This window comes from Ptychodera flava, chromosome 12 (genome assembly GCF_041260155.1).
Source record: "Ptychodera flava strain L36383 chromosome 12, AS_Pfla_20210202, whole genome shotgun sequence".
Lineage (NCBI taxonomy): Eukaryota > Metazoa > Hemichordata > Enteropneusta > Ptychoderidae > Ptychodera > Ptychodera flava.
In genome coordinates this window covers 10,258,224-10,380,119 of record NC_091939.1, presented here as the reverse complement: position 1 = coordinate 10,380,119, position 121,896 = coordinate 10,258,224, and the positions used below count along the sequence as shown (strand labels likewise).

Genomic DNA, 121,896 nt, shown 5'->3' with positions numbered 1-121,896 from the left:
GATACAACTGACAGGGGTCAACGTACGCTGTACGAGTGATCATCTTCGGAAAGTAGCAGTCAAAATGACAAGCAATGTTTCAAATCTGTAAAGTAGAAAGGGGTTTCCAGGATAATACATATATATGTACCGATGGCAACTCGCTAAGGGATGCATCAATCTCAGAGAGGGTGAACACAATGAGGTCGCGCAAATATATTTCGCCTTCAAAGATCTGAAATGTTTTTCTGTATAGCATCATGCGCGTGCGCACATTCTTTTATGATTCGACATTTTTTTAACTTTCTAGCTATATGAATTTTGTCGCATTTGGTAGCAAAGTAAACACTTTTTCAGTTTTGTTTTGTTTTGTTTTTGGGGAGTTTTTCACAGTTTTCATTCTGTAGCTCCCCCAGTTCTACTTGTACCTGTCACCCGGTCATTGCATTTTCAGAAATCCAAACGAACTTTCAAATGACTCTTTTAGTACATAAGCTTCTGCCATAAGCTGCTATCTATCTCAACATTGTGCGTGAAAATTGATGCGTCTAATTCGAAAACTACGACATAATGCATCCATTCATAGCTACGCCTTCCGTAGAACCCATTCAGTCATCGCAAATGAATTTGCAAGGGTCATCGTTTATAACAAGAGGAATTGAGAAAAAGCCGAAAAGAAAAGGGGAACACATTGAATGTCCTTTATAGTCATTCTTAACTGATATATTTCGAAATTCGGCAAATAAAGTATATGCTGTTAGATTGATTCGCTCAGGCCACATTCTCTATAGAAAAATACCAGGTTCTACGGTATAAAGACTGACCCCCAGTCTCTTTGCTTTTCTCGGCGGCAGTTACTGGCTGGCAAAGCGTTCGCCCAACGATCCAAGCGACAGCCTACCACTAACGCGACAGTCTGCTAAAGTTTTCTCTTTCAACTTATTCTGTTTTGATATTTATAAGCCCATGGACTTGTAGCGAGTCTAGGTTCTATACTCAGATGTTTACAAACTTTCGGTTGTGTTCAATTTAGTGCTTCACTTCTTCGGACGGTTCTTTGGAAAAGTTAACATGAATTTGAATTTTTGTTTAGGTTTTGATCAGATATGATTTACACACGTGTGGGCCACATGTGTACGCGTAGTCCAGTCATAGTGGCTAAGCTAAAAACGTATGTGCATCAATACTCGATAATTATGAAAATAAATACAGACCATTTTCATATTTTTGAGGCAGTCAAGACAATGCTAAAGTCATAATCTACACGTTTGCATTCGTTCAAATTGACAACCCTATCTTTATAGTGACATTTCAGATCCTTGAAACCGGCCTCAAGTACAGCTGATTTCACGAACTCGTCACTGACGTGGGCTGCGAACTTCTTTTCTCCAACGGAGTAAAACTTGCCGGATTCACATATCTGCACAAAGGCACCGCCTGGTTTTAGGTAGTTTGAAATATTCTTGACGGCTTGCTTCCAGTGGTCGTTGGTCAGACAGGCGGATTCCAGCGTGAGACTCGTGACGAGACAGTCGAACTGTGGGAATTTGTGTGGTTCGATGGGGTCGTCCTTGAACAAATCACACTGAACCACTTCTTTGATCGTATTGCGCAGGGTCTTCTCACGAGCTTCAACTTCGCTGAAAGTCGATAATCAAAAGTTTAAATTGGTTACTGCTGACAAAATGTTAGTACACATTCTAGAGGCTAAGTCTGGTGTGACTATTAGCATACAGCAGATACATGGAAGTGTGTTTTATTCCCTTAAAATGAGCATATCTTACCTTGTCGCTCGAACTCTTTCCTGAAATGGACAAAATTGCACTTTAATCGATTCATTGGAACGCCTTAAGAGTAAGCCCTCGCACTAACGGCGGACGCACTTCACTATCGTCGACCAAGATTTATAACAAGTACATATATATTCGAATTCAAAAAGAGCCTATAATATACCCATAGACTGTCTAGGTACTCCTATATTAGAAGATAGATTGAAATTGTTACTGATATTGAGTTCTCACGACAACTGTATCTTGTGTGTGCGCTGTTTGGTATGTGCAGATTTGTACTTTTACCATTATATTTTATCACAGAAATGTAGTTTACTGTACATCTTCAACGATATTTTCAATGTTGTCTTTTTCACTCTTATTCAGTTAAAGCAAGTGATATAGGGGTAAGTATATGCACACACGAACATTGATATAATGCACACACGAAAACATTGAACATTGATATATATGTACACACGAAAATACATACTAGTGCCCCAAAGAAGCTGAGTTTTGAATTAACAGGTTGTCATTTGATTATGTTCATACCGTATGCGTAAAAAAGATTTAAAAAGTTTAAAAAAGAAAGTTTTAAAACTGTGGGATTTTCATAGACCCTAGAGAAACTTTCTATGGGATTTTAAATTATTGTTTGTCTTGAGAGAAATGAATTGTGGGATGCTCTTGAGGTTATGGGCAAAAGCTATTATCGCACAGTATTTGAAATTTAATGAGCTGACGGTCAAATATACAGTGGATATTAGCTCCATGAGAATATAGATGGCGCGGCGTTCTGATACAAATCATACTTTCAAGACTTGCCACAACACTTCAAGTCTGCAGCTGATATCATAACAGACAAGACGAAGGAATAAACTTCAGTCCAGTATCACAGCCTCTGACAAAGTCATAACGTACAGTGATTTGCACTGGCGCTTAAGGTTTGGGCAGTCTGCTTGATCGATCGGTCGTCTCCTCGATCGGTGCCCCGCACTCTCCACCGACACTTTGGTACTTTTGAAGAGCAGAGCACTTTTGAAGAGCAGAGTACACTTTCGAATGTTCGAGCACCAGTCCATAAAAGCCTGTGATGATTAAGCAGTCCATGGAGGTACCAGTACCTCCACGGACAGTCTTTATGGATCTATAATAGCTCTGTGCGGTGATCAATACAGTAGATTTTCGACTATCGCAATGAATTGAACTGTTGAGTAAAGGATCCTAAGTAGACTGTTGGTAGCTAAAAAGTGTCTTTATTGGAATAAGCGCAGATTGAAAAGATAGAATACTGCAAATTGATTTCCCAAGGCCGTTCCTGCAGTTCCATGATTATATCCGCACCCATGAAATACTTTATCTCAATGTCAGAATACTGACCTGTGACCTTCCAATTCACAAACGTACTGAATAATCGGCTTCCAGTTGAAGGCATCTTTATCGTCGTTCAACCATCGCTTGATTGCATTTCTATTATCCTCGAGAAATTCACAGCAGACGATTTCGCTGAATTTAGTGCAGGCCGAGATGAGGTCGTGAATACATGGCCCACTACCGATGTTAATCAGACGATCTCCAGATAAACCTTCTGAAACACACAGACATGAGCAAAGTTTAAAAAATTAGTGCTTTTGGCGACCAGTACAATGGCAACATGGTGTGCACAGACCCTTTTACATGTATTAGGCCATATGATTTTGATCATTTTGTGAGTAAATATTGCAATGAATTTGATATGAGAAGCATCCCTTGAATGTTATCTGTTTGTAACGAGGGAAAGAAATGTCAGGGGATACCTTATATAAATAAAGACACAGGGATTACTTTTGTTTTTGCCAATTTGCATATCACTTTGTCAAAATACGGGTTATATTTTTTCAAGCGCAATATACAATGCGGCAATACATATGCAATGATATTATCCAATGGAATACAGAAATAAAACAGGAAATGATTGTTACCCGTTGTTTTACTCATACCAAGCTTTTAAATTTGATACTTTACTAGTATTTATTGTGTTTATGCAACAGTTTACAAATGTATTTTCCTCGCACTCGAGCGTACTTGAATACTCATTATTCACCTTCTCTACATAGATTGCACAGGATAAGCTCTTCTTGGCACAGGTTATCGTAACGTTGCTTGGATAGTCGTTCGAGGCGGGCGGCCGCGGGGCGCCGTTTTTTTTTTCAAGTAAACGGCGACCTGCGGCCGCCCGCCTCGAACGACTATCCAAGCAACGTTACGATAACCTGTGTTCTTGGCAATTATGAGCCAGCCTGGCTTATCATGGCTTGTCAAGACAACTTATTGTAATACGAAGTTCACACTCCCATCCCCAATATTGAATATAATATTTCCATAACACCTCTATTCCAATTTCAACATTTGAGGTGGAATTTGCCTTCAAGTAAACCTACTTGATGATTAATTTTGTCTTTCAAAGCAAATTGTGGACACATCAATTAATTTCCAAATAGAGACCGCATCCACATTAGTAGCCATAGCCTAACTTTATCACATAAACTTTTTGAACTTTATCCAAAACACGTACTTCTTTAGCACATACGTATTAAAGAAGCTGTATTTATTCGGTTTCCTAACATTTACAAATGAGGGACAAAATAATTTTTTTTAAGCTTCTTAGTTATTTCCTGTTAACAAGGTAAAACTAGGGAATCATTTTGTGTAAAATATAATTTTGAGTCTTTATGCAACTCCATGTTTAAAACAGTCAAAATGACCCCTACATTCCCATTTTGACTTTGTAATATTCAAGTTTTCTCTCTTGTTTGGAACACTTTTTAGACCTCGCATCGCGCACTGGAAAATGATAGCGTCTTGTTGACGGACCGAATCCACGGAAACTTCTTATACAATCACCTTGTGGTTCACCAGTGAGCTTACTGCACTGCAGGTTGCTTCTTTGAATTCCAACTTCTTAAGCAGACGCTGTATGCCCACAGTTTGAATGTCAACTTTTCCGTCTAATGAAAGGAAAGGCATTCCAACAAAGCGAAAAGGGAATAACAGCAGTGAGGCGCGCGTACGGAAAAATATAGAAATTGAAAGGGAAAAAATGTTGCCAGGGTGAGAAAAGTAATTCTAAATGGAGTAGGGAGACACAATAGTGCTCCCTTATCCTTCTTCGAAGTCTCCCCCCCCCCCCAACGATTATAATCGTCCACCCCTTCAGCGCATTCTCAACTCTGCGGGTCGTCTGTGGAGGTTTCACCGGTCATCGATCCCTGCGACCTCCCTGACCTCCCGTGTAGGCAGAACAATAGCGACGCCATGATAACCTCAATTCGTCGGATACATGAGTGTACAGAATTTTCATGTTCATTATTGGGCAAAACCCATTCCATTATTTTCCGCAAAACCGCCATCTCCTCAGAATCTCAACCAGTCAGTGTTAAATCCATTGCTAGACTTTATCAAATTAAGCAAATGATGGCCTATTCAACTGTTGAATCATAGACTCCATGGATAGTTTAATATTTAAACAAAAATCTATCTGTTACGCAAAGAACACAGGTTCCTTCTTTTGAACAAAAGCACTGGAGAAAAAATTATTGTTTCAGCTTCCTGGATATTATTTTAGATTTATGTCCAAAAGATTTATGTCCAGATTTCACTGTTCCACCAGACTGTCAATTTTGCTGAAAAGAGCCTAGGATAGTATATATGTGTAGTACACCTCCAGATAAAATTGTTGCAAACCAGCTGTCTGTCTGTCGTTATTAATTAATATCAGTGTGGGCTCGACTGCAACGAAATTAATAGTCCGCGTTTTATTGAAAACACTAAACAAGATACTCTGCTTGTCAGTTTACCTTTCGTGAATATTTCGTGTAAAGTGTTCAACCAGAACGGTAAAAGGCCCTCCTCTTCCGGATCGCCTTCTGGAGTGGAATAGTAGTCCTTCAGGTAGGTATTGGGGTCGAAGTTCTCGTGGTATTCGTCCCCGCTCAGGATACCTGAAGCGCCGGTGGGTGTCTCCATGTTGTATCGCCGTGAAGGTGAAAATAACAGTCGCTGTCGTGCACTTTTAATGGATTTTGAGCGATCAGCGACTGAGAGAGTTTGTTCACCTTGGCACTCAGTTCTCCGATGACCTGTGAACCGAGGTGGAGTCTATATATGTCCCATCACGTGAACGTTCCGCCACTCCATTGTATATGAACGGGTATGCAGTCGTCACACAATACGTAAAGTGCATGCCTTGGGCTGCGTTTACAAAAACCTTTATAGGGGTGACCTGGGAAATTGTTTGTCTGATTTTCAACATCCCCTAAAACATTCTTTTTTTTTTTTTCAATAACCAATTTCAGCTCATAGTAAATTTAATTTAAGTCTCTAACCCTGACAAAAGGTCTTTTGTTCATGGAACTGGTCGTGGGCCTCACGTTTCAAACGTTTGCATGTAGAAAAACACGTGTCACCTTTTCTTGTCAAAAAAACCCCAAACAAACAAACCACAGTAATCACCAGAAAAAATGAAAACAGGAGAGGTGACTTTCCCTCGTCGTAAAAATTTACATGATACATGCATATTCAAACTATTACATTCACACTACAGATTTTAGGTCACTTCTACGTTGGCCCTGGTTTCAGAAAGCCCACTTGAAGGCGCTGTATTAGGTCGACCTATTATGTCGGGTCTGATATTTTTGAAGTCGACACAAATTTGGTATGTTAACGTTTGCGTCGGCTTTGGGCTTAGCTTACGCCCTAACACAGTTGACCTAGAGACTTACTTATTCAAATACAATGTGAACGCTTACCAAAAATTTTCTAAGCTTATCAACGAAAATCTAGAGCTAGGCTAAGGAGCGATCATAGGTCTTGGTGTGAACCTAGCAAATGACATTTGATTGCTCCGACTTAAGTTTTCTTTCCATTCCAGGTACAAGTTCCTGAGACCTTACAGGAGTATTGTCTTGTGTGAACGAGGCCAAAGGAAGCATATGCGTTGAGCCAATGCCTCATGACCAGTCAATAAATGCCTACTGTTCCACTGAAAGGTAGAATGCGCCTCGGGGAGCAGACATTCTGACTCTCACACTTTAACAACTCTTTTGTGATATATCCCTTGTTGAGGCTCATTTTAACGCTCTTGGCGCAAGGAAAATTTTCACCTTCTTGGTTTCTTGAAAATAGAAATTTTTATTTTTCTCCATAGACTTAGCACAGGGATAGTGGCCACTTTGAATTTCAAATATCGGTAAATCTTGGGTGATTCGTTTCTCTAATAGCAAAATTTGTACAGTGACCCCTGATTTTTATTCTTAATTTTGAAGGAGAATGGTTGAAAGACTCCTTGAGAAACGTTGAAGGTATACAGTCACCTGTAATCTAAATATGCCTATATATGGTCAAAGGGGCGTTCCTTGGTATTCAAAATGCCTATGTGAGGGCGCTGATTTTAAAAAGCGGCCATCCGCTTAAAATTTGTGATTGATTAGATTTTCTCTTTCCATGGTAACTGTGGCAAAATTGGAACAGGTTACAGTATACCTTTAAGTCATTCACTTTCGAGGACCATACTAGCTTATCAATAAACTCTACCTCTCAGTCTATGCTGGTGTAAGATTATGCTGTAAATTATTGTGTTTAGACTGTAAGTATAAATTTCTAGAGATTCTGTAATGGACGGGGGTCACTGTAATCTAGACCATTATGTTTGACGTATCTCTTGACGTAAAGTGAATGAAGCAGTTTCGTGTGATTGTGTTGCTAACATTTATGACCATGACGCTTTATATACACGCTACACTGGTCAGAGCAATATTTAATAGGAAATCACTTTCAGAAAATGCGCTGAAGGAAAATATAGAAATAAGTTTTTTTAGGGCTCAATTTATAAAGCTTTGGAAAGTTACAATCATGGTCATGTTTTCAGTTCATTCGGAATAAATTCGTATTTTCAGCTAAATATGAAATTAGAGAATAAGAGTTTCAGTGGAAAGTGAATATTTAGTTATCTGGAACAGTAATATGTCCAATGACTATAAGGAGAATGCAATTATATACTGGGTATTTCTACATCATCCAAGACTAAGTCTGTTTCAACAAATATTTGGAATATTTATCAGATTTTACACTTCATAGAAGTTTGTTGAAATTTAGATTGAGTGATCGCGATATGCGTACAGATATGGATGGAAATCACGTTTAACCAGCTTTATATACCTTATATGAAAACATTGTATGAGAATGCGATAGTAATGAAACTGATGATGAGTTTCACGTATCATTCTGGCGTAAGAATCATATTTCTGAGACAAAAAATGTGTAAAAGAAGTGGTACAGATATTTCTGTTTCTTGGAGTATTCCACAAAAGTACATGATATTAAAAAGGTAATATGAGATCAAATTTCATAATCTAGCCGTATTCATGAAGAATCGCAGGGTCTGCTGAACCCTCCAGTAGCCGACTATATACAGTAACAATGGAGTGGTTTGCATTACGAATTTCTTGAATGTCATTTATGCATTTAGATTGATTTGGTGTAGTAATCTTTAACACATGTTATATCTCATCTGGAACGTACCATATCATACTCTCTGCCATTATGTGTTAGGTATTGAGGATTGATTGACTGATTGATATATATTTTACGCAGCGTGGACGGCTGTGTCAAGTGTGACGTAGGGTGATTTTTCGAAGACTATAAATGAAAGAGCGGAAAGGAAGCTTGATAAACCAGAATGAAATACCAAAACGACTTTTATAATGATGTTCATATTTCACAGTTATGATATGAAAACATTTTGTTAGACTATACATACCTGATCAGCCGATGGGTTTTTTTTCCAGAAAGGTGCATTGGTGAATGAAGTGGGTATGTGTTACGTCATTGTTTCATATGGACTACTGACGGAATGAGCGCGGCCCTTTATTACGATACAACTGCAAACACAAACATTCTCTAAGAATACAACGCTTGTTTTCCAATTGCAGGTAATCTGATTTTTGCTTGCATTAGTAATAAAGCTAAAGCGTTATTATATATTTTTCACACATTTTTCCTTCTGTACTAGATCCCCTTCCCCAATTTTGACTACCACTCCCAGGCAATTTCACTTTCGAAAGTAGTCTGAAGACATTTAAAAATAACGGCGTATAAGCTATAAGTAGAGTATTTATTTTTCTACATTGTGCATGTAAATTAATGCTTCAAATTTCAGAACTACGTCATAAATCGTCCATATAGTACAAAATACAGCGAGTTTCAATCATTTGCAGATTAACTTTGCAAAAGTCATTGAGTCACTTGAAGAATTGCGTACAAAACAATCGATAAAAATATGACATAGTGAATGTCCTTTTTGGTCACATCCATGGTGACACTGAACCACGTAAGATGTTCCAAGTCAAGTCGACAAGAAAGTCGATATCACTGTCAGAATGATTCTCAGAGACTTATACCTATTAACTTTGGATTCTGCAAACTTTCGGTTGTGTACAATCCATTACTTAACTCCATTGTCTGTCCTTACCCAAAAGTAATTCGACTTTTTTATTCTATCAAGGTTTTGATCAGATATGATTGAAACACTCGGTGTGCTAGATATGTATTTAATATTTTGATTGCATTCCGCTGTCATGGTGGCAAAACTAGCAAATTATATGCATCCACATTCTGATAATTATAATTATAAAAATACATCTAGCGGTTCCTTCACATTTTTGTGGCAGTTAAGACAATGCTGAAGTCGTACTGTATACCTTTACACTCGTTCAAATTGACAACTCTATCTCTATAGTGACATTTCAGATCCTTAAAACCGGCCTCAAGTACAGCTGATTTCACGAACTCGTCACTGACGTTGTGGGCTGCGAACTTCTTTTCTCCAACGGAGTAAAACTTGGCCGGTTCGCATATCTGCACGAAGGTACCGCCTGGTTTTAGGTAGTTAGACATATTCTTGATGGCTTGCTTCCAGTGGTCGTTGGTCAGACAGGCGGCTTCCACCGTAAGACATGTGAGGAGACAGTCGAACTGCGGGAATTTGTGTGGTTCGATGGGGTCGTTCTTGTACAAATCACACGGAACAACTTCTTTGATTGTACTGCGCAGAGTCTTCTCGCGAGCTTCAACTTCGCTGCAACAGAAGAGACAAAATTGTTACGCCGACAAAATGTAGCACACAATCCGGAGGCTGATTGGTGTTGCTGGTTGCATACAGCAGATCAGGCAACACACTTTAATTTTCAATTGCCGAAAAAGACCAATGTATATCGGAATTCGCAAAAGAGTTCATGTACACTGAAAATAGGTTGTATGATAATATAGTTGTGGGAAAAAAATCTGTTCATCCCACTGTCAATTGTCATCATTTGTGTGTGAGCTGTTTGCCATTATCATTCTTCTCCTGCAGATCTGTGTTTGTAGCTTCATATGTTATCGCAGAAATGCAGTTTTTCCTGGAGAGCAAACTATATTTCATGTTTTCTTTTATATCTCCCACTTTTATTCGGTACGTAATTTACCAAGCGAATGACGACTACGCACATATATCGCCGTTAACCGTTGAGGGCGTCCGGTGGCCCTGAGAATTCTGGGTTCGAATCAACAGGTGGTGTACTTTGTGGCAGTGCATACTGTATATGTAAAGATTAAAAATATATGTTGTTCCAAACTACAGTTATCCAGCACATTTTGTGACACTTAGAAATTGAAAGTTACAGTTTTTCGCTGATCAAATATTCGGAACTATCACAGTGGATTTTATTGTACTGTTTTCCTTGTGCATGTCAGAAATAAACTGAACTCATGAACTGTGCCTTACGTTGTGTTAAAGGTGAGAATTATCTGTGATAAACGACCTCGCTTAAAGCAAGACAACATCCTCTAAAATTTGATAAAATACTTGCGCTTGGAACTCGATCGTGATGTGCGTAAAATGCACGCAGGTTTTCTCTAGGTCACCAATCGTGTTTTTTGATCAGCAAACGCCGGGGAATACATGAATATTTAAGCTTAATTTCTTTAATGTGATAATTTGAGTTGATGGAAAAATCGTGCTGAAACGATGAAAATAGTCTCAAGCGTCCTCGGGGGTCTTGTGACGTGTACTTATAGCGTTGACCATGACCAACCAAATTAAATCGACATGCTTTAATCACTTTACGTTTTTTTCTCATTTGGAAAATACCATATCCAGATTGTCTGTCAGTGTGTTGTGTATGATTGATAAATGATTCGCATGCAGGCCTAGTAATTGCTTCAATAAAATGCTGTCACAACACAGGACAGAAAAAGCTGAAACACTTTAGGTAGATATGCTTAGGCTTTTACTTATTTGAATGGGTATCCCTGGATTGCTACCGCTTAGACAGAAAGCCTTTCACGATTTTTCACACATTCGTCAACCCCTCCATCACATATAGACGGTGGAGGGATCCCTCTGTACTGTCTATAACCACATGGTATGATATATGTGCACACATGTGACTCGTTTTTTTTATGACGGGAAATAACAGACAAGAGTCCGCTATAGGCTGACGAAATTACTACACTATAAAGGTTACGGTGTACCATTTTTGATATGCAAATTTACACAGCTCCTGGCCGCGGACCTTGACCCGTCAAACCCTGCGAGCTGCTGATCAACATTATTTCAAGGGAGGCACTATACCAGCGGGCATGAGCCATCTCAAATATTATAAGGTTCTTGCTTATTCCTACATACATGAGGGGTTTAAGGCGCCATTGTAAATTATTCCCCTAAAGTATTGCGCGTATCATGGGTCAAGGTTGCATAGCTTTCGAGAGTTTTAAATAGATGTTTTGTAAAAGTTTGAACTATGAACGAAATCATGAGCTTTAATTGCTACCGACGGCCGCTCCCACGAATCCTCATATGATCATTTCTAAGGCCACCAAAACCCCATTTATAATGTTTCATCTCAATGTCAGAATACTGACCTGTGACCTTCCAATTCACAAACGTACTGAATAATCGGCTTCCAGTTGAAGGCATCTTTATCGTCGTTCAACCATCGCTTGATGGCGTTTCTATTATCCTCGACATATTCACTGCAGACGATCTCGCTGAATTTAGTGCAGGCCGAGATAAGGTGGTGAATGCATGGCCCACTACCGATGTCAATCAGACGATCTCCAGATAGACCCTCTGAAACACACAGATATTGGTAAAGTTCTGAAAATTGAACTCTCTGTGCGACCAGTACAGCTTTACCAGAGACAGTAGAAACTACTGTCTGACTTCACTGATTTGTTTTAAATACACCGTATGCAGCCATGGTCCATGATGCAGCACACTGTAATTTTGCAAACAATATTGACGCCAAAGGTCACGGTCACGTAGACCACGGTCCCTCTATAGGGACCGTGCGTAGACCCAGTATTAGATATATGAATGTATAATACGCCATTTGAGCTGCCTATTTTTTTATTTATTCTGTTCATGGACAGTATTTTTTTTTATTTATAAATGGCACACTTCTAATCTTTCAGAGAATTAAAGGCCCGAATTTACGTGCATAAGCTTTATGCGTTATGGAATAAAAAATATGTTGTCATATGTAGAGAAAATCGCTTTCACCATAGTATCTGGTTCTGTATCGAGCGATGTTAATTGTAATGTGGACGGAGACAACTGAATGTTTGTGTGTATTTAACCATTGATATGTACGCGCTTGTCGAGGATCTATTTTTGTACATCCATGCTCGTACCTAACCTAACCATAAATTGCAAAACATGCTGTAAGAGATCACCTGAGCTTTGTTTTGTAACTGAGTTCCCACCGTTATGTAAATGAATCCGATAGAGGTGTTGCCTGTCGCTCACTGGTTGGGTAAACAAAGGTGGTAGTCTCTACTACCTCCTTGGGTAAACAAAGGTGTACGTCTTGAGTACTCTCGTTTCAAACTAAACTGAATACGCTAGCAAAATACTGCACAATCAAATATTACCTTTCGTGAATATTTCATGTAAAGTGTTCAACCAGAAAGGCAAAAGGCCCTCCTCTTCCGGATTGCCTTCTGGAGTGGAATAGTAGTCCTTCAGGTAAGTATTGGCGTCGAAGTTCCCGTGGTATTCGTCGCCGGTCAGGATACCTGAAGCGCCTGTGGGTGTCTCCATAGTGTACAGCAGCGATGAAGGTGAAAATTACACTTGTTGAGGTATGCTGTGAAGAATCAGCGAACGAGTTTGTTCACCGAGTCAGGGACAGTCAGTAGTCTAATCACATTTGGAGTCGAGCTGGACTCTAGCACCTGCATTGTCTAGAGTGTTTGAGGGTCACTACATGTCAAACAACACGAAACATGTCTGTTCATACGCAAATTATACGCCTGAACGCTGTAGGCCTAATACGTCGACCAAAATAGAGTCGGATTGACCTTTGCTGAGTGGGATATGTGGCGCCTCGATGTATAAACTCTGGGAGCTCAGTCGTCAACATATTTGTCATGACGAACACATGGCTGTTACTTTTCAACCGATTTATAATCTACATGTATTTTCAAAATAATTTGCTGTACGCTAATCGGAGTTGAGGAGGGACTGTGAATGAATAGGCCTATACGAATACATATCCACACAACAACTCGGATTTACGGGCAATGTATCGGTGTATGCAAAACCTATGTACATTTGACATGTGTGTTCATCGTCATGCACCAGCAGTATTTATCAAACTTTTCTTCATACCGTGCTTTGAAAAGTAACTGGCAATTATTATTTTTTGCAGTACAGAAGCGACGACAAAAACAATCTCATCAACTCAAATCGTCAATTGTTATAAACCAGTAGACTAAGTTCAAGTCGGTGGATTTTTACAAAATAAAATAATTTGTAATAGTTTCTTTATGTCTCTCCTATTTCATATATTTGGCAGGCCAGGCCAGGGTTTTCTACGATTGAACGTGTTACCTTTGAGTCTGCGCAGTAGTTCGTTAGTTTTTGCCGGATTCGCCGGGAGACACTCCCGAGGCCTGTATTGGTATCGTTCACCCCAGTTATGCGTTTCACATGAAAACAGAACACAAATCATCGCGTTTAATTTACCCCACTCAAACATTCACAAATCACAGACTTACACCAGCAAAAAAGACACTGATGTACACGCGACAAGAGGAAAGTTGGCAACATAAGTATGGTCGGATATACCACAGTCGTTTGGAGAGGTATTCAGCGCTGGTACTATTCGCCCCATAGACGAGTGTACAGAAGCGAGAAATACCCCAAGTCTGGAAACAGAATGGCTATAAAAACCACGCCATGTCACATTCCGTGTCCGATTTCACTGTGAAAATTAGCAAGTTCATCTATCATGCAACCGTCGATCGTTCCTATCATTCTAAAATTTCATACCTGATACTTTATCTGACTCAGAAAACTCTCGTTTCATGTGATTTTCGGCCGAATTCGACGGACACCTCGCCAAAACCTGGGGGTGAGCAACATTCCGGTCACCTCTTGGGTACCTCCACTTTACTGACGTTGGCGCCGCCTACCATGAGGGATGACTGGAATGTTGCTTACGCTTATGTTTTGGCCAGGTGTCTCTCGAACTCGGCCGAAAATCACAGGAAATGAGCATTTTGTAAGCAGATGAAGTATCAGGTATGAATTTTCGTGTGATTTTCGGCCGAGTTCAGAAGACACGTCGCCAAAACATAAGGCATGAACAACCTTCCAGTCACCCCTCATGGGTACGCGGCGCTAACGTCAGTAAAGTGGAGGTGCCCAACATCCACTGTGAGGTGACCGGAATGTTGCTCACGCTTATGTTTTAGCGACGTGTCCGTCGAATTCGGCCGAAAATCACACGAAACGAGCGTTTGTGAAGCAAATTAAGTACCAGGTATGAATTTTGAGAATGATAGGGAACGGTCGACGGTTACATGATAGATGAACTTGCTACTTTTCACGGTAAAATCGAACGTCGAAGATGACATGGTGGCACAATCCCTATACGAAATAGCCATTCTGTTTCCAGACTTGGGGTATTTCTCGCTTCTGTACACTCGTCTATGGGGCGAATAGTACCAGCGCTGAATAGCTCTCCAAACGACTGTGGATATACTTCCATAGTCACAGCAATTTTTAAGCCAGAAGAATTTCGTTGTTTTGCGACGGCTCTTGGCTGAGAACTCTCATTTCCAGAGGTTGTTTCAATTTGAGAGGTTGCTTTGGGTTGCTGTGAGCGAATGGTCGCTCCTGATGAAATTTAGATTTTGGAAAGTGTAGGCCGATAACTATGGAAATCCGGTCACGACATGCGACGTGCGAGTTTGAAACATGCGACCTGCGACTTCGGCATTTAGACCTAGGTGTAACCTGCGACTTCACAACGGCGACATGCTACAAATATAAAGTAAAATGAGGGCAACTCCACACATCGGCTCTACCAAGATTGTTTAATATTACGATATGGTGAATAAAAGGATCATTGCATTTATTTTGTGTGGAATACATGGCGAGACACCGGTGATTCGCCGTAGTGCTTTGACCCTAGTCATGTGATCTGGGTCCCCGGTAAACCGGTTTGTTGATTGAGTGATTCGTCTTAACGGTGTTTCGGAACCAAAATGGGGTTCCTTCATCAGTCCTCTCTTGTTTTGTATCCCCTCCGCTTGGTTGCTTGATAAAGCCATCTTCGTCCTCGAAGAAGGGAAGCCAGATTCGTTATTGATAGCTGTGGTTCCGTAGCTGTGGTGTTTTCAGACGGGATTCATGCCTTTTACGGGCTGGTTTTGACTTTTACGATTTTAACCCCAGTGGCGGGGTTAAAATCGTAAAAGTCAAAACCAGCCCGTTAAAGGCATGAATCCCGTCTGAAAACACCACAGCTATGGACCCACAGCTACGTTATTGAGAGAGTTTAATAGCCACTATTGACTGACTCTATAGTGAGCGATCCGGTGTGTGGTGTCATATTATAATTCAGGTGCAGCCAACGGAGCTATTCATCGAAAAAGCTGTTCCGGGAGCAATTTTTGAGGGCAGGGGAAATTTTAATTTTGCTCGGGCAGAGGACATGTTTTTAAGTGGCAGGGGAGCAAATTTTAGTTTTGTTTTTTGTAGGGCAGGGCAGATATCTGTTGATTGTCCAGGGACAGGGCTTGGCGAAAAACGAGGAGAGGGAAAGCTACGGTACTTTAAAAACGGAGACAGGGGAAGTTGAGCCATGATGTTTCAGGGGATGGGGACACCTGGCAAGTACTTATAACTTTTCATGTCTGCAGGAGAAATGGAACGACAAAATTTTGAGAGGAATTTTTCCAGGGCAGGGAAAATCGGCAAGTTTTTTTTTCACCACAGGGCAGTGGGGAGGGGAAACAGGCAAAAAATAGTGGGGAGTGGGTAAAAATGAAGTTTGAGTGCGGGAGGGTAAGTTTAAAAAAAAATTAGTGGGAGGGCAAATTATGAAAAGCTAATTATTTACCCTCATGACTTAAAGGTATACAGTCACCTGTAATCTAAATATGCCGATATATGGTCAAAGGGGCGTTCCTTGGTATTCAAAATGCCCTTGTGAGGGCGCTGTTTTTAAAAAGCGGCCACCCGCTTAAAATCTGTGATTGGTTAGGTTTTCTCTTTCCATGGTAACTGTGGCAAAATCGGAACAGGTGACATTATACCTTTAAAAATGGTCAGTTCACATTACTTGTCATGCACAATATATCTTATCATAGTAAGGACCCCTTTAAAAGTGCATTGTTTGTTGGCTGCACCTGATAATAAACATGACCCAGCATCGACCGGAGTTTCCGGACGCTTGTAAGGGTTTTTATTTAGGGCATATTTTGAGCGTTGCTAGTGCTCGTTATGTTAACAGTAACAGGTCGCATGATGTCGCAGTTGTGAAGTCGCAGGCCGCAGTTTGACAAACACGCAGGACGCAGGTCGCTGTTGTGAAGTCGCAGGTTACACCTAGGTCTAAATGCCGAAGTCGCAGGTCGCATGTTTCAAACTCGCAGGACGCAGGTCGCAGTTTTGAAGTCGCAGGTCGCATGTCGCATGTCGTGACCGGATTTCCATAGATAACAGTTTTCATCACTTACATTTGTAATTGAACGGTAGGACTAGAATGGTTGGTGAACCTATTCCACAATCTCCAGAATGAGTCGTCTTCTGCTCCCGTCAGTGCATGTGTCTCTTTCGAAGAAGGGAAAGGGCGCCCAGAAAACGAGAATCAGTCTTACAAAATTCACAAATAACAACTGTTGAGGCAAAAATTTCTGTAACAGAACCGAAGAAGGACCATGGGAAATATTAACACAGACCTGTGTTGGTCTCCGTACGGAGATAATCGGTTTAACTTCTGAAATTTTAACCGTCCAATAGTTTGTCGATCTATTACGCATGGTAGTCCATATACAGGAGTACGGATTTTATTACATGCCTCGATGTGAGTGCAAGTCAGTGCGTGGTTTTGAATTGGAACACCCGGGGAGTTTAGCGGGCCGTGTGAACGATTTACCACATATGTAATCGGTATTTACTTCAATAATTCATCAATTTAATATTCGCCCAATTACCATATTTTCATGTGATGGAGTTTTTCCTTTCTGTTGAGGATAAAATATAGCGACATTGAAAATAAAACCTAAAGTACGATGATTTCGTCTCGCGCCAATATAATAATCTGGGTGAAAACATCGGTGTCTAATAAACCAGGGTTGGCGTTAAACTGTTAGAGTTCTACTTAGCAATAGACCGTTAAGTCTTTGGAAGGGTTGGTCAGCATTTTTGCTCATTTTTTGAGCAATGTTGATTTTTAAAAAATCGGTTGCCATGTGAAGGTCGGTCGAAAAAAGGGTGCAAACTTTGAGGAAAAATAATGATGTATTCTGTAAAATCTGTAAAAATGTCATATTTTGGAACGCGAAACAAAATAATCTTCCCTAGCATCCTGACCGCCTCAACCCAAAGATCTGATGATCCATGCCTTAGAATTTGCGAAACTGTTTTCTCTAACTTTGGCAGATTTGACTTAGTTGATTTAGACGATTCACTGTCCTCTGCTTGTGTCTCCTTGAACAAACAAAGTATTGATATGAGTATATACTGCCGTACTCATGACCAAACCAAAAGCCGTAACGTAATCGAGTGTCTAGCGCTAGTTTCCGAATCTGCGTGTCCGAAACCCAACTGTTCATAATTTTGAGTTCCATTCGAGGGATAGATACCACACTAAAGCGCTCCTCTAGCCCAACAAAAATCATAGACAAGATGAAATCTATACATCCAAGATCAAAGGGTCCATCCGTGGAAACCAGCGAGCGAAAGTACTGGACGTTGTTGTTCTGTAGCAGATGAATATAATATGTGCCTCAACAACACAGATTCGACAGTAGAAATTTAAATTCCGATTTAATATGTGCGAATTAAATTATATAAGTTCAAAATTGTGAGCAAGATTGATGATAGGTGATGACGGGCAAGAGACGAACTTTTGAAAATTCTGAAAAGTCGTTTTGAATTCGTAAGATTGATACTGATAATTAGTTTGCACGGATGAACCGCGGTTCACCACACGTTCGCCAGGTGCACGGTTTATCAAACTGTCAATATGAGAGGGGTGGGGCCACATTGTTTTCAAGGTCTTAGCACGGTTCCTCTATGGGAGACCATGGTCCTGGTAATCGTACTTTTACCAGGTCGGTGTAGAGATAAGGGAAAATCTGTCCAAACCGGAATTCAAAACGAATAGGAAGCGCAGCGAGAGATCGACGGCTCAAAGTGATGATGTGGCGAAGTTTAGCTCTGAGATAAGGACCAAGGGGAGAGCACAGCAAACACCAAAGGCACATGACCGGACAAAAAACAAGTTACAACATGATTGTGGTTTTTGTATATATATACTTATTGCTTCTCTGTTATTGCACTAACCGTCATTATAACACTCTGATAACGAAGTAGAAAAAATTGTCAATAACAATTGAAATTATTTCGTTGATTTTTTAAAATAAAGCGTTTATTGTTCTTCTTTGGTAGAGTTTAATATATTGTCATTATACTATTACAGTTGTTACAGAGTTCACGATTCCCCGAGGAAGATAATTGTCGATGGCAACAGAGTAATCTGTAACTTGTAAAGAAGTTTTTGCAGGTTATGGAAATTCTCTTTAAAAGTTTCATTCTGTTCGTTCCTGTAATAAGGAGTGAAAGCCATCGCACGTAAAGACAGTTCGCATAAACTTTAAGCCTGAGGCAGTGAGAATATGCATACGATAAAGCTCTGGTTTCCGATGTGACATGCTAAATGTTGGTACTTTATTAAGTCGATAGGGCGTTCCAAGTTGCATCAAACTGCGGCGGGCGTGGCCTGAGGTTTACGCTGAGGTTTGAAGTCGCAGTAACTGCAGGTGAAAATGAAGTAACCGAGTGCGCCTCCCAAGACTACAGTGAACAGTATCCATGTGTTGTACGTCATCACTAGTAGCATCATTACGTATGCAAACACCACTTGCAAAGTGTATACGATTGCCGACACGAGGTGATACTTTAACCTGTAGAGTAAATGAAAAATCGGAGATAAATAACACTGAGGATACTAGTAAATGAGCAACCTTATTTCTGTTTGCATTGCAATGGATTGCGAGACTACATGCACGTACTCTTCAATGCAACTGGCACAGGGTCGTCCCTTCAGAAGTTGACATTTTCAAATATTAACTGGACTTCGGCGTCGTTTTGCTCAACAATGACATGTTGGTGGAGCTCAAAGATTGCTAAACGAAGATAATAATAATAATATGACTAATTGCATTTTATCATTTGATTATTGGAACAAGGTCGATGATGGAGGGACCGTATTTGGGTCTACACACACTTTTCGTGCGAAAAGAGAAGCCGTCGCGAGTAAAAAGCAGACACCCTCGTTCCACGACGTGAAGGTGATACGAACCTCGAAAATGACAGAGCGAAAGACTAAAAACAGAACATAGAAAATGCGAGCTTTTACGAGAAAAGTTTATCCATGCTTCGCCTGGGAAACTTTGGCTCACTCTGTTTCAATGGAGAACTTTGAGGCAAAGCATTTCTATGGCGTAATCTCCACAGTACATTTATGTGGTGACAGTTACATATTAAATATCACTTATGAATTGTCAGCAGGAATTATGTCAGATGGAAGAAAGTAAATTAAGAAAAAAGTTACCCTTTTGAATTCATGGAGATGGTAATTTCTTTGTACAATTTACACGTCCTCTGTACTCTTGTTTTGGATAATGCTGTATTGTAATCTAGCCATCGAGTGTCCTCCATGTCCATCGACAATGTTTTGGCTGCCAAGCTGCCGCTGTGGTTGTGATGACAGCGCGCTCCCTGGTGGTTGTCATCTTCGGGGACATCGCTTTTTTCCTCAAGTCGGCTGTAGTGACTGCTCTTGGTTTGCCGCGGGACATGTCGGCAACACGGACAACTGGATCGGCCAGGGAGTGCTCGGCACTTCGTCGTTCTCAGGGACGCATCGTCTACCAGGCGACCGCACTTTAGCTGACGACACCGACGACATCGGCTGTGTTTTGTCTGCAGGTCCAACGCGGATAACAACTGTAGGTCGCCGAGAATCTCGACTTTATCGGTAATCTCTGCATTTTTCGTTTGAGAGCCTGAGTCTCCAATAGCGTCTACGGAAAATTGCACGACCTGCTTTTCTTCTTCTGCACTTGTAATTTTGTCATGATCAAGGCGTTCTATACGGTTTGCATCAGCGGATAGGTCATGGCTGATACTGGTATTTACTTGCACTTCTGGTCGAACAATTTCGCCGCTTACTTTTTCACCATTTTCATTTCTGGGAACTTCTATCGATTTTAAAGGTTTCAATTCAATTCCACATTGAACATTTTCATGTTGGCCTTCCATGGTATCAGTGGAGGTCTGTAATTCGGATTCATCAGCGGTTTCGGTTCTTCCACTCGCCTCATCTCTTCTTATAACGAGCTGTTCTGTTTGTTGTTGCGAAGTCACAACACTTTCGTCCCTCTCGTTAGAATCCTTCAAAGTTTGGTCGTATGATGTCTGTCGACAAACGCAGGCATACCTTGTCGACACGCCGTAGGGATGGCCTTGAACCAACCGTGAAGATGCACTTGCGCCTGAACAACAGGGATCAGGGAAGGAGTAGCTGAAGTCCTGCTCCAAAAGTATACTTTTCTTTCCGGTACGAGTGAGTTGCTTATTGGTGTACGATTTCCCGCCATTTCTACGACATTCGTGCCCAGTCCGATTTGTTCGGTTGTCTGCTTGTATCTCGGCCTCCACTGCTTGGCGGGCAAGCTTCCTCAGAGCGCACTTTATGGCTTCGAAGAACGTTGCAAGGACGAAGACAACTAGTAAACACAGCACGAATTCTGGAAGGCAAAGTTTATCGTTTATTACAGAATATTCAACGAAACACTAATGAAGAGATAAAACATCGTGAAATCCGGGTGCCACGACTATAAAAAACATATAGCGACAGAAATATTATGTAAATGTTCGATGGATTCAAACGGGGACTTCCATATATAATGAAAACATATGTTTTGACTTCTATTTTATTTCCCCTGAACGGTACTAAAATATCCAAACATATGTTTTGATTTTACCCTGTTTTTGAAGCTTAGGATATTAATATTCAAAGAAACCTTTTTCGATTTTATAGGTTTTTAAATAAGATTTGTAAACCAAATGAAAGTTATATGTATTAAAGCTCTGGCACCGGTGCATATTCTCGGCTGGTTAAAGCGACCAGTAGTAGCTGGCCAGTCTTAAACATACCTTTACTTTTGACGATGTCCAATCCTTCAATTAGAACGTTGAAGAGCCGGAAGCCACCGTTGAAACATACCTATTCAAGATGATGATCAAAGTAAACTGCATGTACTAAATTACACCAAAAAGTCGGGTGAAGTTAGTCATAAATTAATGAATAATTCAGCGCAATTGACTAGAATAGTGTAAAACACTTGAGGCGAATTCTGTAGGAAAACGCCTGTTTTTACTGATTTCATACATTTTTCATTGCGACTTTATTCAAAAAACATCAGATTCTAAAGTGAAAGGTCAAACAGGTGATCATATAACCGAACAAAAATAAGTTTCTTTAGCCAATTTCCAAGTTTTGGAATAAACCCTATTAATTTACAGTTCATTGATGACACAAATTATGGACTTAATCAGTTGTTGCCCTCTCTCTCTCTCTCTCTCTCTCTCTCTCTCTCTCTCTCTCTCTCTCTCTCTCTCTTTGCACTTAACAAACACACTTTTATCAAAGCAATATTTCTCATCAAAATGACAGAAAACCTCCTCATACTATATATTTTCAAGATGATGATCAAAATTTGAATGTTAAATTCGGGGTAGAAAATCTCAATTTTGGTATTAGTGATGAAAATTATTTAAGCTAAAAACTTGACTTTGTATGAAATTGAATGTTAAATTTGAAACTATGGTTTAGGTAGAAAAAATAGTTTGTTTTGCATGATCTATTCTCATTCTTATTGTCAAGGATTGAAAGAATAACATTCAAAAAGTGATTAAAATTCATGGTAAGCAAAATTGAAATGACTCTTATTCCAAATGTAAGAACCCCCTATTGCTAAACAAAATTGTGATTTTTATAGAGTATTTAAAGAACTTAATGTGAAAATTTCACAAAATTTGACCCTGTCAGGGTGAAGTATTTTTTTTTGAAATGTTGAAAGCGGAAGAAATAAAAAGCCAGGAAATCGGGTGATTTGCATAAACTGACACCTCTCTCTCACCAAACTAACGACTGCTTCTTATGCTAAAAGGTGAACTGGAGGTGAACTTGAACCCTGCCAATAAATACTTTGGGTAACATTTTAACAAAAAATAAACGAATCTTTGCGAAAGAGTTATTTTGAACAAGATACGCTGTGTTACGTGCAACGCGCTAAACACCTAATCCCATTCATTCAACCACGTGACCCCTCTATCACAGGAACCGTGATTCAATCAAACGTCTGTTTGCAATCAAAGTACACGTATAGTAAATAAAATAACACGGGTCAAAGGTTGCCACGAGAAGTCTATCGGAGTGGCTCGGTAAACAAGAGTATTATCTATAAACGGCGTTCCGCTATTTGCTAATTAGACTAGCTGCTATTATGAGTGGCGAAACTTCATGCGATTCATACTTGGGGTTAACGATTGACTGTACGATTATCAATTTTAAGGAAGTGCAACACATGTTGGTGAATTTCGTGACGTAGCCTACCTGATGAGCGCCATGACCTGTGACTGGTACCACATGTTGCTCATGTGACTGCTCCATCATGGCTTGGTTGGTCAACAATCAATGTCGAACTCCTTTGAATGAAACTGTTGCTATGGAGGATAAAACGAAATATATTAGTTTTCACTGTGTGGAGAATGACACTCTTAATCACTCGACTGTTGCCTCGATAAGTCCTGCCTCTCTTCGATGGGTACGTGGCCGGCCGCGATCGCGACAGGCACCTCAACCAACCAGCTTACGGGTACACGTCGTCGACAGATCACATGTTTATATCTAATTACCATACAACTGGCGAAGCGCACGTATACACAGATGCCATGCCAGATGCACGATGCGTCGATCACAGCTTTGGTAAAATTTCAACCCACAAGTCCACAATCAATTATTGCTTACACTCGGCGCCTGCGAAAGTGATAACACTGACATTTTCAATATTCGTCAGAATTTATTTATATTCGCCACTTATTGCCCAGTCACGATGTAGATTATCGGTATTGTTTGACAATGACGTAACCTAGTGGGTGTCTGACGTCATTGTATTTTGTACATACGATGTCTCAAACAAGAACTGACACAAAACTTGCCAACAACATGCCTAATTACTAATCTAAAACAAAGACAACAAAGCCTTTCGAATTCTAAGCTTAAGAACATCGTCCTTACTTAGTCCCGTCTCTGTATAAATAACAAGTCACTGTCTTCTTTCACCTGCTTCATCGGTCCTCACTGTGGTTCTCAGAACGATTTACCCACTCTTTTTGCACATCCGATGAATCGCAAATTTTCTTTTACAATTTTTGTTCATACTACATACGATTTTCACGTCACACCAGTAACCTCAAGAATATTTATGCTTAAGATTAGATCATCCACCATTTATCTATTCAACGTTATTATCTGATTTGACCAAAGCAAGAATATCGTCTGCGTCGTGCTCATCTGCGATTCTCTCCAAAAATAGGAATAGAATAGAATTTCATCTCCATGAAATCTGTTACAAACTTCTAGAAGTCTGGTTGTTACATCTTTACCAGCTTTCACCAGTATCAAGGCCAACTTGTAATTTTGTGCGTTTTGAAGTTTCCACCCAACCCACCTCTTCGAGATACCATCCAATCTCTTTAACCAACGCACTGATATGCAAATGTCATATGTTCATCTACTTTGTGCCTTCAGGCAATCCGATCGCCACACCATGTTTGACGTCATCACCAAGATTGAATAGGGTGCCACCACAACATCTTTTCTATTCACCATCTTAATTATAAAGAATTCTTCAAAGGATTCAAAGTCTTCTTCCTATTGCAATTAGCTCATATTTTTAATGTTTTAAGTCCTTGCCTTCAGATCAGCGCGCCAGCTTTTAAAAGGCTGGCGGGTCCTCATCTACAATGAGAAGGGCTCGCCGCCTTTTTTGTTGAATCATGCCAAGTGCAGACACAATAGATCACTTTACCTTTTACAATAATTTCCTGAAATCATGGATAGAATCGTAAGGATGGCTCCCGTACTATTACCGTGCAATTTCTATCTGGCCAGGCACGACGGTTGAAGTTTGGAACACTCGGGCAGCCGTTCATGAGTTCTATTCTTCCCGAGAAGAAAGAGCAGACGCGAAATATTACTTTGATATTCTGTCAATCCAACGGTCTTCAAATTCTAGATATCAAATTTTGGAAAATAAGTGTAACCAACAGACACGGCGCTAAGCTCACTGTTTAAATAACCATCATAATTTTTGAAGATGATTATGCTCGTGCACGTCAAAAATTTGCTTCGACATTAGTTGGTGTTTACACGGATTATGTCTTTCGGCGTTCCGTTTGCCAGCTTGAAAATGACAAAAAGGAAAAAGTGAACCTTATTAAAGATCCTATCGAAACGGGAGACGTAGTTTAGTTTAATGTGGATTTTCTTACGAGTAAATTTTCTTCAAATCGAAAAAAAAATCTTACCGCTGTTTGCTCGTTCCCTTCAGCGTCAGTGTCTATAACGCTACCTGCAAAAACTGCAGACTAATACCGAAGTGTTCCATACGGGACGAGCTTTACGGAGATCGAAATGACTACCAATATTTTTCACTTGCGGTCGATGAAACAGGACAAGCAAACGGACAGCAGCCCCTGTCAGTTGTGGGTGTTGACTCCGTGCACGCAATGAACTCCCTACAACTTCCTCCTCCTGTTCTTATGATACACATCAATGGTGTCGCCGCATTATCTGTTGTGGACCGTTCCATTTCATCGTTAACATAGGTAGGAAATCGAGTTTGTCTGCAGTTTTTCTTCTTTTGGAATGTTATTGCGCTGGTACCATTAAACTTTAGTATTTTCAGGGACATACCGAACAACCAAACAAATGAAAACGTCCTTGCAGCATGTATAGTATTCCGAAATGTGATGGTTTGTCTTTAATTCATTTCTCAACATTTCAACTGTGATGGCGCTGTTTGACTACCGCATCGTGTGTGATTATGCAGACAATACACGGTACATGTATATAGTAATGCTGGGAACCTGGGATTTAATTTATTGAATCCATAGTTTCTCACTGTTCGTCAAGAGAATCTGCTTTGATATTGTGAATGAAACAAGTGTATCATATGCTCCAACTGGTTTTTAAACGTTGACAATTTCCAAAGATTATGTTTTAGATCATCCACTATAGTCTTCATTTTTTAAAGTTTGTTTGGAAAATGCAGCTCTTGTTCTGTTTCTGGGCAGGGCCCTAGTGGCTGTACATTTAAAAATTATTTCATTGTCTCGTTTTTCAATAAAAGGTTTTCTTTCACTATTGTGTACAAGTTTTTTAGTACCAGTAATTTTACCGCGCTCAGCTGAGACAATAGATCGTCCAGTGAGTGAATTGAGTGTGCAGAGAATAATCGCATCCAAAAATATGGCTACAAATGTGTAGGCTGAATATGCAGACAGAAGGTGTAGTGTCAGTGACCACAACAGTATGACATACATACATCTGTATGCAACTAATTGGTTACGTTGTACTTTGCCTTTAGAAAGCGCCATTTTAAATTTGAAATCACGCGAGAATACCCAATATCCCGGACAATAAATACTACGCCATTATCATCAACACTACGGCTCGAATTTTGAAGTTACCGTATTCGGTAGTACGTACCTGGAAGCTGAAAGACGTAAACGTTTGTCCACACTTTTTCTTTTTGAAGTAAAGAATAGAAACCAGGCGTCACCGTGCACACTTTGGTACTAGAGAAATAAGTTACTAAATATTTAACGACACCTGAAATCCAAAGTAGCCGCCATCCCTGTGTCAATTGTATGGAGAAAAATTACATTTCTCATTTTCACAAAAAAACAAGCCAGTGAAAACTTTACTTACTCTATGAGCTCGAAATGAGCTTTGCAAGTGGTAGACCAAAAAGCCACTGTCAAAGTCTTAAGTTCCGAATATATGTCCCCGAGGGAGTCATGAACACAAATAATTGAAAAAGTTTCTAAAGTGCAGTTTGTGGGATTTAAAATGTGTTTAAAGACCCGCAATGCTTCCTCTTTCCACACTAACTTCACGGTTTGACTGCCGTACGTTCCGGGCGAATTGCCATTTGCCATGGTGGAGTAAACCGAGGAAGTTAGCTGCACCCGGAAGATCAATTCAAAAGATGCAATTGAATGTGTTTCTTTTTCATTTTCATAGAATTTTGTTAAAGTTACAACAATTCCGCATGGCAGGAAACTTTTCTCAAAAGTGAAACTTTTAAGATACAGATGTATACCCACCTCACCAGACGACTCCGGTCAAAGAAAGACCCTGTTCTGACTATACATTGTATATAACCGGACTCCCGTCTTTATCTCATTAAATATTCAGTTTTATTAACTAAACTGAAATTACTATATCTGCTTGCATATCGTTGAATATTTTCCCACATTTGCAAAATCTGAGGGTACTAAGTGACATTGCTCACAATAGAATATCTTGAATATATTTTAAGCAGAGTTGTGTACGAAAAGGTCTGCTACCCGCATAAGTGTTTCCTTGTATAGTGTAATAAACCATACATAGCGGCGATGAAGACAACGTTTTCATAAGTCAGTAAAATTAAATGAAATTTAGAGACCACATTTTCGAATTTTCCGATGAACACAAAATTTTCCTTATAAGGACCACAATTTCGTGGACAAAGTACGGTAAAAACTTGAAGTTATCGACTTCGATGAGTCAGGGGTCATTCTTATTGAATCTACAATGTGTAAATGTAATATATGCCAATCGCACACTAATCGTGAGTATCACGCTATTGTGACGTCATCTATCCGGGGGGATTTTGGCGGGTATTGTTTGCCATATTTAAATACACCGAGCGATGAGTAATGTGAAAGAAATGAAAAGAACAACCAGCAACACTCTAAACTGATGACGTAACAGAATTTGAAAGTAGGCATCGAGCCAGCCAGCAACACCTTTGGTCTTTTTTGTACTCGGATATTATATCCATACGTTTACTTTTTTTATTTTAATTCGGTATCAGAACATTAAAATAGGTGCCGATACCCTTTACTTCTAAATTGTTTTAATCCTGTGCCATGAGATGCACAGTGCATCAGGAAAATGCCCGTGATGTGCGATAAACAGCCTTCAAGTTGATACGATTTCTGTTAATTTAAGTCAGTAATGGGTAGAATTTCAAAAAATTGCTGTTCACACACATTGCATTTCTCTTTTTTTTATCTTCCTCCTTACATGCGATGCCTCCCGGAGTATAAACTGCCCTAGTTCTGTCTGCAAACTTAGAGCGTTAGCATCATGTGATACCAGTCTCTACGTTGCCGTAACCAACGTTCCCTTTTGAACGGTGATAAAGAAGTCAGCAGGTACGGTTGCCGGGTAGGAAAATATACACTTTCAATTTATTTACATTAATCTTCCAAATACAATAAAATATAAAAGAGGGTCAACTATCTAAGGTAATATGCGCCTCGAAAGTGAAAGACTTAAACTTTTGCTCAAACTTTCCTCAATGAAACTTTCGACCATTCTCTTACCAAAGCAAGAATAAAAATCAGGGGTCACCGTGCAAACTTTGATACTAGAGAGACAAATTACTTGAAATTTCCCGATATTTGAAATTCAAAATGGCCGCCATCCCTGTGTTAACTCTATGGGGAAAAATAAAATTTTCGATTTTCGAAAAACTAAGACGGTGAAAACTTTTCTTTCATCGAGAGCTTCAAAATGAGCCCCAACAAGTGGTAGATCAGAAGAGAATTGATAAAATTTGAAAGCCCGAATTTCTGTCCCCGAGGTGCGTTCTACCTTAGGCCTAATTGATAGAATTAGCATCTTTGATCAACTCTGATTATTCATAAAGCTTGACTTTCAAGTTTAATTGTTCTGGAAAATTCAGCGAATGGAAAAAAACACAGACGTCAACAAACAGATTAAATTTGTGACACTTGGGTGATTGCTTTCGATTTGCTTTTTTTATGTTTTTTTTTAATTTACTTGGTATGTCCTAGTTGATGAAGAGGCTCATATGTCAACAAATTTGGATTCAATTTGTGTAAAACAATAATGAGCCATTCAAACTCGATGACAAGATAGTTATTTACAGACGCAATTTAAAAAACATGTACAAATCTGTCACTTTGATCATAATCGTGCAATGTAGTGTACCGATGGCTTGTCCAAGCACACTGTTACACCGTTTTACGTCTATGCAATCTGCCTAGTCGATATTTAAAGCACAATTTCTTTACAAGAAAAAGAGGCGATCCAGTTCATGTAACGTACGAAAACTTGTTTGACGCAGTTTGCTGGATCATAGCCCGACACTTTTGCAGAAGAAAACACTCTCTCACACCACAACTGGGGGCTTCTTTTTCTCTTGCGCCCGCAGGCGATAGGCCTCATGTGCATTCCAGGCGAAAAGGAAATAGCCAATGCCGACACCAACGACAGTGGCGAGCAAAATCCAACCGTTGTAATTCATAACCAGTAGCATTACCAAATATCCTAACAGCAAACGTACGACGTGAAGAGAGCTGAGAGCGATGTGGTATTTAAGCCTGTGAAGAAGAATATAAATGTACATCGAATCAATGTTTTTCAATGGCTCATGCTGTTAAATTTTGAAATGCTGTAAAGATAATCATCATATTTATTCCATTTTTATACCGCCATCTGCTGCATCCGCTATCCTCGTGCGCTATTAAAATGACCACTACATCACCAGGGACTGGTCAGTTTCTTCGGCCTGGGGATGGATTATTGTTTTTTGCCGACGTCAAAAAGTGGCTGACCCAACCTATTCCAATTTTTGAAAACAGGGTGACCCCCCATTCCAACTTTCGAAAACAGGGTGATAGGGTGACCCCCCTGCGCGTGACAAAGGTAAAACAAAAGGTGGAATGAAAATTCATTAATTCAGTAATATAAATATATATATATGTATAAATATATATATATATATATATACATACATATATATATTTATATTAAACATTTAGACATTCTGTGCTTTAGTGAAATTGTCGTCATGTCAGTTGTAAGTGTCAAGTTTAAGTTTGAATACAGTATTTTGAATGAGCCGTGAATGTATTCCACACTTTCTATGTATAACCAGATATCCACATCTGTTGCACATAAATGGATGTCAATCATTAATAATCAAAGAGAGAAAAGCGGTAAATCGAAAACCCCGGTGTTTAGGGACGGACCATTAGATCTTGGGAGGGGGGTGGTCAAAAACAGAAAAAAAAAATTTCAGAGCAGAAAGTTAGGAAAAAAAAATCTTCAAACTAGTTTGCAAAATAAAAAAAAAAAAAAAGAAGACAAAGGCGTAAAAAAATCTGCAAAAGTATTAAAATTTTGAATTTTTTTAGATTTACCGACAGAAAGCAACTTTCTGTATTTATTAGTACATCCTCCCGGCACATTTTTAATTTTAATTTATACATTTAGAGTGACTGTGTCCCTTATACTGGAAGTTGTGATGATCTTATCTTTTCAGAACTTTTGTATTCTGATCACTTGAAAATTATGAAATTATAGAGCCTGTTTTCTACTTGTTTCCTGCGTACAAACCAAGCAGGTACACTAGGTAAAACATTGAAACTATGGTATGGTTGTCAAGATAGAAAGTTGTATTTGCCTTTTAAGATCAAGGTAAACAGATGCAGGCCACATCAGTTTCATTTTTTTCACAGCATTTTATTGCAATGATGAATGCAAGAATGGGTGAACAAGTAGAAACACGTCAATAATGATAAAACAACATATCAAGTCATTATGTATTATTTTGCTTTTAAAAAGGCATTTTCAATTCTTTTTTCTCAAAAAACAGCCTCAAAAAACAACAGCAACACATGTTTTAACATTCAACAATACACTAGGTAGAATGCCATCTATCCAACAAATCCCAACAAAAAAACACACAAAAGGGTTGAACTTTGAAAGTTTCTCGATAGCAAATACTGAATAAATCTGCATGAATAATCGTTTTTGTGTAGCAAATTTCAAAGAAATTGGACAAGCCCTTTCAGAGAATACAGATTTTTTGACCATGAATGGCATAAATTGCCCTAAAAAGACAAATATTGAAATTTCAACACATCTATACTCATCCAATCAATTTGGACATTGCTGCTACAGAGAAATAGATGTTTTGATCAAAAAAGGGTAACAATTGCTCTAAAAACACAAATATGCAAATTTAACTATATTATTTAGCTTATTTTAGCTTCTCAGCTTGTCAAAATCAATTGTAAATCATGAGATATGCATGATGTTTGGTGGGGTGAATGTAGGCATTTCACCACGCAGTAGAAAGGGAAGCCAGGAAACCAAATAGTCAATTTTCAAACTGTAGGAAGCTACTGAGGAGCAAGAAGACCATGTTTCAGAGGAAGATGTGTAATCCGAAAAAAATGCTCCCAAAGTGCCACCAAATAACACCATTTTTTCTCTATTTTTCAAAAGCTCCAACAGCAGGAGGGGGGACACCCCCTCCTGACCTCCCCCCGCAAAAATACTCCCCAAGTGCCACCAAATAACACCATTTTAATCTCCATTTTCAAAAGCTCCAACGGCAGGAGGGGGACACCCCCTCCTGACCTCCCCCCGCAAAAAGTGCCACCAAATAACACCATTTTAATCTCTATTTTTCAAAAGCTCCAACAGCAGCAGGGGGACACCCCTCTCCTGACCTCCCCCCCCCCCTGACCGCTTGCGTGGCCGCTTGTGGTGCTTGGCACCACATCTTTGCCCTCTTTATCTTCAGACAGCGACGAACTAAAAAAAAATTATAAATCTGAAAATTTACTCTGAAAAAAAAAATTTGCACAGCTAATCTCAATTGGAAAAAAAAAATTTCAGAAATTTACAATAGTAAAAAAATTTTTTTCACAATTTCATTGTGACCACCCCCCTCCCAAGGTCTAATGGTCCATCCCTTAGACTTGCCAGCCATCCAATTACATCTCTGATAAGCCATAGAGACCTATTTTTATAAGTTTTAGCCAAATCTGTACGCAGCCCAGTGTCAGAGAGGATCTTTTCTTTTAACATCGAAACCATGAAAGCACAGCTTTCATAATGATTAGTACACTTTGCAAAACAGACTTTCAATTTACAGACATCAAGATATTTCTAATATATATATCTGATATATTAAAGTACCGGCCCTACGGACGCGCCGAAAAAGTTTAAACATACAAATATCTCTGATATATATGTCTGATATAATAAAGTCACCGCCCCAAGGGCGCACTGAAAAATATGTCTGAAAATTAAAGTTAGGCGCCCAAAGGGCTCGCCGAAAAATGCCACTGAATGATGAAATTTGTTGCTGGTACGATGCATTTTAGGAAAGTATGAGCCCGTGTCGAAAGTCAAAAACACACTGACTCCCCTATTGAGCACTTCAAAAACATGGTGACCCCCTAATCACCAAAGTCAGAAACCTGGTGACTTCCCCCCCCCCCCTATGAATCTCCGGCCCCCAGGCCGAAGAAACTGACCAATCCCCTCTCAGCGGGCAACTTTGAAAAGAGTCAACTGTTTGCAATTGCTGAAATCTTTCCCCTACAATGTCAAAGTAGAGAAAAGGTTTCAGCAAAAAAAGATGACTGCAATCCACTTGAGAGAAAGTTACTAATACACGAGTTAAAATTCACTCACAGAGTTTCAGATAAAGTGTTTATTGTGTTTTTTTTGGCAAAACTTGTAAATAGAGCTGGCTTACAAAAACAACGGCACTGATATTCACCTCTCTATATTAGTTGTCGTTCGTTTGCGAGAGTCTTTTTGTTCCTTGGTGCCATCCGTTAACTGTCCGTTTGTCTCTGTATCGCTTTTGTGGCAAGTTTTCTTCTCAGTGGAAAAAATATCTGCATCGTATTTCACCCATCGGTTTGGGTCCATGTAAATCGACAGCGCCCTCTTTAGTGTGGGATCTTTAACCTTTGATGGGTCCAACCGGGGATATTTGGCTTCTCGGTGAGCTTGAAGAGTTGCCTGCTTGGATAGCTCTCTTTCCAACCTTCTGGTCAAGGCTTGGATGTACGATTCCATTAGGGTCAGTATTAATGCTACGACGCACACACCAAACAGACCTGTAACAAATTACACATTGTGACGTTCAACGCTCAAAACAACGGCCCGGGTAGACTTGGTTCAAGTCGGTGAATTTCTAAAAAATCTGCTGTAATAGTTTCGTTTCTCTTGTGTATCTCCTATTTCATACAAACCTATTTAAATTTGGCAGCCAAGGCCAGCTTTCTTTGCGATTAATTGAACGCGTTACATTTGAGTCTGTGCAGTAGTGAGTTAGTTTCTGCTGTGATTCCGGAGAAACTCCCACAAGCGCTCCTTAGCTAGGTAGTATGCTAAGTAGATTCATTTTCGGATCGATCTATTGATCCCGTAGTCGATATGCCCGCCACTGTAACCTAAATACTCACAAGGTGGTTCAACACAATCACTCAAAAAACACACCATCCGATTTGTCAACTGGCCGTGCGCTCGCACAAAACATTCAGAACTACACTCCCATATGCCTAGTTGGATCACAAATTTAACCATCTCCTCGAAAATCACGCCGATGAACGTGTTTCTCGCATCATCTTGAAGAAATCGGCCGTGTTTTGAGACCAAGCGCGGTGAAATGTGGCCTGCAGAACGATTCTACCATATGACGTCATTTTTTCCACTGCGGATTGGTTCAACTATACTACACCAGTGACGTTTTGCCATGACCTTTGTTTTGGCCGTTGATTAGCCAATCAGTAGTGGAATAAATTACATCATATGGTAGTAGGTGTTTCAACATGCTCTGGGGAGTAGAATCACACACAAAAAATGGTGAAAAAAAATTATCAAAGGTTACGGCTTCTGGCCTTTCCAAGCACATAATGTAGTTTTTGGAATAGGTAGATCTGGGGAGGGTTCAAAAGTACAAAGATAAAGATTGCTAAAAGCTCTACAGCTTGCCCCTATTGTGCATTCACGTGACAAGAATACAACAAAAACAGACGGGGAAGAAGTACACAAGCCCTGCTAACTCTGAAAAAAATCGAAGCTTGGAACGCGGAAAAAATTGCACCCATTACTCTACTTACACATACTTGTAAATGTGTCAAAAATAGTCAAAAACCTTTGAAAATTCTTCTGCGTAATATCTGGGGTATTTCAAATGGTATACGTGCCGAGGTACCGTTGTTCTGCATTCCACGTCAACAACTCTGAAAACTTTTCAGAAACGACACAGCTATAAAGAGAACAGCTTTGAAAAGAACACCGTGCGTTGAATACTTTAAGCGACGTATAGGTATTAATCTTTCAAGTACATCTCCACCAGTAAAAGATTTCACAAGTAAGTTAAGGCATGGGTCACTGTAGAAAACACACTGACTCTATTATTTCAAGGAATATGGTCAGAATTGAATGAAATTAGATCAACTACTTTGTTTCGCTATACTTTAAGAGACAGGCTATATAAAATGTTGACAGATACGGTCACGTCACTAAAACTTACATTTTCCCGCCAAAATTCAAACATATTATGTTAACGCGATATTTCTGTCTGTTCTTCTGCATAATCTGAAAGAGCAATTATCACTCAACATAACAGAACGATAACAGTAATAAAATATTTTGACATATCTATTAACCTTAACATTATCTATTATTTTAAAATATCTGTGAAACGTAAAATATTGCTCGATTTTTTTAGGATTTTGGAGAAAAAAATTGTGAAACGTTAATAATTTTGAATTAGTCAGTGGTTGTTACATGAGCTTCCATGCTTTTTTGCATCTACTGACGATTTCTTTTGAATAACATTTTGTCTTGTGATTTTGGCGGGAAAATATAGGCTGTTAGTCTCGTGACTTGGTCAAAATCTAAAGATTTGCAAAAAAATCATTTATACACACTGAGAAATATATTTTTTGCCAACTTTACTGTCATTTCGCTGAGAATTTTCTAAAACTTGATTCTTACCTACCATAAAATGTTATAGTCTCAGACCCATGCCTTAACGTTCATGCGTTTATGAAAGGCGGCGCCTTTTTCCTGTTTATTAATGGGAAAATGGAGCACACAAGTCTCACCTGTTGGTGAATCCACCATCCATTGTTTTAGCAACACGTGACCGATGTCCTGACCGAAATAGAAACTATTCTGTCAAAGAGAGATGAATGCAAGTATTAGTGTATTAAAAATACGACCCGATTGATGGAAATGAGCTCACTCGTCAACCCGATAACAGAAACCGCGGGAGGGGGCAGGTCTACTTTCTTACTCTTCTCCCAAAGAATGTTCCTTCTTGAGCTGCGTCAACATAGCATTCATTTGTTGCTCGTTTATTTCAACCCATAAAATTCAATCGTCAACACAAGGAGGCAATTCAGCTACAATAGCTGTATTGACAAGCCCAAAACTGGATGCATACATATAATATATATTTTAAGAGAGAATCGTTATAAACTACGTCACACGCCTCTTTACGGCAACGGCTTAGCGCTTGAGTTTTGCGTAGGTCAGCGGAGCGGAAATTATGCTCTGGCTCGCGAGAATGAAAGAGAGGGGCAACATTCGAGTCGTAGTGGAAGGCAACAAAGTGGAGCACGTGCCGCCACCAGTGTTGTCTATGGTAAGTATGACGCCACCACTTCTGGAATATTATTATTAGACCAAGAAACTGGAGTTGATACAGGCATGAAGATGGGAAGGGACACTTGTCGAAAGTCATAATTTCTGATCCTTTCATTTGTATTTTTAACATTTCGATGTTGATTCGTCGCATTTCCTCCTACGTCTAGAGAGACTTGTAAGTGAAATACAGAAGTCAATTCGTACAGCAAAATGAAACACGACCAGTTTTGCAATTCTCCGTAAGGTAGAACGCTCCTCGGGGACAGCTGTTCAGACTCTCAAACTTTTTCAATTCTTTTCTGATCTACCTCTTACGGGGGTTCATTTTAAAGCTCTTGGTGTAAGAAAACTTTTCACATGCTTAATTTTATTTTTTCTCTATAGAGTTAACACAGGGATTGCGGCCATTTTGAATTGTCAATATCGGTAAATCTTGAGTAATTTGTATCTCTAGTATCAAAATTTGCAAAGTTGGGCTAGCATCGACTTTTATTATTGATTTTGAAAGACTCTGATTGAAATATTCTTAAAGGAAAGTTTGAGCAAAAGTTTAAGTCTTTCACTTTCGAGGCGCATACTACCTTAAAGAACATTTTGAAATGCCGATTTCTTCCTACCTCTAAATTGCCCGTTTACCAAGACAGTGTGTTATTAGAGAAACAAAAGCGCTACTTAAGGTAGTATGCACCTCGAAAGTTAAAGACTTAAACTTTTGCTCTAACTTTCCTCAAGGAATCTTTCAATCATTCTCTTTCAAAATCAAGAATAAAAATAGGGGGTCACCGTGCAAATTTTGGTACTAGAGAAACAAATTACCCAAGATTTACCGATATTAGAAATTCAAAATGGCCGCCATCCCTGTGTTAGCTCTATGGAGAAAAACAAAAATTTTCGAATTTCGAAAAACTAAGCCGGTGAAAAGTTTTCTTTCACCGAGAGCTTTAAAATGAACCCCCACATGTAGTATATCAGAAGAGAACTGTAAAAGTTTGAGAGTCCGAATGTCTGTCCCCGAGGTGCGTTCTACCTTAAAGTAGGCCTAATCACAACATGGATGTTATGTGACGAAAAAAGTCTTGTCCAAGGAAAAAATGCGAATGAAATTATATGAATTTTTTTTTCTACCAAAGGATAAAGCCAGAGACTATGTCTTGGTGGACAATTAAATCGTTGCAAAAGCTTGGTTAAGGTGGCATTCCACACAAAGCTATCAGATTCTCACCACTAAAAAAACATTTGATTGGATGTTTCAAATTTCGAGACACAAGGAAAGTCATTCACTTGGCAACTAAACTATCCGCAGGTACCAAGGTAACTTGATGAAGTGAAAGCAATCCGTAACGTCGCACAATACAAAAGTAAACACGGCTGTAACAGTTCTAATCAAGAGTGTGTACAAAATACCGCGATATCCTAAGAGATGATATTGTTATGCTCGCATGTTGTACAATGCTGTGAAAGTTGGCAACATAACAAATATACAAACTGGAAGCTGCAAACCACGATTTCGTTTTGCATCTTTTCAGTTGATTTGCAACGCGTTCTGAAGTCAATGACATTAGACAAAGGGCCTGTGCAACGATCAGCCCGGTAACTCTCACAAAAAGACATCGAAGTTGGGAAAAGTTAGGAAACACTGTTATTTACTCTCTACAAAAGATTAAAAAGGGGATGTAAATGTGACTTACTCGCATTTGCATCATGTGCATCATTTCCATCATGTTTTCAAGTATGTCCGACTCTGTCTTCTCATTCTTCCCTCAGGTTATTCCGTACAGGCGGGGTTCAGATGGCCTGCAAGAGCAAAGAGTGAAAGTCAGACGAATACGACTCAAAACATTATTTCTCTCGAAAAGCTTTCTCAATGTTATAGAAACAGAAGCAAAAGTGCTCGTTGAAGAACGGGTTCATAAACGAGCCGCACGAGTTGATAAAATGCTTGTCAGCTGTTCGCACATCACTCGGTTTCCGTTACGTTGTCGGTGACAAAACAACGGCAGCTGAAAAATGTTAAAGATCTTCAGATCTTAATACGTTGCCGCGATGTACCTCCCAACGAGATATGTGGCTGAAAAGTTCGAGTAACTTGCTTTAGAGTTATTCATGTTCGTTCATTGAAACACGTAGGTACAAACATGGTCGAATGTTACCTTTTATAGATCAACCATCGACAATACTCAAACCTCCGCCAGGTTATCGCAGCGTTACCAAAACGCACGTACGTATACAACCGAGCACCTCTAAGGACTAACTGCATGTATTGGCGATTACGTGTTCAAGTCAACATTTAGAATATCCGGGTTTATTGTATATAGGGTATATTAGTATTCAGATGTTGTGGCGACACCTAATACTTTTAAAGTATACCTAGTACCTACATGGTTGACCAGACAAAGCCGGTCAATTTGATTAGGTGAAAGCTGAAACCCGTCTTTTTTATGATATCTCGACTGGGAGATCCGGGTTCTCAGACAAAGACAGCTATAGTCCAGGAAAAGTTGTCTAAGGCAAAATTGAGTGAGTAATGACGCAAATGCATGCGCTGATCTTTAGCGGAGATGAAATTTTAGCAAAGCGTACAAAAAAGGCTTAAATGAGAGCAAAATGGCATAAAATATGGAAGAAAACGTTGATAAAGATCATGTATTTTTTGATGTGCCCTCTGCGTAGCTACGAAGAATTGAGCGTTGTGGATGTTTTTGGAAATATACACAGTCACGTTGCTGAAAACCAACTAGGGAATAGATAGTTTGTTACCACAATTGAAACTTGGTAAATTACTCTAATTAGCACCTTTACAGCACAATACGGAAAATATGCATAAAGATACCGGTATAAACTCATTAAGTTCTTCCTGGCGGTATACATCTTACGGAATATATCCGATATTTAGGAAGTGAGTGGACGACGCCATATTAAAATGGAATGCTTAAATCGACGACACAAACTTTGAAATAAAACGAGAAAATTTGTAATTTGCAAGCCATTTGCCGACAATATCGTCGCTAGTAGGTTTTAGTGGTTGGAAAAAAAATGAAAAGTCAAGTGGAAACACAAAAGCCGTTCGACCGCATCGTACTGGCTTTCTCAAATCACCGTTCCAACCCACAGTCACTTGTGGTCTATTCAGCTCTGGGACTATTCGCCCCATAGACGTGTGTACATAAGCGAGAAAAAAAACCCAAGTCTGGAAACAAAATGGCTATTTCCTACAGGGATTATGCCACCATGTCATCTTCGACGTTCGATTTTACTGTGAAAAGTTTGTCTATCATGTAACCGTCGATCGTTCCCTATCATTCTCAAAATTCATACCTGGTACTTAATTTGCTTCAAAAACGCTCGTTTCGTGTGATTTTCGGCCGACGTTTCGTGTGATTTTCGGCCGAATTTGACGGGCACCTCGCTAAAACATAAGAGTGAGCCAAAGGGAACTTACGGACATTCACTCAATACATAAACACAAATTTTATGGGTTTAGGCGCGGTCCCTCCACAAAAAAGAGAGATCGTGGTTTAGGTCATTTGTACATTTGTAAACGTCCACCAGAGGACAGTCACCTGTACTTTATGTGCCTCGAAAGTGACAGACGTACACTCTTACTCAAATTCTCCTAAACTTCAAACCATTCTGTTCACAAACCAGGCATAAAAATCTGGGGCCAAATTTGGCACCAGAGGAAATAAATACCTATAACATTTGCCGATATTTGAAATTCAAAATGGACGCCATCCAAGGTATTGTTAATTCGACCCTCTATCATGTCTATGGGGAAAATTAAATTTCAGAGTTTCGAAGAACGAAGACAATGAACGTTTTTCTTACCCCAAGAGCATTAAAAATAGCCACAACAAGCGGTAGACCGGAAAGTTATTTAAAAAATTGAGATCTGTTCACGATGCGCATTGCATCTTACATTACCCTAACCCTAACCCTAACCCTAAGTGAAATATTAACCTTTTCATGTTACTTAGGTAGTTTCTTATTTCCTAAAACAACTAAATTTCCCCCTGAATAAGCTTGGATTGTCAATTTATGTCTCCAGCTATATGTAGAAGCAGATTCCATTGTATGCAAAACAACATCATAGCGGTGGTAGAAATCTTACTCTTTAGAAGTAACAAAGGTAAACAACTTCTACGGTCATCGTTCTCTGACTGTCTTTCAAAACCTTCAATTTTCTTCGCAGTCACGAAATAACCACGTGAGCATTTGTAAAACAGTAATAAACTTAACGACGTTGTTCAATTGACTTGTCGTGAACACAAACAAGCAGAGCGCTAGCATTCGTCCTTAGAGGACGCTTAAAAACCCGCAGGAACATTAGATGTGGCAACATTTAGATGCGACAACATGTGGATGTATTAATCATTTCAAATGTTAATTTCGTACACAGGAAGATGCCACGACAAGGAAATCATACATGCAGACCATCGACTCAGGAGTAGAATGTAATTGGCTGCTCGCCAGTCTTATTTTGCATGTATATTAGTGAGCGACAGGCTGTTAGCTGGACACATACTTCCTGCCGCTACGCGACACAAAAATTCCCGGGAATATGACTTGTTACATGAAAAATCCGACTTTCTTTCCTTACCAATGAAAAATGTCCACAGAACAACCTCAGTTCTTTATGTACGTAGGCCAAGAACCCAACACTACTTTGGTATGCAGACAGTGTTTCGTTATTCTAAGATTTTTCACAGAATACCAAAACAATAGAGGTGGGACTAAGTGGAGCCATAACGAAGAGAAAATTGGTAGCAGACGAGACCAACTGTCGGTAATTACAATAGACATAAGCAACTGTAAGCAAGGGAAAATTGGAGGGTGTCGACCTCTAAAATGTGACCCTACCCTTGTCACTTTCCCGCCTTTATCCAAGGTTATGAAACTGCTAGTTATTGAACCGGTGCCTGAACACTGAATCGTGAGCAGAATGTCATCTGCAAATTACGGGTTGTAAGACCACGACGAGTCCCTGGCGAAAGCAGCAAACCTTTGAATTCCATCAACGCAGGGGTTTTGATAGAAAAATCCCCACAACCTCCCCCCTCGAAGATTCAAGTGCCAACAAGGCCGCCAATTAGTATGCAAAGATTGTCACTACTTTTTTCCTTGAGAAACTGGAAACTCTACAAATGCCAGGCGAATCTGTAGTGAGTATTTCACAACGTGGTTTTTGCAATGAGTCCGTTAAAACCGCATCAAAAGGATAAAACTGTGAACTTGTGGTGTGTTATATAAGACATTTGCCATAACGTTAATACCATCTGTACAGTAAACCAGGTTAACTTCGTGAAAGGTAACCCCCCCCCCCCGGAAAGTTCTGACCCTTCCTCGATCTCTCGGCCAATCTCTCTTAATTACTGTTTCTTTTTTTACATTATGCGCACGCGCACACACACACATCGCTCACGAAGAGTCACTTAGGCCTCAATGAGATGAACATTGGTGATCATAAACAAATATGGTATTCAGACAACGTCGACACACCTGAAAAAGTACAAATATTTTAGGAGCGGGGCGTGACTTCAGGCTAGTAGACTCCGAAGATTGCATTGACGCTAATTAAATGTGGTGGCAATCGTTCCGCTCTACAAAATATGTCGGTATAACATGAATAGCCAGTTTGATACCCTCAATAATACGGGAGAATCCTGCTTATTTTCTCTCGTCTTGAAGTCCTGCCACATCCGTATGCGATAACAATCGTCATCAGTGGTCCTCTCCCTGATGGAGTTCAGACGACAAAACTACGCCCGTTGTCGTGATGGGGTTTTATGATCAAGGTTCTTGTCTGACTTATATACAGAACTGCGAACGACACCAGTTCATGCTAAGAACACAAGCTTTATTACTGAACACGCCATGAGATAAAAAAGGCGCCAACCGGAACACAACTGTAGCAATTACATACAAAGGCGCCAAAGCGCATGCACCGAATGTAATAGAACACCAAAGGATAAACAGTTTTTGGCGGGAGATTATAGTCCACAGTCATTGGATGAAAGTTACCGAAGAGTCTGATTGGTAGAAGGATAACACATAGCAGTCTGCACGATAACCCGGCTTTTGAGGTGTGGCCGGTACCAGCGATTTGATTGGGTATTGGAGGGTGATTGGCATGTGCGACGTCATGTCAGAAACCATTTTCTTTCATGGGTGGGTTCACCCACTAAGCTATACATAGCAATTAATATTTGTTATCATATGAAGATATTCTACAATAATTTGATATTGTTTGTAATTTATTTAATAATAATAATTATTTTCTTGATGATTTGAAAACGTTGACAACCTCAGTATGCACGTGTTCTATGACAGTTAAATTTCCCACCCTGCGCATAAATGGTTGACACTTCGACGAGAGTTGACCGATGTCGATGCTATAACATCAAAACATTAGAACAGAAACTCTCATGGTTCTTAAAGTTACGGATCAAATTTAAAGCTAATTATCTTTCTACGGTAGAAATGAAGATAGGTACAAAAATGGCTTTCCTAGAATAAACCTAGATTGAAAGGTCTAAATGTCGCGATCACATGAACTTCCCGACCGGTCCAACTACCCGTCAACTGCCGTACTGACTGTCAAGATTCGATGTCTAAACATCAAAGAGCTGCTGTGTACCAGACCCCAAAGAGTACTACCATATTTATCGAAAGCTACAAATATGCGTCTGTTTTTACTCACAATGACTCAATCCTTTCTCAAAGCTGTTGTCATCAATATATATTTGGAGCGCAAATTTCCTGACGGGCAGTGTTTGGATGCCGGATACGATCATCGTTGTATGGACAATACCATCGATGATCGTTGACACTCGATGGAAAATCGACGGCTGGGACTATTATTATGTTTGGTTTTATAGAGAGTAATGGGCTCTGGTACAGAGAATCCGACTGATTACAGATATTGGAAGGTAAATTTCCTGTCGGGTAGTGACGGGCAGCAGTATGACCCCTTCTCATCGAACACTTGCAACACTGCCTGCGATCGCAGACCTGTTGTGGCATCGACAGAAATTTTAGTTGTCAGGATTTTGTTCAACAAATACGGGCTACCACAAGTTTACCTCTGAATGCAGTTGTAATTAGTAACCTCTACTACATTAATAAAGAAAATGAGCTCATACGCCGAGGAGTTCTTTCGTATTGTGCAAGTTCCGTGCGTTTCGAGTGTCTCGCCAGTCAAGCTATGATTCATGAGCGAATAATACACGACAGCTCATTATGCATGACCTCATTATGTCTAGACTCTAAACCAATAGGCACAGCTCTGAGATGTCATATGATACTATTCATGAGCATTTGTTTACAACATATGCGATTTTCGCGCCACGTCGTTAGCCTTGGTTTTCTTGATTATTTACGCCTATTTTACCTTATTAAGGCATAGCTGATGAATCATACTTTGAGGGCAATAATAATCGGCTAATCTGCATTCAAGACAGTGGAAAGGGATTGGCTGGTACCGCGCTTCGCGCCCTTACGACTGGGATTTGACATGTGTCCATCAATGGTTTTCACTGAAAGTTACTCAAAATCGTGTCAATCAGAGCAATTACCGACGAAGGGGCAAGCCCCGATGACTAACATGAAGCTGTATGTTGCCAGGAGTAAACCATTGCCGATTGGAGATGTTTGCATTCCTCTGACGGTACTTACGTTGGAACATAATCGGCTTGAAAATTTTAGGGTTTTTCATTGTTTCGCTCAAAAGTTTACAGTGCTGAGAACACATTTTAATGAACAACAGTAAAAATTAATCATTTTTAAATAATTAGTAATACCTCAAGGCCTTATTTTTCGTACTAAATTGTCTACATGATTTTTAGACCAAAAATTACAAAGTTTCAAAGAGCGGTCCTGTCAACCCCACAGAAAATGTACCCTCCATTTCTTCGTGCAGTGAGGTCACCAGCCGAGCGAGCGGGACTTTAGCACCCGTTTACCGTATTGTGGAAGCTATGCCAAAATTGACACTTGCAGCCTTTTTCGAGCAGCGTCGTCCTCAACAGCACGATTATGCCACAAAATTGACAAAATTTTCATATTTTGCCCTATATTCACACTCGTGAATTCGCTCCATTTGTGCCGACGATCGCGTGCCCACTGACCCAGATGATTTTATTTTACGTTTATATTGACAATGGGGTACATTAAATCTGCATAGTTTGGCGATTGACTCTTTAGACCAAAAATTACAAGTTTTCAAAGTTGAGTTCGTTCAAAATCAAGTAATTTTAGCTACCCGATTGAAAAGTGATAAAATTATATTTTAAAATATGTATATTGCCAAAAAATTTGTCGACAATATTCTTCAGACCTATAGCCGACACTTACCATCTCAAAAACAGTAAAAACATACCTTACTTTATGAGAAAACCGCATCTTTATTTGGGGGATATTGCTGGCTTTTGTTTACTTTTAATGACGCCACTGAAAGACGCCATTTTTGCCGATATTACCCGTCATGCAATGGTACCGGAAAAGCCCGGTCGTCGTGCAGACTGTAGGCTCTGCTTAGTCCTATTAATAATGTTCAAATGATGTGTCATTTGTTCTCCGACATTCTCCCGGCGACGAAAGATAATCTTGAACATTTCAATATGAATTATCAATAAATGATTCGTTGAACAAAAACTTAGAAATTTCAAAGAGTTAATTGACTCAACAGTTACAACAATTTATGAAAGTTCGGATATTCTCATCCTGGCTGCAATGGCTGCATCTCTGGACGGTCTCCCCGACTCGGGCGGGTCATTGGTTTTCTCAGCAGAAATTTCTTGCCGGAGAGAGCGTTTATTACGAATTTGCTGAGTCGAGTGCCAATCAGGGCGGCCATCAGTTCTAACCGAGGCAGTGACAAATCGGACGTTGGGGCGACGCGTGCCTTGGCCATAACGATAGAAGTTTCACTTGAACTGCGGAGATAAACTACAGCTCCGTAGGCGGTAGTGCTGGCGTCAGCGAAAACATGAACTTCGCAGTCGTCGTTATCTTTATTCCTGAGAAGTATTGGCGGTTTATTGTCGTCTTGCGTGTAGCATTCAAGTCCGCTGCGATCTGTATCCATTGAGAGTTCAATTCAGCATCGAGCGGTTCGTCCCAAGGGAGCCCGCGTTTCCATAGTGACTGCACAAAGAGTTTAGCTTTGATGTGAACTGGAGCTACGAAGCCCAGTGGGTCGTACAGTGTAGCGGAGGAACTGAGAACATCTCGTTTCGTTATCAATTCATTTGGAATAGGCTCGCTATTATTTTCTGAGTAGGTCATCGTGTCGCTTTCTGGTTCCCAACGCAGGCCGAGTACTGGTACATCATGGGAGGGTTCGTAGATATCATCCTGTTTTGCGAGTTCACATAGTCGTTCACTGTTGGACGTCCATGAGCGTAGCTTGAACCCACACGACTGCATGAGGTGGTTTGCGTCGTTGTAATATGACACGGCCTTTTCATCAGACTTGGCACCGTCTATCACATTGTCAACATAAATATTATGTTTGAGGTCATCAGCAATCGGTATGGAGGCGTTACTTTCCAAGTGGGTCTTGATTACAGCGTTGAGCATGAATGGGGAACAAGCCGCCCCAAACAGAACAGACTTGAATTGATAAACATCAAATGGACTTTCGGGATCACGAATGTCCGATAACCAAAGAAATTTGGTGTATTGACGCTCGTCTTCCTCTAGACGTATGTTTAAGAATGCCTTTTCAATGTCACTGACGAAAGCGACTCGGTTAGCGCGAAATCGTAGCAAAATGGCAGGTAAATCATTGATTAATGATGGCCCAGTTTGAAGACAGTCGTTTAGACTTGCCGAGTCAGCATTTTGTTTGCTACTGCAGTCGTATACAATACGTATTGGAGTGGTAACTGAGTCCTTCTTGACAGCTCGATGCGGCAAATAATGTCCTTCAGTTTTGTTGTCATCTTGAATCTTCTCGACGAAGTCTCGGCGCAGTTGATCGGCGATGATATCGTCATATCTCTTCGTTAAGTCAGGGGTCAAACGGCGAACCATAGCGCGCGTGCGATTTTCAGTTGCCGCATAGTTTGAAGGCAGTGGCGGATGATCAGTTTTCCATGGTAAACGGGCTATGTATTTACCATTTTCAACACGTAGATGAGTGTCCCGATATGTTTCGAAGTCGGTATTTTCATCATTTTGCGAGTCTGCCTTCACTCCGATGAGCTCTAAATTCCACCAGTTTCGTATGTCATCGTCGGTGTGTGTTTCTACGTTCACGTGATGAATATTAATGTCAGAGTCCAATTTCCCACGCTTTCCAGTAGGACCGGACAACAAGTAGCCGAACTTAGATGATATTGCAGTTGGACCTGCCCCGCGCACGATATGGTTTCCAACAAAGTTCCAATATTGATCAGCTCCGATGAGTACATCAATTTCCATAGTTTTAACATTGGAAACTGGGTGGGCAAGCTTTAATCCCCGTAGATGGTCTGAGTTGAGTATTTCTGCTGACACGTGGTTGAATAGGTTGGACGAAATCTCGGGAATTATCAGGGCGTTGACAGTACTGGTATGTCCATTCTGTTCGTGCAAAGTTACCATTGCACTTTTCATTGAATGAATTTGTTTCGAATTGTCCCCGAATGTTGACAGGCTAACGTTCTCATGAGTGTCCGATTTCAAGTTGAGTTTGTCAGCAAATCGCTGCGTGATAAAAGTTCTGTTGGACCCATCGTCAAACAGCACGGTAGCGTTGATAGGTTTCCTATCGCCGACCGACATAGGAATGACTGCCGTCTTGAGGAGAACCGATCCGTTGGGTGTAGATTTCCCCTTTGTGTCGTCTGTCTTCGCCAATGCCACATGAACTTCAGAAGTTCCCTTTTTCTCAGACGTTGTAGCCGATTTGGTGTCATGATGAAGGGTAGAGTGATGTCTACGCTTGCAGATCTTGCAAGTGTAACGAGACTTGCAATCGCTCACGCGATGCTTTCCAAGGCAATTGTAACAGAGACGATCGCGTTTGACAATGTCTAAGCGACGTTTCGGGTCGGTGACAACTTGGCAATCACTTGTGTAGTGATTTCCCTTACAAAACACGCATGTTTTGATTCTCAAAGGCTTTGTTGTGCGCGTAGATGCGGCCTTAGTATGAAATGAAGCGGTCATATTAGGCTGTGTTGCTGTGTCCGCAACCGATAACTCATCGAGTGGAACTCCGGCTTGAATGGCGTCGATTTCCCGTAGGATGGCTTTGCGCAACTCTGGTAAAGTCCAAGCCTTGTTTCCGTGATCTCTTGCAATCTGTTTCCGAATATTGTTAGGTAGTTTATCTCGAATCATGGGAATGAGAAGTTCTCCATAAGCGTTCTCTTCTTTGCCAAGTGATTGTAAACCGCGAATATGACTTTCTAATGTGTCATAAAACAATCGCAGACTGTTAATGTCACTCGTAGGTTGAGGAATCTGCCACAGTGCAGTCATGTGCGCATCGATGATCAAATGATTCTGTCCGTAGCGTTCGATGAGTAGCTCTAAAGCATGGTCGTAGTTGGAGTTTGTCAAGGCGAGACCGCTAATCGTACGGGCAGCTTCATCAGTTAAAACGCTGCGTAAGTATGTGAACTTTTGAATGTTCTCGAGGTTCTTATCATTATGGATGGACGATTTGAAAGTGTCGTAGAAACTCACCCACTCGAGTACGTTTCCTGAGAAATTTTCAGCTGTAGTTTCGGTAATGCGACCGTTTTCTTCGATGTGTCTTGAGTAGCGGTGTCGGAGTTCGCCGATGGGCCAGTCACATTGTTCGGTTTGTTGTTTTTGATGAAATCAGTGATCTTGTCGTTTCTCTCGAATATCTCGGACATGTAGTCGCCAGATTCTTGGCTCGCAGCATCGTAGCTTGCTTCATCCGTATTATCTAAGATATCTTCTTCGATCTTAGTTAAAGATTCGTATTTCTGAGTTAGTTGAGTGTTCAATGCTCTGAGTATCCTGTGAGCTTCAGTCTTGTTCTCAGCTGCAGCGAACGTTGATGTGAGTTGTTCTGCACGGTTGAACAGCCTCGTCATTTGGGCACGTTGTCCCCTGCGCTTGAGTTTCAACTTGGCCAATTTCGTTGCCAGTTGCTCGGCTTGAGTTGGTTGCTGCTCCTCGTCAGACATCCTTATCCTGGTCTCGGCACCAAAAAATGTCGTGATGGGGTTTTATGATCAAGGTTCTTGTCTGACTTATATACAGAACTGCGAACGACACCAGTTCATGCTAAGAACACAAGCTTTATTACTGAACACGCCGTGAGATAAAAAAGGCGCCAACCGGAACACAACTGTAGCAATTACATATAAAGGCGCCAAAGCGCATGCACCGAATGTAATAGAACACCAAAGGATAAACATTTTTTGGCGGGAGATTATAGTCCACAGTCATTGGATGAAAGTTACCGAAGAGTCTGATTGGTAGAAGGATAACACATAGGCTCTGCTTAGTCCTATTAATAATGTTCAAATGATGTGTCATTTGTTCTCCGACACCCGTCAATATCGAACCACCAGGTGTTACAAACACGGTCAACCAAGAGGCAGCACCAGCCATCCTCAATTTTGTTGAAATCCAGTGTAGAAGTACAGTACAAGATAGAAGTTTTCTCTCACTTTAAGACATGGAAATAAAGTCTTAATACTGAAGTCTCCTTTCCTGCACGTATGACACAGATGACATAAACAAAGAATATATCCCATATCTGCATGTGTGTTAAGTGTTGGCAGCAATGGCGGAAACTATTCACCCTACTCGTTTCACGAAATACTACGGTGGCCCAAAACAACTGTTCTCCACATTTAAAGTCTGCGTCGCATTCAATTGTTTTTCTCTCACATATGTCTCCGCATTCAAAGTCTGCGTCGTATTCAATTTTTTCTCTCACATAAGCTTATGTCTCTGCATTCATAGTCTGCGTCGCATTCAATTGTTTTTCTCTCACATATGTCTCCGCATTCAAAGTCTGCGTCGCATTCAGTTGTTTCTCTCTCACATATGTCTCCGCATTCAAAGTCTGCGTCGCATTCAATTGTTTCTCTCTCACATATGTCTCCGCATTCAAAGTCTGCGTCGCATTCAATTGTTTCTCTCTCACATGTGTCCGCGTTCAAAGTCTGCGTCGCAGTCAAATGTTTTTCTCAGACATATGTGTTCGCACAGGCGCTTGGCACATTGCTGGGATAATAATCGTATTTAATATGTAGAATGTCTATATACGACTTGATTATTCAATAAAAGAATCACCGTACGTGATATTAGTGTAGGCCTATAGGCCTACATGTTGACTGGTATTATATACGAATGGCTATGGCTGCCTGGCTCGGGCCCGGCGAACGCACTGCATAATCATCAATGTGTAGAATGTCTACATGACTTAATTATTTAATAAAGAATAACAGTACGTGATATTACTGTACATGTCGGCTAGCTTAACCGAGCGGCTGTAGAGCTCTGCGGGGCTTGGGCCCGGCTTTGGCCCGTTGTCCACTGCTGCCCATCCTGTTCTGTGCAGCAGTGGACAACCAGCCCAAGCGGGCCCAAGCCTCGCAGAGCTCTACAGCCGCTCGGTTAAGCTAGCCGACAATACTGTAATATCACGTACAGTTATCCTTTATTAAATAATCAAGTCATGTAGACATTCTACACATTGATGATTATGCAGTGCGTTCGCCGGGCCCGAGCCAGGCAGCCATAGCCATTCGCCAGTAACATGTAGGCCTATAGGCCTACGCTAATATCACGTACGGTGATTCTTTTATTGAATAGTAAAGTCGTATATAGACATTCTACATATTAAATACGATTATTATCCCAGCAATGTGCCAAGCGCCTGTGCGAACACATATGTCTGAGAAAAACATTTAACTGCGACGCAGACTTTGAACGCGGACACATGTGAGAGAGAAAAATTGAATGCGACGCAGACTTTGAATGCGGAGACATATGTGAGAGAGAAATAATTGAATGCGACGCAGACTTTGAATGCGGAGACATATGTGAGAGAAAAACAATTGAATGCGACGCAGACTTTGAATGCGGAGACATATGTGAGAGAGAAACAATTGAATGCGACGCAGACTTTGAATGCGGAGACATATGTGAGAGAGAAACAATTGAATGTGACGCAGACTTTGAACGCGGAGACGTTTGTGAGAGAGAAAAAATTGAATGCGACGCAGACTTTGAATGCAGAGACATAAGCTTATGTGAGAGAAAAAAAATTGATGCGACGCAGACTTTGAATGCGGAGACATATGTGAGAGAAAAAACAATTGAATGCGACGCAGACTTTGAATGCGGAGACATATCTGGAGAGAAAAACCATGAATGCGACGCAGACTTTAAATGCGGAGAACAGGTAGTTTTGGGCCACCGTAAAATACAGCGATGTGTAACAAACAGTCTTCCCCAGCATAATAAGTAACAAGTCACAGGAGTATAACAAGCTTGTGTTGAACGAGGACTGTAAAGCTCTAGAAGTATACAAGAACCCAAGACGAGTTGATCTGCTTGCAAATACCTGTACCTCCCGGTTTATTGTCCGTAAAAGTGACTAATTGTCTGTGGAAGATACAGCATTCATTTCTTCGCGAGGAAAGCTTATGTGCTTCGTGACCGTTGTCGCCAAAACCGTTTGCATAAAACCCATCAGGATACCGACTTTAGAGTCACCTTCGATGATTAAGGGGGAAAAAGAAAAAGCCAAAGACGAAGTTCAAGCACTCTAGGGATCGTTTTAGCACCGTCCCTTCACTCACGTGGGTGGAGGGACTGTGGTACGTAGCATGACACTGTGTTGATAGGCGATTTGTATAGCGTTTATTTGAAAATAATACATGGGTGCATGCAACAAAATTTCAGCAAACGGATTGGTGTTACTACCCCACAGATCATAGGAGAAGTTTAGAGATGGTCATCAAGCTATATTTGAGATGTCAATTATTTCATTTTAATGAAATCATGTACAAATGCACATGCTCAGCCGAACAGAAGGCTGAGAAAACACCCCTTCTCTAGTATTGCATCGAGGGAGTCACATTTAGTTTGGTATTGAAGGGATGGAAGCGGGATCGCTATTTACAAATCTTTCCATACGGTGGTGCTAACATCAGACGCTAGGTAATACGTTCGCCGAAGCTTAAAAGATTCAAACTTGCATACCTTCCCTGTGGGAACTTTGAACCATGAACCTTAGGGGTCTGCATCACCCAGCGAAGTATATCATGAAGGTACTGTAGTTCGCGCCTCGAAACTGAAAGACCTCAACTTTGCTCAAAATTCCGGTGAGAAAAATCAGTTTACCCACTATACACGGACACTTTAAATTCAAAATGGCCGACACCCCTTTTCGATTTAACACAAAATAAGAAGCCAGTGAAAACTTCGTTTAGACTTCAAAATGAGCCCAACAAGTGGTAGATCATAAATGTAAATGTAAAAGTGTGAGAGTCTGAATATCTGTCCTCGACGCGCATTCTACGTGACCGAAAGACCATATCTTTTGAGGAACCCGTTTACAGGCGGAGCCAAGTGATTTACTGTTATATGTAGTAATCGAATTTATGTTTGTTTGTTTTTCTAAAGCACAGCCGTACCGTAGGCTGAGAAGCATAATTTGTCCTGCACGAATGCTCCAAAAAGCCACGTTACTTGTTGTGACGGAGAACAGTGAATGCTAACGAGGGAATGAACAACTTCTATAGGGACAGGATCTGTGAAAAAAACCTGCCGAAGACGTGTGTCGTAGATTAAACCTCTTTGCGGACATGCGTACTCAGTCCGTAAGTTATACAGTTGTTAAAATTTCTAGAGTCCTTTACTTCCGTTTTGATTCTAGACCAATTTCAAAACAATTTAAATAATTGTGTGCTACCTTTCAAATATTGGTATTACAAAATTCTTGATAAGGCCGTGAGAGGCTTTTGGTTTCCTGTATCACCTGTATCACGGCCCCTCTTCACCCGTGCCTGTGTGGTTGAGTAAACAATAGTGACATTTTCAGACCTTTGACTGAAATCAGCACTTTATCACGCTTTCCCCTCACCCTCCTCTCGATCTCCTTTTTATCATCAGAGGTGGTATGTCTTACCTTCGCTGCGTAATTCTCCCGCTTAACTTCGGCAAAACGTGGACTTTCGGCGAAAGGTACTGACGAGTCCACCATGCGTAAGACACCCTTCAGTTCAGGTAGAAAGTGTGGAATGCAACAGCCTTGGGTAATTATACATATCCATTGACAATCAAAATGATATACATGCCTGTCGAAATGCAAAGTACTTTTCACTTCGGGGTCTGATTTACTGGTGTCACTTATGAACCCGTAAAATGGGCTGGGTTTCAATTTCGGCTGTCAGGTGACCTATCACATGCACAGAAGCAGCTGACTGCATCGATTCTTCCCCCTGGGAAAAGTGTATACAATCAGCGTTGTCACACAAACAGTTTCATCGTCTGAACTTGAGAGATTATTGACTTAACACCTGTTGATGATGATGAGCTGAAGAGGGAATGTGCGCCATCATGACATATACCACGGATCAAACGAATTTTCCTTCAATCCTTGTCTCTGGTTGGTTTTTAAATTCACTATGCAAATGTTTGGTTGTTTAATACGTTAAGTGTCATTGAAGCCTCTTGAATATTACCCAGCGAATGAAAAACAGTCCGTCTTGACAGAAGACTATGGAACGCCAACAGTGACTTCGCTCGATACTTCTGTTTAGTGAACAGACTATGTTATCGCGTGCCATGTACGATCATAGTCCCTGCACATACATAATATGCTGTAACAACATCATTTCATATGTCTGTGTTGCTGTCCAACAACGAAAAGTCAATTGCAAGTTATACAAGACATTATGGCTTCTGTTTTATAGGGCGATCTTATGGAACAAACCTCTTACAATTGCAGAATGATCTCTTACGGTGCATTGAGTTCATAACTACTGTTACAGTAAAAACAATCCAACCAGTTGATTATCCCTGGTCTGGCTGCTGCATCACTGCTAAATACTTTACGCTCTTTTTTTTTCAAACTAGATTGGACACTTTAATCAGTGAACGTTGAGGCGATAATTTAATATCAAATACAGGGAATTGTTTTAAAGTGGTTTCTTAGCAGACGGATGAGTGGCATCAGTCCGCCGCCGCGGTTTGGACTTTTTTCCCTCGGTACATGTAAGATGACACAAAGATGCATTTCTCAGACAGATAAAAACTATCATAGCTGGCTGGCCATGCTAGACCTTACGTCATGGTGCTTTATATTCGTCTTTCACAGTAGCTTCCTGTTCTCCTGGCATCGGTCACCACGCATTAATTTTGTTCTCAACTGTTTACTTCGGTGATTTATTCAACAAAGGGTCGCCATAGCGGACGGCATAAACATATGCATGGTATAAACATATGCATGATATATATATATATATATATATATATATATATATATATATATATATATATATATATATATATATATATATATATATATATATATATATATATATATATATATATAAGAAACTTGGGTTGACACACACTACCACACCTGGTTGTTAGGTTCCAAACGTATTTATAATATTATACCTGAGGTATAATAAATACGTTTGGAACCTAACAACCAGGTGTGATAGTGTGTGTCAACCCAAGTTTCTTCTATCTTCACCCCACTCCACGCTCCACCGGGGATCACCTGAATTCCTACAGTTTCTTATATATATATATATATAATATATATATATATATATATATATATATATATATATATATATATATAATATATTATATATATATATATATATATATACACACACATATACATATATGTGTGTGTGTGTGTGTGTGTGCGTGTATAAATATATATATATATATGTATATGTATTAATATATATAAATATATATTAAAGCGATGTATTCGTTGCTTCGCTACGATAAAGTTTGTATGTGCGATATGTGTGATAGTAAGCGTGCGTGTGTGAGTGCTTCACGAACTCTACAACGTGTGGAGCGGTCTCAGTCGGAAAAATGTAACAACTTAGCCGGCTATTGAACCACTCTTTTTTGGGATTGGAGATTTAGCCGAGCGGTTCTCTCTGTGGCCTCTCCGCTAGGCGACTGATGCCGTATGTTGTGGGTTCGAACCCGATTGAAAACTAGCCGTATATATATATACATATATGTCTGTGTCTGTGTCTGTGTCTGTGCGTCTCTATGTAAGTAGTTTCCGGGCCTCCGAAAATTCGTACAGCCTGTTGTTCATCGTCATCGGTGGAATTTTGGTCAGGATAGCTATTTGGTATCACTTTGAAGACACATTGTTTTAAAAGTGGCAAAAAATGGCCAAAATTAAAGGGACAAAGTAGCTTTTATGAGCTTTTCCCTTGAATTTTCTTTGATATGAAAAATTGTTTGTGTTGTTTGACTTTTTGAAACAGGCTGAAAGACTGGTAAACTCTGCTTGCAGCCAGACAAGATTAAATATTGAGTAAAAAATTGTCATTGGTCCGTACCAAAAAATTCAAGTTCAAAAATTCAAGTGTGCATGCATGACAGAAAATAAGCTGTCACGTGGAGTTTGGACATCATGGGGGCTTTTGTAATGAAATCTTAGTTTGCTGTGCCTTTCCTGTAGATAACGGGTGACAGCTTGCCCTCATATTGTGGCAAGTCGGAATAGGAAAAAACATTTTGTCTAGGTGTCAAAAACGAAATCATCATATATGTTTGCATTCAGCTAAGGGTAATTTTGACACTTTTGCAGTTATATACCGACGTCATTTTGTATACCGAGTGACTTTTTGCAAGTATTCCATGTTTTCTTGATACCTCAAAACGTAAAAACTAGCGACTCTGTCCCTCTAAGATGATTCACAGAGCTGCCTTCTGGTACTGAAAACTTTTCACCGGAAAATCAGTACTAGGTTGTACCTTACTTTCACGTCATCACCAAAGTTCAGATTAAGTTTGCGAAAAATAGTTTGTCTTCGCATAACTTACCGCAACTGCTCCTGGCTAACTTCGACCGTAATGGTGGTGCTACAACCCTTTCTGTATTGAAAGGCAGTGACGTGCGACGATGACCTGTCGCGCCCAGAGAAATCTGAAACATCTGAAATTCGAGTGTCACAATAGGCGCGACACGCATGCCTGAATTACTTGAAATGTACAGTTTTTCTCTTTGTATCGACTGTGGATTTCATTCTCACTCTGACAGAAGATAAATGTGTCTGGTCCGAGAGTATAGATGTCAGGTGATCTGTCACATGGACATCTGATCAGGCGACCACATGTTTCTCGTGCCAAAAAGCTTCGAATGCTATATTTGGGACAGTTAATGCATTTCATAAGGGGGCTATCGGTCTGTAGCAAAAAAATCATGCTCAAAAATTCATAGGGTCATAAGGCGTTATCAGTCATAGCAAGAGTTTACAGATAAAACAATCTGTCCCTTTAAGATGTTTTACAGAGCTGTTTTTTGTATTGAAATCCGTACAATAGGTTGTACCAGGTGCCGCCGACTGAGTTGTTCGTACAAAAAGGTGTTCATGCGCAGTTTTTCAGCGGGCGGGCAAATTTCAAAACTGATCAGCGGGCGGGGAGAAAAAGATCTATATTTACTGTCGGCGGGGAAGAAATTTCATCTTGTTCAGTGGGCGGGGAGATAATTTTTGACAGTGGGTACAGAAAAATACGTAGAGGGAGGAAAGCCGTGGTCGATAGAACTTGAAGCGCCTAACTTTGCGGGAGCAATGTTCGAAAGTATAGCCTACTGCTAGCTGCTCGCACGGGTTTGCGTTGATCTGGGTTGCCCAGTGGGTATCTAGTGAGCAATGGGGCATTTCAGTGGTGGGGAGAGGGCAGTGGGGAGCTTGAATTGTTATGGGGATCGGGAAGACCATAGATACAGGGAGCGGTGGGCATTAAAATTCAGTGGATGGGGATATTTTACGTATATGCCAGTAGAAGGCAGTTACGAACAGCTCTACTTTCCCCTACAAATTTTAGGTCAAGGTCAAAAAATAAGTAAAATTGGTATATCAGCCTTCAAAAAGTAGGTCAACAGAAGACCAACTGTATTCTCAGTGAGAAGAAAATAAAACTGTCACCCTTGATAAACTAGTTTCATCTCAACACAAAATACACCGAGAGATCTTCACAGCGATAAAGAAGTAAAAGGACTGTGGGATGTATAGTGACTAAACCTGAACTCGATAATATAATCGTATTAAGTTTGTTTGTTTGTTTTTCTAAAGCACAGCCGTACTTAGAAAGATAATTTGTCCTGCACGAATGCTCCAAAAGGCCACGTTACTTGTTGTGACGGAGAACAGCCAAGCTGGCAGAATTCAATTGCACTTTACAGAACTACATCAGCACATGACAGGGAACGCTAACGAGGGAAAGAGCAACTTTTATAGGGACAGGATCTGTGAAAAAAAACTGCCGAATAGGTGTGTCGTAGATTAAACCTCTTCGCGGACATGGATACTCAATCCATAAGTTATACAGTTGTTAGTAGTTCTAGAGTCCTTTAGTTCCGTTTTGATTCTAGACTAATTTCAAATCAATTTAAATAATTGTGTGCTACCTTTCAAATACAAAACTCTTAGGCCGTGAGGGGCTTTTGATTTCCTGTATCACCTGTATCACGGCCCCTCTATCACCCGTGCTTGTATGGTTGAGTAAACAATAGTGACATTTTCAGACCTTTGACTGAATCTGCACTTTCTCACGCTTTCCCCTAACCCTCCTCCTCTCGATCTCTTTCTTATCATCAGAGGTGGTATGTCTTACCTACGCTGCGTACTTCTTCCGCTTAACTTCGGCAAAACGTCGACTTTCGGCCAAAAGTACTGACGCGTCCACCATACGTAAGACACCAAAGTACTTTTCACTTCGGGGTCTGTTTTACTGGTGTCACTTATGAACCTGTAAAATGGGCTGGGTTTCAATTTCGGCTGTCAGGTGACCTATCACATGCACAGTTAAGTAGCAGCTGACACCACCGATTCTGCCCTCTGGGAAAAGTGTATACAGGCAGCGTTGTCCCACAAACAGTTTTATAGTATGGACTTGACAGCTTATTGACTTAACACCTGTTGATGAGCTGAAGAGGAAATGTGCGCCATCGTGACATATACCTCTGGTCAAACGAATTTCCTTCAATCCTTGTGTCTGGTTGGTTTTTAAATTCACTATGCAAATGTTTGGTTTTTTTAGTACGTAAAGCGTCATTGAAGCCTCTTGAATATTACCCCAGCGAATGAAAAACGGTCCGTCTTGACAGAAGACTATGGAACGCCAACAGTGACTTCGGTCGATACTTCTGTTAAGTGAACAGACTATGCTATCGCGTGCCATATGCGATCATAGTCCTTGCACATACATACTGCAATATGCTGCAGCAACGTCATTTCATATGTCTGTGTTGCTGTCCAAAGCATAGAAAAGTCAATTGCAAGTCATACAAGACACTATGGCTTCTGTTTTATAGGGCGATCTTATGGAACAAACCTCTTACAATTGCAGAATGATCTCTTACGGTGCATTGAGTTCATAACTACTGTTACAGTAAAAACAATCCAACCAGTTGATTATCCCTGGTCTGGCTGCTGCATCACTGCTAAATACTTTACGCTCTTTTTTTTCAAACTAGATTGGACACTTTAATCAGTGAACGTTGAGGCGATAATTTAATATCAAATACAGGGAATTGTTTTAAAGTGGTTTCTTAGCAGACGGATGAGTGGCATCAGTCCGCCGCGGTTTGGACTTTTTTCCCTCGGTACATGTAAGATGACACAAAGATGCATTTCTCAGACAGATAAAAACTATCATAGCTGGCTGGCCATGCTAGACCTTACGTCATGGTGCTTTATATTCGTCTTTCACAGTAGCTTCCTGTTCTCCTGGCATCGGTCACCACGCATTAATTTTGTTCTCAACTGTTTACTTCGGTGATTTATTCAACAAAGGGTCGCCATAGCGGACGGCATAAACATATGCATGGTATAAACATATGCATGATATATATATATATATATATATATATATATATATATATATATATATATATATATATATATATATATATATATATATATATATATATATATATATATATATATATATATATATATATATATATATATATATATATATATATATATATATATATATATGTTTGTGTCTGTGTCTGTGCGTCTCTATGTAAGTAGTTTCCAGCTCAGGCCTCCGAAAATTCGTACAGCCTGTTGTTCATCGTCATCGGTGGAATTTTGGCCAGGATAGCTATTTGGTATCACTTTGAAGACACATTGTTTTTAAAAGTGACAAAAAATGGCCAAAATTAAGGGACAAAGTAGCTTTTATGAGCTTTTCCCTTGAATTTTCTTTAATATGAAAAGTTGTTTGTGTTGTTTAATTTTTTGAAACAGGCTGAAAGACTGGTAAACTCTGCTTGCAGCCAGACAAGATTAAATATTGAGTAAAAAATTGTCATTGGTCTGTACCAAAAATTCAAGTTCAAAAATTCAAGTGTGCATGCATGACAGAAAATAAATTTTCACGTGGAATTTGGACATCATGGGGGCTTTTGTAATGAAATCTTAGTTTGCTGTGCCTTTCCTGTAGATAAAGGGCGACAGCTTGCCCTCATATTTTGGCAAGTCGGAATAGGAAAAAACATTGTGTCTAGGTGTCAAAAACGAAATAATCATATATGTTTGCATTCAGCTAAGGGTAATTTTGACACTTTTGCAGTTATATACCGACGTCATTTTGTATACCGAGTGACTTTTTGCAAGTATTCCATGTTTTCTTGATACCTCAAAACGTTAAATAGAGCGACTCTGTCCCTTTAAGATGATTCACAGAGCTGCCTTCTGGTACTGAAAACTTTTCACCGGAAAATCAGTACTAGGTTGTACCTTACTTTCACGTCATCACCAAAGTTCAGATTAAGTTTGCGAAAAATAGTTTGTCTTCGCATAACTTACCGCAACTGCTCCTGGCTAACTTCGACCGTAATGGTGGTGCTACAACCCTTTCTGTATTAAGAGGCAGTGATGTGGGACGATGACCTGTCGCGCCCAGAAAAATCTGACACATCTGAAAAGCGAGTGTCACAATAGGCGCGACACGCATGCCTGAGTTACTTGAAATGTACAGTTTTTCTCTTTGTATCGACTGTGGATTTCATTCTCACTCTGACAGAAGATAAATGTGTCTGGTCCGAGAGTATAGAAGTCAGGTGATCTGTCACATGCACATCTGATCAGGCGACCACATGTTTCTCGTGCCAAAAAGCTTCGAATGCTATATTTGGGACAGTTTATGCATTTCATAAGGGGCTTTCGGTCTGTAGCAAAAAATCATGCTCAAAAATTCATAGCGTCATAAGGCGTTATCAGTCATAGCAAGAGCTTACAGATAAAACAATCTGTCCCTTTAAGATATTTTACAGAGGTGTCTTCTTGTATTGAAATCCGTACAATAGGTTGTACCAGGTGCCGCCGACTGAGATGTTCGTACAAAAGGTGTTGGTGCGCAGTTTTTCAGCGGGCGGGCAAATTTCAAAACTGATCAGCGGGCGGGGAGAAAAAATCTATATTTACTGTCGGCGGGGAAGAAATTTCATCTTGTTCAGTGGGCGGGGAGATAATTTTTGACAGTGGGTACAGAAAAATACGTAGAGGGAGGAAAGCCATGGTCGATAGAACTTGAAGCGCCTAACTTTGAGGGGAGCAATGTTCGAAAGTATACGGGTGAGATTAGTGCCAAAACAACTGTGTTATCATTAGGCCTATTTTATTATGTTTACATTATTTCGTTTTGTCATTTTCTTTGCATTTTTATGTTTTTATATCAACATCTTTATTTCGTTTTCTCATTGTGTTTGCATTCTTATTTTGTTATCTTTACATTTTTATTTTATTGTGTTTACATTTTATTTCATTCCTTCATTTTGTTGGCATTTTATTATGTTTACATTTTATTTCATTATTTCATTTTGTTTTCATTTTTATTATATTATGTTTACATTTTTATTTCATTCTTTCATTTTGTTTGCATTTTTATTATATTATGTTTGCATTTTTATTATATTATGTTTGCATTTTTATTTCATTCTTTCATTTTGTTTGCATTATTATTATATTATGTTTTCATCTTTATGTCGTTTTTCTTATTTTGTTTGCATTTTTATTATGATATATTTACATTTCATTTCTAGACATAATGAAATAAAAATGTAAACAAAATGAAAGAATGACATAAAAATGCTAACATAATAAAATAAAAATGCAAACAAAATTAAAAATGACAAAAAATGCAAACATAATGCAACAAAAATGCAAACTAAATGAAAAAACGAAATAAAAATGTTAACATAATGAAAAAAGAATGTCATTTTTTAAACATTATTTTTCTTTTACCCATTTTGCCTGAATTTCTACTTAAAAATGTTTGCATTTCTATTTCGTGCACTCACTTTGCTTTCATTTTTTTTATATTGTGTCGGCATTTTTATTTCGTTCACGCATTTTTAAAGCTTTTTATAGCGTTTTCTCAGTGTTAAAATTTTTATTTGATTGTGTTCACATGTTTATCTATCTCATTATCATAATTTATGTATCTCCCTAGCCTAGCGCCGAAAGTTAGCTTTCCTGTTTGTGTGAAATACTGTTATATGCGTTCGCTATCATTTCAGTTTGTAAGGCAGATTGTGAAATTTGCAGTACTACATGTACTTAAAAGCAAGTCCCTTGATCTTATTTCACGTTTTTGTCAACCAAAGTTTAACCATGGACGTACCACAGCATAAAAATGTACTAAGTTAAAGGGCAAAACACTAGTCGCCGTCATAGCCGCCATGCCAGCTGTTCATGCGCTGGTACTGGGAGACATGCTACTCTCAGTACTCTGAACAGTACCATGACATCTGTGGCGTGTCAGGCGCTTAGTAAGGCCAGCAACTTGCTTTAGACAAGTGCTTTCGGTAGAAGGAACGACGCTAGTAGCAGCAATAATAGTAACCAACAGGCCGTGCTTCGGCTTTTTCTGATATGTTAGCTGTGTAGAGATCTACATGTGGCGCAGGCCTGAAGAAAACGCGGACATTTTGCTGTGAAGAGAAAGGGTCGCACGGGCGGCGAATTTTCTCTTATCCCATGGAGATGGATACGATGCTATCTACGCTAGGGAAATGGTCGACGGTGTGTATTTTCGACTTGAAAACGACAGTTTATTCATAGACAGTAGTCTGGCGTCCCCTTGTCTGTGGTCACATTGAGCGAGATCATCATGGCAACGTGCAAGATGGCGGCGCGGCGGGTATGAAGGAAAGATTCGTTCAGCTTTTATAAACCGTTGTTTTTCAGTATACATGTACACTGTCGACAATGTCGTTAGCATAGATGGCATCGCTGATGACCAGGCAGCTAGACTATGGTGACATTTCCATGAGGTAAAGGGAAGACTCGGCGACCGTTTCTGGGCACAGTCGATCTGTGCAAAATTTCCGCGTTTTCTACGGATGGAATTGTAGTCCTACCGGCCACCGCTACAACACAACCAACGCCGTGACGACATAAAACTGGCGCACGGTCCGTGGGCTGCAATTATTGCAACTACATCTAATCTAAACCAACAACAATAATGCGGCTGTTGAGGACACAAGTAACCAGGGACGAACTGAATAGGTATTTTCGCTCAGAGTCGTACTCATCATCAAGTGCAAGACAAACTGTCATCACATCATGCCTACGGAGTCGTCCAACTTTACATCACACTTTGACAAGATATACGGTTCCTAAAAGTTCTACTCACGAGAGAAAGGCGAGAAAAGTTACACATGCCGGTAAATGAAATGGGTTTTAGGGTGTTGAGTTTTTGAACATTGCATATCCCACAATCGAAAATGCAGGAGGTGTAGAAATTTGCCGAACATTTCGAGGTTCTAAAACAACACTACCTTAGTCTCGAAGCTGGTTTGGCGAAGTTCAATTTAGGGATCCTTCAGTAATTAAAGGGGGCGGGGGAAGCGGGCGAGGGTCACTTTTTAGAAAACAGTTCAAGGGGGAGGGTCACTTTTTATAAACCTATCTTGGGGGGAGGGTCACTTTTGACAGAAGCTGATTTTATGGCCAAAACTTTGATTGTCCGTTTGATATTAAATCCTGAATAGGAAATCACAAACAAAATCCGTAGGCTACACATTATCCACAAGTCTCATAAGCACAGAAGATGCAGTGGTATCCTACATTTAACACCTTGAACAGTTAAAACTGATAAAAGACAAGCGACAAAAACATGCAACAGGTGGAAAAGTGTCTATGTACATAAATGCAAAGATATTGCCTGTTTTATATTGGAGAATTTGTGCATAGTTCTCTCATAGACTACCCATAGACAGTAAATCAACTTTTCTGTGAAATTCCAAAATCAATTTCTTGCACAACCATGGACGCATAACCACTCTAGTTTAATCAAAAACATTAATATAAATAATCAAGCGCACATACATGCACAGATTTACCTAGTTTTGTATTGGAAAAAAAATTCATACTTTCATCATAGACCGCCATGCAAAGTGAAATCAACATTTTGGTGAAATTCTAAAATCAAATTTTTTAAACAACCATAGACTTGTAACCACTCTTGTCTAATCAAGATCATTAATATCAATAATCAAGAGTACAAAAATGCAAAGATTTGCCTATTTTTGTATTGGAAAAAACTATTCATAGTTTCATCACCATGAATAGTGAACTAGCTGTGGAAGCGCAGCTATCTGTTGGCGGGGATCGCTATGCGGGTCAAAGGTCAACCCGGGTTGACCTTTGACCCGCATAGCGATCCCCGCTACCCCGCCAACAGATTGCTGCGTTTCCACAGCTAATAGTGAACCAACTTTTTAGATGAAATTCAGAAATCAATTTCTTGCACAGGAATGCACATTTTACTTCCCAATTCAAGCACAGTACATTTAAATACATTATCAAACATATATAATATACAGATATAGCATGTTTGTGGGGAAAATTGTCAATAGTTTGCTAGGCGACTGATGCCGTATGTTGTGGGTTCGAACCCGATTGAAAACTAGCCATATTTTCTATCCTGGGTTGATAGCTCTGCTGGTGGACAGAATTGTCCCCGAGGTTATCGTTCTCCCAGTTAACGCGATGAAATTCGTTTCTTCGCCTCGATAAAGTTTGTATGTGCGATGAGTGATAGTGAGCATGCGTGAGTGAGTGCTTCACGAACTCTACAACGTGTGGAGCGGTCTCAGTCAGAAAAATGTAACAACTTAGCCGGCTATTGAACCACTCTTTTTAGAGTGGGGATTTAGCCAAGCGGTTCTCTCTGTGGCCTCTCCGCTAGGCGACTGATGCCGTATGTTGTGGGTTCAAACCCGATTGAAAACTAGCCGTATTTGCCTGATAGACTCCATGTATTATGATTGATATTTTTGAGTGAAGCACTAAATCAGCCACATCTTGCCTTCTTATAGTTGCACTAAAAATGGTGACCCTCCCTCAAATGTATGAAATACCATATCTATTCATAAATTCTTGCGTGATAAATTGCGACTGTCCCTCCAAAATAACAAGCCCTCCCCTCTATAATTTGTCCCTAACATAACAATTGAACCAACTGTTATGTATTATGTAAATTAGCTGATACTGTTTTAGTTATTCCTGGGGAGAATACCACAGTGGTGGGGGGGGGGGGAGGGTCAAGTTTTAGAATGTTGGACAAGGGGGAGGGTCACATTTTAGACAGGAGGATAGGGGAGGGTCACATTTTATGGTACAGGTGTGTGCGAAATTCCCCCGGACCATCCCCCTGTAATTACTGAAGGCTCCCTTAGCTGACACTAAGGAAAAGTCAATTCAAGTTGGAGTACAATAAGTTCATTTTGACAAGCACCTAAGCTATCATACATATATTCCAACTAACAAACTTGGGATGCTGATTGAAGGAAATCAGCAATTTCTAGTACTAGTTCCTAAGCCGGTGTCAAACTATTGGACCAGCCATTTTGTTAAAAGGATTGTGGGATAGTTCTACGAATTAAAAATGTTAACATAATGAAATAAAAATTCAAAACAAAAAGAAATAAATAAAAATGTAAACATAATATAATAAAAAAGCAAACAAAATGAAAGAATGAAATAAAAATGTAAACTTAATATATAATAAAAATGCAAAAAAATGAAAGAATGAAATAAAAATGCAAACATAATATAATAAAGATGCAAACATAATGAAAGAATGAAATAAAAATGCAAACATAATGAAAGAATGAAATAAAATGCAAACATAATGTAATCTAAATTCAAACAATGAAAGAATGAAATAAAAATGCAAACATAATATAATAAAAATGCAAACAAAATGAAAGAATGAAATAAAAATGCAAACATAATATAATAAAAATGCAAACATAATGAAAGAATGAAATAAAAATGCAAACATAATATGATAAAAATGCAAACAAAATGAAAGAATGAAATAAAAATGCAAACATAATATAATAAAAATGCAAACAAAATGAAAGAATGAAATAAAAATGCAAACATAATATAATAAAAATGCAAACAAAATGAAGAATGAAATAAAAATGCAAACATATAATAATAAAATGCAAACATAATATAATAAAAATGCAAACTAAATGAGAATGAAATAAAAATGCAAACATAATATAATAAAAATGCAAACATAATGAAAGAATGAAATAAAAATGTAAGCATAATATTAAAAAAATGATAATATAATAAAAGTACAAACAAAATGAGAATGAAATAAAAATGCAAACATGATATAATAAAATGCAAACATAATGAAAGAATGAAATAAAAATGTAAACAATATTATAAAAATGAAAACAAAATGAAATAATGAAATAAAATGTAAACGTAATATAATAAAATACAAACATAATATAATAAAAATGAAAACATAATGAAAGAATGAAATAAAAATGTAAACATAATAAAAAAAATGAAAACATAATAAAAATGCAAACAAAATGAGAGAATGAAATAAAAATGCAAACATAATATGAAAAATGCAAACATAATGAAAGAATGAAATAAAAATGTAAACATAATGAAATAATAATGCAAACATAATAAACCTAAAATGCAAACAATGAGAAAACGAAATAATGTAAACATAATAAAATAATGATAACACAGTTGTTTTGGCACTAATCTCACCCATATTATGATAGCCTACTGCTAGCTGCTCGCACTGGTTTGCGTTGATCTGGTTGCCCAGTGGCATCTAGTGAGCAATGGGGCATTTCAGTGGTGGGGGAGGGCAGTGGGGAGCTTGAATTGTTATGGGGAGCGGGCAGACCATAGATACTGGGGGTGGTGGGCATCAAAATTCCATTGGGATATTTTACGTACATGCCAGTGGAAGGCAGTTACGAACAGTGTCAAAAAATAAGTAAATTGGTATATCAGCCTTCAAAACATGTTTGTGATGATTTTGCGAAATTGATAAAATTTACCAGTTGGCGGCACCTGCTTATCGTACGTTATCAGCAAAGTTCGGATTATGTTTGCTGCGAAAAATAGCTTTTTTCTGCAGATAACTTACCGCAACTGTTCCTCGCTCAGTTTGACCGTAATGGCGATGCTACAACCTTGCTTGTTGTTGGTTGTAGAGATGTGCAACATGACAATGACCTGTCGCGCCCGGAGAAAATCTGGTATGTGAGTGTCACAATAGACGGGACGACACGCATGCCCGAGTTACTTGAAATGTAGTCTTTCTGTTTTTCTATATCGACTGTGAATATCATTGTCAATTTTGTCACTCTGACCATTGATGTACAAACAATAGACTCATTTGTGTACTCTGACAGAAGATAAATGGATCCGGTCCGAGAGAAGCTGTCAGGTGACCTGTCACATTGGCATTAGGTGACCACGCGTTTCTCGTGCCAATCAAGTGAAAAGCTTCGAATGCTATTAGTTTTGCGACAGTTTATGCATTTCTTGCGGGGGCTGTAGGTTTAAAAATTATATAGACTATATCACAGACAGTTAGAGGCCAAATACCTTGACAAGACATTCAAACTCCACCCGTACACGGCAAAGACCCGGACTGAAATAGATCCTAGAGAAATACCTAAATTTTAAGTAATAAAGTAGAGAGACGGAAAGAATTGGCAAATGAAAAGACAATACAACGTGGTAAAAGGATTTGAATTTTGGTGTTTGAAAAATGTATTTGAAATGTGCTTTCAACAGTACAGTATTACGGCTGCATATATTTTCATTTGTCGTGATGAGAGAAACAGGAGTTGCACATCTCTGAACAACAGACGGCCTGTGAAGTCCGATCGTAGTAAAATATAGGTCGATCAGGAACTTTTTATTGAGGTAGTATGCGCGTCGAAAGTGAAAGACTTAAAATTTTGCTCAAAACTTCAACCGTTCTCTTTCAAAATCAAAAATAAAAATCAGGGGTCACCGTGCAAATTCTCGTACTAGAGAAACAAATTATCCAAGATTTACCGAGATTTGAAATTTAAAATGGCCGTCACCCCTGTAATAACTCTACGGAGAAAAAATAATCTTTTGGATTCTCAAAAAAATAAGCCGCTTAAATGTTTTCTTCCTCCAAGAGCTTCAAAATGACCCCCACAAGTGGTAGATCAGAAAAGAATTGTAAAAGTTTGAGAGTCCGAATATTTGTCCCGAGGCGGATCTTACAAGTAGAAACGTGAAGTGTCAGTCATCTCCGTACCATAGACATTGTACACTATCGATTCCTTTTCTTCAGGAGGTACATGTCAGGTGACTATTGCCATTTTCCCATTTCCCCTAAGGCATAGATACCACCGTGTTGCGAACCTGCTACTTATCTAATAAGGAGTGGACCGTTTGTTATCCCGGGGGTGTCTGGAAGATTGATGAGGTAGCATTATTGTTTTACCTGATCTATCGAACATTATTTTTCCTATCTCTGAGTTCTGGCAACTTTTTTTGCACTTCTTATTTCGGTAGGTTTTTGCCGCGTGGATTAAAATGTCATACATAAGATTTGTTTGTTTGTTTGTTTGTTTGTTTATTTCACCACTGACGAAAAAATGAACATTTTGTAAAAATATACAATTCAGTGCAAATAAATAAAATGTATAAATATTTGTTACAATAATGTGATGATCATAATCAGCTGGGACATAATACTTGTACATATGTTCAAATGTCTATGCCTCGGGGACTGAGTGCAATTCTGGAGATAAAATAAATGCACATGATCTGAGGAAAGAAGTGGGTCCCGCGGTCTATACTGAGAACGAAATGTCTAAGGTTTTGTTAAAGCCGCATTCGATGGATATTCATGGGTTCATGAAACATGAAAACGTGTCGAAAAATTTCCTCTATTCGTGCTTTGCGTGGATATTTTGCAGAGTTGTCTTTGACGCTGTATAACAGCGTTCACAAAAAACGCTAGGGGGCTGGAGGAATTCATGGAGGACTCGAAAAATTTTGGGGTAGTGGAGAGGGACTTGAAAGTTTTGCACTCCTATAGGGGGCCTGAAAATTTTCCGGTCCCCTTTCACCTTTACATTTTCCAATTCAAGGTTTGTCAGGTAATTTAATGAAAATTGAATAACATTTTAATGTCATCCAATTATTCCAATATTAGTAATAATTAAACAAAATCTAGAACCATTTTGTCACATTTCATGAATTTTATCTCGTAAAAAATTTAAATATGTATGATTTTTCGTAAAAAGCCCAAAACAATGGGCCTAGTAATTGTGCAGAAGCTGCAACTGTTGACACATTTCTCTGCAATATATCAAAAACAGTTTCTTGCTGTCTCCTTACAGGCGGCTGAAACACAATATTCAGTTTGTCGACAAAGCTTTATATAAAATTGGATGATAAATTAATTAGAGTCCAGACTGATAGTCAGTTGTCAGTGATACAAATGCATGGTACACAAAGAAAGGCTGTGTTAGCAAGCTGAATATATGAAAGTCCAACATGCTGCAGGGAGTAGAACCAGAACTGATAAATCCAAAATGTCCACTGATGCGTTTAAAAATTAATCAATTTAAGAATTTGCCTTATAGGAATATGGCTCTACAAACTACTATTAATGGGTGTTGTCGAACTTGTGTGTGCAGAACTGCCTAATACATGTTTATTTTTTCTTTGCGAGCATCCCTAATAAGTATGCAGCCATTTGTCGGGAGGGGAACTTGAAATATTTTGATCATATAGATGGGGGAAATTGAATTTTTTTAGGGTACTGAGAGGATCTGCAAAAAATAAGATTTCAGTCGCCATTCCTCCAGCCCCCCTCCCCACCGTTATTGTGAACTCAGCCTTGACCTTTTCTATTCAAATGAGATAAACATCATGTTTATGCTCGCGGTCTTGGTTAAAGTTATTAAATTTCATTCAGTCGCTAAATTGTTAAAGTCCATTCAGTTCAAATTACATATATTTGTCATTGTCCATTGCTTTAAACTATACATTTGAGCAAGCTTATGACAAACAATCACTGTTTCTTTGCCATATGCTGACTGAGTATTCCCCATTTTTCGTACCAATGCAAGCTGCCTAAATTATAGAATTCTCTTTATTATTCAACATGTGAAGGACCACATAAAGTTGTCAACAATCACAAGTGTGACATGTTTATATTATCTTATGTTTACATCCCAAATGACTTTGCGATGTCAAACTCCAGGGGGAAGAAACAAGCTGACAAACAGAACAAAAAGTTATAAAAGCAAAAAGTTACTAAATTTACTGACTACGATTACACCCTTCGGATTCAACTATAGAAAGAACACATTGTACTCTGAATATAATCCCCCATTTGGTCAAAAAACATAGTATATCTGATGCAGCCTAATATTTGCGCCCTTAGGCGCCCTGAATATTAAAAATTTGTTCCAGAAAGTAACTTTTGATAGATTCTTTTCTCTCGCCTAAGTGCGTCATCTTTTTTTTTGTCAAGCCCTCTCTGGCTGATTTTTTTTATCGATATTAGCCGGAATTTTTTTCGAAAATTTCCAGACCCCCCAGGATATTAAATGGTCCACCCCTAAAGAAAATAAAAGCGACGCACACCCACGCACTTGCATACATTGGCTGAAACCACCAGAATGACATTTCTCATCCCTGTAGTTCCTGAGATACACTGAAGTAGGAAAAGGGGTCATCCAAAGTAATGAGGAAAATTTCAAAGATGTAACACTGTTAGAAGTCTAATCCCACCAAATGTGAACGCATTAACATTTGTCATTACTGATTTATAGGCATAATTGTGAAATCGAGGTAAAAGGTCATCCTGATCACATTACATTTTGTAAAAAAAATTGCTCCCATACTTATCCCTATGTACCAAACTTCAGACTTCTAGCTCTATTGGCTGGCCCGGAATTAAATATGAGCATGATTAATGAGGCTAAGGATATGGCACCATAGGGTCCGAAATCCTACAAAAATTTAAGAGTATGGCACTTGTGGGCACTGATTTATAGGCCTATTTGCTCATTAAAGGTCAAAGGTCATCTTGTTCACGTGACATTTTATGACAAAAAACTTAACTCCCATACTTATTTCCATGTACCAAAAATCAGACTACAAGCTCTATTGGCTGCATCAGAATTAGATATGTACATAATTAATGAGTTACAGGATCTGGCACCATAACGTCCCAATCCTACCAAATATCAAGGTTTAGCACTTGTGGTTATAGATTTATAGGCATAAATGTTAAATCTAGGTCAAAGGTCATCCTGGTCAGTGAAATTTTGTCGAAAAAAATTCCCTCCAGTACTTATCAATGTATACGAAAAATCAGACCTCTAGCTCTATTTGCTAGCCCAGGATTAGATATGTGCATAATTAATGATGTACAGGAAATTGCCGGTCACGTGACATTTTATAAAAAAATTTCCTCAAAAACTTAACACTGTATATCAAAAATCAGGTACAGTATGATGTGATGGTCAAACGTCATCAGTAACAACGAAATTCAGTTGTGCAATTTGGTCTCATACTGGACATTGTTCGATTGACACCAGTCCTCTCAGACCCTTATATAGGCCAGAATGAGATATAGCCATAGCTTTACTGCAGAAGTATTGTTACGAGAATTTTGATTGCTTAATTTTATTCAAATGAGATGAATTTTAAAGTTTCAATGGAAGATGGGTGATGTGACACGTCGGCATGATAAGGAATGAAAAAAAACGGGCTTTGATTTTTACCCATGTGCCAACGTGCAAGTCATTTGATGCGGTAGTCTTCGGCTTGGAGCCGTGACAGAGTAAAGTAGGTCAAAGGTCATTCGAGGTCATTTTTGGTCCTAAATTGACTTATACGAACTAGGAACCAAATCTGTAGCCCCTATAGTTTCTGAGCTACATTTATTTTGCATAATTTATTGGTTATGGAAAAAACCGACAAAGCAATGACCCTGAAATTTGGTACATGGCATCTTAGTACTGTGCCCTACAAAGTTGCCAACTTTTATGCAAGTTTTATGCAAATTAGGCATGGTGCAAAATTTGAACCAAGATGGCTGACAGTTCACATGACCAACCGAAATTTAAAGGGTAAGGTGTACTAGAACTTTGCAAGTTTGAAAAGGCTGCGCAATGGTTTTGGAGATCCAGCTTGGCAAAAAAAAATGACGGAAGAAGAAGAGGAAGAGGAAGAAGAAGAATAAGAGGGAGAAACTTGAACCCCAGAAAATACAAAAGAGACCCAAGCCTTGGAGGCCTGGGCACCTAATGACAGTATGAGTCACCTATAATAAAAAATATTGCAGCGTTTCTAATCAAGAAAACGGTTTAAAAGAAGTTACTCATTTTCTTAGGTGGGTTTGTAAGTACATCTATGTGTGTGTACACGGCACAGTGACTTTATGCAAGACGGAAAAGGGAGTCCCGACAGGACACTGCACCGGCAACAGTTATACGTATTGAACTATAACTGATTAGGGTCGTCACCAGTATGTTGAAAGTGAAGACCTCCGTGTTTTTTGGCGGGACATTGGTACATTTTCTTCTGACCCTTCTCAGCTAATTAATCATGGCCCCTGGCAACCTATCGGTATATAATATATCGGATGACAAATTGTAGAAATCCAGCCACCCATAACCATTGGTCTATTTGTCGGCATTCTAGGTCGGGCAGGTACTGTCCACGGTGTGTAGCTTTATTCCATTTAGGGGTGGACCATTTGATTCCGGGGGGGGCAGGAGTATTTTCGAAAATTGTTGCTGGCCTTTTATGGGAAAACATATATCTCTACCTAGCGGACATGAAAAATAAAAACTGTTTCAAGGTTGTACAAAAAATTTGTTGTCATGTACCCGGAGACAGTAGACTGTGCTGTGTCTACAGTAGGCTCTGGAGCTGCCGCCTACGATGGTTAGTTATGGCCAAGCTTTCTGATGTGAACATCTGTAGAACCAGCAAAGTAAATTTTACAAGAGCTACATAAACTATTTCTAAAAAGATTTTATGACTATCAATTTAAAATAAGACAAAAAGTTATGTGAAATTACAGATAGGAAGACGTAACATTTTCCATGATTTGTATGTCTTTGATAATCAACAGGTGTCAGGATCTGTTTTATGGAGGCCCGCGTGATGCATCCAAACATTAAACACCAGTCCTGGGCATTTCCAAATTTAGTACCGCCATGCCTTACATGTATGCCACGATGGATTGATGGAAATACTCTACTAGGGAAGGAGTAGCTAGCTTGCAGCATTGCAAGGTTGTGTAACATTGAAATAAAGTCAGTGATGTGCATGTGCAAAGACATACATATTTTAACCTAATTAAGTAATTAAATATGAAAGGCAAGAAACTGTGACGTTTGCTGATTTTTTTCAGTTTGTTTTGTTCAGTGTCACTATAGTTTGTTGCTTTACTCTCCATGTTGACATACTGAGAATTACAGCCATTACATGTGTATATTGCATGGTTATCGTGCGCAATTAAATTTTGTACATTTGTACACTTCACATGTATACCTGTTTTGTTCACAAGCTGAATACTTGGCATTTCAATACACTCTCTAGATTAGAACAAGAAAAAGTAGTCGATATACTGAACATTTTAATTCTGAAAAAAAATCGACTATTGTTACAGCTACTGTCATTTCTAAGGACATTGTATCACACAAAGACTGTGTTTGCATGCTTCTATTTCTGTTAAAAATGTTGCTTTGAATTTTGCTTTGAATCTAGCTACTGGACAAAAACTATTTGCTTCAAGGTAACCTTTTGGAGAAAAAAATTGCTGCAAGGGTGGGTAAAAAAAAATTGTTGCCATACACATTTCCTCCAGTCCCCCGAAATCTAATGGTCCACCCTTACTGCAGTCAGTCTACTGGCCCAGTGTCTACATTACAGGCTGGACGCTCATTGCTCACGTGCTATGAAGCTGTTCCTGCTGTATCTATACCCATGCCCAAACTTTCCAACATTAATTATGTTGACAATGTGACGAATAAAATTGATTTCGAAAAGTATAAGGAGAGTTTACGTTGCATGTGTGTATCAATTAGCGTGATATGCAGTTTGTTACAGGCCTACATTAAAAAGATCTATATCCATGTCAACAATAGAGACAATGAGATGAGTCTAAAAATCCTCAGGTACTCATTGTAACACACTTTGTCCAAACTCGTTGTAATTCGCTAATTTGGTACGCATAATTTTGACGCTGATACATGCAAAGAGCAAGGTATCGTCAACAGTTTCCAAAACTGTTAACCAATTACAGTGGCGAAAGACGCAGATTTAACATTTAAATAGAGCTGGATATTGATAAGGTTGTACTTGTAGTATATATAACCTCCTTGGTTCCTAAATGTACACCAATTGTTTCAAATACTTCTTCACTAGCGGCAGGTTCTCGAAGACAAAAATAAAGAACACTACACATATTCTTGTCACACTGTAATTTCCAATGTGTTCGAAGATTTCATTAATAGGTAATCAGCTGAAGACAAGCCTGTAGGTAATTAAATAGGAAACTAGTTGTTAGTCTCAACGGACACTGTCCGGGGGGACTTATAGGTTTGGTCATGTCCGTGCGTGCGTGCGTGCGTCTGTCTGTCCGTCTGTCCGTCCATCCGTACGTTTCACGCAAATATCTCAGAGATGCCTGCAGCGATTTCATTCAAACTTAGTACAAAAATTACTCTTCATGTCATATATATGCACGTCAATTTGTTTTGCGATCAGATCCAATATGGCCGTGTGACGGCCGTTTTATTGAAAAAGCGGGGACTATGTCATTGACAATGATATAGAAACAGACTAGCAACGGGTAGTGTTCAAGGCGTGAAGCGGTTACGTAACCCATCCATGTTGCCTCGCCTCAGGTTGCTCTCGCCTCTCTTTTCCGAAGAGTGCCGACCATGCATCCTTTGGCAATTTTCGGATTTTCGCCAATTGTTAAGCGAAAGTATGTTCGGCAAAGTTCGTGTTGTTGTTGTCGTTTGATGCTGAGCGGAATAGGTGTGCTGACGAAAACGGGAGTATTTGAGCTTAAGGAAAGTGAGTTTTACCGTTTTAAAAATTCCTCTCATATTTCTATAAATATATAATGAGTGTGTTTGAACCAAATTTGAAAGTCTTTTATCGATACTGTCTGGTTTTACTCAATGGTTTACGGTCATTCATACCGTCTTTCACACGTTTGTCAAGGAAGGACATGTTTATGAAACTGCTGGCGTGTTATGTTTTGATTGGCGTGAAGCAGTGTGTCTGCCCTGAGAGCTCACAAAGTAACTATGGTTGTTAGTAGTACGCGACTGGCAGCACGATGCCAATTCGTCGTATTTTTCGCATAATCTCGTGCAATTATCAACCACAAACAAAGTCTCCAAAAAGTTTAACACCTTTGAAGCTCATGTTAATATGAAAAGGCCATAGTCTACCGAGACGACCATTGAACAAAAGGCATGCCGCGTAGCTAGTCTGTTTCTTCTATTTGTCTGTGATTTCATGAAACTTTGTAAAGATGTTCATCACACAGAGCTCTGATAGCACACAATGAGATATGTCAGTATTGCATCAATTTTTGCTAATTTGCACATTTTATGAATTTTTGTAATTAGGCTAATATGTCTAGAAATAAGGCAGCAAATTTCATGAAACTTGGTACAGATCTTTAGCGCATAATTCACATAAGTTAAGGAAAAAACTTAGCAGTGTCATGCGAATTAAGTGCGAATTTGCATATTTAATGAACTTTCCTAATTAGTGGGCTATCTCCAGAACCAATGCATGAAATTTGATGAAACATGGCACAGATGTTGATTACACAGTACTGTAATACTGTACGAAGACATTAAGCTGTATCATGTCAATTAATTGCTAACTTGCATATTTGTAAAACATCATGCATGAGCTTATGACTATGAGGAGTTTCTCAAGAAACACAAGTTCAGATTGTAGTCGCGCATGTGGGACAAACCATTAGAAATGAAGCTGTAATGACGATAAATTCGGAATGGAACTGTTACATGCATTGATAGTCGGCAAAGAGGAAAAGATGAGTGTGCGTTCAGTAAAACCATTTTCTTATCAAGGGTAACAAACATAAACATGCATAACCTTGCAATGTTGGTATGCTAAATATCTAGGTAAGGTTTTGAGAGTTTCTATTTTGGAAAAGAATTGTCAGACTTTGAAACATTTTCTTCTCCATAGAAACTGTATTCCCGCTTACATTGCCATACCATTCCTATCCCAGCAGAGATTTTTCCCTCTCTGAGGTACTTATCACTGCTGAGTGTGACACCAGTGCGAAAGTTGGAATTCAGCAAATGGTCGCGTTTCGGTCCCAGTTTTTAGTGAGACCGAGGTGGGAGGACGACCTTCAATACAAACAGTTTTAGAAAGGTACTCTGATAAACAACCTGAATGGCACCATGGTACTTGAAGTGTGAAGTCGCTGTGTACAATAGGGTCTGGTACGCCTGTCACCTCAACACGACAGTAAAAGTGGGCAAGGGTCCAAGAGTTAATCTATCAGGTGACATGTCACGTGTCGCTATCAAGGGACAGCAGCATAAAAGTCAGGTTTCTACAGTTTAGCGTTCATGAGTTTCCCGATGTATTACTTTCCTTCCAAGGTAGAACGCGTCACGGGGATAGATATTCAGATTCTCAAACTCTTGCAATAGATTTGGTCTATCACTTGTCAGGGCTCATTTTGAAGACTATGATGGCGACCATTTCGAATTTCCAGAGTCGTAAGATGTTGCATAAGTTGCTTCTCCAGTACCAAACTTTGCAAAATGACCCCTGACTGTTAGTCTTGATTTCAAAAGGAAATAAGATAAAGTGTTCTTTAATACAGAAAGTTTGAACAAAAGTTTATGTCTGTCAATATGGAGGCGCGACATAAAACTATTTCCATTTCATGGGAGAGGGACGGGCATCGATGGACGCCAGCCATGCATGTCATGGCCATTACGAGCAAATTGTGATGAAATCGAACAAAATAAATGGGTCCCAAACTTGTTAAAGGACATATTCCGCTAACAAGAACACGTATTGCCCTGTGTGACATCAATACTACGTGTTATCACCGTATAAGTTTACATTTTCCGTTCCTGGCTGCGCAAAATGAACAGCTCGTAAGTTTGAAAAGTCATCCTAGGTACCATCGAAACGACAAGGAACTGTTAGCTCAAATCACAGTCAACTGTGGTCTATTCCGCTCTGCGTCTATGCGCCCCATAGACGTGTATATGGCTCTTCTCAGGCATATGTACACGTCTACCGGGCGCATAGACGCAGAACGGAATAGACCACAGGTGACTGTGCTCAAATGTGTTCGTTCTAGCCGCCATGAGTATATGTCGACATTTTGATCCAAAAACATGCGGTGTCTAGACCGACACAATGAAATGCACGGCTCGCCCAAATGTTACCCCGCATATTCATTTTTTGTCCCTATACGTCAGCCGTAAGCCTGTAATTTCCCTATACGTCAGCCGTAAGACAGCCCGTAAGCATAGTAGATCAACTGTGACACGTTTGTTTTCGAGCTTTTTAACTCATATGCGAGACAAAGTTAACTTTGGAATTTCCTCCCACTTCCGAGGACTGTAAAATATTTACTTCAACGCTTTTAAGTCATCATATCCACCTTCCGTTGCAATGCGTGGAGTTGCAAAACATTGCTTAGTGACTGATTTATTTCCATTGGGAAAGGTTCGAGAAATATATTTGGTTCAGAGTTCAGAGTTCAGTTTAGTGCGTTTCAAGGCCTCCGGCCTAAATGCAAGTGGGAGATAGGTATTTTAGAGATATAAATCATAGGAACAAAGTAATATATGCGTAAACATACAAAATATCCATCGAAGCCATATAGTATACCTATCAAGTAGTTGTGATATGGCTGTGTTTCTATGCTTGATAGCTTTATATACAAAAATACAGAGACTTACGGAGATCCTCAGTTTTCGAAGTGCTCATGGGGGATTGCACCTGGAGCCTTCAAAGGGTGTGCATCGTGTTGACTGAGCTCCGCAACTCGTGAGAAGTACAGGCCTCTCCCTGGTACTTTCTGAACAAATTTGCCTCAAGTTTGTGTCTAAAAGTAATGACTTAAAAGGGAATAACTCTAACTGCCTGGTGTTGCCGTATTGGTGGATTTTCAACCAGTCACAAATTATTGTTTGAAACTGGCCGTAGTAAAGGCTTAGAGCGATCAGAAGGATTATGTGAAATATGTGACACATCTTCTATTGAAGGTGAATTTCCTTTTTACTGTTCAAATGTAATTTTTACCACGATCTACGGATTCAGTTTCTGCCGAATTGGGCGATTAGAAACCCAGGTCAACGAATTTTAACCGAACTTTTCATGAGTAATGACACTAAAATTATATGTAATCTAGCAAAATTTACTTATTAAGCTTTTGAATTAAGGAAAGAAGCCTTGATATATTGAATATATGTATTTCCTCTTCAAATCCGATGGTGCAATCTGTTTATGTAATTCTTTTATTTGTTTAAGCTGTATTGATGTGATGGGCTGGAGGCCTGAACACAATAAAGTTGTTGTTGTTGTTGTTGTTGTTGAAGCGCTCATGAGTTTCACAAATTTATAAAAGTTTAGCTCCATGAAAAAATTCTTTGGTAAATATTTCTTTCTCAAATTTGAATATTCTTGACACTATGAAAGAAAATGGTATTCGTTTTCTACAACTGACTTTGAGCACAATTCACAAAGTCTGGCTGATACATCAAGATTTTGTCTTCTACCTTCCTCTATTGCTAGAGGAGAACAGAACATCGTAAACAAGATAAATAGTTGAATCATGTTGTGGCAAGATGGTAAAGTTAAGTACTTCTCAGGTTCGAGCATACTTTTGCAGTGCAAATATGTTCGGACTTTTGGTTTCCGGGGGAGTTCACTCTTCCATTGTTGTTTAAAAATGTCTGAGATTCTTGAGTCAAAAAGTAATAGAATCTGTTGTTTACTACCTACTTCCTGTGCAAGCCAGGCATATCCAAAACCGTATGAGAACAGTATGTACTTTGTAGAGGTTGCCCTTGTGTGTCTGCCCATGGTGTCTAGATTATATAAAATTGTATATTCATGTCTTGGCAGTATTTCCTGAGGCATCTCAAGACGTTGTAACCAGAAGCGAATATACATCGTCAAAAATGAATGGGAAGTCGTCCACAGTCGTCTAGTACCGCTTCATACAGTAGCTTAAAGCTACTGTATGAAGACATCATTCACTCTCGATTTGCAATAACAGGCATTTCAGAGGTTTGGGACACAGATAATCTAAGTCTATATAGTATACAAGGCTACACACTAGAAGTCAGTTCACGAGAATCAGGTAGGGGTGGTGGGGTTGGGGCATACATTCACTCATCATTAGTTTATAAATTGATTAAAAAGAATGTGATACATTCAGAGTCTCTTTGGTTGGAGGTATCAGTCAATAATACTAAAATAATAATAGGAATCATCTATAGAAAGCCAAATACCGATATCTCTGAGTTTCAGATTAGTCTGCTTGATGTGCTAAATACGTTCAAACTTGATAAAACTAAATGTATTTAATGGGAGATTTTAATATAGATGCCAGAACACATACAACTAATGTTAATTCCTATTTTACATCTCTTGAATGCCTTGGTTTTCACCAGTTGATTTCTACACCTACCAGAGTGACCAGCTCATCTGAAACATTAATTGACCATATCTACACTAATATTATACAGTATCCAATTCATGCCGGTACTTTAATTACAGATATTTCTGACCATTTTCCAGTTTTTATTGTCATAGAAAATATGACAACAAATCTCTCAAAACAGTATAAAGTCTCATATAGAAATTACAAATTCTACAATTCTACTCGCTTCTGTGAAGACCTAACTCATGCTCCGTGGGATCGAGTTTATAACTGTAAGGATGCAAATGAAGCATATAATAATTTTCAGAGTGTTTTCGATGAGTTGTGCAATAGACATGCTCCCATTAATGTACAAATTCGCAGTACAAAGAAAACCGGAAACCATGGGTCACTAAGGCAATTAAAAAATCAATTAATACAAAACACAAATTGTATAGTAGAGTGCTCAAATCAAACTTTGATGTCATTGTTGTTGATAGATATAAGAAATTTAGAAATGTGTTGTCTACTGTTCTCAGGAAAGCTAAACAAATGTATTACAACAGTATTTTTATGGAAAACAAGGGTAATACCAATGTAATTTGGAAAACTATCAAGCAAGTCCTCGGAAGTCATGAGGAAAAGGCTAAAAATACCTTGCCAGACAGCCTACGAGTACTGACAAATGGAGTGCATAATACATTGTCAGCAAAACCTGACATAGTAAATGCATTCAATAATTATTTCGTCAACATTGGACCTGACCTTGCCAACAACATCAATTCTCCTCATAAAAACTTTAATAGTTACCTCACTGAACCCACAACACATTCCTTTTTTATGTCCTCCACTACACAATCTGAAGTTCATAACATCATTTGCACCCTGAATCCAAAAAAGGCATGTGGCCATGACAAAATGCCAGCCAGACTTATAATTGATGGGGCAGCTATAATATCAAAACCCTTGGCATATATATTCAATCTTTCATTTCAGACTGGAATTTTCCCCCAATCTCTAAAAATAGCCAAAGTCACACCAATCTTTAAAAAAGGCACAAAAGATGATCCAGGAAATTATAGACCTATATCAGTATTGCCCCTGTTAAGTAAGATTCTAGAAAAAATTGTCAATGCACGCTTAATTCAGTACATAGAAAAAAACAATATTTATATGAGCATCAATATGGATTTCGTCATAAATACAGCACAAAACTTTCAATTGTAAATCTAATCAATTATCTTATCAAACAACTTGATAATGGCAAAGTAACACTTGGTATTTTCCTTGACTTCTCTAAAGCTTTTGATACAATCAATCATGAAATTCTTCTTTCTAAGCTTTCTCACTATGGTATTCGAGGTCTTCCTTTACTTTGGTTCAGAAATTACTTACACAATAGATCCCAACTAGTCTCTGTCAATAATAATGCCTCATCATACCTTAATGTTACATGTGGAGTACCACAAGGATCTGTCCTTGGACCTACCCTCTTTACTATTTATCAGTGACATTGCCCGTTCCTCCACATACTTCAATTTTAGATTGTTTGCTGACGATACCAATCTATTTCATACGTTCCCTGCTAACCAAGTCAATATAAATTTAAATACTGTCGACATTCACTTCAATACTGTAGTGGACTGGTGCAGGGCTAACAAACTTACTGTAAACTACCTCAAAACAAATTACATTGTCTTCAGAAATCATAACAAACATATTTTCTTGAATGGTACTCTACACATCAATAATACAGTTATCAATGAGGTTGAAGTGACATCATTTGTAGGTATTCACATGGACAGACATCTTAAATGGTCAAAGCACATTAAAATGATTAATTCTATTATCAGAAAAAAGGTTGGCATCCTTTTCAAATTGAGACAGTTTTTACCACGCAATATCCTTATTCTTCTATACAAAACTTTCATCCTACCACACATCACTTATGGTCTTGAAGTTTGGGGTTCAACATATCCTCACATCTCAATAGTATCTTTCTTTCGCAAAAAATGGCAGTCAGAGCTATAACTTTCAGTGACTTCACAGCAAACTCAGCTACTCTTTTCAAACAACTTAATATTCTCAATATATACAAATTACATAAATTACATATCAGTACATTCATGTATGATCTTATAAATAATAACTTGCCACACAGTCTTACAACATACTGTCAGTTGCCTTCTCATTGCTACAGTACACGTCATAAAATTAATGGTAACCTTTATGTCCCAAGTGTCAACACTTCCTTGGGTAAATTCTCGATATCATATACAGGCTGCATCTATTGGAATACATTACCTAAACAAATTAAAACAAAAACCACTAGAAGTTCGTTCAGACACTCCCTTTCAAGTCTCCTCATACACGGTTTGTGTTTTACATGACGAAGAGTTATATTCAACTTTACAAATATGTATATCATAGATATATAAATATATATTTCACTATACATTTTGTTGTTTTTTTGTTTTTTTTGTTTTGTTTTTTTATTTTATTTTACATATTTTCTGTACTTACTCGTAATGTATTTATTTAGTTATATATTTATTTTATTTATGTAGTTGTTCTTATTCACTTAGTTAGTTACTTAGCACTTTCAAGTCTACTTTTACACGATTGGTTTTTTTTTTTGTTTGTTTGTTTTTTTTTTAAGTGATGAAGAGTTATATTCAACTTTACATATATGTATATCATATTTAAATATATATATATTTTATATACGTTTTTTTTTTCTCTTATCGTTTTCTTTTTTACGTATTTCTACTTACTCGTAATGTATCTATTTAGTTATATATTTATTTATGTAGTTGTTCTTTTATTCACTTAGTTACTTTGTTACAATTAGGTTACTTTGCAATCCCACTACTTTCATGTACACTACCCTCGATATACTTCAGTTTTCTTTTTTCTTCTTCGTTTTCTTGCTTTAACATCAAATGGCTTTGGGAACGGACTAGACTAGCATTTGCTATTTTCCGTTTCCATTTACCCTTTATCACAGCACAACTCAGATGTACATTCATTATTGAATTGTAATATTATTATGATTAAGGGTAATAAAGATTATTATTATTATTATTATTATTTGTTGTATGGTTAGGTACACCTATAGAAATTTCCTACACAAAGATCTCTGGACTCTCTCTATTACATCATAATTAAAACCCCAAACTTCCGGACCGTAACATAGCATTGGTAGAATCATAACATCAGAGACTATAAAATGAGAGTGAAAATAAAAATTTTCAAGCTTCCGTCTGGCAATTGATAACAAAGTCAACGACTTGACATGATGTAAATTCTGCATCGCTTTCGACCAGTATTTCGTGAAGAAAAATTATTATGACGTATGAAACAACATATAGAGGAGTATTACCAAATACCAGTTTTTTCCATATCGTGTTCTACAATCATGACTTTAGTTTTGCTCAAGTTAATCGCATACACCATTTTAAACAGAACTGGTTGAGAATATTAATCAAATGCTGTAAGTTTCTGACTGAGTCCGCAAAAAATAATTGCATGTATTTTCATCAAAATTATTTGGTGGTTAATGGAGGGTGCCATGATATGCCGACAGACATTGGTATAAAGCTCTCTCTGTCTCTCTGTCTCTGTCTCTGTCTCTGTCTCTCTCTGTCTCTCTCCCCCCCCCCCCGTGCATACACAGACACTATTTAAGTTTTTAATATACTAGTGTCACCTACTTCATTACAACTATCGTTACTATCTGCAGGTCTGGGAGAAATTAATTTCAATTTTCCCTCATGTAGGCAAAAAAAGTATAAATTAATATTTTTCAAAAGTTAGATGCTAGGCGATTGAACCCCGAGCAAGACTATGTCTCGGAGTAAGCTATTTTGATGTTAATAAATGCTGGCCGACTGGCGGGCTAACACCGACCGATTATGGCAACTACGTTAGGTATAAGGTAGTATGTGTCTCGAAACTAAAACACTTTGACCTTTCGCTTAAACTTGTCGTAAGGAAACTTTAACTTAGAAATCACGAACAAAAATAAAGGGTCACAGTGCGAAATGTACCGATATTTGAAATTCATAATGGCCGCTATCCCTGCATTAACTCGAAGAGAAAAAGCAATTTTTCGATTTTCACATAAGTAAGCCGGTGAAAACTTTGTTTAGTCCATGGCTTAAAAATGCACCTCAAATGGTAGGCCGTAGGCCAATAAGGGAGCGTTCAGTTTTTACGGCCTGGGGGGGCGACAAAATCTTGTCGCCGGTGTTCAAAAAAATATAGACCCCCCTGCATTTTTTGTGAAAAAAAGATGACCCCCTTTGTCAGACGAAAAAAATGATGACCCCCCCCCCCCTGAAAAATAACCAAAACCCATATGTCAAATTTACCCGCATGGTTTGGATTTGAACTCCGGTACGCGGCGCACTTTATTCGTGTAGCAGAGATGCCAGTGCACAAACTTCTCAGCCACATCCATTGAAACGTCTGTTAATTAGGACGACTGTAAGGCAATTTTAACTTCATTTCCATAGACAACTCATGTCCATGGACATTGTATAAAGTAAACTTTATTGGAGTGGTTCGCCAAAGGCAGCCCTCCGGTTAAGAGGGTCATGGGCCATTACGTAAAGTCAACTTTATTCTAGTGGGCCACCAAAGGTGGCCCGCCGGTAAAGAGGGTCGATCATGGCTATTGCATAAAGTAGACTTTACTGGACAGGGCCGCTGAAGGCGCGCGGCCATTACCATTATTCAGTGCGTGATCCCAGGGGTCCCTCAAAAATGTTTCTAATACAAGCCGCGGCTTCAATTGCGAATTTTACAGTAAGATTGCCGTGGGGTATTACATAAAGTCAATTTATTGTAGTGGGCCGCCTTAGGCGGCCCGCCGGTAAAGAGGGTCGGATCATGGCCATTGCATGAAGTAAACCTAATTGGAGTGGTCCGCCAAAGGTGTCTGCCCGTTAAGAGGGTCATGGGTAATACATAATGTATATTTATTGTAGTGGGCCGCCGAAGGCGGCCCGCCGGTAAAGAGGGTCGATCATGGCCATGGCATAAGTGAACTTTATTGTTCGTATTATGTTTTTGAAAATGTGGTGACCCCCCCTTTCTACCAGTGAAAAAGTGATGACCCCCCTTTGCGGATTCCAAAATTATGATGACCCCCTGGATTTTGCCGGTCCCCCCGGCCGTAAAACTGAACGGTCCCTAAGTATTGTAAAATTTTGAGAGTCCAACTATCTGTCTCCAAGGCGCATTCTATCTTTAAAAACGTTTTGGAAACCACAATTTTCAAACTATCGTTACTCAAACGCATGTTGTAAATTTCCTCCTCTATTTATGCTCATTATACCCGCATGTAACGAGGTCACGGTTACCATGGTTACACGAAAGATCGTACACGCCGAAGAGATTCACCAGTCCCTAAATACTGTACACGTTGCCGAGGTAATTTGTACAGACCTGACTTGTAATTAGGGTATGCCAAAGCAAAATCAACCCTACTCGAATAGTTCCGGAAGACCTGATGGCTTGTAGAACAATTTCAAGTACCATGTTATCATAATTTATGAACAAATCGCTACTCTCTAAAGTGACCGTAAACCCTGCAGTGCTCAATGCACAGACTAACTTTGGGGCATTGTCGCTCTAACATCAAAAGAAGAATGAAGTAGAAACAGAAATACCGCGAGTACCAAGTGTCGCCATCTTTGAACTCAGAAGATGAAGCGAAAAATCGAATGCATTAAGGCCTTCTATACAACAAGAAAGGTGGTTTTTTTGTCATTGGTTACATATAATATTTGTGTTTCTTCACAATCTGACATGGTATAAGAATGGAAAATTTGAGTTTCCCACCCTCTTTGGTTTTATCGTTTTGTCTTTATTAAGTCGTGATTATCGCCAAAGACTGCTCCAAAATAATCTGGATGGCGTCTATACCGAATCTGTATATTTCGGATGACAAGAATGACAAAAAACAAACAAACAAACATTGGGCCAAGCATTTGCTCTTATTGAAGCTCGAAGCAAATTTATAAAGAAAGCTGTGATCAAAAGCTTTGACTTCGGACTTCGGGTGGTAGAGGAGAACTTTGTTAAAGGCTATGAAACAACATGACTATATCCACAGGTGCATGCAGCGTTACTTGGATAGTCGATCGAAGGCCCGTGATCGAAGTGTGAGGCCGCTGGCCGAAGCTTCGTAGAAGAGAAGGTATGACATGACAAATAGGCGATAAGTCCAAAACCAACACAATAAAACATATGCTCTCAAAAAAGTAACACTGGATGATCGAAAATACCTTCAAAAGTCCAAATCGTTACTCTGGTAACTGCATTTGACTGATACATGCCAAATTCAAGTGAAAATTCACTGTCGGGCAAATCTCCGTATCCCCCGTTGCCAGTCCGTCATTGTACTGCATTGAAATGTGTAATTTCACTCCAATATATTCTCTATATTCTTGAATGATCCCCAATGGCGAACATTATCCTAAATAACTATGAGTTGCGCCGAGACGAAACTTGCCTTTAAGGTTCTTTCTACCTTGTTGTTTTGCATAGAGGGTCGACAAAAACAATGATAAACAAGCAATCTCTCTGTTATTCCGATTCCACTTCAAACGCAGTGAGTTGTAACATATTTAAGCCGAGTATATATTCTCACTGGCAGAAAACTGGCAAAAAGTAGCTTTCTGTTATTGAATATACGAATGACATTTGGTGTCGGGAGTCAAACTGAAGTAGAAGAGTCGTCAAACACCATCCGTTTCATCATATTATACACAGGGCAGTGGCCCAACTCTCCGTGTGTGTTTTATTTTTATTTTATTTCAAAATTGCAAGTGAAGGATGTAAAGATTGATTAAAAAACCAAGGGCAAACTATGACATGGTGTTTACTTCTAGGAAGTTTGAAGTGACGGTCAAGAAAAATGACGTACATTATAAAGAGTTTCTCAATTATTTGGCCAATTTGTTATCAAAGGTATCCATCCATGGCCCATGGATTTCAACGAGAAACGGTGGTTTCAGAGGTGTTTATCGATAGAAGTAAACCAGCCAAATGATGCATAACCTGTTGAGACGGGGCGGGGGGGGGGGTGCTATATGCCTCTTAAAAGTGAGGACCAGGTAGTACATGTACAACTATAAGGTACACGGAGCGATTATACCCATTTAGAGCTCCAAATGATTACTCGTTTATTTGCAGCTATTTTACTGCAAATATCGCCATTAACAATATATGATAGTCGTGGCATAATCACGATTTGTTGCCAGCTAAACGCTCAAAGGACGGTGCTCATGACGATAATATTGATGATGCAGGGCAGAGACGAGGATGTCATCAATAATGCATCTGTCTCCATTAATTGGCGTCATATTTTTTAGACAAAAGGCAATGATATTATATTTGCAGATTAGCGATCGCCTGTATAAGGGAGAACTATCTTTACTTCTGAAAAATGATTCCTTGATTGTCCCGACTGTCGCCAGTAATTCTTGTGACGTGCTGATACTGTTGCTTACTGGCTCTCATGAGCTAACATTGGCATTTGATTCAGCGAGAGATGAGGCAGTTTCACAATTAAACAACTGTTTACATTTTCGTGACTGCTTCTCCCGATTCCTGTCTTTCGCCCATTACTACTGAAAGAGTGATGTAATCGCGAGGACTTTTCTCATTTGACAAGTCAAACGAGAAATAGTTTATGAGACCCCCAACTCGTCGAAAATTCATAATGGCGCTTGAGTGACAACTGGCAACAGCAAGGTAGACCGCTCCGTGAAAATCAGCCTAAACAATTTGTCAAACAAAAATTATTAATTGGCATACCATAAACATAGACTGTTTCATAAACACCTAGGCCATACAGGTATCACAAAGCTTTTTAAAATTACGACGATTAGGGGTAAAAATCGCTTTCGGAACAAAGGGAATGGCTCCTAGGAAACAGTCGTTCCGTGATTCCAGCAATTGTCAATCATTCAGTGATGCGCAGAGGTGTAAACATTTGCTGTGCATACGAAAACAATTACGATGTAAACAAACCATGTGTACGCTTAGAGTTACATGTACATCGGCATACACACAGGGTGAAAACTTTGTGGTTGTGTCATAAACTATTTAACAAACAAGTCATCGTTGATGACACAGTCCCCACTTGTTAATGGGTGCTTGATTACAGGTCCTCAGAGAGGATAGAGTCCTCTTCATTAGGTCTGTGATAAAAATACTTTTGAATAAATTCGCTTGATACATGTCTGAGTTGTAGTTCAGGACATGAAAAAATCGTAATAAAATGGCCACATGGTGGGCCATATTGGATCGAATCACAAAACAAATCAATATGCATATGTATGACATAGGTCAATGTCCTTGTACCAACTTTGATTAAAATCGGTTGAAATATGCCTGAGTTATGGCTTTGTACATAAGAAAATCATGACAAAATGGCCGCACAGCAGCCATATTGGATCGTATCACAAAAACAATTAAAGGATATGTATGAAATTGGTCAATCTCCTTGTACCAACTTTGAATAAATTTGCTTGATACATGTCTGAGTTATGGTTCTGGACATGATAAAAAGTAATAAAATGGCCACACGGCGGCCATATTGGATCGTATCACAAAACAAATCAATGTGCATGTGTATGACATAGGTCGATGTCCTTGTACCAAGTTTGAATAAAATTGGTTGAGATATGCCTGAGTTATGGCTCTGAGCATGAAAAAATCGTAAAAAATGGCCGCACGGCGGCCATATTGGATCGTATCCCAAACAAATTGATGTGCATAGCTATGACATTGGTCAATGTCCTTGTACCAACTTTGAATAAAATCTGTAGAAACATGCCTGAATTATGGCTCTGTACATGAAAAATCGTAATAAAATGGCCGCCTGGCGGCCATATTGGATCGTATCACAAAATAAATTGACGTGCATATGTATGACATAGGTCAATGTCCTTGTACCAACTTTGAATAAAATCGGTTGAGATATGCCTGAGTTATGGCTCTGTACATAAAAAATCGTAACAAAATGGCCGCATGGCGGCCATATTGGATCATATCACAAAAAGAATTGACGTGCATATCTATGACATTGGTCAATGTCCTTGTACCAACTTTGAATAAAATCAGTTGAAACATGCCTGAATTATGGCTCTGTACATGAAAAAATCGTAATAAAATGGCCGCCTGGCAGCCATATTGGATCGTATCACAAAACAAATCGACGTGCATCTGTATGACATATGAAGTAATCCTTGTACCAAGTTTGAATGAAATCGCTTCAGGCATCTCTGAGATATCTGCGTGAACGGACGGACGCACAGACGCACGCACGCACGCACGGACGCACGGTCGCACACACGCACGGACATGACCAAACCTATAAGTCCCCCCGGACGGTGTCCGTGGGGACTAACAAGCGTCTATGATCCAATGACATCGCGAAAGTGAACCCTTTTCGGACGTGACTTAGCAAGAGATGAGTCAGTACCGGTACGATGTATTCTTGAGAAAAGTGCGTACACTGTATTTTTACAATACTGTAGGCAGAGTCCATAGTTTGCATTGACAATGACATCGGAAACAACTAAATTTTAACAACTAAATTAACTTTTCGACAGCGCTCTTGCACAACCAATCTTGCTGTTCTTGTGAAAAATGCTATTGATGCAATAGAAAGTAAACAACAACTTGTTATTATCTATACAGATTTCAGCAAGGCTTTTGACAGAGTTGATCACGTTTTCCTGCTCTACAAATTACAGTATTTTGGCATTCATCAGAATATTCTGAAATGGTTAAAAGTTATTTGAATAATAGGCAGCAATGTGTCCTAGTAAATGGAGCAGCGTCGACTTGGTGCCAGATAACATCCGGTGTGCCACAAGGTTCCATTGTTGAGCCTTTACTATTTTATTATACAGAAATGACTTGCCAATGACTGTATCTGTTCCGTCTTTGCTGTTTGCAGACGATGCCAAACTTTTCAGTCGTGTTAAAACTCTTGATGATAGCAAGCACTTACAAAAGTCTGTAGATAAACCTGTTCAGTGGTCAAAAATTTGGCGCATAGCTTTGAATGCCAGCAAATGTAAGGTACTTACCATCACCCTAAAAAAGAAACCTATTAAGTTAATTACCATGTGGATAATTGTTTGCTCGATCATGTTTCTCACGTTAAGGATTTTGGTATCATTTTTGATTCAAAACTCACTTTTGTTTATCACATTGACTCTATTGTAGGTAAAGCCAATCGCATAATTGGTCTCATTAAACGCAATTTTAATTTGATTACTCAAGTTGCTGTCCTTCGACGCCTGTTTATACTATGGTGCGTCCAATTTTAGAATATAATACAGTCATTTTCAATTCAATTTCAGGCAAACCGTATTGAGTCAATTCAGAAACGTTTTCTTAGATATTGACATCATAAACAGGGATGTCACAGTGACTTTCATCTTGGTGTAATTGTGACTATAACTTGCTCTGTAATCTTTTTAAAATTCAACCTTTGTTCTTACGTAGGAAACTATTTGATTGTATGTTCGTGCGTAAATGCCTTTGACTCTACAGATTGTACAGGTTTTTATGGTCTATGCGTACCTAGATACTCTGCTAGACATAGACCTCTATTACATATCCCTTATTGTAGAGTTGATGTTACAAAAATGGCCTGATTGGACGTACGTCACGACTTTTTAATGATCTGATTGATAAGGTTTGCGATGTCGATGTTTTTGAAGAATCTCATTCAACTTTTAAAAGACATGTTAATTTGTTTTTGTCATTGTTTGATTTTTAGAGTACTTTTTTGTTTGTTTAAATTTTAGTGTATTTTATCCTTTTTTTATTTTCTTGTCTGTAAGTGGCTGCTTAATGGCGCTGTTGATGAGCAAATAAAATAAAATTAAAAAAATAAAAAAATATCAAAGCATTGCGGTAGCCTCAATGACCAATTTAATTACAGCGAGCCACTTTTTTAAACAGACCCCCACCAAATCTACCACCGAAAGTACCGGTACGCTAGAGTCGCTATTGATATAAATGCTAGCTCTGAAAACATGGAAAACGGCCGTATGGTTTGTGCCCATGTACACGTGTTCTCACACATGGAAATGACATGTCGTATTCGGAGGGTTAGTAAGGTTTTGACATACCGGTTGCCAAAGTAACATTTGGACTTCTGTTATGAGAACAGTTGAAACATTGTATTTGTCAGTTCAAGGTGAGCAAGTGAGCGTCATCACCCGACCTTCTACAGGCTTTAGGCCTAAGAGGATACGTGTGTTCGAGATCGGCTCATTGAGTCGGCACTACATCGTAAAATTTCGACAAAGGTTGGACTTTAATTTCTTCGGTAACGAAGATATATATGAACCCAGTCCGTGATTGATTCCAGTCGGAGGTTAACTATAGTTTCACGCAAAAATTGCTCTGAAAATAAACATAACTCGTGATGAGTTGTCGACCACGATCGCTTACAAATATCGTGATACACGAGATTCATGGAAATCTCGACCCTTCCGTGATGTGGTGAACTTACCTAATTTTTTTATTTTAGCGTTTCGGGTTATTTTAATGTTTATGTTTGTTACTTTCTTGATGATTATTTCCACTATGTACGGCTCCAATGCCGTATTTACATATGGCGGTCAGTAGCCGAATCATTCTCGAACATTGACATGACCTCAGTAAATCAACTCAGCAAAAACTTCAGTAAATCAACTCAGCAAGCTCCTGTTTGATGAAATTGATATTTTTTCCTTCTTTCTTTTTTCTTTCGCGTATTGTGAAAGCTGTACCTATATTAGTAAGAGCGTGATTTGAGAGCAAACAGATTACGCAGATAATGCAAACGATAGCAAGGTCGACTCAAAACGCCCACCCAAACTTGGCACTAATCCTGATCCCGGTCCATTTCGCGCCGGGCTTTAAAGACCGTCATGGTTGGCCGATCGTCTGAAGTATTACATAATTTATACTTGGTGGTTTTATACTCATAGCAGGTCGCCTTGCAAAAGGCGTTGTTCCTTTTCGCGTAGTCTGTTTCCGCGTTGTGTGGAACTGTTTCCTTAAATGCCGCCATCACAGACGTCAAATTTATCTCCATCCAGAGAAATTTTGTTACGCAGACTATAGAAGTACCAGTCGTTCAAGGTATTGGATAGTTAAAAAATAAAAGTGCCTTACACTTCTGTTAAATTTGATTTACATTCTTTTTAAAGTGAGGTGACCGTGAAACATACAAATTTTAAATCAAGAGCGACAAACGCAGAACTGACTTGAGTAGCGTAGAAAGAACCTTTTGTTGAGATTTTGATCTGTGGGTGGCTTGTGTTCAGAAGCGGTAAAGAAGGGTGACATACCGCCTACCAAGTTTCCGACACTCGAAAACCAGTACTTTGGCGCGTTTTGCCATAGCGTTAGTTAGCACCAAAGTCTGAATTATAATCTCCACAAAAGAGGATGTTTTTATTTACCTTCAGTACTTACCGCAGCAGCTCTCAGGCGTGTAAAGTTCATCAAGAGAGTGGTCGACTCGCATTCCTGGTTGAGACCTGGTTGCAGCCGAACCAGTATGCACAGATACGCCTTGATCTAAACAAAAAAGTCCACAGCGTGAGTCACAAACAACCGGAGATATGCATGCATGAGCTATTTGATATGCAAAGTTGCTTTTACTCCTTGTGCTTCGGTAAGCCGTTATAGTGGCGCGGCAAAACCAAACTTTTCATAACAATTGTGCATTTTGTGATAAAAGCATGAAATTGGTATGAATGTAGATTATCATAATATAAATCAAGTTGGATACCGGACCTGTGCTTGCTTTTGCATGGCTAGTCAACCGGCGAGTATTTTATTCCTTTCCATGGTGTTTACAGAGGCTGAGAGAACAAGTTTTAACGACAATCCTAGACAATTGCCACTCATATTTTGGTTATCCACTTGAAACGTACACCCAAGACTTAAGGAAGGTAGTGTTGGCTGGCCAATTATCTGATCAAATGTGATGTATTCCTTATGCAAAAAGTGACACTCCAGTCAAGACTGAAACATAAACCTCAGAGATTTCACTTAGTTTAGTATTCACAACACATAAATTGTACATTCAGTGACGTACAATTACAGCAAAGTTATTCCCAAATTTTGAACGTTTTGAACATGTCAGCCCAGCTAAATTTGAGCTGCTTTATAAAGTATAGGGGCAATAATAAGATCGACTATGTATCGGATACATGCTTTTAAACTATAGAACATCCTTTTAAACTTGAGTTAATATTAAAGATCATGAGCGATAATTAGATCTGCTCAACATCGTATATATCCTGGAAATATTTTACTGAAGAATGCACAGCTAAACCTGAGCTAACTTATAAGTTATATAAGTTTAGAAATTATAATTAAATTATAATAAGACTAAATATCGTCATATCTAGGGAAAGTACTTAAGAAAATTCTGCTTATTTATGAAGTTTAGAAACTATCATTAGAGCAGCTAAGTAATATGTATATCCATAGTTTTGTTAATGAAGAAATTCAAGCTATCTGACATATATACAGAAACTTTTGTAAATTTATGAAGTTAAGAATCGATGATTTAGAGCAGCTAATATCAGATATATCCATAATATGCAGGGATTGCAGCTTTCTGACATATCTATACAAGTTTTCTTCAGGAACGCCAAGGTAAACTTGATGTAATGTACAATTATTATTTTACAATTATTGGATCAGCTAAACTTTTCCTAATGAGCTGTGCTTATCGTATAAAGCTAGTTTAGCCAATAGACTTTACATACAGTTTAGCAAACAAAACCTATAAAGGCACAATTCCGCACCTTCATGACCTTGCTCCTCAATCAGTTGGTTGTATAATTCAGTATAATGCCTTTCTTTTTTCATCTCCTTTACAGCGGGTATAACGCACACCATGGTTTAGTTTTCAAAAACTTGCTCTGCCAAAAAACACTAAATTAGATTGTCAGATAAGAACTTTTAGGTCCAATCTTACAAAGCAAACTTGAAATAAACTACTTTAATATGCGATGTTTGATAATATTTTGAGATCATCAATTACTATGATTTTGGCTGACTACTTTCATAAAGACGTGTTTGATAAAAAAAAATATGTGTCAGGAAATTTGCCATATCTGGGTACCCTTCCAAATATGACCCCAATGGCTACTAAATCATATTATCTTCCCGTTAAAGGTTCATGTCATATTTTTGACATACGTTTGTTACAAACAAAACTGATTTCATATAAGCATTATATTGCCATCTGTATTATATGTAGCAAAAAATGGTAGAGTGTAAGATAAGCTGTCATTTTTTATTTAATATTTTAAAATTCTTTATATTTATTTAGTTTTGGACATATTTTATAAAAACTATGGAAGATATTGCATATTACAATATGTCGTCTGAAAGAAGAATAAAATTACTTTATAATGTTACCCTATAAGCCATGTTATAATAAAAATGCAGCTCAGCAGATGAATTACAAGAAGACAGGTTTGACCAAAACGCATTAGAGTTGGCAATACTGTGATTTTGCGGTACCCTTCATTGAAAATATGACCGGTAAAGCTATAGCATCCCAATATTTTTTTCCGTCAAAGTCTATTTCACATGATTAACATGTCCATGTAGCAAATAAAACAGATGTCATAAAAAGCATTGCCTTTTGTATAATGCCAAGGTAAAACACTAATTTGAGATTAGCTATAATTTGCATTGCAAACTTTGGGGTATCGGGTAAGTTTTGGTGCTATTTCATGAAGAAATCTATGGAAGATATTGCATATTACATATCTCATTTTAAAGAAGAATGAATTTCCATTCTAATGATACCCAACAAGTCAGGTTATGTTTAAAAAGCTTAGCAGATGACTTACAAGTACTACCAGACAAATGCACGTGGTGATGCGTTAAATAGTGATTTTGCAGTACTCTGCAAAAACAACCGTAACAGTTATTGCATCCCTTTTTTTCTGTTAAAATTTTATTTCGTATTCTAGGGATCCTAAGGCTTCTATAAATACAGTTTGATATCCTAGAGGTGCATGTAGACCCCTCTAGCCCATGGCCTAATATTTCTTGACTGCTGACATAGTGTCGTCCTTTGATAGGATCTAATACCGTGCATTTTATGCATAAGAATTGTGTTTTTGTCTGTATTTACCCGTTTAACAAGTCAGGCGATTAAGAAAAGTTGAAAAAAATTGTAAATTACTCTTCCCATAGTTTCTAATTGAAAATATTCAACCCAAAATTACTCAACGCGTTGTGCAGTTGACATTTACTAGGTGAGAAATACCTTGTCTGGCGGCCATTTTGAAAAATGGTTGCCATGGCAACGCTTCAACAGATTTTCAGTGGCTCGGTATCTGAATTTGTTCAACACATAGTAAGACACATCTGAGCCAAATTTGGTGCTTTTATCAAAAAATGCACAATGGACCACTATTATCACGTATACGCCGTAACAATATGCCGAAGGCCAAGCACGACTACTGTCAGGTGACGGGTCACATGATCATCACCTGACTACTCTTTCACTTCAGTTTGCTGTAGAAAGACTCTACAAGCGAGCAGACACATTTGCTATGGCTTAAAAAGTAGGACTCCCGATAAAAATCAATTTGAAAATTCATGAAACATATTAAAATAAACAGTGTGCGGAACATGGTGAGTGGAAGGCAATAAAACTTTATCGCCTTCTTAAATTTGTTTTAGGATAATAGCCATCGATAGCTAGGAACGACGGTCACACTTGAAAGTGGGCCCGCCTCTACACAACTGGAGATTGAGCTGTAGATGCATCTATGACTAGATATTGTAGCTCACTTGGAGCTGATGCTTGCTACATGTAAATGGGTTTACTCATAAATAAAGACTTCAATCTTCCTTAGGCCTGCCAAAATTACCCCTTAGGGAGCCTTCAGTAATTACAAGGGGGATGGGCCGGGAGAATTGGGGGGAGGGTCACTTTTTAGAAAACAGTTCAAGGGGGAGGGTCACTTTTTATAAACCTATCTTGGGGGGAGGGTCACTTTTGACAGAAGCTGATATTATAGCCAAAACTTTGATTGTCCGTGTGATATTTCCTGAATAGGAAATCACCAACAAAATACACACACACTTATAGACCGCCATGCATAGTGAATTGACATTTTGGTGAGATTCCAAAATCAAATTCTTACACAACCATAGACTTGTAACCACTGTAGTCTAATCAAGAACAATAATCTAAATAATCAAGCATGCATAAATGCACAGATTTATCTAATTTTGTACTGAAAAAAAAATCATTCATAGTTTCATCATAGACCCCAATGCATAGTGTATTGAATGACATTTTGGTGAAATTCCAAAATCAAATTTCTTGCACAACCATAGACTTGTAACCACTCTAGTCTAATCAAGAACAATAATCTAAATAATCAAGCATGCATAAATGCACAGATTTATCTAATTTTGTACTGAAAAAAAATTATTCATAGTTTCATCATAGACCCCAATGCATAGTGTATTGAATGACATTTTGGTGAAATTCCAAAATCAAATTCTTACACAACCATAGACTTGTAACCACTCTAGTCTAATCAGAAAATTAATATCAATAATCAAGAATACACAAATGCAAAGATTTACCTATTTTTGTATTGGAAAAAACTATTCATAATTTCATCATAAACACCATGGATAGTGAACCTACTTTTTAGATGAAATTCAGAAATCAATTTCTTGTACACAAATGTTCATTTACTTCCCTATTCAAGCAAAGTACATTTAAATACATTATCAAACATATATAAAATACAGATATAGCATGTTTTGTGGGGTAAATTGTCAATAATTTGCAAAGGGGCGTTCCTTGGTATTCAAAATGCCCATGTGAGGGCACTGTTTTTAAAAAGCGGCCACCACTTAAAATCTGTGATTGGTTAGATTTTCTCTTTCCATGGTAACTGTGGCAAAATTAGATTACAGGTGACTGTATACCTTTAACGCCAGACGTAAAATATCAATGCGCGCACTGCTATTTTGACTTTCGTTAAAATCTGTTTGATGTTGGTCGATAATGATAAAATAATTTGAGAATGCCCTGCGTGTAACTAAATGTCATACAGCGTTAACTGTGAAAGGTATGTAATAAAAATATTATTGCCTGAATACATGAGTTTATGTGCCCTCTCAGCAGGAGACAATATGCTCTCCTGGCGTCGGGCAAATTGCCACCTGCTCTCGGGCACATAAACCCATGTATTCAGGCAATAAGATATAGTGGGTATCTTAGTGTATTTGGTTGCTGGAGTAGCCTCTGCCATTTAGATGTGCGTTGTGGGTATCTTAGCGTTTGACCCCTCTCACAGCACAGAGTAATATCATGGACAGAGTGGCAACACTTGCATGCCTTTTGTTCCATGGTCGTCTCGGTAGACTAGTGGCTTTTCATATTAAAATGAGCTTAAAAGGTGTTAAACTTTTGGAGGCTTGGTTTGTGGTTGATAATTACACGAGATTATGCGAAACATACGACGAGATGGCATCGTACTGCCAGTCGCGTAGCAACCATAGTTACTTTGTGAGCTCTCAGGCTAGAAACACTGCCTCACGCCAATCAAAACATAACACGCCAGCAGTTTCATAAACATGTCCTTTCTTGGCGCACGTGTAAAAGACGGTATGACTGACCGTAAACCATTGAGTAAAACCAGACAGTATCGATAAAAGACTTTCAAATTTGGTTCAAACACACTCATTATATATTCATAAAATATGAGAGGAATTTTTAAAAACGGTAAAAACCCACTTTCCTGAAGCTCAAAACACTCCCGTTTTCGCGCCAGCACATCAATTCAGATCAGCACCACACGACAACAACAACACAAGCTTTGTCGAACATACTTTCGCTTAACAATTGGTGAAAATCCGAAAATTACCGAAGGGTGCATGGTCGGCACTCTTCGGAAAAGAGAGCCAAGAGCTTCGTGAGGCGAGGCAAACATGGATTGCTTACGTAACCGCTTCACGCCTTAAACAATAGCTGTTGCCACTCTGTCTATGATATTACTCTGTGCTCACAGCAAATCATTTACTTTAGGCTGCCTTCACAATTAACGGTTAGGGGGCTGGAGGGATTCAGGGGGATTCGAAAATTTTGGGGGTAGTAGAGGGGGACTTAAAAAATTTGCTCTACCTGTAGGGGGGGACTTGAAAATTTTTGGTTCCCTTTTATGTTTTACAATTTCAAGTTTTTGTAGGTAATTTAATGAAAAATGAGTACCTTTTTTATGTCATCCAAATTTTGTAATGTTAGTAATAATTTAACAAAATCGAGAACCATTTTGTCAAATTTCACGACTTTTATCTCGAAAAAATCTAAACATGTGTGATTTGTCGTAAAAAACAAAACTCGAGCCTAAGTAACAGGGCAGAAGCTGCAACTGTTAATGATTTTTGCAATATTTCTATGCAATATAACAACTACAGATTTTTGTTATCTCCCAGTCTGCATCATGCTCAAACACACAATATTCAGTTTGTCGATAAAGCCTGTATATATAAATATGTATTAGGTGATAATTTAATTAGAGTCCAGACTGACAGTCAGTTGTCAGTGATACAAATGCATGGTACAGATACACAGGCTGTGATAGCAAGCTGAATACTGGACAATTCAGCATGCCGTAGGGAGTAGAACAAGAACTAAGTCGTACAAACTGAATAAAAATATTGTCAAAATTATCAAAGTTAATACAGCTACTGCCTACGGGCAGTGTCACTATCAGATACTGCCCTGCTACTGTAGTGTCACTGTTACTGCATACCTGAACAGTGACAGAGATAGCTCTGACTCTGATGTACATGGTAGTTGAAGAAGAGTTTGGGTAAAATGACGCGTGAAACATACTTGTAAACAAGATCAGGCCAGAGAGCAACACATGGAAAAACACATGGAAATTTTTGAATTCTGGCATATGAAAATATATAATCAAAAAGATGGGGTCACCATGCTGGATTTTTCTAAATTTTCGCATTCTTGTCATAAAATAATACAGAAGTAAAACTAAAAACAGTAAAGACTAAATGAAAAAATGTGTCACTAAATGGAATTAATTATTTTTTAACAAAATTTGCAATTATTGCACTCAAAATTTCACAGATTAAAACATTTATTTGATGAAATATTTTAACCTTCCAGTATTATCAATTTTGAGAAGCATCTAATTCATATATGTCTTGTACTTTTGAAACACATTTTTGGTAGGTCACTGTGCTCAGTTTTTTACAATATGGCAATTTGCCAGAATTTGCATACTCTTTCACGATCGTATCGTCATTTTGTGTGCTCTTCGGCAGGAGCAATTGACCTGGCCAGAGTTGGATTAACTCAAGTTGGCTTTTAGACCAATACATCCCATCGTCGTAAACCACGCGCCTCTCAAAGTTTACGGCAACAGCTCAGCGCTGCCCGTCAAGAGATTGATTGATTTTTGCGTAGGTCAGCGGAGCGGAAATTATTGCTCTGGCTCGCGAGAATGATACATCCAAAAAATTCACTGATGCATTTATAGAACTTGCCTTGGGAATATGACTATACAAAGTGCTAATACAGGTAGTGTTGAACACCTGTGAGCGGAACGGCGCAATACATGTTTATTTTTTCTGCGCTCACATCCTTTACAAATATGCGGGCCTGTGATAGCTGGGGGGACTTGAAAAAGTTTGACCATATAGACGGGGCACTTGAAATTTTTTTAGGATATTGAGGGGGGATCTGAAAAAAAATAAGATTCCAGCCGCGATTCCTCCAGCCCTCCCCCTAATCGTTATTTGTGAACGCAGCCTTAGGCTCTGGTCCGTGGGTCAGTAGTTCAGGGTTGCTGGTAAATGCTTTTGTGTATAAGGAAGGAGTGTCCGGCTTTGCATATTCAAGGATATCGGGAATCTCTTGATTCGTATATAGAGCCTGACTTGATCGGTGCCAGAGGTGCATAGAGTGTACAGTGTATAAATATAATAACGTAAACAGAGACCAGTCGCAGCCGATCATTTTTATTTCCCAGGATATTTTTTAACACTGAAACTGTTTTTTGACTGGATGGATAAGCTTACATATGAAAATCAAATGACCCGCCCCTTTGCTATTTGAAATATACGTGACCCCCACTTTCAGTTTTCAAATTTAAGGTAAACCCCCCCCCCCCCCGCCCGGGATTTTGCAGGCCCACCCCGGCTGCAATAACTGAACGCTCCCTAAGTGCGGATCATGCATGCCACACTGTCACAAGCGGGCTACGTCCTGTACGTCATGCTGTACAGTTTCGCCGGGGGTTGACTTAGGTAAAAAGACCGCGCAAAAACCTGGTTTACATAATTAATTGTAAAGATCAAAGATTGACTTCAAGACAGCCATCGCCATTTGTCCACCCATTCGCAGGCGGACTGGAGTGAAAGGTCTAAAATTATGATATCTTCGTAATTATCAAAAATAATAAATCGTAACTATGAAATGTTGATATCACTAAAACAAAGTTACTATTTCATAAATTATACTTCTAGTATATTGAACAACCCGACCGGCCGCCTATGTCACACCTAACTCATATACGTACAGCGATTTTATCGAGTGTTGCTCCGTAGAAAGGATACTCAACCCGGATGAAATAGTAATTTGGTTTGAGTGATATCAATATCCTCAATTACGATTTATCATCTTCAACAGCCTAATTCCGAAGATAATATAATTTAGAATCCACTGCCAGTTCGCCTGTGCACATTTACAACTGACGTGCCTTCGGCATTCGCTCTCGTTTCTCGGTGGTGGGGAGAAGCATATTCCAAGACTCTTGCCACAGAGGCTACATCGGTATTTTGGACAAAGAAGCCATCATAAGGGGTGGCCTACTTGATTTCGGGGGGGGGAGGCGGAGGAAATGGGTATCGCATAACTAAATCAACAACGAACGCACAAGGTAAACAAGGTATAACAGAAGACGTAGCTTGTGCTTTCGTTGTTTACTTTGTCAAAGTTAATCCGGTGATAATATGGTAACAGCATCCACATATTAGTAATTACCCTTGTTTGCTTTGGCGCATTAGGCAATCAAACGCATCAGGCAACACAGTGACAAAACTTCACGTAAGATTGACAAAGGACAAATACGTGGCACGGCGAAGGAGAAAAAGAAATCTTACAAAACCAGTGCTAACATAAGACAAGACACAAAAGGTTGGTAGTATAAATCTTTGTTAGCAATACATATCATAGTCAAACGTGTTAAAATAAAGTAAACCATAGCAAGAAGAACCTTGTGCTAAGACCAAGACATCCCTACCCCTGCCCCGGGGACGGACATTTTGTGCGACCCCTATGCACAGACTGACCGTGATTCATGCCACTGAGATGTTTTTGGTTCTATAGATACCATTAAAAATGTCGCAGTTGGCGGCAGTCCAAAGACAATATAATTCTGTTTTCAAAGATTCTTGTTCAAAAATGCCGCCATAGGCAAAGACAGAGACTACTGAATGCTGGTCTCCCACCCGAGGGTGCATCACAGCAACTTTTTTGCAGCCTTCGTAGGAGCAATTTTTTTTCCTGTCTTTCTGCAGAGACAATTTTTCCCCCAGCATTTGGCCGGCAACATTTTTTCGAAAATCCTCCAAGCCCCCCCCCCCGAAATCAAATGGGCCACTCCTAAACCTCATGAGGACCTGTCGACGGTTACGCAAGCTGAGTGTCGTCGTTGATCAGCTAACAAATTTGACACAAGTTTTCCTAAAATGATCATGCTAAGAATTCGACATTATAAATAAATATGCATGTTGACCATCCCTGATGTAACTGATGTGTAAATCCATGCTGCAAAAATCTGGGACTAAACTCCTGTTTGTCACAGAGTCAAGTGTGAAAGCCAAAATCTCCATTTCTAGCAGAAGATGGTTTCTTTCAAAATTTCAAAGAGGATTAATCAAATATTCTTGTAAAAAAAAAATTGGCATTACATGATAAATAAACAATGTTGATTGACCCCAGTTGATCACGACACCCAGATGCGAACATGGTTGTTGGGGGCGCCCTACTAGAGGCAGACCATATTTTCCATCATGGCGGCCTCCGGTGGATCAGGGGACGGCGTGAATGGAAACGGTGGTATGGGGCTTTTCAGTGAAATGGATTACGCCAATATGCTGGATGCCTTGATAGGAGAGAATAAGAAATGGCCGTCAGAGCCAAGGGCGTTTGGTTTTCCACAAATGCCGAAGTCAAGAGACCAACTGATTGTTGAAGGGGCAATGGAAAGCTGTGCCTTCAAAAGCGTGATGAGTTGTGTACTCGGTAAGTACATGTACAGATCACTTGCAACATGTACATGTGCAGTGCCCTGCATGAATCACATGTCACACGTTAAACTCTGACTTCAGCAGTAAGAACCCGACTAGATTGCCGACTGATCGCTTAATTACTCGATTTACCCGGACACACTGGACATTTTTTACAGTTATTTAAAGTTTGTATTGCATAATATATATATATATATATATATATATATATATATATATATATATATATATATATATATATATAATATATTAAACATACACTTACACACACACACACATATACACACACACATATGCATAAATACACATACACACCATACACTTAGAGATGCTGTCTGTTATTGTGTTAGTGTTACATCGTTTTTTGTTTGCTTTCTACCCTTTCATGTACATTTATATACTTTATATATTTTCAAGTTACCTCCTACCTTTATTGGCAGTAGGTAATCAGGTGAATGTTCAACAGATATATTGGTATTTGTATCAACATTTTTAAACCAGCGCAGAGCGCTGGCTCAATAGATTCAACCAAGATGTACAGAGTAGTTTAAGTCTCTTTCATTGGATTTGAAATCTCAAATGTATTTCAAGTACATTTGGCATAATTTTTAATGAAATCATTTAGCATAATTGATTTTTAATGAAATTTTAATTCTGTTGACTGAGAATACCTCTAAGGAGAAAGAAAATTAATTCTATTTTCACAATTGCAGGTTTTGGCCTTGGTGCAGCCATTGGTTTATTTGCGGCTAGCGTGGACCCTATAGATCCAGAGCTTGCAGCCAAACAGAAAGCCAGAGACATACTCAGGGATATGGGCAAGAGGAGTTTCTTTCATGCAAAAAATTTCGCTGTGATCGGTGCAATGTTTTCAGCAACAGAGTGTGCCATAGAGTCTGTAAGAAACTTTATTTCACTTTTGAAATTTGCTAGTCATACAGTCTTTTTGTTTTGATTCATCACAGTAGACTTGGTTCAAGTCGGTGATTGTGTAAAAAAATCATTTCAGCAAGTTTCTATGGCGCGTAATCAAGGCCAATATTCGAACTCCCAATTTTCAACTATACAAGTCAACTCAACATTCAACATTCGAACTCCCAATTTTCAACTATACAACTCAACATTCAACATTCAAACTCCCCATTTTCAACTATACAACTCAACATTCAACATTCAAACTCCACATTTTCAACTATACAACTCAACATTCAACATTCGAACTCCCAATTTTCAACTATACAACTCAACATTCAACATTCGAACTCCACATTTTCAACTATACAACTCAACATTCAACATTCAAACTCCACATTTTCAACTATTGAACTCAACATTTTCAACTTTCGAACTCCACATTTTCAACTTTCGAACTCCACATTTTCAACTTTCGAAGTCCGGGATTGGTATTCTCCCTAGGCATCCCTAACTTGCTTCATTGTAGTTAACCACGTTTTTCCTTCTGGGCTGTACTACGTCAGAACGCGTCATAGATACGTCATATGACGTTTCGGAGTTTTAGAGTTATTCCTAAGTGATGTTTTAGAGGGTCCAAATAGCAACTCACTTGTTAATTTCCACACTGTTACAGCCAAAACACAACTCAGACACTGAACACACCAAAGCACATACAAGACGAGATGGCAGATGTGTGAAGCAACTTTCCCTTTATTACACCGTGACCACTATGTTCAACATCTGTATTTCACGTTGAGCGGCTTGCACTAGCTGGACAATACGCTCACCACACATTCCAATGCCACTTTACTGTGACGAAAGTCTAACAAAACTCTCACACCTACGTGACACATCTCCCCGTCTGTCGGGCTGGTCAAGGTCAAGTAGCAGCCTAGACAAACTACCACTGACGTGGTCATGAACGAAATCGGTGTCGTCCATGTTCAAATTAACTGTGAGGTCACCATGTGTTTGGGACTCCCTAACAAAGTGATAAGTAGTTTCATGTAAAATGACACCGACGATTTTTTAAAGTCGTATTTGACTATATGTATGCTCATTTTGGCTTGTGTTCGCTGGCTAGTGGTCTAGGGGGACCTATGACTTCGATAGTTGAAAATGTGGAGTTGTATAGTTGAAAATGGGGAGTTCGAATGTTGAATGTTGAGTTGTATAGTTGAAAATGTGGAGTTTGAATGTTGAATGTTGAGTTGTATAGTTGAAAATGTGGAGTTTGAATGTTGAATGTTGAGTTGTATAGTTGAAAATGTGGAGTTTGAATGTTGAATGTTGAGTTGTATAGTTGAAAATTGGGAGTTCGAATGTTGAATGTTGAGTTGTATAGTTGAAAATGTGGAGTTTGAATGTTGAATGTTGAGTTGTATAGTTGAAAATTGGGAGTTCGAATATTGGCCTTGATTACGCGCCATAAGTTTCAATGCATTGATGTTATTTTTATTTGAAATGAGATTCTATTATATTGTCCAATGACATCTCCATGCTTGTAATAGTGAAATTTGTTTGCATGGAGTGAACACGATCAGTCGTAAGTTTCTCCTGGTAGTGGTAATTCAATTACGTAGCACTGCGGTCAGACAAAAACTGTTGTGATCTCTAATACATCACATTCACTAAATTAACATTCATTGGCAGACTTTGACCAAGTCTAGTACATTAGGTAAATTGTGTAGGAATCCATGCAATAACTTTGATGTCCCCAGCAGCTGTTTTTTGCGTAAGTCAAGTTCAACCGAATGTTGTTGATGAACGTATAACAGGAAAGTCACACAAGCACCAACATAATGCCTTTATGGGCAGTGCGTAACCAAATTCTACAAGAATTTTCCCTGGTCATGTAAACTGGTTCCTCATCAGTAAATCAGTGACCATACAGGAGTTTAAATATTACAATGTATAGATATTGATTATTGGCGACCCTCTTCAATGTAAAGTCATACCATGAATCTTTGTCATATGAGACCATACAATTTTGAAGTGCTGACCAGTGCTGCCCTTTGACCAAGACTTACATCTATCATAAAAATGTAGGGATACTATAAAGACACAGTATTTATTGATTCTTTTCTTCATAAATACCAATATGTGTTTGTGTATCTAAATTGATATCGATTTTCAAAATTTTTTTAAGTCACATGACTTTTTTAGGTCTATGGTAACATCAAACTAAATTATAGTCTATAACAAACACCATGGGATATTGCAATGACTTTGGTTATGAGAATGCATTGGGGAGGTAGAGATGGCCACCATTGGACTACCTGTTCTACATCACATTCACTGATTTAGCATGAAGTACAGTCTAACCCTTTCACCCCCAGTTCCCTGTGTACAGGTCCAACCTTACCATAGTAAACAATGGATTTGGGAAAAACCATGGTGGTCAAAGGGTTAAAGCACGACGATTATCTGTTCCTGAATACCATCATCGTGTGCATCCAATATTATCTAACTCAAACTTGACCTTTGTAAAATCGTACATTTAATGCAAGCACCTTAAACTTTTTCAGCTATTGTTTTTATTTATTTTATGTTTATTTATTTCTTGGAACCGTGACACAGCAAACTCACGCATACCTGTCACGTGTGTTATACAAATATACAAATGTGTATCTGTATGCAACAAATGTATTTGTTTGCATAGGTATACTTGCATGTATTTATATGTGAGATTCATAGGCATCCATAGATATACTGAGATAGATTCTGTATACTATGCATAAAAATAATACACACACACCTGTACAAAGTTTTCCTGTGAAAACCATTTACTTTTACCGTGAAGATTTATAAAGTATATGTTTACTGTGTTTTAATCACTCCACAGTACAGAGGACAGAGTGGTACGCAGAACACGTCATTGGCTGGGTGTGTCACTGGTGGTCTTATTGGATTGAGAGGTGAGAGTATGACACACTTCTTTTTGTCAATCATCAGTATTCTAGGGAGTATTTAGGTTAAGCATATTTGTACTAACCCACAACTGGTTGAAAAATATAATGCCATTGGTTATTGGATTTATACGTCTGCACTGATTCAAGTGATTGGTCTGACAGTGGAACATAATATAATAAAATGCACTAATCACAACTTTGAGAGGTATGCTGTCAGCGTCATTTCAGGAGTGAATAGAGTATTAAAGTTAGAGGACTCTATGTAAAAAAACACTATATCAGTGCTCTCCATAGCTTGAAAAACCACAAATGGCTGACAAATTTACATAACAAGGGGTAAATTTGCATACTCCTTTGTTGTGAAACTATTCTTTTACATGGTTATTAACATATGAATTAAAATTGCTAAAAACCAGACGTGGCCCACCCCTCAAAATCCTCACTGGGAGAACCCTGCTGTCAGTGGGTTGATTTCAGCTCATCAAGTACACAAACTGTCAAGGTCAGGGGTTTTTTCAATATATGGTGGTTTTTTGCTGAGATTTATTGTCTCACTGATATTCAAAATGGCAGATGTTTTTGTTCCTCTTTCAGCTGGAATCAAACCTGCCATTGCTGGTTGTGCTGGATTTGCTGCCTTCTCTGCTGCCATTGACTACTACTTCCACTTGAGATAACAACCGTATGCTATCGAACAACCAAACGCGGTGAAGGAGGTCAAGGGTCATTCCCAGAGTCCCTTGCAATATTTTGTGACTTCAGTGGGCACTGCACAGGATGGCTCTGCCACATCAAAGGCTCATATATTCTGTTCTATGGATACTGTATAACCCTTCACTTGAAATTTGGGGATGCATACTGTAGATTATTTTAAATGAAAACTTGAACTGCCTCCATGCACTGGGAGTCAGGGTAGAAGAAATGGCCTTTTTTGTGACCTGTAAATGATTTCACATTCTTGTATTTTCGTTGGTATGGATCTTTATTCATCGAATTCTGTCCCGAGCTTTTAGTGTAAAATTTATTTCCAAGAATAAATCTAAAATCTTCCAAGCAGGAAAATGTTAAATTTTGAATACTCAGTACCATCGAAAGTACCAGGATGTTCAGTCATTCAAGAGTCATGAAAATGACAAATACGACGTGAACAACCTTAAGTTCTTATGTTTTGAACCTGTGTACTGTACCACTACTCCACTGGAGGAAAAATTTCAAGACTGCACAGAACAGTAACAGGAGGGCTAATGTGCAGCACTGAATAAGCTGTTATCCAATTGGGTAGCTGAATCTTACCAATATAATTAAAACAATACAAATAGACTCCCTAAGTCGCTGTGAATAGTGACAATGGACCAATCAGAGAAAGAGCTTATTCAATGCTGCACATCAGGAGTAACAGGAAGAGTAAATGAACTGTAAGCTGGACCAAACACATGGACTACAATCACCCTCTGTACAATATTTGATGGTGCTCATGCTGTGTACTATGCAGAATGTGGATCCCTACATTCTATAGTTGCAGACTGAAGAAACTTTATATTTTCCTGTTCAGACTTATTAGACTGTGCGTGTAGTCAGCAATTTCAACCATTATGCACATGTCTTTGGCAAGTGTGCATATTTCTACTGATAGCTTCGTAGGATGGAGTCTCCTGGAAACAAAAGTGAAAGCTTTTGCTTCTTGAATTTTAAAGTAACGGTGTGTATCCTTTGTAAAGCTTTGAAAATTTTGAGTGTATAGTTCCAAATAAAAGATTCAACAAAGCGTACAGTGTCTTCAATTTTAATAAGAAATATTCTTGTAAAGTGATCTCAGTCTGTCACACTCTAACTTCCTGTACTGTCTATACATAAACACTGCTCTTTTAGTCCGTGGCTGGGGGGGCCCCCCGTGCACCCCCCCCCCCCCCCCCATCCCTACTACATGGGTACTTTTTGTTCTTTAGGACCTGCTGAACAAGAAAAAAGATGTCCACGTTGGATATTTTGGGATGCACTACCTATCTGGGCTGGTTTTCGATTTGCATGTACCGCAAAAAATGGCGAAAAATGGGTAGGGGTAGGGGGTACTATATCCTCCCCTACATTAAGTAAACTAGCATGAAATAGCACAAACCATACATTTTTGAAAGCTCAGATTCTGCTCTTTATGAGAAATACCAGTTTTAGCAAAATTAATTTGTGTACATAGAATAGGACGACTTTAAAATGAATTTTTTTGACAATTTTGAAATTTTTTACCCAAAATACCATGTAACAATTGTGATTTACTTTTTATTAAGCAAAATTTTGACAGCTTTTTGTGTTTGAATTATTTATTCCAACATATTAAACAAGAAAAACAGTGTTAACATTAGATATTTAACTATACACTACTTCTCTGGAGTCAATTTTGAATTGCGTGTATCTGTATGGGGTGTGCAAAAGCTAGGGGTAGGGGTACAACATTCTTTCCTTGATGAAGTAAACTGGCTTGAAATGCCACATACCTTATAGTTTTAGAAAGCTGAGATACTGGTCTTTCTAAAATGCATAAAGTTTTAGTAAAAAAAATATGACGTCATAGAATTGGATAACTTTAAATCGATTTTTTCTGGCAATTCAGTATTTTTAACCAGAAGAAAATACGATAACTCGTTTCCTCCTTATGAAGCAAATCAAACAGATTTATGGATGTTCTTTACTAATTGCAACGTGCTGAAGAAGAAAATAAATGTCAAAATTGGGTATTTACCATGCATTATTGTCTCTAGTCACTAAAATAGCAAATTTTGCTACACTGGTATATCGTGAATGGGCATTTTATGCAATGAACTAATGCACAGCCTTAAAAAGAAGACTTTAAAACGTGCACACATAGTCGTATTGCAATTTTCTCCAACAAGTAAATAGATTATTGATGACTGTCTATTTTTATAATTTAATTTTTAAATATTTTTCGATTATAAAATAATTTGATAAGGCGTATTTGGAAAACTGTCTATGCCTCCTTGTCTTACTTATACAGCAAGTATTACTAACAATCTATTAGGCCGAGGCTAGAGGGGGCGTCTACATGCACCTCCCCCCCCCAACCCCACAGGATAACAAACTTGTAATTTTCAGAAGCCTTGGGATCCCTAGAATAAGAAATGGGATTTAACAGACAAAATATAGGGACTCAATAGCTGTTATGGTCATGTTTTGAAGGGTACCACAAAATCACGATTTTGTGACCCACATGGATTTTTGTCAAACCTGTCTTCTTGTACGTGATCTGCTGAGCTTACTGTTTAACATGACCTAGGTTATGGGGTATCATTAGAAAGGTGATTTATTCTTCTTGAAAATGGTATATAGCAATATGCAATATCTTCTATAGTTTTCATGAAATAGGCCATAATTTACCCCATACCCCAAAGTTTTATGTCACAAATTACAGTCAAAACTAATCTAAATTCCACCAATTTTTACCTATACATAATACAAAAGGCAATACTGTGTATTACCTTTGTGTTATTTGCTACAAGTACATGTTAGAAACTTGGAATAAACTTTTAACAGAAAAAAATTGGGATCCTGTAGCTGTAACAGTCATATTTTGAAGGGTACCGCAAAATCACAGTATTACTGACTCTCATTCGTTTTTGTTAAACCTGTCTCCTTGTAAGTCTTCTGCTGAGCTTATTTTGAACATAACGAGGCAAATAGGGTACCATTAGAAAGTTAATTTACTCTCCTTTAAAATGATATGTTGCAATATGCAATATCTTCTATAGTTTGCATAAAATAAGATCAAAACTTACCTCATACCCCAACGTTTTATGTCGCAAATTACCATCAAAACTAATCTCAAATTCTACCAATTATTTTCCTAGACACATTACAAAAGGCAATTCTTTGTATGAAATATATTTTACTTGGTACAGGGACATGTCAAAAATATGAGTTAGACTTTTAACAGACAAAATATTGGTATTGAATGACTGTTACTTGCATGTTTTGAAGGGTACCGTGAAGTCAGAGTATTACCGACTCTCATATGTTTTTGTTAAATGTGTCGTCTTGTTAGTTTTCTGCTGAGCTTACTCTTTACCATAGGCTAGCTTATGGGCTGCCATTAAAAAGACAATTTATTTGGCTTTAAAATGACATATTGTAATATACAATATCTTCTATAGTTTTCATAAAATAGGACCAAACCTTACCCCATACCCCAAAGTTTTATGTTGTAAATTACTGTCAAAACTAGCATTTAATTTCTAAAATTCTTTTAAAAAAAGACAAACTTTGTATGAAACCTATTTATTTGTTACAGAGACATTTCCAACCATGAAAGATACCATTAACAGGATAATTATTGTGATTTAATAGCTGTTAGCATCATAGTTTGAAGGACAGCAGGATATATGTTGCTGAAACCCATGAAATTTATTAAACAAGTTTCCATGAAATTTATCTGCCAACCTTTATTTTATCTGTAACGCAGATTGTAGGGTATCGTCACAAAGCTTTTATCACTCTTTATTTTAGCATATGATAAAGTGCATTATCATCTGAAGTTGTGATGAAATGGCAACAAACTTACCCAGCGCTTAGTTTTATTTGCAAACTACATCTGTTAGAAAACTTTGCAGTTTGCGAATTTGGATATGGGGTAAGTTTGGTCCTATTTCATGAAAACTATTAAAGATATTTCATATTACAATATGTCACTTTAAGGCAAAATAAATTTTCTTTCCAATGATAGCCTGTAAGATAGGTTAGAGTAAAAAGTAAGCTCAGCAGATGACTTACAAGATGACACATTTAACAAAAACACATACGAGTTGGCAAGACTGAGACTTTACAGTACCCTTCAAAACATGACAGCAACAACCATTCATTCCCAATATTTTGTCTGTTAAAAGTCTATCTAATATTTGTAACTTGTCTCTGTAGCAAATAAAACAGATTTCATACAAATCATTGCCTTTTGTAATATGTCTAGGTAAAAGTTTGGTAGATTTGAGATTAGTAGTGACAGTAATTTGCAATATAAACTTAGGGGTGTGGGGTAAGTTTTGGTCTTATTTCCTGAACACTTAAGAAGATATTGTATATTACAATATGTCATATCAAAGAAGAAAAAAATACCTCTCTAACGATACCTCAATAGCCAGGTTATGTTAAAAAATAGGCTCAGCAGATGACTTACAATAAGACAGGTTTAACCAAACGTATGGGAGTTGGCACTACTGTGAGTTTGTGGTACCCTTCAAAATATGACTGTTACAGCTACAGCATCACAATATTTTTTCTGTTAAAAGTCCGTTTCAAGTTTCTAACATGAACCTAAAGCAAATATACTAAATTTAATACAAATCATTGCCCTTTATATTATGTCCCGGTAAATAGCTGTCAGAATTTGAGATTAGTTTTGACGGTAATTTGGAATATAAAACTTTGGGGTATGGGGTAAGTTGTGGTCCTATTTCATGAAAACTATAAAAGATATTGTATATTGCGATATATTATTTTAAAGAAGAGTAAATTACCTTTCAAATGATGCCCAACTTGCTACGTTATGTTAAAAAGTAAGCTCAGTAGAAGACTTTACAAGAAGACAGTTTAACAAAAATGTATGCGAGTTGGCAATACTGTGATTTTGCAGTACCATTCAAAATATGACTGTTACAGCTACAGCATCCGGATATTTTTGTGTTAAAAGTTTATTTTAAGTTTCTAACATTTACCTGTCTCAAAGAAAACAAATTTGATTCAAAGCATTACCCTTTGTATAATGTCTAGGTAAATAATTGGTAGAATTTAAGATTAGTTTTGACAGTAATTTGCGACATAAAACTTTGGGGTATAGGGTAAGGTTTGGTCCTTTTTTATGAAAACCATAGAAGATATTGTATATTACAATATGTCATTTTAAAGCCAAATAAATTGTCTTTCCAATGGCAGCCCATAAGCTAGCCTATGGTAAAAAGTAAGCTCAGCAGAAAACTAACAAAACGATACATTAACAAAAACATATGCGAGTCGGTAATACTCTGACTTCACGGTACCCTTCAAAACATGCAAGTAACAGTCATTCAATACCAATATTTTGTCTGTTAAAAGTCTAACTCATATTTTTGACATGTCCCTGTACCAAGTAAAATATATTTTATACAAAGAATTGCCTTTTGTAATGTGTATAGGAAAATAATTGGTAGAATTTGAGATTAGTTTTGATGGTAATTGGGGACATAAAACGTTGGGGTATGAGGTAAGTTTGATCTTATTTTATGCAAACTATAGAAGATATTGCATATTGCAACATATCATTTTAAAGGAGAGTAAATTAACTTTCTAATGGTACCCCATTTGCCTCGTTATGTTCAAAATAAGCTCAGCAGAAGACTTACAAGAAGACAGGTTTAACAAAAACGAATGAGAGTCAGTAATACTGTGATTTTTCGGTACCCTTCAAAATATGACTGTTACAGCTACAGGATCCCAATATTTTTTCTGTTAAAAGTTTATTCCAAGTTTCTAACATGTACTTGTAGCAAATAACACAAAGGTAATACACAGTATTGCCTTTTGTATTATGTATAGGTAAAAATTGGTGGAATTTAGATTAGTTTTGACAGTAATTTGTGACATAAAACTTTGGGGTATGGGGTAAATTATGGCCCTATTACATGAAAACTATAGAAGACATTGCATATTGCTATATACCATTTTAAGAAGAATAAATAACCTTTCTAATGATACCCCATAACCTAGGTCATGTTAAACAGTAAGCTCAGCAGATCACGTACAAGAAGACAGGTTTGACAAAAATCCATGTGGGTCACAAAATCGTGATTTTGTGGTACCCTTCAAAACATGACCATAACAGCTATTGAGTCCCTATATTTTGTCTGTTAAAATCCCATTTCTTATTCTAGGGATCCCAAGGCTTCTGAAAATTACAAGTTTGTTATCCTGTGGGGTTGGGGGGGGGGGGTGCATGTAGACGCCCCCTCTAGCCTCGGCCTAATATATTGTTAGTAATACTTGCTGTATAGTAAGACAAGGAGGCATAGACAATTTTCCAAAACGCCTTATCAAAATTATTTTATCGAAAAATATTTAAAAATTAAATTATAAAAACAGACAGTCACCAATAATCTATTTACTTGTTGGAGAAAATTGCAATACGACTATGTGTGCACGTTTTAAAGTCTTCTTTTTAAGGCTGTGCATTAGTTCATGCATAAAATGCCCATTCACGATGTACCAGTGTAGCAAAATTTGCTATTTTAGTGACTAGAGACAATAATGCATGGTAAATACCCAATTTTGACATTTATTTTCTTCTTCAGCACGTTGCAATTAGTAAAGAACATCCATAAATCTGTTTGATTTGCTTCATAAGGAGGAAACGAGTTATCGTATTTTCTTCTGGTTAAAAATACTGAATTGCCAGAAAAAATCGATTTAAAGTTATCCAATTCTATGACGTCATATTTTTTTACTAAAACTTTATGCATTTTAGAAAGACCAGTATCTCAGCTTTCTAAAACTATAAGGTATGTGGCATTTCAAGCCAGTTTACTTCATCAAGGAAAGAATGTTGTACCCCTACCCCTAGCTTTTGCACACCCCATACAGATACACGCAATTCAAAATTGACTCCAGAGAAGTAGTGTATAGTTAAATATCTAATGTTAACACTGTTTTTCTTGTTTAATATGTTGGAATAAATAATTCAAACACAAAAAGCTGTCAAAATTTTGCTTAATAAAAAGTAAATCACAATTGTTACATGGTATTTTGGGTAAAAAATTTCAAAATTGTCAAAAAAATTCATTTTAAAGTCGTCCTATTCTATGTACACAAATTAATTTGCTAAAACTGGTATTTCCAATAAAAGCAGAATCTGAGCTTTCCAAAAATGTATGGTTTGTGCTATTTCATGCTAGTTTACTTAATGTAGAGGAAGATATAGTACCCCTACCCCTACCCATTTTTCGCCATTTTTTGCAGTACATGCAAATCAAAAACCAGCCCAGATAGGTAGTGCATCCCAAATATCCAATATTACCATCTTTTTTCTTGTTCAGCAGGTCCTAAACAACAAAAAAATACCCATGTAGTAGGGATGGGGGGGGGGGGGGGGTGCACGGTGGGCCCCTCCAGCCCACGGACTATTGTGTTGGTCTTTGTTTCTCAAAATGCTTGACCAAGAGAATGTACACCACCTTGTCCATTACAGCCTATTTACAAGTCACACTACTTATACTCTTTTCGGGGGTTTCCGCAAATTTCCGCAAGAAAAGTCGACATTGTTTTGAAAGAACGTAACCTTGGGTTGTAGATAGTCATATCAGGTTGACGTTGCGACGCATTGCGTTTCTGTAATTGAAGTCAGAATTTCAGTGACTTTACTGACCGGGCTCAGTGATTAGCATAATCACGGTCCCTCCTGGTGGAGGGACTGTGGCATAATGTAGCATCGGGAGTCTGTGTTACGTCCATGCTGATAGTAAGTATGGTCCCTATCTTGTTTATCGTTTATTAAACATTGCAACTTTGTAGATACTACTACATCCATGTCATATTGAAGATAGGGTATTGTTATCAGTACATAATTTTCTCAGGGCCGTCGAACCATGGATTGCCAAAAGGTCAAACTAGCTGCGTCCGTAGTCGAACTGGCCACTCTTGCTAATTTGTTTCCAGTGTTTCGTGTCATTTCCTTCAAATTCAGAATACTTAAAAGTTTAAAGTTAAGAAAAATTGTCGATAAGAGAAAAATCGTCAATCAGATCGCCTACTTCAGTCATCACATGTCTGTTCGCGGAAGACGTCATACTTGTATTAGCGCATGCGTACTTTCTATCCGACTATTCCCGAAGAACATCGAACGTATCCAAACCGGCATAATCCATTTATGGGATTACCGGGGCAGATATATTATTGTTTGCTCAGCAAACAAGCGGCATGTTTCATCTCCCTCAAAGGAGACAATAGACGTGCAGGCTCCTTCTCTTCCTACCTCCATGATTACACCATATGCACATGAATTACAAGAATGCGTCTCTAGAAATTTTAGCCTGAGTTCTACCAGTTCACTGTAGCTACAAACTGAAATACAGCACTTGTCATTTAACTTTGGAGTTTCACAGTTCGACATGCACAGATTTCTTGTTTGGTGTACCCTCAGATTCAGCATTCCAGACAAAGGATTACTAGACCGAAATGCAACAATTTATCCAAAGTCACAAGGAAATGTTTTCATTCTTGTCTATAACTTGCTCAACAAAAAGCACGGACATATTCATTATTGATCGAGACTGTGAACTTTTGATCCAATCATACGCCTGAGCAGGGAAAAGATTACTTTTTCGAGAGGTAAAAGTTCCATTACAGTGTATTCATTTTTTTAACATTCTGTATGATAAGAGAACGTGCAGCATTTGACAATCTATTGATGGTGTGTGTTAGACAGAAAAACTTGTACTTCACTGTAAAAAAATCTGTGCGTGCCTAACACTAAAACTCCAAACTCAAATGATGAGCGCTGTACACAAAGGTGCCCTGAAACAATATTGTCTGTACGATCATTGATGCAAGGTGTAAATTGACAGGAACATACATCTAAATGTGCCTGCAACAACATGGCCATGCGTAGACTGGGCTACTATGGAATGTAGACTTGTCTATGGCTTGCCAACAGGTTTTCAATATACTGATAATCTATACATGGCTATATAAAACTTGTGGACAACACTAGATGTGCTGAAATGTTAAGCCTTTGAGCGCCAAAGTCAATTTTTCTCACCTAATGAAAATATACTCCACTTCATTTTTTTCACATTTTTGTCAAAATTTTGATAATAAACTGTAGCAAATGAAATGTGATGTCCATTTGGTCCAAAATTATCAAAAAATTACAGAAAAATTCATAAAAGTTGGTAAAAATGTTGCGCTAAAATTTTGGCGGGAAATAATTACAGCGCTCAAAGGGTTAAAGACATGATAGGTCATATTATGAGGAGCTACAAACAAATCCACATAGTTCAATGTTTTCTCCTCTTTGAGCAAAGAATCCACTCCCACAAGAATAGAAATATGGTGGCTTTATTTATTTCAGGCTTCTAGTCAATTTCATTCAACTGACATGAATTACAGTGATGTCCCAGTGCCTGTGACAAAGAATGTGAGACTGACAAGTCCGACCTCTGTATTGAAGTGTTTGGATTCTTCCACATAATCAAGTATGATATCATGGCACTGGCACTCTTGCCAAGATTGGTTACATGATAATGGTATAGGGATTGAATTTTCATTGGAAAAGAAGTGAAAACTTTATATAATCATTCTGAATGTTTTTTTTCTTTCTCCATGGTAATAAACCCACTAAAACTACTTCAACAGAGATTAACTAAATTCTTCACTATTTTTCTTGGCAACTTTTCAAAAGATGGCAACCTTTACCATAATCAGGATGTTAGTAGAAAAGTTAACAATCTAATATCAAGAGTATAGTGAATAACATGCATATAGCATGCCTTAAAACAAATGTAATATGACTAAATATTAATAAATGTCTACAATACATTTAAACTTGTGAGATAAATACAAAACTTTAAATACCAAAATATCCTTAAAAATCAAATATTGCATATATTTTCTGATTTGTATCTCCTATTTTTGTCCAAAATGAGAATTATCTGTAACTGTTATAGCAGATGTTTTATTTTAAAACTAACTCTTTGATAAATCATTCAATACTATGAATTGGTAATCTGTTTGGAAAAAATAATTTCTTTCGTAAAACTTGTAAACTTCTGCTCTTGATTAAAACGTTTTGCTTGGATTTGATATTTTCAATGGGTAAGTGACTGTGTGGGCCACTTTGCAATACCCATCTAGGGGACCAACCATTTCGATGAGATTTGCCATGTGCAGAGAGCCCTCACGGCATTGGTTGTTGCTGGGAATATCGTTAAGTTTTTTCAGAACTTGCAAATCAGCACAGGTCTTTGAAAGCTGCCAGCACAAGTTGGTGAAAATCGCTGTTCCACAAGTTATAGAGTCTGAAGCTTCTGAAGCAAGCAAGTCAAGCAGTCTTCTTTTGTCAAGTTCAATCATTCTGGTTTACAGGTCATAGTCTTTCCATAGACTGGAAAATCAAAGAAATTCAAAGAACAAAAGGAAATCAAGAGATTTCAATCAGACCATGAAATACATGTGCTTTTTGGGCAATCAATTTAGTCTTGGAGAAAAACTTGAGTTCCATGTACCAAATTCAAGGTTCATCGACTTAACATTCTGACCTCCATCTCGTCTGATTCATTTGTAATATCAACTGTACATATTCAAACACATGCTATCATTTTAAACACAATCTAGGAATATGTTAATTCTGATATCTATGCAGTATGCTTGGCATCAGAATTATTCACATTTGATGCTCCATGTAAAACCAGATATGAACTGTAAATGCTCACGTCTTTCATTATACATGTATATTGAAGTTATGTGTAAATTTGAACCTTTGCCACATGTTTGCAACTTCATTGAAAGTATTATGATCAACATAATGAACAATATTCACCACAGATTAACTCTATAGGTCATTACGTATTCAAATACACAATTACCTGAAATAGAAATAATTACTTCTTTGACTGCTGTCACTGTAAGTGTAATTGCCTCTTGTCAAGTCCTTCAAACTAAATATTCCAAACTTTGAAAGCTCATTAGATATGCAAACTAAAAATTAGCTGACATTAAAACTTAAGTGCGAAATGACTTCCAATATTGGTATAACCTGGTATAATCATCAATATACATAGCATGTTATGCCAACTTTGATCAAATAAATCCAAGTATATATCCCTAATTAGGAAAGCTCATTAAATACACAAATTAGGAATTGGCTGAAGCAAAAATGCTTAATGCCTTTCAATAATGTTAGCTTACATAATGGTATCTTTAATGTACATAGCAAGTTTCATCAATTTTGGTCATGTAAATTCAAATATATATCCCTAATTTCAAAAATTCATTAAATATGCAAATTGGGAGCTGCATGAGATAAAAATGTTTAATGACTTTCAATAACGTCGTATCATAGTATCTTTAATGTACATAGCAAGTTTTGTCAACTTTGGTCTAGTCAATACAGATAAATATCCCTGATTATGAAAGTTCATTAAATATGCAAATAAGGAATTGGCTAAAGTTCAAATGCTTAATGACTTTCAATAATGTTCTTTCATAGTATCTTTAATGTACATAGCCAGTTTCGTCAACTTTGGTCTCGTCAATTCAGATAAATACCCCTAATTAGGAAAGTTCATAAAAATATGCAAATTAGGAATTGGCTGAAGTAAAAATGCTATATGACATTAATAATGTTCTATCATAGTATCTTTAATGTACATAGCAAGTTTCATCAATTTTGGTTATGTAAATTCAAATATATATCCTTAATTTCAAAAGGTCATTAAATATGCAAATTAGGATTTGGATGAAGTAAAAATGCTTAATGACTTTCAATGATGTTAAATCATAGTATCTTCAATATGCATACCAAGTTTCATCAATTTTGATCAAGTAAATTCAGATATATACCCCTAATTAGGAAATTTCATTAAATATGCAAATTAGTAATTATCTTTCACGTCACCCCTTAATAACTTTCACAGCTGATATATCTTGATGTGATCAACATTTGTAGCAAATCTCATCAAATTGTGTGCAGTCGTTCTCAATATATATCCGTTTTTTCTAAAATCATTAATTATGCAAATGAGCAAAAAGTAAGCAAGCCACATCCACCAAAAACTAATCAGTTCTTGCCATTTGCAAACTGAATCTATGTACCAGATTTGATTCTCTGATCTGATGAGCCGGTTTTGAGCACACAGACAGACAGACACACAGACAGACAGACAGACAGACAGACAGACAGACAGACAGACAGACAGACAGACAGACAGACAGACATCGCTGCGACATATGCTCACGTGTGTCAACACGTGAGCAAAAAATGCTATGATAATATCATGCTCAAAGTACGTTCATTATACTTATCGAAACTTTCACGAGGTTACATTGCGTTCCAAAAAAAACAGGAGAGCAAATCTTACCATAGGGTATATTCTTCATCATCGAAATGTTCTTCTACAATATCTTTAACTTTTGTTGGTGGATTCAGCCCATGTTTGTGAGCCCTTTGCCATCTTTGCAGCCCTTGTGATACCTTCAAAAATATAGTTAGAACTCAATTTATTTCTATTTCAGTTGTGGATTTTTCATTGTTAAGGCCAAAGAAAAAATATTGTGCTGTTCCAATAACCTGACCTACCCTATTTTTTGCCTGCCAACCCTAAACTTTTTAGAGCTACGTAAACACGGAAGTAAAAATAAAGAAAGAAAAAATACCGCAAATATACGGTGTCGCTCAAATTTGATCAGAATTGGTATATGCCAGTAAGGGTTACCAATGATCAACAATAAATGTTGTTTCCATCTGTTCAGTGGAGGAAAATTCTACGTTGATGTTATGGCAATGATTTCTGCACAGTACAACCAGAAAAACAACAAGAAATATTTAAACCAGAAAAACAAGAATGACAAAAGTAATTAAGGTCTAACTTTAGGTACTGGAGGTCAACTTTAGCAACATGCATAGCAGAAACAAGCCCCTCTTAGTTTAGTATAAACGGTCTTCCCCCATCTACTGTCTATGGTTGCAGCTGGTCTGTTAATATGTAACAGTTCATAAACAATGACAGGAAATGAGTCAAGATCAGTGGAGTTTGCCTGTTTCTCACTGGCAGGTATGCCTCCTGCACATTTGCAGGATTTCACTTTTTCTTACCTCATTTGCACATTTTTGACACTGATGTGTTCATTTGAACAAATTCACATCTCAACCCCTGCATCTACCTGTACACCAAATACTGAGATGGTAGCTTTGGCGGTATGGGAGCCTTTGTGTGTGACGGACATACATCCCCACATACCCACAAATATACAGACATGCAAATCAGATGCAAATGAACTGATTCAGCTTATACGATAACCTCACAATTGGTACACCAAATGTGAGCTAAAAACCAAAAATCAAGGGTTTGTTACCTGGCATTTGACTTTGCTTGAACGAGGACGTCTTTTATGTTTTTATTCCTTATATATGATATGTTTTTCTGGAAATGTTGTGGCCAGTGTTTGATCGCACTGAACCCCTGAAAAGTGCACATTTAAATATAAAAATACTTTGCCCACCTACCTACCCTATTGTTGAAAACCATGTTATCGGAACAGTACAATTGATTTTTTTGGCCTAATATATTTTAGTGCTTTTAATGTATTTGGAGGGCTACTGTGAAAATTAATTTTAGCTATCAGAGTTACCCTCATTAAATGAAGTTTTCTTACTTACTTGTTACTATGTATGTGTATGTATAGAATTGTTTTGCCTTACTTTTATAATGATGCACAAAGTTCTCTGTATTTTGGTCGAATCATGTATCACGGAGGTATAAAAGAATTTTTAAACCTCCATGGTTCGATCTAGCTGTGGGTCCATAGCTGTGGTGTTTTCGGACGGGATTTCTGACTTTTACGCGCTGGTTTTGACTTTCACGTTATTAACGCCGCCACCAAAACGTAAAAGTCAAAACCAGCACGTAAAAGTCAGAAATCCTGTCCGAAAACACCACAGCTATGGACCTACAGCTAGATCGAACCATGGAAGTAGAAGGAGAGAAAACTCTCCTTCTACCATCATGATCGAACCATGGATGAACATCCATGATTGAACCTACCTGTGCAAGGTCCATACTCTAATGTCAAATCAAACTGTTTTAGTGCCTGCAGTTCGTCAAATCTTTTCTGATCCACAACAAGTGATGGAGCTTGTTCTGAAAAAAGGGCACAGAAAGGGATAAATACTATTCATGTTTTCTCCATGTGGAAGGAGAAGTGGTTATCGTGCATCAATGACCGTCAACAACCTAGCCTAGATTCCTTTTCCGTCCGCTTGCCTCCGTACCTCCGACCCAGGTACGGAGGCAAGCGGACGAAAAGAATCTAGGCTATCAACAACCTAGCTCAGGCTTCTGATTGATCTACTTTCATGACCTTGCTTGGAGACAAAAAATTAGAGTAAAAACATCATCACTTGAGCAACTTGAATGTCGGATAGCATATTTATCCGATTCATGATATCGTATCATTTATATTCACACCTAGCCAACCAACGTCCTCTCTACGGCCATTTTTAAATGGCAAAAAGTCGATTCATGTGTCTACCTGTCTTGACAGTGGCTTTCCCTTTTCGGGACGCTTTTGTCTTGCCAGTCGTTTTCTTCTGTTGCTTAAAATGATCTGTGATCAATGGGTTTGACATGATTATCGTGAAAATGAAAGGGTGAAACCGCAGAAATAAGGAGTTCACAGTTGTTCACACGTGCTGAGTCAGCTGTACTGTAGTCCGAGGGACGCGGAAGTTGTTTACGTTTGATTTATATTACGTCGAAACCACTTAACTGCAGGGGCGTTTTTTATCCATTCATTCCCACAAATCCATAATGCGTTTACACTTTCCAGGAGAAGGCAATTAAGAATTAAACTCAATGATCAATTAGTAAGCTACAAATGTGAACCAATGAAATAGACTTCTAAAGAATTATTTAACAAAATTGTGTTTAATCGTGCACTGTTCATTTGTAATGGACTAATCTACAGCAAGACCTTCTAAGTTATTTGGTTATTTTGACCCACGCGCTGCATGTCCTGAACAAAAACTTCAGCTTAATGTAACATATCCAAACGAAGAACTTTGAAGAGTATTTCTATTAAATTTTATTTGATGAAAGAAAACTGAACATTTTCAGTCAAGGTTGTGATCAAGAATATCGTGACCTTTGAATTTTGTGTAGGATACAGTAAGTTAGGTGGTCAATGTTGCACCATCGTTCAAAAATGGCGGATAACGTGGCAGAAGGCGGTACAGCTGAACCGGAGCAACAGCCTGCGGCTTTCGGATTAGCCGTCACTCTGGCGGTCGGTGCAGTAGTTTTGCTAGTTATGATGGTCTGCAATGTAGGCCGCAGTTCAAGCAAAGCTCAGCCCGTAGAGGGTGAGTAAGCTAAACAAATTTTGTTGACGCTGCAGTGTCCAAGAATCAATGTTGTTGTGCTCCTAATGATCAATCCCCAATCAAACTTGCAAGTGTACTTGTGATTAACGTTACATGTAATTTGCATCAATGCAAACGAAGCAGATGGTGAATCATCGTGCAATTTGTAGATCTCTAAACATCCTTACTTACATAGGTCATCATTGATCATTATCAATGAATGCATCTGAAATTAAAATGAATTGCTCACTGTGATATGACCGTAGAGGGCGTTTCACTCCGGGCCTACTTTTAAAATGACCCAAGTAGCAAATTATATGTACTCATTTTGCTATTCAATTAAGTCTTACAAAATTCTTTTACTGAAAATTTGGAGAATTTTTAAAGTTGAAGATTCTTGTTGATCAGATTCAAAATGACTAATAAACGAGTGCCGGTGTTACTGATTATCAACTAAAATCGAGAAACCAAACATTTTTAACCCCCTGAGAATTCAGCTCATCAGTGCAACATGTTATCATTGTACTGTTTAGAGATTGATTCAAGCCCAAGCTTCTTTGCTGATACCCTGGGTACCGTCAGAGTTGATATGTGATGTATGCATGTGTGTGCAGTAAATTGGTATCTTTGTAAATTCAAAAATTTCCTGAGGTATTTGTTGCATTCTTTCGTAAATCTGCCAAAATTATAATGTATGCTACTATGATCATTTTATACTTATGTAGAATAGATTATTTGTAGCTCCTAAATACAGCACTGCAGTAATGAAGAAGCTGTTAAAGCCAGTCTGAGCCCAATTCCAACTGTTAAACCATTTCCATAAATTTGAGTTGACTTTTGGCTGTCAATATACTTCTGTGCACAGATCAAAGGTTTTATGGCACAGTGTTACCGTGTTTGTCGTGCACCCTTACAGTGGAGTCAGCTACTAAACTGTTATTGGTAAACCAATAGGCTTATAATAGATCTGTCACTAAGTTTTACACTTGTGAAAGTTGATCATGTTGATGTTCATGGGGGATTTACCTGAAGGAAATGGGTCCACAAGCAAATTTCCCAGGGAAGTTTTTTATGTCTGGCTTTGGCAAAAGAAGACTATTTTGAGCAAGATTGTACAATTTAATCAGAGAATTACTGTATCCATTGCTTATAACTGAATATATGTTTATATGTGTTGTCACTGAAGGGGTTTCATTATCATTGACAGTGTTTTTTAATAATTTTAACTGTGCATTGTAGGCAATGAGTACCTCTCACCACTTTGTCATACAGTACCTCTCACCACTTTGTCATACAGAGCTGTGCATTTCAAAAAGTATTGTCGATGTTCATTGACTTTTTCATGTCTTTAAAACCACAAGTAGCAGAAAAGCATTCTGTCCTTGCAAAAAATACATATCACTTGTGATATAGGTATATGTAGCAACAGTCAACTGACGGCCATTGATTGGACAAAATCTATGATGTCATAGAGAAAACTGCACCTGCAGAACATTAGTCTTACTTTTAACTCGAAATTTCTCCCGATTTAAGGTAGAACGCGCCTTGAGGACAGATAGTCGGCTTCTCAAATTACTACGATTCTTTCCTTATCTACCACTTGTGGGGGCTCATTTTAAACCTCTTGGACAAAGAAAAACTTTCACCGGCATAGTTTTTCAAAAGTCCAAATTTGATTTTCTTCCATAGATAGAGTTAACACAGGAATGGTGGCCATTTTGAATTTCAAATATCGCAAAATGTTGGGTAATTTGTTTCGCTTGTTCCACACTTTGAAGGTGACCCCCGATTTTTATTGTTGATTTGGCAAGATAATTGTTGAAAGTTTCATCATTGAGGAAAGTTTGAGCAAAAGTTAAAGTCTTTTACTTTCGAGGCACATACTGCCTTAACTGAAACCTAAATACCTGATAAAAGAAAATTTTCTTGTCTTGCAAAAATTTGTCATAGCTTAATTCATTTCAAACTTGTTTAAAGATTGAAGTGCCTTGTTCCAGTAAATTCACATAAATCCAGTCAATCTGTTTGCATCTACAGAGGAAGAACCTGAAAAGTCAAACAGTAAGAAGAAGACAAGTCAAAGTAAAAAACCCAAATCAAGCCAAGGCAAGCAGAGTAAAAAGTCAAACCAGAGTAGTTTCACTCACCCATACCTGAGTTGCACCTTGAAGAGTCACGCTGACACCGTTGTAGATGTGGATTTCAGCATCAACGGCAAATATCTTGCATCAGCTGCAGAAGGTAACGAG

The 121,896-nt window shown here is 38.4% G+C and overlaps 7 protein-coding genes and 2 long non-coding RNA genes across 13 annotated transcripts in view; 2 read left to right on the top strand and 7 right to left on the bottom strand.

Annotated features, from left to right (window-relative positions):
- Positions 1–656: 656 nt before the first annotated feature.
- On the bottom strand, positions 657–5,874 carry LOC139144955 (indolethylamine N-methyltransferase-like). The gene is made up of 3 exons (XM_070715791.1): positions 5,585–5,874; positions 3,129–3,336; positions 657–1,619 (listed from the first exon to the last, which is right to left on the bottom strand). Exons 1-3 carry the CDS (start codon positions 5,751–5,753, stop codon positions 1,199–1,201), a joined length of 798 nt encoding a protein of 265 aa, XP_070571892.1. The 5' UTR covers positions 5,754–5,874; the 3' UTR covers positions 657–1,198.
- A 3,005-nt stretch (positions 5,875–8,879) lies between these two features.
- Positions 8,880–13,123, bottom strand: LOC139144953 (indolethylamine N-methyltransferase-like). Its single transcript, XM_070715790.1, has 3 exons — positions 12,699–13,123; positions 11,688–11,895; positions 8,880–9,861 (listed from the first exon to the last, which is right to left on the bottom strand). The coding sequence occupies exons 1-3, from the start codon at positions 12,865–12,867 to the stop codon at positions 9,438–9,440; spliced, it is 801 nt and encodes a 266-aa protein (XP_070571891.1). The 5' UTR covers positions 12,868–13,123; the 3' UTR covers positions 8,880–9,437.
- A 5,454-nt stretch (positions 13,124–18,577) lies between these two features.
- Positions 18,578–26,826, bottom strand: LOC139144950 (uncharacterized). Of its 2 annotated transcripts, none has more exons than XM_070715787.1 (5): positions 26,746–26,826; positions 22,967–23,076; positions 21,505–21,574; positions 19,898–21,095; positions 18,578–19,247 (listed from the first exon to the last, which is right to left on the bottom strand). In XM_070715787.1, the coding sequence occupies exons 2-5, from the start codon at positions 23,024–23,026 to the stop codon at positions 19,043–19,045; spliced, it is 1,533 nt and encodes a 510-aa protein (XP_070571888.1). In that variant the 5' UTR covers positions 23,027–23,076; positions 26,746–26,826; the 3' UTR covers positions 18,578–19,042. The 2 variants fall into 2 exon arrangements, with proteins under 2 accessions (XP_070571888.1, XP_070571887.1); XM_070715786.1 differs by lacking the exon at positions 26,746–26,826 and adding an exon at positions 24,943–26,719.
- A 1,020-nt stretch (positions 26,827–27,846) lies between these two features.
- Positions 27,847–89,912, bottom strand: LOC139144948 (uncharacterized). 4 transcript variants are annotated; one of them, XM_070715784.1, is made up of 5 exons: positions 89,816–89,912; positions 36,811–36,916; positions 34,579–34,648; positions 32,235–32,580; positions 27,847–29,034 (listed from the first exon to the last, which is right to left on the bottom strand). In XM_070715784.1, the coding sequence occupies exons 2-5, from the start codon at positions 36,841–36,843 to the stop codon at positions 28,824–28,826; spliced, it is 660 nt and encodes a 219-aa protein (XP_070571885.1). In that variant the 5' UTR covers positions 36,844–36,916; positions 89,816–89,912; the 3' UTR covers positions 27,847–28,823. The 4 variants fall into 4 exon arrangements, with proteins under 4 accessions (XP_070571885.1, XP_070571884.1, XP_070571886.1 ...); XM_070715783.1 differs by lacking the exon at positions 89,816–89,912 and adding an exon at positions 55,937–56,064; XM_070715785.1 differs by lacking the exon at positions 89,816–89,912 and adding an exon at positions 51,234–51,446.
- Positions 44,066–46,588, bottom strand: LOC139146038 (uncharacterized). Its single transcript, XM_070717484.1, has one exon. It carries the CDS (start codon positions 46,586–46,588, stop codon positions 44,066–44,068), a length of 2,523 nt encoding a protein of 840 aa, XP_070573585.1.
- A 9,513-nt stretch (positions 89,913–99,425) lies between the features above and the next one.
- On the top strand, positions 99,426–105,310 carry LOC139144945 (mitochondrial import inner membrane translocase subunit Tim22-like). The gene is made up of 4 exons (XM_070715780.1): positions 99,426–99,674; positions 100,393–100,577; positions 103,479–103,551; positions 104,140–105,310. Exons 1-4 carry the CDS (start codon positions 99,443–99,445, stop codon positions 104,220–104,222), a joined length of 573 nt encoding a protein of 190 aa, XP_070571881.1. The 5' UTR covers positions 99,426–99,442; the 3' UTR covers positions 104,223–105,310.
- Positions 105,311–105,312: 2 nt separating this feature from the next.
- On the bottom strand, positions 105,313–111,830 carry LOC139144947 (uncharacterized). Its single transcript, XR_011554879.1, has 2 exons — positions 111,694–111,830; positions 105,313–105,407 (listed from the first exon to the last, which is right to left on the bottom strand). It is a non-coding gene; the product is annotated as an uncharacterized lncRNA (long non-coding RNA).
- A 1,782-nt stretch (positions 111,831–113,612) lies between these two features.
- On the bottom strand, positions 113,613–116,763 carry LOC139144946 (uncharacterized). The gene is made up of 2 exons (XR_011554878.1): positions 116,649–116,763; positions 113,613–114,673 (listed from the first exon to the last, which is right to left on the bottom strand). It is a non-coding gene; the product is annotated as an uncharacterized lncRNA (long non-coding RNA).
- Positions 116,764–119,367: 2,604 nt separating this feature from the next.
- LOC139144940 (transducin beta-like protein 2) overlaps positions 119,368–121,896 on the top strand; it is an 11,681-nt gene continuing 9,152 nt past the window's right edge. The window contains exons 1-2 of the mRNA XM_070715775.1: positions 119,368–119,647; positions 121,685–121,888. Coding sequence (XP_070571876.1) covers positions 119,470–119,647; positions 121,685–121,888 — 382 coding nt within the window. The 5' untranslated portion in view covers positions 119,368–119,469. The remainder of the gene's footprint in view (positions 119,648–121,684; positions 121,889–121,896) is intronic.

Excerpts from the sequence above, each read along its gene's own strand:
- LOC139144955 (XM_070715791.1), bottom strand. The coding sequence starts at position 5,753 with ATGGAGACACCCACCGGCGCTTCAGGTATCCTGAGCGGGGACGAATAC. Across the intron at positions 3,337-5,584 it reads ACACGAAATATTCACGAAAG|AAGGTTTATCTGGAGATCGT; the intron begins GTAAACTGACAA and ends TGTGTGTTTCAG. Across the intron at positions 1,620-3,128 it reads TGTGAATTGGAAGGTCACAG|CGAAGTTGAAGCTCGTGAGA; the intron begins GTCAGTATTCTG and ends ATCGACTTTCAG.
- LOC139144953 (XM_070715790.1), bottom strand. The coding sequence starts at position 12,867 with ATGGAGACACCCACAGGCGCTTCAGGTATCCTGACCGGCGACGAATAC. Across the intron at positions 11,896-12,698 it reads ACATGAAATATTCACGAAAG|AGGGTCTATCTGGAGATCGT; the intron begins GTAATATTTGAT and ends TGTGTGTTTCAG. Across the intron at positions 9,862-11,687 it reads TGTGAATTGGAAGGTCACAG|CGAAGTTGAAGCTCGCGAGA; the intron begins GTCAGTATTCTG and ends CTTCTGTTGCAG.
- LOC139144950 (XM_070715787.1), bottom strand. The coding sequence starts at position 23,026 with ATGATGGAGCAGTCACATGAGCAACATGTGGTACCAGTCACAGGTCAT. Across the intron at positions 21,575-22,966 it reads CAGGTCATGGCGCTCATCAG|GTATGTTTCAACGGTGGCTT; the intron begins GTAGGCTACGTC and ends CATCTTGAATAG. Across the intron at positions 19,248-19,897 it reads ATCTCCATGAATTCAAAAGG|GTTAAAGTATCACCTCGTGT; the intron begins GTAACTTTTTTC and ends TTTACTCTACAG.
- LOC139144948 (XM_070715784.1), bottom strand. The coding sequence starts at position 36,843 with ATGATGGAAATGATGCACATGATGCAAATGCGA. Across the intron at positions 34,649-36,810 it reads TGCACATGATGCAAATGCGA|AATAGTTTCTATTTCGGTCA; the intron begins GTAAGTCACATT and ends TCTCTTTGACAG. Across the intron at positions 32,581-34,578 it reads GATGGTGGATTCACCAACAG|GTCTGTTTGGTGTGTGCGTC; the intron begins GTGAGACTTGTG and ends AATTTGTTACAG.
- LOC139146038 (XM_070717484.1), bottom strand. The coding sequence starts at position 46,588 with ATGACTGCACTGTGGCAGATTCCTCAACCTACGAGTGACATTAACAGT.
- LOC139144945 (XM_070715780.1), top strand. The coding sequence starts at position 99,443 with ATGGCGGCCTCCGGTGGATCAGGGGACGGCGTGAATGGAAACGGTGGT. Across the intron at positions 99,675-100,392 it reads CGTGATGAGTTGTGTACTCG|GTTTTGGCCTTGGTGCAGCC; the intron begins GTAAGTACATGT and ends TCACAATTGCAG. Across the intron at positions 103,552-104,139 it reads TGGTCTTATTGGATTGAGAG|CTGGAATCAAACCTGCCATT; the intron begins GTGAGAGTATGA and ends TTCCTCTTTCAG.